At 38.2% G+C, this 126106-nt stretch overlaps 11 protein-coding genes across 19 annotated transcripts in view; 6 read left to right on the top strand and 5 right to left on the bottom strand.

Moving 5' to 3' along the window:
- Nucleotides 1-24799: 24799 nt before the first annotated feature.
- Nucleotides 24800-26540, bottom strand: gadd45ba (growth arrest and DNA-damage-inducible, beta a). The gene is made up of 4 exons (XM_058401606.1): nt 26338-26540; nt 26100-26201; nt 25756-25984; nt 24800-25648 (listed from the first exon to the last, which is right to left on the bottom strand). Exons 1-4 carry the CDS (start codon nt 26379-26381, stop codon nt 25535-25537), a joined length of 489 nt encoding a protein of 162 aa, XP_058257589.1. The 5' UTR covers nt 26382-26540; the 3' UTR covers nt 24800-25534.
- Nucleotides 26541-26700: 160 nt separating this feature from the next.
- On the top strand, nt 26701-31085 carry larp6b (La ribonucleoprotein 6, translational regulator b). Of its 2 annotated transcripts, XM_058401603.1 has the most exons (4): nt 26701-28260; nt 29161-29238; nt 29374-29587; nt 29856-31085. In XM_058401603.1, the coding sequence occupies exons 1-4, from the start codon at nt 28166-28168 to the stop codon at nt 30963-30965; spliced, it is 1497 nt and encodes a 498-aa protein (XP_058257586.1). In that variant the 5' UTR covers nt 26701-28165; the 3' UTR covers nt 30966-31085. The 2 variants fall into 2 exon arrangements, with proteins under 2 accessions (XP_058257586.1, XP_058257587.1); XM_058401604.1 differs by lacking the exon at nt 26701-28260 and having other exon boundaries at nt 28281-29238.
- A 211-nt stretch (nt 31086-31296) lies between these two features.
- Nucleotides 31297-34130, bottom strand: vmac (vimentin type intermediate filament associated coiled-coil protein). Of its 2 annotated transcripts, XM_058400191.1 has the most exons (3): nt 33743-34130; nt 33385-33585; nt 31297-32613 (listed from the first exon to the last, which is right to left on the bottom strand). In XM_058400191.1, the coding sequence occupies exons 2-3, from the start codon at nt 33573-33575 to the stop codon at nt 32259-32261; spliced, it is 546 nt and encodes a 181-aa protein (XP_058256174.1). In that variant the 5' UTR covers nt 33576-33585; nt 33743-34130; the 3' UTR covers nt 31297-32258. The 2 variants fall into 2 exon arrangements, with proteins under 2 accessions (XP_058256174.1, XP_058256173.1); XM_058400190.1 differs by having other exon boundaries at nt 33385-34130.
- A 1997-nt stretch (nt 34131-36127) lies between these two features.
- On the top strand, nt 36128-39263 carry ndufa11 (NADH:ubiquinone oxidoreductase subunit A11). Its single transcript, XM_058400449.1, has 4 exons — nt 36128-36284; nt 37821-37913; nt 38844-38966; nt 39087-39263. The coding sequence occupies exons 1-4, from the start codon at nt 36206-36208 to the stop codon at nt 39197-39199; spliced, it is 408 nt and encodes a 135-aa protein (XP_058256432.1). The 5' UTR covers nt 36128-36205; the 3' UTR covers nt 39200-39263.
- Nucleotides 39264-48333: 9070 nt separating this feature from the next.
- On the top strand, nt 48334-63412 carry nrtn (neurturin). The gene is made up of 3 exons (XM_058400427.1): nt 48334-49133; nt 58360-58636; nt 60496-63412. The coding sequence occupies exons 2-3, from the start codon at nt 58387-58389 to the stop codon at nt 60918-60920; spliced, it is 675 nt and encodes a 224-aa protein (XP_058256410.1). The 5' UTR covers nt 48334-49133; nt 58360-58386; the 3' UTR covers nt 60921-63412.
- A 13960-nt stretch (nt 63413-77372) lies between these two features.
- On the bottom strand, nt 77373-81735 carry ctns (cystinosin, lysosomal cystine transporter). Of its 2 annotated transcripts, none has more exons than XM_058400163.1 (11): nt 81647-81735; nt 81330-81434; nt 81160-81238; nt 80971-81058; nt 80768-80871; nt 80141-80278; nt 79958-80057; nt 79749-79868; nt 79441-79611; nt 78595-78712; nt 77373-77775 (listed from the first exon to the last, which is right to left on the bottom strand). In XM_058400163.1, the coding sequence occupies exons 2-11, from the start codon at nt 81388-81390 to the stop codon at nt 77630-77632; spliced, it is 1125 nt and encodes a 374-aa protein (XP_058256146.1). In that variant the 5' UTR covers nt 81391-81434; nt 81647-81735; the 3' UTR covers nt 77373-77629. The 2 variants fall into 2 exon arrangements, with proteins under 2 accessions (XP_058256146.1, XP_058256147.1); XM_058400164.1 differs by having other exon boundaries at nt 81330-81410; nt 81647-81725.
- Nucleotides 81736-86749: 5014 nt separating this feature from the next.
- ccl25b (chemokine (C-C motif) ligand 25b) lies at nt 86750-88064 on the top strand. Its single transcript, XM_058400246.1, has 3 exons — nt 86750-86834; nt 87108-87225; nt 87379-88064. The coding sequence occupies exons 1-3, from the start codon at nt 86771-86773 to the stop codon at nt 87485-87487; spliced, it is 291 nt and encodes a 96-aa protein (XP_058256229.1). The 5' UTR covers nt 86750-86770; the 3' UTR covers nt 87488-88064.
- A 9379-nt stretch (nt 88065-97443) lies between these two features.
- LOC131360841 (excitatory amino acid transporter 1-like) lies at nt 97444-110024 on the top strand. 5 transcript variants are annotated; one of them, XM_058401631.1, is made up of 11 exons: nt 97444-97491; nt 97616-97709; nt 103194-103454; nt 103612-103749; nt 104386-104593; nt 104677-104719; nt 104828-105144; nt 106789-107022; nt 107538-107732; nt 107955-108089; nt 108360-110024. In XM_058401631.1, exons 3-11 carry the CDS (start codon nt 103370-103372, stop codon nt 108556-108558), a joined length of 1554 nt encoding a protein of 517 aa, XP_058257614.1. In that variant the 5' UTR covers nt 97444-97491; nt 97616-97709; nt 103194-103369; the 3' UTR covers nt 108559-110024. The 5 variants fall into 5 exon arrangements, with proteins under 5 accessions (XP_058257614.1, XP_058257615.1, XP_058257613.1 ...); XM_058401632.1 differs by having other exon boundaries at nt 97476-97491; nt 97613-97709; XM_058401630.1 differs by having other exon boundaries at nt 97490-97510.
- A 2213-nt stretch (nt 110025-112237) lies between these two features.
- ccl44 (chemokine (C-C motif) ligand 44) lies at nt 112238-115960 on the bottom strand. Of its 2 annotated transcripts, none has more exons than XM_058401635.1 (4): nt 115727-115953; nt 115022-115151; nt 114607-114748; nt 112238-112619 (listed from the first exon to the last, which is right to left on the bottom strand). In XM_058401635.1, exons 1-4 carry the CDS (start codon nt 115782-115784, stop codon nt 112611-112613), a joined length of 339 nt encoding a protein of 112 aa, XP_058257618.1. In that variant the 5' UTR covers nt 115785-115953; the 3' UTR covers nt 112238-112610. The 2 variants fall into 2 exon arrangements, with proteins under 2 accessions (XP_058257618.1, XP_058257617.1); XM_058401634.1 differs by lacking the exon at nt 112238-112619 and adding an exon at nt 112633-113230 and having other exon boundaries at nt 115727-115960.
- A 3404-nt stretch (nt 115961-119364) lies between these two features.
- pole4 (polymerase (DNA-directed), epsilon 4, accessory subunit) lies at nt 119365-121992 on the bottom strand. The gene is made up of 4 exons (XM_058400328.1): nt 121610-121992; nt 120374-120458; nt 120246-120287; nt 119365-119655 (listed from the first exon to the last, which is right to left on the bottom strand). Exons 1-4 carry the CDS (start codon nt 121844-121846, stop codon nt 119642-119644), a joined length of 378 nt encoding a protein of 125 aa, XP_058256311.1. The 5' UTR covers nt 121847-121992; the 3' UTR covers nt 119365-119641.
- A 1026-nt stretch (nt 121993-123018) lies between these two features.
- The window catches only part of LOC131360603 (serine/threonine-protein kinase NIM1), a 4801-nt gene continuing 1713 nt past the window's right edge, over nt 123019-126106 (top strand). Inside the window, exons 1-3 of the mRNA XM_058401216.1 lie at nt 123019-123182; nt 124893-125186; nt 125896-126106. The exon at nt 125896-126106 is cut by the window's right edge and continues 58 nt beyond it. Of these exons, the coding sequence (XP_058257199.1) occupies nt 123161-123182; nt 124893-125186; nt 125896-126106 (527 nt within the window). The 5' untranslated portion in view covers nt 123019-123160. The remainder of the gene's footprint in view (nt 123183-124892; nt 125187-125895) is intronic.

Below are 126106 nucleotides of genomic sequence, written 5' to 3'. Positions count from 1 at the left end.
TAGAGTGGCGTTAGAGCAGAGGTGCATTTCAGCCTCTGTGTCAATCACACGCACTTGGTTTGCATCACTCCACAACTCCAGGGTTCATTTAACACACAAATGACTTTTGCAATGATTAATGCATACCGTTCAAGTTTTTTTTTTTTTAATGCAGTACATCGAGTTACAATGGTTCAATATAATAAACATATAATCTATAAGACAGTTACACTGTGTGTGTGTGTGATAACTGTGCAGAGCTGGGTTATTAGGTAAATACAAGCACTAAAATGGCAGATACAGTCTGTTCTTTTTTAGTTTTAATAGCAGTATCCGTAGCCCGTTTCAGACTGTTTTTTTTCCACTATAGCATGTAGTCACTATCTTAATTAGGCAGAGCATGAAGATCAGTAGCCAGATCCAGTGCTGGAGATCCACACGCTTAGTTATGTAAGCCCTATGCCAGGACCTTTTTTTTTTCCCCTGGTACATTCTATCCCTGCCAAGACTCTTATCCCAATATATCTCAGTACTTTATGATCACAGCTAGTCCTCATGTATAAAGGGTATAACATAGCTGATGGAAAAAACCCTGCAGTGAGTTTAAGCTGATTTATGACAATGCTCATAAATGAGCTCCTTTTGTTTTATTTCTTCCTTTGGGCTGCATGAGCGTCTGAGAACAATACAGTACAATACAAAAATGAGAAAGAGTCACCTTTTGCACAGGATAACCTTGGCTATCCGTTTTCATAGCTCTGTCTTTCTATTTCTCTCTCCTGTCTGCTGTATTGTCATGCCATTCAATGCTGGACTCTTTTCATGAGGTCGATTCCCAAGTCTTGCCCACCGTTTTTGGGACAATACCCCTTTGTCACTAGAGCCGTGGTGACTTCCGCTCACAGCAGTGTCATGCGGCCGTGTTATAGCGTGATGTCACTGATAGATAACTTATGAGAATGCGAGGGAAGTATACTGTAAGGGAAAACATGACAGCATTATGAAATGTAAGCGTGCCTCAGTAAGAAGGACAAAGGATTTCATTTGTTAGAGAGCAAATGTCATCATTAAGAATTGCTTTTCTTGTGCTATCTACTGTTGCATAAACCCACAGGGCTGACTTCATTTTTCACGTTTAGAGGTCATAACTGCTCATAACATGCAGATGCAAGTTTCTGAAGGATTTAGGAGTTATCCAACTGACATGACATGTGTTCTAACAGGTGTATTAAAAGATGCTATCAGTTCCTGTGATCTGTAATCGGTGCAAGCTGGCATTTCACACTGTTCTAGAGCAAAGGTCATTCCACTCCTTTGCCAGTGCTGGTCTTCTAAGAAATGGAGTTGTAATGCATTCCTGTTGTCTTGATCTGGCACTAGGATGTTCCTAGAGAGGGCAGGGTAGTGAAATTTTTCACTACTGGGGAAGTGAAATTTTTTGGCAGGATCTGCCAGATTAATCAGTTCAGTGATTCTGCACAGACTGTCTTCAAGAGAGAGAGAGAAAGTTTCAGAATGTGGGCTGTTTGACACATGTCGCAGGTTTCTGTTACTGTATACAGTAGAGGACTACAGCCAATATAAAGACAATAACTAAAAATAGCCCTCATAACTTTGGTAGCGTACATTCTTTCCTGCTCTATTTAGCACAAGTTGGTGTACCACCATATGAACTCACCTGACTGACTGTTTTATTGCATGTCCTGTGAACTCTGTCCTACTAGGACTGTGCCGTTGAGTCATGTGCTTGGTCAGTGGATGAAGGCATTCAAGGATGAGTGACACAAGACAAACCCGCTTTACTCACTTTATATGAAAGCCTTGTGTACTGAAAGAGCATTTCTGCGTCTGTTAGTGCTGTATTTAAGTTTTCTTCCAGACCATGCATCACAAAAAAAATGTGTTATACATTAAGCCTGTAATTTACTATCTGTTCAACTGAAATTGTATTTTCATATCCGTGTGCATGGGACTGTATGTGTGCATATATACACTTTAGAAAGCACATTTGCATTGTTGATGTTTTGAACTGCAGATATTTAACAAGTGGGAGAGAAAAGGTCAGTGCCTGTGGGATTCATTTTACCAGTTCCTCAGGAAACCAGTCTTGCATGTCCTCACAGTATCCCGGTCTTTGCTTAACTCATTATGTTAAGGGGGGGATAAGTCAGTTTTGGGTGAGAAAATAAAGGGATGAGTGGTAAGACTGATGTTCCCACACTTTCAGGACATGAAGGAAAAACAGCTACAAGAAAAAGAGAAACAAATTGGGGAACGGGTGGAGGGTGCAGCAGCAAGGCAGAAGAAAAGTCATGTGTTGTAAGCTTAACATGTCAAAATCTGAGGAAGAACAGTCATAAATATGAGGTTTAGTTGAACAGTTGGTCAAAAATGAGTACTGTGTGTGACAAACTGTTACGCAATTATAAAAATAGCTATAAAACACTCCTTTGGTTATAGAACATTATACGCCTCGGGATCTGTAGAGTTGAGTCACTCTTTGTCCACATTCGCCAACATTCTCATTAGCAAGCATACTTCACGGCAAGAAGTCTTCATTGCTGTCTGCCTGCAGTTTACCATCGTGAACTGTTTGCCTAAAGGCGACACTAATGACAGTCAATTGCCCTGAATGTGGCTGCTGACTGTGTTAAAGTGTGTCTTTAAGTGCAGTTCACCAAAGCTGTAGGTGGAACTTGGGCATCAGATTATTCAGCCTTTCACAAACATAGGGAATCCCTCCCTCTTATTTTTAGCAAATGTCCATGACAACCTTTTACATGTTTAGGACAAGCAGGGCTTTGATTATGCACACAATACAACTCAAAGCTTTGGCATTTTATTACTCCTCATTTATGGTTCATCATTATATATAAATGTGGGCTGGCAACACAGGGTCTCTAAGTGTGCCCTCACTTCCAGGCTGCAGACTACTTTCCCACATGTTGTCTCAACAAAGCCTTGGGAAACCTGGGAGGATGATTTATTTGAAATGAATCAGGAAGAACTGCTGACAGCGCTGGGAAAGCTTCGCTAGGAGTTCCTCTCCAGTGCTCCTGCTGAAGCAGCTGGAGAAGCTTGTGTGTGTGTGTGTGTGCTGGGTGTGTCTTCTTAAACAAGACATGTGCAGTGGGAAAGCAAAGTCTAAGTTAAGTGCTTGTTGTTCGCACAGTATAAAAAAGAAAAAAGATCCCTCTGCTCTATAATTCGAGCACAGCCACAGGGAAAAAAGGCCCAATTCACATGTTTGAACAGTACTCATTGATTTGCATGTGCATTAAGGAAACCATGAGGGTTCTCTTTGGTTTCCCAGGGCCACTTCACACAGAGCATGCTCAACACACTCAGTGTTCCTACAACAATGGCCTGGATTCATACTGTAGCGCAGGGAGTGTGCCAGTGTGTTGATCTTGGATTGCGTTTCAGTGCACGGTACCAATTTGAATCATATTGAGGTAAAAGTGCAAACCGATCTAGAAACTGTCCTCTCTGCCACAGAGACATTTTATAAGCATGGCTTCATTTATGTTCTGTCAGGAACATTACTATCCACTGTATGTGTGTGTGTACTGTGATTCTGATTACGCTCTGTAACCTCCGACTCCTGTCTGTCTACTGCTGTAAATGAGACTATATTTTAGTAGAATATCACAGGCTAAAATGATACCCACAATTATTTAATTCAGTATTAAATGCATTATCATTTGTCAGAATTATTCAGCCCGTGTAGGAACAATGGTATTGTTGCACTTGATTATTATTCAAGTGCAATATTAATATTATTGATTTCATCCCAGAGTGGAAAGAAATCACTGTAGTGAACATCATGACCCTGACCAGGATAGGGTCAGTGGTGTAGGGGAGAGGCAATGTGTGTGGGCCCCCTGTGGTAATAGGGCCTTAGTGTTGCATGCATAAAAAACCCACCTTGTTTTTTCCTTAGCATGAAAATAGACCAGAAACACTTTTTCAAAATGGCTGAATGTAGAAATTCCATCTTATCATTCCATCCATTTTCTGTACCACTTTTCCTACACAGAGTCACAGGGAAATTGTCCAATGACCCAGGGCACAAGGCATGGGACAATCTGGACAGAGTGGCAACCCCTTGCAGGCCACAATCACCCACACACTATAGACACTTTAGTGGAAACCAGAGTACCAGACCCCCAACCCCAGAGGTGTGGGGCAAACATGACCACTAAACCACTAAACCTGTTAATTATACTAATTTCTTGTTAAATGAAACCAGATTCCAGAAGTCTCTTCCAGCATACTATATGCACATACTTTTCAGGTTTTGCACAACGTCATTAACTGCAAATAAACACAGTGGCAAAATAAACACACGTATCACCTATGTCTGTTTTACTAGGAAGAGCAACCAACCTCCTCAATCACCCCATTAAGGCATGATGCTGTCCTGACTAAGAAAATAAATAACAATTTTACTTTTAGTAATAATTCTTAATAGCTTGATGATTAATGGCTTTGACAATCATTCCAGTAAGAATGAAGAAACATTGAGCCAAAGTGAAACTATACACACTGTGAATGTCTTCTGGAAAATAATTCTTTCAAACCTTCTGCCCTTTGGCAGCAGTGATAGTATTTTTGAGCGGTACGACTTCCGCGCACTAATGAAAGTGAAATGCAATGCAATGGGGAATTACATTCACTTCTGACACAACGTCAGCATTTAATTCCTAAAAGGCAAACCCCTGCTGATTGTTTTTCACTGAAGAGATCAAGTGCTTTAAGTTTTGTTTTTCACTGAAGAATATTTTCTGCATGTACCAAATGTTTTTCATGTATTTGCCTCAGGTGTTAATGCTTTTCATTCTGGCAGGAAATATTCTGCATAGAAAGCAGCCTTTTCTTTTACATGAAATGTTTTTATTTTATAAAATGCTATATATACTGTATGTAGGTTATACTGTATATTTGAGTGTGTTAACACAATGAAAACAAATTTCTCTTAAAGAAGAACCCTAACCAAATTAACTGATTGTTGTAATATACACATATCAGCCATAACATTATGACCACCTGCCTAATATTGTGTTGGTCCCCCTTTTGCTGCCAAAACAGCCCTGACCCATTGAGGCATGGACTCCACTAGATCTCTGAAGATGTGCTTTGGTATCAGGCAACAAGATGTTAGCAGCAGATCCTTTAATTCCTGTAAGTTGCGAGTTGGGGACTCCATGGATTGGACTGGTTTGTTCAGCACATCCCACAGATGGTCAATTAGATTGAGATCTGGGGAAATTGGAGGCCAAGTCAACACCTCAAACTCATTGTTGTGCTCATCAAATCATTCCTGAACTGTTTGCTTTGTGGGATGGTGCATTATCCTGCTGAAAGAGGCCACAGCCATCAGAGAATATCGTTTCCATGAAAGGTTGTACATGGTCTGCAACAATGCTTGGGTAGGTGGTAGGTAGGTCAAACTAACATCCACATGGACATCCACACTGCCTCTACCTTCTTCCCATAGTGTATCCTGGTGCCATGTGTTTCCCAGGTAAGCGAACCACACACCTGGCCATCCACATGATTTAAAAGAAAGCATAATTCTTCAAATTGCCCCGTGGTCCAGTTCTGATGCTCACATGCCCGTTGTTGGCACTTTCTATGGTGCACAGGGGTCAGCAAGGGTCTGACTGGTCTGCAACTATGCAGCCCCATACGCAACAAACTGCGATGCACTGTGTATTCTGACACCTTTCTATCAGAACTAGCATTAACATTTTCAGCAATTTGAGCAACAGTAGCTCATCTGTTGAATCGGAGCACACGGGCCAACCTTCATTCCCTATGTGCATCAGTGAGCCTTGGCCGCCCATGACCCTATAGCTGGTTCAGTGCTGTTCCTTCCTTGGACCACTTTTGATAGATACTGACCACTGCAGACCGGGAACACCCCACAAGAGCTGAAGTTTTGGAGATGCTCTGATCCAGTCATCTAGCCATCACAATTTGGCCCTTGTAGAATTGAAGCTCACTTTTTTCCACGTATATATCTAACAGCATGTTTGCCTCACTCCTCTGGGGTTTAATTCCTGCTTCTGCTCTGTGTATATGGAGTTTGCATGTTCTCTCTGTGCTTCAAGAGTGTCCTCCAGGAGGTCCTATGACATACCTGATAAGCTGACTGAAATCTCTAATTTGTCTGTAGTGTGTGTGTGTGTGTGTGATTGCACCCTTCAATGGGTTGGCAAACTTTGTCCCCCTAGTCCTTGTGTAAGTTTAGCTCTACAGAAAATGGATGGATGGATGGAAGGATGAAAGGGTGGATGGATATGGATGGATGGATGAATTAATGGATATATCTCACAGTAGCCAAATGTCTAATCATAACTATGCTTGAAAGAATTGCAGTCGATTGTTGATGTTTATTTAATAGACAACCAAAAATCATGATCAGAAGTGAAATTGTCTGCAGCTCAGGGGATTGGGCAGTTCCAGGATCACTGTCAAGTCAAGATAAGATCCTGCAAACATGCTAATAGATAATGAGTTCAGAAGTGTGTTCATAGAGGTTAGTAGGTTGGGGTGGGGGTGGGGGTATGTTTGGAGGGGAGGCAGTTGAGGCAGTTTAACAGAGGTCTCAAAGAGGTCAATCCTCTCATCCTGTCCCCCACTCCCCTCACCCTAATGGTATTCACATACATTCTCACCTGTCTGACTGCTATTAAGCCTCAAATTATAAACCTTTGCCCTGCAAGGAAATAAGTTAGTAAGGGTTAATCCAAATCCACTTCAAAAAAAAAAAAAGAAGTTCTTTTTTTGGAACTAGCAAGTTGATGACTGTGAAAGGGGATTCCCCCACATCTGTGATTTGATATTTATTTGTGTATTTTTTAGCAACACACTGCAGATACGCAGTGACTCAGAAGAAGATCTTCTTAGGCAGGCAGTAGCTCAGGCTGTTTACAGGTGCATTATTAGTCATAGTATTACTAGCAAACATTTAGTCATAGCAAGTCAGTAGAATTATTTCATTGCATGCAAGCATTACTGTATCAAATAAGGTCCTTGTCAACCCCAAAAGATGATGTGTAAAGTGTTTTTGCTGCTATTTTTGAATTAGGTCAGCTATATCAGGCTGGAGTTAACCCAGGATATAATCTAGATTTTATCTGCACAGTGCTGTTAGTAGTTTCTTTGCTATTCAGTAACACTTTGCATTACCTTAAGGTACATTGTTTGTAAGAAATATTTCTTACACATTCAAAGCATAAGGTTGTAACACACTGAGCTGAATGCCATACTATATTATATGATATGACGTTTCCACTTAATGTTATAACATAACTGCACATCATATTGTTTTTATATTCCTTTCTTATTTATTGTTATTTCTGTTTATTCTTATTTTATTTTATTTCTTTATTTATATTGACAGGTTAAGGAAGATTTAGGCTGGGTTTTCATGCCACCGAAAGTTGTATAGAACTATATATATATATGACAAATAAAATTTTGAGTCTTGGAACTAATGGATCAGGAATATATGTAAAATAAATGTGTGCATGATTACTGTTCTGTCACGACAAACTGCAACCACTAACAACATCAACACTGTAAACATGCAGAAAATTTATAAATGTGTGTTAATGCATATGTCTGTAATTTAATGCTCCCAATGCTTTGGCAATGTCAAGCCTTTTTACCATGTCAATAAAACCCTGTGAATCTGAATCTGACTACAGAAGAGTCTCTTGTCCTGCGTACAGGTGAAGAAGTGAATTTTTGTCCTGGAGTGAGCTCCAACTCTCGCCTGATCCACCCTGATTTTTTTCAGCTGACTGTAAAGCCGTCCTTGCAACATCACAGTTTGAGAGCTCTAAGAAGGAGTGCTTAGTAACTGCTACGAAAGAGGACAATTCCTGCCCACACTTTAGACAAATATGTAGACAAGTCTCTTCTGTAAGCTGTGCATACCTTGTTCGTCTGATTCATCATCTCTGCTAGCTGGATATTATAGAGTTCTGCATGTGTGGGTGTGTGGTGGCACACCTCGACACACAAAGCAAACCTTGGGTTTCTGGAGGCAAAAGAACCACACCTGAAAACTTTTTGTCCAGAATGATACTTCTGTGAATGCATCTAAATTCCAAGAGGGTGTAGCAACTAGCTGCAAAGTCGAGGGTGTCAAACATCAGATATAAACAATTTTTGGAATCAAACTAAAATAGGCCTTTGTGTGGAGAAAAGTAAATTTAGACACTCAGAGGGCTTGTTCACACAAAAGGCAAGTTCGCCATCAGTTGAGGTGAAATGTGAAACTCAATAGGTATGTGGTTATGCAATAACAATTTGGCAGAACTCTGTGCACTTTTCCCCTTTTTTAAAGCCAGAGTTCTCACAAAATGATGTACAAATGCAACTGAAATATTTAGTCATGAGCAAGAAATGGATACGATTTTCATGTGCTTGGCAGACAACACAACACAATGGAAACCTAAATCAAAGGGGACTTTTTGAGCAGTGAACCATCATTCACTTCAGCATAATAGAATTCAAAATGAAGCCTCTGACAGCTAATACTGCTCTCCTGTCTTGTATGATTCCTTTCCTTGGTATCTCTATGATCTTTGCTGGTGTATAAGTTGAAAGCATTTTAATCACTTTGATCTAGTTGCCTTTAGGAAACATTTGGCAGGAATATATAAAACTTCTGACTGTGTCTGTTAAGCATAAGCCTTAGGGGGTTGTGTTGTTCTCGGGAATGACTCAGTGCCTTTTATTTATTTAAAAAAAGGAAAAAGACTGCTGACTTCAGTACCTCCCCCCCCCAACTTCCAACCCATAGACAATTTCTGCAATGCATCATGGATTACTCACGCTTATGTAAATGCTGATTTTCATGTTATTACCTTAGCAGATGTCAAATCGTTTCCTTTGTCTCTTCAAAGGAAATGGCAGCACTTGAAGGAAAATGGAATCATTTTATAGTTTTTAGTTAAGTTCTTTCTGTTCATGTTGCACCGAATCCCGTCTTCTATAAAAAATAACGAACATCTCGGAGAAATCCACTTTTTGTCGAAGAATTCGAGAGCACAGGATCATCCTTGTCTTCTACTGCAATCTGTACAAACTGAGCGATTGCTTTTGGAACGTTAAAATATCAAGCATAGACAAGATGTCTTACCATTTTTACCATTTAAACATTTTCTTTTTCTTCAAGGCCCGTTTTTGTAAAATAAATAAATAAATAAACTACTGCTTTGCAAACTTGGCCTTGCTCTCTGAAGCTTCTATTTCTTTTAAATCTTCAAACATGCATTCAAATTGCCGGAAATTTGTTGAGTCAAACGTTGATCTTCTGGGGCTGTCACAGTTTTAATATGATTCACTGTATTATTTTTTTCAAAAATGGCTTGAAATCGGATAACAGTGGGTCACCATTAACGTGTGTTTGGGCGTATGCTTGCATCACGATGTGTCAGACCAGACGTGCACTCCATCTATTCTGAGTGATAGCGTTCACTTTAGCTTTACTGCCTTGCTGCAAAAAAAACCTATAATTAGACACATGAGTCAGTTTGGAATTACATAAGATCTCAAGGACCTCATGTCTGCTGTGGAAGTGGATGAGACAGTCCACACGAACCTGTCATGATGTTGACTAGTGTGATTCAGCTCTCTTTGACGGTTCTCCAGCTGTTGCTTTCACGCACATTAAGGCATATGGCTCATAAGAGAAATGCTGAACACAGAGACACAGAGGCATCATTCTCCAATTTAATGCTCCTAAAATAGACTGCTGAGGGATTGCCATGTGCTTTTGCTGGGGACTTTTGCCTAAGCACTGAATGTTTATACCTTAACAGAAAGGGAATTTAGGGAGAATCCAGAATCCAGACACTGATCTGTTTGGTGAAAGGAATGTCACATTGTCTAGAAAGCATGAGCAATCTGTCTGAGATGGTGGGACAGGCGGAAAAACGCAGACAGCCAGCATTTGTGTAAAACACAGATTTCTTTTTAATAAGGAGGTCTGAGTCCTGTTTACCCTGTGCAGAAAGTCTTTCCCCTCTTGTCTGTCTTGCCACACATGTCTGGGTTTTTCCCTCTGAGTCAATGCTGACTGATGAACTTTCTCACTTTCTTCTCTCTCTCTCTCTTATTCTCTGTGGAAGACTATGAGTCTATGTTTGTCATATATCGCTTCAATATGCCATCCAATAACAACCTTCCTCTCTCTCTCTCTCCTTCCCTCCCTCTCTCTCTTGCTCTCTCTCTCTCTCTCTCTCTCAGTCCAGACCCAGACAGACCCGGGTGTGCCGCAATTCTCGACTGCAAAAACCGTAGACAGTAACAGCCCCTGCTCACAGTTGAGTCTCAGACTGGGAGGGAACAAAGACAGAGCATAGCAGACAGGAACGAAAGTCAGGGCGGTGCTACAGGCCATCTGGCTGGAGCCATGCAAACTCATGCAAATCCATGCAAATATTTTTGCAAATAATCTCTTTGTGCAACGTTTTCTGTAAGTGTTTTCCCTTGAGCCGTGAGTTATTTCTGTCAAATGAGTCAAAGCTTTATGATCATTATGTTAACTTTTTGTTCTTCACTCTGTGGTCACAGCGTAGTTTTTGTTACTACTCATTCATGCGTTCGCCACACCTGAACATCTCTTTTATTATTTGTCACTGTCCCCTCCACATCCTGCTGTCTTCACTTACACACCCATAGCTTTATTAACTGTCTTGAGTTGACTTTTTACCGCAGCTCCATGCATTCACGTGATTTACATGAACCCTACACATTTCTTATTGTACATGGCTGAATGTCACACTACTATATGGCTGAATGGCACACTACTATATGCAGCCTTAAATTGTGATGGTTCTCAAAGTGTGATCACTACAAACCTCTATTACCAAACTTTTATATTTATTGTTGAATTATTATAGTTATTGGCTGGTCACTTGAATTTATTGGGTTTAATACAAACTCTATAACTCAAAAATTGGACCTAATGCATCAGTGGAACACTGGCAGGCATAAATAACCAAAATATTAAATATTTAAATAATGGGTCTAATATTTGAACAGTGTGATTCTGTGCATAAAATAAATCTCTACTGAGAAAGTGTCTGGATTTTATTCCGTAAATTTATTTTCAAGTTAAAGGCTCCTGGAGTTTGGAGTTCCCTGAATCCAAAGATTTTGGCAAGTATCTGTTTAATGTACCAGCGTCAGACTAGACAGAAAAGTGTTTGTGATTCAGCTGGGAATGTTTTGTCCCTGATCTCAATCTGCTTGGCTAGAATGATAGTATTTGCTTATTTTGGGGAGGTTTTGCGTCGGATAATCATCTGCAAAATGTTCTTGCCCAGACCACGCCACATTCCAAGAACAAGAGTTAATTAATTTCCAAAAAAAGAAAAGAGATGGAGTGATGGGACTACCACAGAAACTAATGTTTGATTCATCTAATTGAATTATTTAATCTATAGAATGATTCATTGATAGGTTTTCCAGGATTTCAAAGTAATATGTGAGGCAAATGAAAAAGAAGGTAGATGAAATGCCATACAAAAACAAGGCCACAGCTTACTACCTAGCAGCTGTTGGTTTGGGACTGTGCATGTGAGCATGCAGGGGTGTGTAGGGCTGCAAAACAGAGAGGAACATTTGTTCAGTCAGGGGTGACTCACCCACCAGCTGTGACTCTGCTCTGCCTCTGAGGCACGCTGCAAGCTGACTGCTCTTCGGGGTTGTTGCTGCACAATTATACCACAGCGCTGATGATTTCTCACATCAGAAGCCATGGATTTGTTTTTGTATTACATCACAGCTCCGACTTTACTATTATTTGTTTTATACAATAGATTTATATTAATGTGCTCATTCCATGCTTCTTGTTGTACGTTGGTCTCTCCACATGAACCAAAGACAAAACATGGATTCAAAAGACGTGCTGTTATTTATATAAATCATTGATACGGTGATGCTTTTTTTTTAGGAGTTTATGTAATATTTATAGAAAGAATCACAGGTATCAGTGCTTTTGCAAATGGTATCTGAAGTTTTTCATCATGAAAGAGTCTCCAGGACAGGATACTATGCATTTATCTCAGGATCAATCAATAATGATGCATTGCACCTCGAAAGAGCTCATCATTTTCAACTTCATTACGTTCAAGCTAAAACATCAACATCCCACCAATAAACCTCATTAGTTTTAATGTCACTTTTTCTACACAGAGTTCAGGAGACTGATTTGAGGTCCCAAGTAATAATTTCTAGCTTATGGCACTTTTTTTTCCCTAGTCAATAGTTGAAATTGATGAATTACGATGTTTAGTCAAATGCAGCATAATTCAAGAGAGAGAATTAAAACAAGAGGCTGGTGATGGACCGACAGTTTATAGCTGCTAAAGTGTAAGTGATGACAGGATTTAATCTGTTTCAGATGTTCAATAAAGTTAAATATATCTCATATATCTGATGATACATTGAAATCAATTGGCAAATCACTGTCCTCTGAAAGCAATAGTGCTCTTATGATGAAATAATCCTCCGCTTCTCATCAATCCCCGTCACACCAACCTGGCATTTATTACTTTCTAAGAACAACATGGCACATCATGCATGATTCCTTACTTAACACTTGAATCTGTGGTTTCGCTTTTAGCTTTCTTGTTTCATTCTACCATAAAACACTGATCATTTATCAAGTTGTCTTAACTCTTTGATGTTGTATGTGATCTTTTTATCTCCAATGATCCATTTCAGACTACACCAAGCCTAACGCAAAAACAGTAATTACACATTTGGAAATTCACAAAAGCATCAATAGATTTCTTCATCTACAAAGCCATTTGCTTAAAGACATAAACCCGCCTTTGCTTCTCTTCTTCCCTTCACAATAGTCGGTCTTTTGTGCTACAAAAAGCAACTCTTTTTACCCTGACTCTACCTTATGGGTTATAAACTATACAATACACCGAGAGTAGTTGAAGCCGACGAGGCAGCGTTTGTTTGAAGTGCACTAACTGCCTGCATGCTCATGTCAGGACATGTCTACTGGCCACGAGACTTAGAAGAGCCTTTAGGATGAAGCGTGTGAGCAATATTCGTTTTTGCTGCTGTTAGAAAGCAGCAGGTGTGTTTGTAGAGTGATGGTGGTAAATGACAGTAAGTGGCTGTATCCCTTCTTAAGGAGAAGGCTCCAGACTGCTCCTTGACCTGGCTGCCCTGGGGCCAAATCTCTCTCTCTCTCTCTCTCTCTCTCTCTCTTTCTCTCTCTCTCCATAATTGTAGATCCCACTGGTTTATTTGTATCTATATCTTCTAAAGATGAGTGTAAAGAGTGTTCTAAAACTCTGATGGCATACAGCTATCCTCAATGCATGCATATTAAGACACGTCAGTGCTTTTATGACCTTTAGGAGAAGAGTCATTGCACATAAAAACTGGATGTTTTAGTGCTGTTCTGGTTCACTTTTAATGTTGCAACACTGTAGTAATGTCACTATGTTGTGAAAATGTCAGTATCATTATTGTCACCTATTATTCAGTGCTTCTGGTATATTACTGCAATAAATCCTGCATACGTACATACATATGTCTTAATAAGTTTATTACTTTATTAATACAATATAGGAATTCATCCAGTTTTTTTTAAATGTAGGAAAATCAGTTTTAAAATTCAGATGATTTATATGGGAAGACATTTTTATACAGACTTATTGCAGTGTTAACTTTCTACACACATTGTTATGTTATGCTCCTATGTGTTAAAGCTTCAGGTCAACAGTGTGTCAATGCGTTGGGAAAGATAGTCACTAGAGACACAACGACCCTCTGTTTAAGGCCACACCACCAGGCCACACCAGCTGTTTAAGGATCGTCTTGCAGAATTTGAAGCGTAAGTGTTGGTGTCACTTCTGCTTCACTGAAAGCTGCATACGTTAAAAAAAGTCTGTACTGCATCAAAATAAGTCTCTCTCAATCTCACTCCAGTTTAGGTTGAAACCGTTGTCACTGCTTCTCATTTACGTGCAAACGTGGCCTTTTAGAGGTCCCCACAGGTTTCGCTTAGCCCATTAGTATGGAATACACCCACGCTACATCAGTGTCAGGCAGGCAGTTATGTCTGCAAAGAGACCTTTGACTAAATTCTCAGAAACTAGTCCATCGTATATTTGAATTTCCGAAGAATCTGTTTATAATTCCCCATAAATTGGGGGCTCTGCTGCTGCAAAGGGAATCAGTGAATCTAATGTCACAAATGATTATTTCAGTGTGCACTTTGAGGGATCTGACGTTTCAATGAAACCAGAGTCTGACCAAATATGTATTTTGATAGGGATAATGAAAGAGTAGCTCTCTATTCTTACTGAAACACTGGCTTTTGACATATAAATGCATGCTTTATTTATAACATCTACCCTTCTTTTGTTTGGAGTAGAGTTTTGGGAGGGTCTGGCTTGGCTTCCATCTGATTGAGAATGATGAGTAAACCTTTCAGTTTAAGACCACGGCCCTCGTCTCAGAGCTGAATGAGCTCCAAAAGCAGAACTTGTGCTGGCTGATGTGGTTGTTTCGCTGGAATGTGAATTTCCCCTTTTTCCAGCCTTCTGAGATTTTGGCTAAATATGTGGGTGTGCAGACACGTGAATGATGGGCTTAAAGAGACAACCACCAAATGTGTGTGTGAGTGTGTGTTTGGGATCAGACAGTCACACCTTGTTGTTTATCTCTTGTATCCTGCTCCATCAGTAGCATTATTAGTTATAATGGTTTTAGTGGGGATGGTTCCCCTCTGTCAAGACGCTTTTTCCAGTTTCTGGGGAATGTGAGTCACACAAATACTGTACGCACATTTGTAGGAGTTTGTGACTGTGTGAGCATGTGTGTCCATCTGTAAATAAACAAATGATCATTCTCTCCAGCCAGCGACTCATAGCTCTGCCCTGTCTGGGCCAAATCTTTTTACTCCCACAGTTTTATGCTTTTCTTGTTTTCACCCTCTTAATTTTAGTAAGGGCATACAGACGTAACAGAAATAGCATATTTTTTTGCCAAGTCTCTGGGAAGATGCTAAATGTGTCTTTGAAAAAGCGCAGAATAGCCTTTTCACTCCTCAACGTCACACTTTTGGTCAGTAACGGCAGTTTGAGGTCAGTGCCATGTGTTGCCTTTCCAGTGCCACAACCCTCCCCTTCCCTTTTTTTCTTTGTTGGGCAGAAAATAAAGACAGCATAATGAGAAAAAGGAGGGTGTTAACAGGCTGGCCTGAAAGACGAGTTGGAGGGGTGGGGGTCTGTGGGTGAGACTGTATTTTAGGGATACCGGGGTGAGTCAGCCATGTGGTGGGGTTCACGGGGTGATTTAGCTCAGGCTTTGTGATGCTAATAGCGGCACACGCATACTAGACTGACGGAAACACACAAGTGATGCTGTTTGACGTCAAAGAAACTAGACTTGTGATTATAGGTTTGAAAATGACAGGGTTTTTTTCAGCATGTTGTGTTACATTTAGGGATAATGTCCCCTGTGGATGTTGCTTATTAGCCTGCTAGCATGTAATGGTGATAGCTGCTCCCTGAACATTACACTTCAAGATTCAAGTTTTATTTGTCACACGTTTATATACAATCAACTAAACTAAATATAAGAAAATAACTAAATTCATATCTATCTATCTATCTATCTATCTATCTATCTATCTATCTATCTATCTATCTATCTATATATGTATATATATATATATATATATATATATATATATATATATATATATATATATATATATATATATATAAAGGTAAGTATAAGAAATAATAACAGTAACAATACAAAGATCTATGAATAACAGACCATGTTATGCGCCATTGTCTGGACTTAATTGCGATTAATTGGACTCGTTGGTAGCCGGAGCATTAGACACAAAGCCGGTAATGAGTGTGTGATTTTGGAAACGTGCCTCTGAATAAGATTTGGGAGAGCTTCATTCAGAGAACATGGAGTGGCACACGTCCCGAAGGAAAAAAAACAGATGTCAGTCCAGCTGGGGAGGCTGGCCACCAATTCCAAATAAGACAATAGGACATGTCTGTGTTTTTGTGGGGTTGACAGTGAAGGGCTGACTCACAGGTGGAGTAAAAAGAAAGAAAACGAACACCGTATCCATTGATGTGTGTATAAGTAGAAGACTTGGATATTTTGTGTTGATTTTTGTGCACACTTGAATAATTTATTTATATGCCTGCTGATGTGAAGTCTTTCACTGCTTTGATACACCACTTTACACCACCAGTTTTTTTCAATGAGAAGAATGCAGTCATTAATCACTTACGTAAAGCAATCTTCTCCTCTTTGTCACAGTTATGATGATTAATAATACTTTATTCGCAAACAGAAGCGTTATCACTTACTTTACTTCTCACAGCTAAATAACGAACGCAAATGTTTTTGCATTTCCATATATCTTGAAGGTTTGAAACAGAAACTCAGGTTTTGAAGATCTCTTTTCTTCGAAGACTCCATGACCTGTTAATCATTTACTTCTGAAAGAAAACAAGAGCCAATAACTTACGGTATTTATGACTTTCAAACTGGAAGTTGTAAATAATCTATGGAAACTTATCTCATACATTCTGCCTCTTTGCAGGTCCTGAGTTGTCTGTGTACTTTGTGACCCAAAAAAGCTTTCGAGGAAAGTCCCAATTTTCAAAGAAGTGTTTACTTTTATGCTTCTGCCAGAACTTTTTGCCTTTTTAAGTAACAGTTTAGAATGCTGTTGTACTAACTGTGTCCTACTGTATGATTAGAGCTTACATTTAATACCAAGTCAAGTCAAGAGGCTTTTAATGACATTTCAACCATATAAGAGCTGATGCAGTACACAGTGTATTGAAATTCCTCCAGGACCCTGCAGCTACATAAAGACACAGCTACAAAAGACAACACAGAACTAAGGGCTAAAGAGTTCAAATAAAATTAATCTAAAACCCAAATCAACTGAATTATGGACTGAAGCAACTGAAACACATACAGTGAAAATGTTTTGTTTTAAACTTTATACGGTCTTTATACATTTTTGACACTATGACTATAGAATGTATGCTACTGCTTTGTTTTATTGAAAGTAATTAATTCTGCACTTATTCAACCCTGACATGGCCTTCAACATTCACCCTGATTGAAAGCATCAACACAACACTGTCTCTTTGTTGCTCAGTTATAATCACAGAGTATCACCACACCCTGTAAAGCCCACTGTCTCACTTTGACCCTCATAATGCTGTCACGGTTTATCCCATTACCTCTTGATTGTGGCTGGGCGTGGGGATGGTCGAGGTTGCACAAGATTGGCTGCACTTGAGGTTTCCTTTTAACTCTGGGTTTGTCAAGCGGGCTGGAGTTAATGCAAACCCCCTGTCTCTGACTGAAACCAGTCCTAAGCAAGCACTCCCACTGGTTTTACACGTACCTTTTAATTACACATGGCCCCAAACAAAGGCAAATGCACAGAAGGCCAAACAATAGTCTTGGCCTTAGGTTCAGCAAAGTTCACTATCAGAAGTGGTTGTTTGTTGCATTTGTACAATAAAAATGTCTGTGAAGTGTTTTGAAGTATACAAGGTCCAAATGATGAAGAATACATGACTTGTTCTAGTTTTTGAAAAGATACATAACCTACCCTAAATATACAAGATATAATAATCATTTTGGGTATTAAAATTGGATACAACTGGAATATAAATAAAACAATAAGAATATGTTTGGGATTTTGTTTGCTAGTTTTAAGATCCAAAGGTCTGCCCAGGCCCATCCCACTGTCGCCAAGAGAGAGAGAGAGAGAGAGAGAGAGAGCTTTTGCCCTTGATCTCACTCTGCTATAAATGATGTTTGAAGGCTGAGTTCAAATATAGCACAATCATTTTTCCAGGGTGGTAATTGCTTTTAACACTTAATGAGACCACACAGGATTTGTGCTAAGTTTAATTGCTACCATTCTCTTCTCTGTTCTCTTTCACTTCCTCTCTTTATGTATCTACATGTGTATACAGTAAATCTTGCTCTCTTTATACTCATGCAGTTCTTCCAGCTCGTAGTTATAGACAAATAAGAACAGCTTTTCAGGGACCAATTTTTCATTTACATTAAAGGGCACAGTGTCATTTTCTCAATCAAAGGTCAAGTAACATACAGGATTCAAGACACAAAAAATCTCACATGGCCTGAAAAGCATGTTGTTGGAATGGGAGTGTAGATGGAATAAATTGCACAGTGATGAATCATATCGATTAATATCTGTATCTGATCTCCAAAATGAGCAGGCGTTATTAATGGTTGTTCCACTATAAAAAGTGCACTGGGTGTCTCATGCAAGATTGTCTTCTAGTTGGCTAATCAATGTGTCATGTTCAGAGAATTTGAAATGCCACTAATTGCTCAAACTAATTAGATGTAATGTGTTTTACGAGCAGATCGGAGCAGCACCACTGGCCTGCCTAGTGGTCAACCAGCTACTCCACGCATATAATATTAACAGAAAAACTCCCAGGTCTCTACAAAGTAATAACTGAAAGGCAGTTATGAAAGAATAAAGAATGTGCATGAAGTCTGTGTCAGTAATTGCTCTCGGCACAAACAAGCCAATATTTAGCAAACTGGCCGGAATGTAGTTGGCTGTCCAGAGTGTAGAGTAATATATATACTAATAAAAATGAAGGCAATAACACCTGAGGCAGTAGTGGCTCAGTGAATAAAATTGATCTAGTAATCAGAAAACCATGATTAGGAATTACTGGCTGTTTAAATACTTCCAGTCCTCTGAGCACCCTGCAGGAAATGGGTTCCAGTTAAAGCTAAGAAATAGGTAAGTCATGTTGGTGAAAATCTAGATCTAAAAGGTAAAGACCTGCATAGATCACTCTCATTAGGCACACCACATATAAATGACAGTTAATGCTAACAATATCTGGAATGTCTGGATACAATTCCAGGCTCACGGTAACATACAGTAACCAACTGGTTCATCAAGCAAGTTCATTTGCCTTTAATAAAGAACTAATCACTGGAATCTGGGAGTGGACAATAAGTCATTCAATGCAAAGTTATAGGTATTTGAACGAACACCTTCTTTTTTTTTATGTCTATTCTATGTATAATTGTGGATAAGCTACACAGACTATGACTGCCACAGGAAATCAAACCTTGAGGTGGATGAGCTACAACAGCAGAAGACCACATCAGGTTCCACTTCTGTCAGCCAAGAACAAGAAACTGAGGCTATCCTGGGCACAGACTCACCCAAACTGAACAGTTGAAGACTGGAAAAAGTCACATTTATTCTAATCCTCAGCTGTCCAGTTTGCCTAGGATAACCTCATACTCCTGTTCTTGATTGACAAGCATGAGACCTGAAGTCGTCTTCTGCTGTTGTAGCTCATCCAACTCGATGTTTGTGCTAAGATGCTTTTCTGCTCACTACTGTTGTAAAGAATGATTATAGATATACTTTCTTGCAGCTCATGGCATATCAGGCCATTTTCATCTAGTCTGTCTCTTATCAACCAACAGCAATTCCACCAACAGAACTGTCCCTCATGTCATGTTTTATATATATATATATATATATATATATATATATATATATATATATACTAAAACCAGCCCATCTGACACCAGCAACCGTTACAGAGATCAGAGTTACTGCCACCGTTACAGAGATCACACTTTTCTTCATAATGATGTATCACGTGAACATTAGTTGAAGCTCTTGACCTACATCTGCATGATTTTTGCATTGAGTTGCATTGAGATAACCGCATGAACGTGCAGTTGTACAGAAGTTCCTAATAAAGTGGGATGGTGAGTGCATGTATACACAGTCTATTCAAACTCATATATAATTGTGTTACTGTAAATACATTGCTCTTTGTTCAGCTCTAGTTTTTAAATTGTGCTCAAAATGAATCATCATTGCCTTAACTGCATTTTTCAAATGCCATAATCCTGTGCGACTTACAGTGCTTTGTAGAATCCATCAAAAACAGCCCCTTGCTAGTACAAATAGGTCAAGGTTTAAGAATAAGTTCAAGCTAAACAGAAAGTTTAATTCAAGTGTGTTTTCACTGCACTTATTGTAAAGCTCAGTCAGATTTGTGGAGATGCTCCATTAGATTTTGCAGATTGGCATATATCAAACAGAATGGCCTGTGTTTAGTGTAAGGGGTGGAGAAGCATGCTTGACATAAAAAAAGGCCAATGCTTTGCGATGAGAGGGGTGGGGGCCAAACCAGCCTGTAATTTTGGCTACTTCTGCACACTTTGCATTCTGCCTTCTTCCCAACCACTACTCTAGCAGCTCTGGATAGCACACTTACAATGTTGCAATGAAGAACTGAGTTGAGGCACAGAGACACAGGCTGATTTTGGGAAACCACTTGTGGGGAAAGAAAATCAGTTGAGGACTATGGTAAGCCTCTTACGGACTCGAGCACTTCTATATTTATTCCACAAGGCCACCACTCCCTTAAGAATAAATATAGCCACGCTGGACTAAAAATAGCCACTTTAGGAGGCTATTAATAGTCCCTAAGTCCTCCGAACTTTAGACTGTAAGGAGGTTTCAGGCATGAGGCATGAGTAATCGTTACTAGGGAAAGAAAAGTCCCACTGTTTCCTCCCCCCCTTCTCTCTCTCTCTCTCTCTCTCTCTCTCTCCCTTTCCCTCTCTCTGACCCCCCCCCCCCGCCCCCAGCTCAGAGTGAGAGGCACCAGTATGCAGTCTTCGAGTTCAGTTTCTTTTTGCGAATGTAGCTGCCCATGAAGACTTCTATTGTGCTTCAGTGTGACGCCTCAGGGGCAGAGTCTGCGTACACTCTCTTTCCACCACTTTGGAGAGACTGGTGGAACACACTGCAAGCCATTGTCTACCTTTAAAACACGATGGGTTTGGTGTACAAGAGCACTTATTATTATCAAACTTTACCCACTCCCTATAGGTCATATAATCCACTTCAGTGACAAAGTGAACGTCACACCTTAAAATAAACACAACGTGGCTTCATAACCCCCTTAAACATCGCAGTGCTCCATCCATGGGTGAATACGACCTAAGAGCTCCCAAAGGCCTCATACTGGAACACAATAGGCAAAATCTTCAAAAGGATCTCAATGTCAATTATATTGTGGCAAAAAATAGAGTGTGAAGATCAAAGTAAGTAAATGGGAGCTAGTATTGGTTTTCTGGTTAAAGACAAAAGTTTATCTAGAGTCAGTTACTGCTTAGGATTCTTTAAAGAGAATCCTTAACCGTTGCCATAACGAGCACACAATATTTGTATGTCTGCCTGTCAAAAAAAAAAATCCATGACCATTTCCAAGTAAGTGTTGTTAAGTCCTCATGCATTATTCATAAGAAATGGATAAAACACACTGTGCATTTATTTCCTGAACGTGTGTTCTGTCATGCCCTTATTCTTCAACATCTGCTGAAAACTAGTAGGTTTAATTAGGCATGAGCTACTGGTTTATGGAGGTGAGATAAAGCTCCAAAGATGCCTTGATTAAAGGCATCACATGGAGCACTGAAAGTAGGAGCATTCTTTACAGCCTGTTCAATTTGGTTGAGCGAGCAGAAGTATGGCACCAGTTCTATAAAAGCAGCCCAAACTGTGCACTCGTGCCTCCAGCACAACCTCAAAATTTGTAAGAGAGCCTAGGCTGTAAAAGAGCCCGTACTGTGGGTGGGAACCGGGAACCGGGCTCTATGCATATGAGCCAGACTTCTCGTACCTGCCGACCTCAGGGTGGGAGTAAGACTGGAGTACAGAAATAGAAGCAGGCTGGGTGGCACACACTCATTACAGATCACCCACAGATCAAGGCTTTATGAGCAGGAAAGAGGTGGAAAAAAAATCATCTGGAGCCAGGCAGAATGTCTCTATGTCTGTGCCTCTTTGTAAAGAAAGCATAAGCTGGTTGGTTTTTCTGGGAAGGGCCAGTGCTCCCTCCCTCCACCCTTCTCTCTGTGCCTGCTTACCTAGATATTCCAAGGCAATGTCTGAAACGGCACCCTATCCTGTAAATAGAGCACAGTTTTGAGAATCATGCCGGAGAATATCCAAAAAGCAGAATGATATACAGTAGGTAGTGTCCATGAGGGTAATACACATAATTCTATTTGCTGTTTCGATACAACTGATGGCTTATGTACACTACTACTCTCTTTTTCTTTCTTTTAAACCCATAAGGATTCTATGCAGGTCCATACAGTAGAAGGCTGCTGAAAAATCCGGTTTAGTTTGCTAAAACACAGTTCAAGTGGGTCAAACTGTTACACCATCTTTCCCAACTGGTAATTATTTCCCAGCTTCCACTTGACTTATTTTGTTCATAAATATTTTCACTTTACTTATTGACTGCCTTACCAGGAATTTTTGTTTGTTTTTTTATTATTATTAAGAATTGGGTTCCTTCCTGTTAGCAATTACCAGCTGGCAAAGACAGGCTACCAGCTTGATCACTTTGACCTGCATTTTGGCAGCAGCTGCTAGCTGGTCAGACTGAGCCGGATTTTTACAGGGTGCCAAGAAGGTCCCCTTAAATGTCCAGAAACCCCTTTGAGAAGCCCATTTAGTAGGAGTGCAGTGAATAGTGAATATGCTGTGAAAAGATCTTCAGTGGTCCTGTTCATGCACCAGAATGCAAAGGAATGATGAGTAAAACATGTAGTTCAGACATGCACTGCCTTATTAGTGCAATGAGCCTAGACTTATCACATACTTTGCGATAAGAAAATCCCCTTTCCAAGCTGCTTTGGAGTCTAGTGGAGGTGGACGTGGTGTGGGTGGATAAAATCACTCATAATTGCTTATGTTTCGTTTGCATGCATGAACTTTTACCCAGTTTGCAATCAGAAATCCAAGGTCCAGAAGCAACAGTAAGGCATGAGATTAAGTGGGATGCATTCTTGGTGTTCTGCAATGCAAATTATTCAGCTCTTAATCACGACGACTGAATAAGGCCAGTCTCATGTGTTGTCGAAACGTCTCTCGCCGAGGCACGCAGCTCTTCGGAGGAAAGTATTTTTTTTCCTTTTCCGCATTCCAGTCATAGTAGCTGCGTAACTGACAAGCCGAACTATTTCCGCCCTCACACCTTAACCGAAACACTCTATGCACTGTTGAGAGTGTTATTTATTAATACAAATAACAGTCGCGCTTTTTACATTACTTAGTATTATGTGAGAACGGTGATGCTTGTCAGAGCATACATTTCTAGCGTTGGCTTAATTTGTGGTATAAATAATAAGAGGGCGTTTTACAAAACATTTAGTCCAAGGACTTCTGCACCCAGGCTTATATAGATGAATCTTGAGATTTGGGATTGTAATTGTTTTGTTTTTCTCCTTGTGTGTTTGGAAACACGACCACTACTTGTTTTTTTTTTCAGTTCGTGCCGGGGGAATCTCCACGAAGCACTGAAAATTGCCCAAATATGGTCAATGACGTTCCGGAGATACCGATGCGTAACCGGTAACAGGCTACGTAAGAGGCGACAGAAATACATATTTAGCACAGGGAATGCCTACAAATAGACATGCTGTGACCACACGGTGTAAAAATAATTGAATACAGCGTCTATGATCCTAATTTGAGATTTACTTTTTGACACCATATATGTAAATAACGTGGATGATGCGAATATCATTCAAACACCATTACACAAGAATTATCTTATCACCGACTCTGTATTGGCTATCTGAAGTGGAGTAGAGAGACATGTATTTCATCGTTCTTTCTGTAATATGAAATATTAAGCAATGCTAGGATAAGTTGATAAAATGCTTGCACATACTATTGCAGAAAGAGAAATCTGTGCCACTAATTAATTAATTAATTAATAAATAAATAAATAAATAAATAAATAAATAAATAAATAAATAAATAAATAAATAAATAAGAAATGAAATAAGTTATTGCACCTGGGATTTCATCCTGCACATTTTCTGTGCACCTCCATGTGTAATTGTTGTGCATTTGAGGCCTATGACTTTTTCTTGCCCTTGGGTTCATCTCTATCTACATTAACCCACCCCCACACCCACACAGAGAGAGAGAGAGAGAGAGAGAGAGAACATTCAGGTCTTACAACTGCACAACCTTGAACCTTGAACCTGTGAGGCATGAACACTACCTTGTGTGCCACAGTACCAACCTCACAAATACAGGTCTATTATTTCCTTTTCAAATAAAAACTACACCTTGGTAAATGGAATTTTGTTTTTGTGACACATGACCTGCTAAGCTGCACTCCTACACATGGACTGCAACAGATACTGATGTGGCCTATACTTCTTATATGGTAATTAGCCAACACTGTATTGACTTCCAGCAATGAGCAAAAGCAAGTTCCTCAAACTCTCAAAATGGCCTACCAAAACAGTCGCTTCTAACCTTCTTGAGAATTTTTGTTCACTAATCATTTAAGTTTGTGAGAAGAGATATACTCTATCGCCTTCCAGCCTGGAGAGTTTGCCAAAGTAAACAGCCTTGAATGACCTCATAAATGCTTGTTCCCTGAAGTGTAGTGATGCAACTGTGTCGGATATGATGCAGATACCAGTAGATGAGGATGTGAACACTCTCCCTCAGCAAACAAAGTAAATGATGCCCATTTGTTCTGTTTGCATAACCTGTTACTTTCCACATTTGAGTATTTGACTGTGTGAAGTTCCTGGTTTGGTTGCGTGATGCATCAGAACTGTAAATCCCCCATAGCACCCCCTCACCCACACCTCAGCCCAATTCACCCCTGAATTCAAAACATTTGACAAATGCTTCATTTTCAAACAATAATTTATTGAAACAGCATTGACGTTCACATGATGTTCAAGCACATATATTACTCTTTTTAAGTTATGGGAAATAAGTTACAAAACAGCATTTCATAGTATGTATGTCCACAGTGACTCAGACACTGACATGTCTTCTAACACTGGCCTCTTTGCAGTCATTAAAAAAAAAGCAGCTGAAAGTCCACATGTCTATATAGTAGCATACATTGTACATAACATGTTTCAAAGATGTTAGTCCAACAAATGAGAAATTGCAATTTTAAGCAATGAAGTCCAGCAGCAGGTGTCCTACATCTAGGTTTCTACAAGGCCGGACAGTCTCTTTCTCTCTCGATTTCTGTCCATGGCTCATGTAAAGCCGAGTGCGCGCGTTCCTACGCAGCGCGCATTTAGTCCCCCCTACACACACACACACACACACAGCGTGGTCCTACGGTTCTCTTCTCTCCACCTCCTCCTCCTCTTTCTTCTTCACCACCGCAAAACAACGCTCCCTCATAGCGGAGGACGAAACTGGGCCGCGAAGCCCAACGTCAGCCCCGAGGAACTTTCCTTTCTGTTTCCTCCAGCGTCTCTGCTGAACGGTGGCTGACACAGAGCGGTAAAAAGAAAAAGCCCCCCTTCGCCTCTTTCTTTCTTTCTTTCTTTTTCTTTCCGCTCCTCACAGAACCAAACGGTTTGGTATGATTTTCCGCGCGATCGCAGATCTAGCCGTGCTTCAGCGCTCGCGCAGTGACAGGCAAGGCACCCACTGGTTCCTGCATCGGCTCTCATCGCAGTAGTTGCCCACCTCCTTCAGCGCTTGGCATTTGAGTGGTTGGCACTGAGGATTCTGCAGGAAAGAAGAAGAAGAAGCGTTAAGCATATGACCGCGGTTAAAGCTGCACATGAGAGATAATGCAATAATGCACGTGATTTGCACTCGAGCTTAATACTTACAGTGACAAGGATGCAGTGGAAATCTCTTGGTTCGCCGTTATTGTTGCTCTCATTGGAGCTTGGCTCTCCGATCACCTGCGCCAGGCGTCTCAGCCCGGACACGCGCAGGATGTTGATGTCGTTCTCGCAGCAGAAAGCTTGCAGCAGAGTGAAATGAATCTGAAGAGCAATATCGTCCTCGTCCTCTTCATCCGTGGCCAGCACGCACAGAACCACGCTGTCTGGATCTCTGTGGTCGGGAAGAAATAATAGGGAAATCAGATAAGTTCGTTGTCGATTACACTTTCGAAAGATATAACATGTTGGCAAACTGGTACCGATTCTTCAATAAGCAAGATACTTACACATTCATGAGCTTTGCAGACTCGTAAACGCCGACAGTAAGGCAGTCTTGTCTCTGTGCTGCTACCAGCAGCTCCTCTAAGGCTTGACTCACAGCATCCATCCTAAAAAAAAGAAAAATGAACATTTGTAAGCAACTAGTGCAAACTGTTGCAGTTGTATGCTTCATGCATTTTGCCTGGAATAGCTTGTGTTACTGTCTACGCATGCAGTCTCATTTAGGATTTGCAAAGTACTTACTTTTTATCAGTAATATTGCATCCAACGACTTCTTCCAGAGTCATGATGTTGTCAAAATAATCAATAGTAGGCAAATCCAAACGCCTCGATTGAAACTGCAAATGATAGATTCCGCTAGGAAAGCGTCGCCGAAACAGCGCGAGAGTAAATCCAAATCCGAGTGGTTTAGTCCTGATTCTTGTAACGCTCTTGTCGCTTGTAGAATATCGTCTGCCGGCTCTAGCCGAAACCGAAGGGTTATATTCACTCTCGTCATGGGCGTTGCCTCATCCAACGCTCAACCCTTCGATTGGTCTAGAAATAAGCAGGAATCTTCTATAACCTCCTCTTCATTGGTGGCTTACGGTTCGTCACGCTTTGAGCCCACGTGGGGAGACAGAATGTCCGCCCCCCCCCGTACCTATTGCTGTTATGTAGTTGTTTATGTCACGATAGAGCGCGTTGGAATTTCCTGAGCTTCCCTTATTCTTTCGCATTGCTATGAAAGATGAACAGCTTGCATCATGCCAAATGTTCAGTTAGAAATTAACTTGTAGGCTTATTCGGTTATAGAAATTCAGTGTGTTTTACAGGTGAATAACCTATACGTGTATATAAAGTATTTAATTGATGCATTTGAGTCTGCTTGCACTTTGACACTGCATTAGCAAATTGTACAGAATTGGATATGCCTCTTAAGGATGATACCTGATTATATATACAGGCCCTTTCCAGCAGTTAATATCTTCTCTTTTTTTTTGGCTGATATTCATATTGCTTTTAGGTCGGCAAGTTTGTACTTTGCGTAACACACTGCCAGTCTGCACCGGCTTTCTAGAAGGTGATCGAGTTTATCCACGTTACCTGGAACTTTCGCTCCTCACTAGCTGTTCCCGTTCCAGCCCGTCTAATTATAGGGGACTGCTGCAGTCACAGCATGCTGATGTTACAGCATGCTTCTGTTTTTGCTGTTGCAGGACTGACATCCCAAAACCCTATTTATATAAGGTCAATTAATATGGGGCATTTATTTATATTTTAAAACAAGATCATTGCATGTGCAAAAACAGACTTGTACCAATCTTTGACTGTTTGCTCTACTGATAATCTGAATCAGCAAATGATTCATGCACATGCTATGTTTTAGCCATAGCCTTCAGCCACGGCCTTAGCCACCGAAATAAAGCCTTACTGCGTTAGATAAATCAAATTACTAGGCTCCTGACGCCCCTTAGTGGATGAATACATGGGTGTCATTTAGCTCTGTTCTAATTATATAATACCGTTGCACAACTAGTGCAGTCCATGGTCAGCGTTTGCCACCTGGCGGTTAAAATATGTAACTGCATCCTTCCATACACTAGCCACTTGTATTTTAGTGGTTTGTGTATGGAAGGATTCTCTAAAACGTAGAATACAATGTAATATAATAGCCCTATTAAAAAAAAAATACATTATATATGTAGTAATGTGACGTTGATAAATTTACAATAAAATATGAGTTACAATTACAGAGACTTTTCTTACAGCGTTTGACATTTTAGTCATCTAGTGCCATCTGGAGGGGAAGAAATATTGAAAAGACTTGCATCAGAAATATCTGTGTGATGGGTTTTGATGTGTGCATAATAAGCACGGGATGTATAAATAAATAAACATTAATTTGATTATATAGATATTTAATTGATTATAATGACATTTAACATATGCTTTCTGTGTGTGTGTGTGTGTGTGTGTGTGACTGGTCTACAAAGAGCTGCAGACTGCCTCTTTCATCGGCGGAATTACATTATCGAGCAACGCTTATTTGACACCCCATTAAAAACGTAATATACAGGAAGCACTTTGCATGGAAGCCGGATGGGAAAACAGGCCCGACGTTTTTCCCCTCATGCTAAGACGGCGGTCGTGCTGCCACCATTGTCCTCTGTCGAACCCCTGCAGGTGGAATACGCACCACTACACACAACTAAAAGGCAGCCATGGCTTAAACACGACACCTCCGATAACCACTGACAAAAACACTTATACCTATATTAGGTCTGACTGATGTCTTAGGAAACATGCAAAGGATAACACATTGCATTTACATGTAGCCTACTTTCGTCTATTAGGTTGCTGTATGTGATGACAAATTAACCCGAAAACGGCGTGTTTTATTATCATTTCACTTTTGTGCGCTCACTAACGAGTCGGCTCCTTGAGTCGGTTCTTTTAGGATGTTCGAAGCAACGTTACAGGGTGTTAGGGAAGCGATATCTTATCAGAATAGATGGAAGAAAACCTTTTTAATGAAGCACAGACACATAATACTAATGCAGGGTTGCTTGCTTACATTTGCAGGGCATTGCTTATTTAAACAAAGAGGTATTGAAAGTACAGTGCATACAATGCAAAGTGATGATACTTGATCACTGAATATATCCAGCCTTATCTTGGCAAAGATGTTTAGTTACGGGTCAAAATATCGCAAAATTTGCCCGGTTAAGGAGCCCCTTCGAAGCCGAAAGAGTCGGCTCTTGCAGCTGAGTTCAGCCAAATGATCCGACTCACAGCACTATTTAACGTCGCTGTGTGGATCGCCCAATGGTCGGTTTATATCAATTCTGACGTAGACACGTTTAAAAAGGTGTAAATCGCTTCACCTGTCTTCAAGTTGACTGTGAGAGACAGGAGAAGCAGCCAGAGGAGGCAAGCTAGAAAACTCAACTGTGCTTAGTTCAGCATCAGATATAGCTCAGCCTGTTGTAACAAAACTGTCACTTCTTTGTGTGTGTGGAAACGTGTATTATGAATTACAACGCCCTGTGTCTTTAGTATGTCTTCCCCCATCTTTACCGACAGCTTTCATTGTAAAGAGAGTGTGCTCTTGAAAGGGTTATCCTGCTACACTGACGATGGGATCTGTGATAGTTTGGACGGGTAAGGCTTAACTTTATTCATGCCATGCAATACTCTGATGCTCATTAGCATTGCTGATTGTTAAGTTTTGTTAAATAATAAACCTAGTTACCAACCAATTGGTGTGTATTCAATCATCCAATGATTGGATTGCAGGAGCTCAGCAGAACTGACTGATGTGTTTGAAGATGAAGGGTGTGAGGGTGAGGATTGGACTCCACCACCAACTAAACTGACATGCAAAATAGCTGCCCAGCTTGAGTACTACCTCTCTGATGAGAATCTTGAGGCCGATGCCTTCCTGTTAAAACATGTCCAGAGGAACAAGATGGGCTACGTCAGCCTGAAGTTGTTGACCTCATTCAAAAAGGTGAGTCTGAATATTTAAGGCCTGCAGGAAAACAATAATAGATAGAACACCTCAAAGCTTTTAGGTAGAACTTTATTGCAGAGTGTTTGCCTATTAGTAAGGCTTCCAAGGTAAACCTCTTTAAAGGAAGCTAAGAACTTATGAGGTACCCTTTTTCTAAGAGTGTAGATGTAGTAAATCATGCTGACTGGATTTTCCCTGTCTCTGAAATGAAAAGAATTATTGGCAACCTTCTCAGCCAGCTTGATTCACCTTCCTACTTTGGCAGATACGAGATCTGACACGTGATTGGCGCACTACCCTGGCTGCTGCCCAAACTTCTCAGCACTTGGAGGTGAATGAGATGGGAAATAAGGTACGACGGAGAACACCGATCCCTGACCGTCTGCTCTGCCTCCCTACCACTAAATTGTTGCTGGTCTGGAACTTCCTGGCTAATGACAGTACAACAAAGTTTGAGGACAGTGGGTCATCTAGAACTGAGCAGCAAGGGATCATGGAGATGGCTATGCACGTGTTTGGTTCATATGGTGCAATCACTTCTCTTCGTATTCTCCGCCCAGGAAAAGAGATTCCTGCTGAGCTTAAACGCTATGCCAAAAAACATATCGAGCTTGGGCGAAAACTTTGTGCTGTGATTGAATATGAGTACTTGGATGGTGTGCGTAAGGCATATGAAATTCTGAAAGCCCAGGAACAGGCACAGGATGGGAAAGGTGTCCATGTGGTACTCCTCGGGAGCCGGGGAACACGAAAGCAAGGGAGCAGCCAGGGCCGAGCAGAGGAGGAGTCAGAGGAGAACATTGATACTGACTTCACAACAAGGAGAAACCGGAAGTCCAAGAAGCACTTCTACAGCCTTGAAGATTCAGTTTTGTACAGTTCTTCAGAGTCGGACTTCGCTCCAGCCTCACCACGCCCTAACCGTAGAGTCTCTCGTCCTCAGGCTCAGTATGGTAGCCCCCTGGCCATCCCACGAATTTCCTCTTCCCATTCTGACCCTTATAGAAACCCTCTGAGCAGCCCGGTAGGCAGTCCCCTTTTGCCACACAAGCTTTTTCCTGGAGGTCATGCTGCCTCACCTTTAACCACTTCTCCGTTAAGCAGTACTCCAACTTCCGCCTGTCACTCCTCATACAGTAGAAGCAAGTGCTCAGGGGATTTCTCACAGGATTGCACAGGGTACGGAGGGAGTCCGTGGGTCCAACGGCGCAAAAATGCTGCACAGGCTTTTTATCCTGAGAAAAGCTGCCTCTTGTCCCCAGATCAGATTAAGGGGGCTATCAGTTTGCTAGTGGTGCGCCAGCCATTGGGCCCTGATGGCACTAAAGGTTTCCACAACTGCATTGGAAGAGGGAAGGTGCTGCTGCCACAGTGATGCACTGACGGATCTTTGAAATGAATTTGTGGGGGAATATGCAGTGCAAAATATTCTTTTTTTTTAAGCCAGTGTTCAGTACTTATGTCCATGGTCAAAAAAATCCCTTTAGGGTAATTTTGTATTAAATTAAAGAATAAATAAAGGTTGTCTTGTAATTGGTAGATGGTGTGAATTTATTTTAAACATCAGATGAAATGCGTTCTGAAGATTGAACGGAGGACAAGTTTCTTGTAACCCATGTAGCTTTGATTTTGGTGCAAAAATCAGAGATGAAGACTAGAGACTTACATTTCTTAACACTACAAAATAGCACAAAAATGAGCCAATATAGATTAGCAAAATAGTTTATTAATGTAGAATAAATAATTCCATAGACCAAGTGATCACATTTGAGGCACCAATCAACTCTGTAGAAAATAAAAGGTAACACACACATGCCCTGATACACAAGCACTGTGCCATGATGCAGTAGCACACTTCACCTTTGCATAAAACAGAGTAAGATATTTTAACAGTTTTATTTTCTAGCTGTAATGTTCCAAATAGGACAGTTGATAGCTAGAATTTGTGCAACAGTTACCCACTTGAAGAAGTCATTTTGAGGGACAAAGAAAACAAACCATCCAACAAGCTGATAAACTGGAACCATTCTTTTTTTTTCCAAATAATGATAAAACTTGCATTGCATAAATCCATGACAAAATGTAACTGAAAATAAAATGGATGTTTGTGACCTGAAAATGAATGCTACTAAGGATATGACAAGGGAATAACAACTAAATTGAGAATAAAACATTTACAAATTATGTGAAGTTATTTGCAACCAATCCAGACATCAACTTCTGTTCGACTGACCCAACTTAATGTAGAAGTAACGTTTGAATCCACTTAGTAACAACTACTTTTGTCTAAAAACGTTAGTGGCACAGAATCAAATATCATCCCACCAGGGCATGTAGGTCAACATGGGTGTGGCTTCTTACTAAATGATTGTTAAGAAAACAACTGACCTTACATGTTTAAATAGATCACTTTTTGGTGCTCAAATCCAGAAATTTAGAATTAGGTGAATATGGGGTTAAAACCTTGTCTTAGGCCACCATATTTAAACCAGCTTTACTGCAATAATGTAATGGAAGCAGCTTGAAGAATCATACTCAAATGAACTGGACTGGACAGACATTTGGATGTAAAGAATCAGTCAAAATCTGGGTCTCATAGTGGACAAAGATCCACATTTGCTCTACCAAAGACACGCAATATGGAAACATGATGGGTACACTCTTATTTTCATACTGTTGTTCCAAACATCACGCCCTCTAGCTCTGGATCGTCCATGTCATCCTCGCTGAGTGAAAAGTCTTTGTGATTTGAGAGGCCGCAGGGGCTGCAGTTGGACTCTCCATCCGTGAGCGAAGTGTCCGCTGTAGCATTTACCAAGTCAATAACAGGCCCCATTCTCTCAGCCTCAGCCATCTGGGCCAGCATGCTATCTAACAGAGGACGGCTTTTGCAGATGTTGTCCAACAGCTGGCAGCGGTGCTGCAACTGCCCAATCAGGGAATCCTTCTCCTTCACCATGTGCTGGAGTTTCTGAATGGATTCCTCTGACTGACAAAGCTTCTCATGGAGGTAGGAGATCTCCCTTCAAAACAGAATGGAAAAAGAGACTACTTGATTACAACAGTGAAATATCAATTGACACGAACCGAATGGGAATTCACTCTGTTACAATACTTCATGTTTGCTAATATAAAATTACTTACACATACACACCCCTGGCATAACAAATAGACTGCTCTATAAAAACAGGTGGATGGTTATTTCAGATATTATTCCCTGTCTCAACTGCCCTAAGACACTAAGACCTGTGAACAGTACTAGTATCCACTGAGAAGTTGCTAACATGGCACAAGGGTTATGCTACGTACACACACAGAGGCTCAAAACGACACTGACCAGAGATCATTCATTTTCGATGAACGCTGGCAACATGCACAACAGCCATCTTTGGCTACCAGATGTGGGCGTGTCCAGAACACCTTTGGTGACCAGATGTGGGCGTGTCCAGTGATGTGACAAAGTTGACAAAAGTTGAATTTAATGCATATATGGAGCGACTCCCAATGGGAGTGAAGACAGTAGAGCACACGTGATCTGTGGAGCGCACACTGCTTCTTCTCCTTCATCCTTTATAAAACTAAATCTTCCTCCACAATATTTCATTTTAGCGGCAAGATCACTGATTTCGAATGCTAGTTACATCACCCACTCTAAACGCTATTACTATGGCAACCAGAAGGATAGGAACGCCTACTGGCCACTTCAAAGTACAGCGACGAATAGATGATGTATGTGTGACGTATAATTAAATAGCTCTAGGCCTTATGATATGCACAGGGTATTTGTATTTTACCTGTCCTTGTTCTCGGTTATTTCCTGTGTAGCTGCCCTGAGTTGTTCGTCTTTTCGGATCAGACTCTCAGCCTGCTCCCGCAGTGTGTTCTCGGCTGCCTCGAGTTTCTGCTCCAGGTCAGCGACTCGCCTGTGCAGAGCAGCAAGATGCGCGTTCGCCTCCCTTATTTGTACTGGTGATGGAGACGACATGTCAACGAACCTGTCAGGGAGTATTAACAGAATTGAGATCAATCGATCAGCATGTGTTATTAACGAGACTGGCCTGAGGGAGCGCAAACACATCATCAGTGATGCTGGTCTCGGGTGCTGACAGCTGGTAGCTAGCTGTCTATCCTTCAACCTACATACATACTTACCCGTTCAGTCCGCCCCGATTAGCAGCCTGCTATTAGCTGAGTCACATGCACAAGAACTGTCCGAGCAATTACTTCAGCTTCATTGGCACTAAGCGGTGACTTTAGCGTAGCAAGCTAGCTAACTAATAGCTAGCTATATTTTAGCCGTTCAGTCTCGTCTTGAAGCATTGATGCTCCTAATCAGCGTTACAGCATCACCTCCTGTCCACCCACAAGTCTTGGCGACGAGAGGACTATTCTACAAATACTAACTATTACTGTACAATCTTTAAAAATAACGACAATAATATAATAATCTATTGTACTGTTCTTATTTTTCACTCTCTCGCACTCGTTAGCTTCAGCAACTTCGCAACAAGCTAGAGATGTGTCGTTCGACAACGAGTCGACTCTTTGACCTGGCTCTTTTAGGTGAACATAGAGAGCCGACTCGCACATATGAGCAGGGTTTTTTTCCCCCCGTATACTTTACTCAAGCAGTGTATTGCATTTAATTAAAAATAAATTGGACATCTCACTTCGATTCATCTGTAGTAAGTGCTGTAGTCGCGATGACACTTGGTGTTGCTTTTGATAATTATTTCGATCATTTTCCGTTTCTTCGTCTGTCTACACAGCACGAGTGTCTATGCGGCCATGTTTATGAAAGGATATAGCGGTGAAACTTGGAAATGTCTCATAATTTATTTTATATATATCTTTATATATTAATATGTAATTTATATCTTTGGATTATGACAAAAAAAGTCTGTAAACCGCTTCGAAGCTGAAAGAGTCGGATCTTATTGGTGAACTAAATGATTCACTGATTTGATTCATTGGAAACCAAGCAACCTGTGGCTGCTCCGCCCCGGAAGTAAAGCACCAAAATCACAGCAATGGCTAAGTACCAAAATGATCCTTACTCACTAAAAAAGTGCACTATTTAGCATAAGAAATAGCGCCTTATAAGAACATATTTAGTGCACTATGTGTACAAAATTGCTATTAGCCATTTTCTGTGGCTAATAACGTAACATGGACGCAGTAAGGGGTTCGGTGGTTATCCAAATTTTCTTGTATGATTACAGTCATCATCATCATTATTATTATTTATTTATTTATTTTAATTAATTAATTAATTAATTAGTTAGTTAGTTAGTTAGTTAGTTAGTTAATAAGTAAATGTTAAGCATACACACGGATCTTAACTGTTTTAATCAAATATGTACTTCTGTCTATTTCAGTTCTGCATTTCATATCCGCATATTTCAGTCGTTTGTAAATTCTTATTTAGAATTTACATCTTTGTTGTGATATTAGTTATGATAAAGGCAGGAAGATTATATGAGACTTTTAAGACTGTGCAGCCGTAATCTAGATCAACTAATAAAACACGAGAGAGAGAGAGAGAGAGAGAGATTTTCAAGTGTCCAAAGGTCCAGGGTTTTATTTTTTGGTTATTTCCTTTTACTAAGGAGTAACATAACATTCATTCAGTAGATTGTATGCATCGTAGTTTGGAGTATTTATACACCATTTTCACCTAATAATCTATTCCAGATTCACGAAAATTTGTGTGTTAATTACAAAAATTATTTTAATAAACACACGTTTAATAAACACACGTTTAATAAACACATAGTTCTTTAACTATCCTTTGTTATTTATTCTCTGACTCAATAGGTGGCATTGACACTTGTTATAAAGAGGTGGAATTAAAGGACAAGTCATTTGTTAGAAATTTACAAATGATAATTTTCATCGTGTACGCTATATTTAAGTAAATTAAAGGTATTCATTATAACCTCACTGTAGAGCACCACAGAATAAAGCAGTTCCTTAAAAAATGTGGATGTGAATCTGGTACACTGGGCTAATGGGTTTGGTAGGCATGTTATTATGTCTTGTTCCAGGAAATATACACCGATGTTTTTTGTTTTGTTTTGTTTTGTTTTTTAGTTTATGATGAGTAGTGAAAATATTGCATGACCTCTTACACATTGTATTTCTTAAATAACACTCTTTTTTAAATAATGTCCATTAAACAGTTTTGGCAAGAAAATATGCCCTAAAAACATGACATCTATTCACACCTTTTTTTTCTGGATGGATGGGCAGGGCATGGGATTTTGAATAATCCATATACGTACTGGATGGATGGGCATTTTAAGTTTCATGGGAAAAGGCAGACAAATGTTTGTTGGATTCTGTCTATAAGAGTATCATGTTTGACATGCACGTAATAAAGACTATTATTATTATTACTATAGATTATTTTATTATTATTAGTAGTAGTAGTAGTAGCATTATTATTATATAAAAAATATTTTATATAATATTAGAAGACATAGAAGGAAGTATGCTCAAGGCCACGTTTTACCAACGTGTCCTGAAGAGGGCGCTAATACCAGCACTGAACGAAGGATTACTGAATCTCGCGCTGTAGTCTCGCGAGAGTTGTGTGTCCTTGTTTCGTCCACAATGGGTTACTGGGACCTCGAAGAGGGGAAAGATTGTGTTGGGAAAACATGGATTACCACCAAGCTGGGCACTGCCCTTGGTGAGCACCTGCGATATTTTTGCTGCTGTATTTCAGTATTTCCTTTTCCAAACTGGAGATGGGGTTTAGTGAGAAGCGGAGAACCTAGCTAGCGCTAACATGCTAGTAACCTAGCTGAGCGCATAACTAGTTAGCTAACATCTGAACTAACATTATATTAAAAACGCTTTAAAATATTCAGTGATTTAGTACAGGAGCACGTGAGTATATGTTAAACTCGTGGTTTATATGAAAAACTCCAGCATTCTCCTCTGTACCTTAGTTATGCCTTGAAACTTTACTTTCTACTCTATTTCTTACTCCTGTCTTTAAATCCTCAATTTGTCCTCTTACTCTTACCCTCTGCATCCTTAACTTTCTCCTCTCTCTTACCCCTGTCTTTAAACCTAAAGCTTACTCCTCTATCTCTTACTTACTTAACCCCAGCTTTCTCCTCTATCTCTTACCCCTTTCTTTAAACCTAAAGCTTTCTCCTCTATCCTTTACCACGGTCTTTAATCCTAAAGCTTACTCCTCTCTCTTACTTAACCCCAGCTTTCTCCTCTATCTCTTACCCCTTTCTTTAAACCTAAAGCTTTCTCCTCTATCCTTTACCACTGTCTTTACACCTAAAGCTTACTCCTCTCTCTTACTTAACCCCAGCTTTCTCCTCTATCTCTTACCCCGTCTTTAAATTTAAAGCTTGCTCCTCTCTCTTACTTAATCCCAGCTTTCTCCTCTATCTCTTACCCCTGTTTTTAAACCCCAAATTTGTCCTCTTACTTTTACCCTCTGCATCCTTACCTTTCTCCTCTCTCTTACCCCTGTCTTTAAACCTAAAGCTTACTCCTCTGTCTCTTACTTAACCCCAGCTTACTCCTCTGTCTCTTACTTAACCCCAGCTTACTCCTCTGTCTCTTACTTAACCCCAGCTTACTCCTCTGTCTCTTACTTAACCCCAGCTTACTCCTCTAGCTCTTACTTAACCCCAGCTTACTCCTCTAGCTCTTACCTCCGTCTTTAAACCTAAAGCTTTCTCCTCTCTCTTACCCCTGTCTTTAAACCTAAAGCTTATTCCTCTATCTCTTACATCTGTCTTTAAACCTAAAGCTTTCTTCTCTCTCTTACCCCTGTCTTTAAACCTAAAGCTTACTCCTCTATCTCTTACTTAACCCCAGCTTACTCCTCTATCTCTTACCACTGTCTTTAAACCTAAACTTTACTTCTCTATCTTTAAACCTCACCTTGCTCCTCTGTCTCTTACTGTCATTAAATGGTTTCTCAGTTTAAGTGACCTAGAAAATATCTGCAATGATGCCCTTTCAGACATACTGTTCAATGGCCAATAAGGCATAGTGACCCACCCTGGTAATCTTCACATAAGTAAATAAATGCACAGACTAATATAAGATGAACAATAAATGTAACTTGGCGTGAGTTTCTTACAGCAAATCAGTTTGAGGTTTTGCAAAGAAATGGTTGCTTTACAATAACTGCATCTTTTTTTCTTATTTAAAATGAATGTTTTATATGATTGTATAAATCTTTTGGCTTTAGGGCTGGTTGGCTCAGCATATCATATTGTGTTAATCCGGCCTGAAACTTCACTTGAGGCATTGACCAGGGCAGCAAATGGCACCGTCACGATGGGTAAGTAATGAAACTGTTGTTTTTATATATAAATAACATTAATCCTTACAAGATTTTTCAAGTGCATGTGACATGATTAACATATGTTCCATTTGGCCATTATCAAAAAGTGCAATATAAATTTTAATTATTTTTAATTGTTTTATTTATATGTGGCTAAACGATCACCCTTCAGGTTTAACTCTGATCAGTGAATTTGAGATGTTTAATGTTAGAATTTAGCAGAACATTGCTGAAAATTGGAAAATTAGATTGATATGTAGTATTAAATATGCAATACAAATTAGCCTATGCTTCGGTAGATGCACTTATTAATCTGCACTGTACATCTTGTATATAATAGCATATTTCATATATATTTGTTTCTCTTGTGTACTCTTGAAGTATCTCCAGCTGCTTAAAGTGAGGATACAGTGTTAGCCTTCCTATTTTCCTAAGACCAGTTTCACCTATTATTTGTGCAATAAACCCCAAAGTAAATAAGGATATAGAAATGTGGGTTATGATTTTTTTTTTCTTCTAGTGCTCTGTTATTAAAGTGACTGATTTATATTCGAAGATAGTTCCATCTCAACTGGATTACTTCATGCTAGTACACAAGGTTCTTCAGTTTGCTCTATCACGCAGTGTCTCACGTCATTGAGCTGTATTTAAACAACACCCACATGCACCTTGTTTTCAAACACACTGTCAGACATAGTGGAAACAGCTGCTGCTGTAAAAAGTTTCACCCAGAACTGACCTGCACTGTATGAGATTATGCACTGTAGTGATTATCTGCTAGTCTGAATAGCTCTTTTGGATTGCTCATCATATGTCTTGTCTGAAAATCTTTAAAGCAGCAGAAAAGAATGTGAACACTTAAACAAAGAGTTGTTTGGTGGTGATAACTAAAGCTAACTCTTTGTGACCTGTTTGTGTTGTTTTCAGCATCTCTGGGAGCGATATTTGGAATCACCACTTGCCTGAGTGCGCATGTGAGGGACGCGCCTGATGATCCCACCAACTACTTCCTTGGTGGATGTGCATCAGGAGCCTTTCTTGGGGCGCGAAGTGAGTAAATCAGATATGATGATAATTTTATAGACATGATCTTTGTTTTTGATGTCTGAAAAGAGTAAGAATAAACATGTCTAATGTGCTGTGTTTATTTTGTTCCTGTTTTCTGTACAGCTCACAGTGTTATGACAGGCACATGCGCTTGTCTGGGACTGGGGATCGTCGCCATGCTCACTAAAGTTGGAAAGAAAGAGGGCTGGAAGTTGTATAGTGAACCCAGACTGTGAAACCTAAACTATTGTTGTGTTCATATTGTATATTACTTAAATAAATCTTTATGAAAGAAGAAAATGTCTTTTGAATAGTGTTTTATGCTAGATTAGTGTTTAATAATGCTAAATAAATTGCATTTATTTGCATGTCATTTGCATGTTATTCACCCTTGCATTTTGGCTGTACTGAGAGCAAAAGATTATATACCCTTTGCTCAGTCCATCATGACCCTGGCTCGGAAAAAGCAGTTACTAAAATTGAGTGAGTAAGCAACAGAGATCAAGTAGAACACACACAAATCAGAAAGGTAACTGCTGATTTATATGTATTTGGATTATTATAAAATATAAATTTTCTCTAGAATTTTATTATTTTCTTTTTATCCTGATGCGTAATGGGATGGCAGGGAAGTTCTAGGTTGGTGATATAGTTCACAACACTGGTCATCTGAAAACTGTCCTGCAGATCAGGAAGTGCAACACAGCACTGAACCCGGATTACCTGGAAGAGGTGGCGTGTGTTTGTTTGCACTTGAACTGCGCTGTGATTCCCGTAAATGTGAATGCAACTCGTAAATGGCTCTGCGCTTGTTCAGGAAGTAAACTGTGTACTTGTTTTAGCTGATGGCATCATTAGTTTCCACAACTCTCGTGTTCCATGGGTGTCAGGGGAACGTTTTGGGACAAAGAAGAGGTGAGATACCTTACTGCAAATAATAGCACAAAAATCTTTTTTTTTTTTTAAAATGGTGACTCTGGAACCAGACCAACACTGCTGTGGCACCGGGAACACTCATACACGGTTTTGGACTTCAGCAAATGTGCCCAATGTGAAGACCCCCTCTGACAACTTCCTGTGTCTTGGCTTACACAGACAGGTTTCCCTCACTGCTCCTTGTTCAAGCGAGTTCCCCCAGCACTGTACAGCACTTCTCTGTTCCAAACACACCTGATTAAACTTAAATTAAAGGTTGCTAATTAGCTGATTAGTTGAATCACATATGTTTTGGAGAGAAGAAACCAGTAAAATGATCTGGACAGACAGGATCTCATCCTGGACCAGGTTTGGGAATTGGAGGCTTAGAAGCTAGGATTAATCCTAGTCTTGGCCACAAGGTGGAGATGTTCATCAACACTGAAGCATGTTCCTACCTACTGCTCTTTAACCTGCAGGGTATAAATTACAGGGCATACATTTTCAAACAGTTTGTTAAGCAGTTTGCCTTCCAATATATTAGTATGAAAACCCATCACTTTCTGTTAGCATGTAGTGTTACGGATAGTGGACTGGACATTTGTGAGGTTTAAATCCCAAAACTGCCACAGCACAAGCGCCTTTTAGCTCTGTACTTATATTTTGTTTAGGTTGTACACCTCAGCCAAATCTCAAATCTAAAGTTAAATCTTAAGGATTCTTTGATATCAGAGTTATTTACATTTTAATGTCGAAATCTAATCCTACAATCATTCCATGCATGTGCACACATTCATTTCAGGGTGGTCTGGCATGCACTTGGTCTTGTATTCGGTGAGAACTTGGACTGCTCTACTGCCTCCAAGCAGATCTCTTCAGATCTCTGCTCTGAAACAGAGCCTCAGCTCTATTATCATTAGATTCGAGAAATTGCCAAGGTGCTAGATTTTTATTGCCATGCCATTGAACTCACTAGACCATATTTACAGCCAATTACTGCAACATTTACCGAGAGGCCTTTAAAACTGATTTAATTGAATGCAAGAAACAGCTGCTAGCTGTTTACATTGCTTCCTCAGCTGCAGAAGGAGGGTCGATTTGTGAAGATGACTTGTCTCTTATGGCTTTCTGTGTAGAACAACATACAGCTGAGGTTATGGGTGGGAAAACATGAGTTCAACTTCTCATAGTAACTGGTTCTACTAACTTCCATTCTCTGAACATACAACATTTGCAAATCAGATCTGTGTGCTGCTTACCAAATCTGTTATACAAGTTTCATGTATTACAATATGATGGTTTAAGGTCCATTTAGGATGAGTATGTCAGTTGTTATTGGTCTAAATTTGGACTTCTTTAACCAGGGTTAAAATATTTCATGTCCTAGATTAGAAGTAATGTGTAAAGGAATAACTGAAGTGCAAATGAAGTCTGTCACTGTATTTAGGAAGTAAAGTGCTGATATTTATATGGCCTATCTGTCCAAATCAGGGATTTATATTGTTTTGGCCTCTTCCTGGGAACAACTGGAGGTTTATGATGAAATATCACCCATGATATGAATCTGTTTTCAATTTTTCCACCAAAGCCTCATTTAATAAATGATGAGTTGAAACAGGTGTGTTTGCGCTGGAAAATATCTCCAAACTGTGTTGGACTCTGAGCTGTGTATGGATGTCTGAAACGTTCTCTCTGGCTGTCTGTGTAGCCATCCTGTCAACATTTTCCTGAAGCTGCCATAGTCTCAATGAAACACGATTCAGTTGAGCAAATTCAATTGGTTTTGGTTTGGAAAAAAAATGACACACAAAAGTGTAAGGCCTCATAATTCTTCTCAGAATTCTTAGAGAAAAATACAATCTAGACCCTGACGTGTCTCTGTATCCTTCCAGATGGATCTCTTATTAAACGTTTTACGTATTACCTCATCTTCAGGTACCACTTTGTCCTGATCAGGATCACGGTGGATCCCAAGACAATCCCATTAACACTGGGCACAATGCAGGAGAATTCAGCAGTCCATCACAGGGCACCAAACCCACACACATTCACACCTATGGGTAATTTCTTACAAATAACAGTCCATTTAGCAACATGTTTTCAGACAGCTGGAGGAACATGAACATGGGAAGAACATGCAGCTTGGATCGAACCAAGGATGACTTTCTCAGGGGGTTTTACTTCTGATAATCCCTCTATGGTTGATCTTTACATAAACCTTCAGGAGCCAGATTTAACCTTTTTTTCCTTTGGATAAGTAAAATGTCTCCTAATAAAAAAAACAAAGACCTCCTGGATAAATCTGAAAGAAATCTTTTCTACCACAGCCTTCAGCAAGTTTTCTTTTAGTCTCCGAATCCCCATTTTGCTAAAGGATTCCCGAGGTATTGGATTCTGTATAAAATAATCAGCTGACTTTTGTATAAGGTATTGATCCTGTAGCGTGACTCCTGACTTCTCCCATTCTAATGAGTCGGCAGCTATAAAGCAGCTGATGTGGACTTTCTCCTTGACTTACGTCCGTAATTGATTAGCTGTTTCGCTTTGCTTTCACAAGTAAGCATTAGCAGCCATAGTGCTAGTTGCGGTGTCCCGTTATTTATTATGACTACTGGTAAATGTTGTGTTAGTCGTTGATTAGCTTATAGTGTAATTCCAGACTGTGATGTGTGTATGGTTGTCTGGTATCTTATGGTTAGAGATCAACAAGCCTGGTTGATTCAGGCAAAGCTTTTATTCTAAAAGAGTGTACGGAAACCTAAATATAATTAGCATTGATTCACATTGTGTATTTTAAATTATTATTTTTCTTTTTTGAATATTAAATCACATTTAATATGGGGGGGTTGGGCATAAAAACCGATTTGTTTTCAGCTTCATGAACCCCTTGAGAGTCTGTGAGTGCACCGCTACTATCTCTTTATTGTATTCTCCTCGATCTGAACGCATGCTTCCAGTAATAGCTTTGATATCGTTGTTCGTTGAAAGGCGGTCTGTATAATGGACATCACTCTAATAATCCACTTTTATGATTTCTGTCTTGAACACAGAAATAACATGGATTATATAACACAACAACAAATCTGCAGGATCATGTATGACTTAGCATTGCTTAGTCCACAGAGGCACTGGTTGTAAAGATGAACTCGGTGTTCTTGATGAATTTATTTAGAAGATTACTTATCTTCCAGAAATGTAAACAATATGTAAAAATAACTTTCAGTATGTAAATGGAATCAGAAAAATATCTCCAAATGACTTACACCAGTATTATGTCAGTGTAAGATGGATATTACATTCATATTAAATTCTATTTACAATACACATTCATGCCAATTATGATATAATTCTAAAAAAAAAAATAGTTATGCCCATGTACTAAATAAATCTTTGGCTGTGAAGCATTTCTTATACAAACAGTGGCAAGTGAAAATTGAAGCATGCGATGGAGCTTAAACGAATAAACTTCCAAACCCGCCAGAATCCCACCACTGAATAATTTACACAGTGCTGAGCCACGGGAATCCAATACACAGCCAAACTCACACACCGAGATTTGGCCGCTTGCAAAATCAGTCATACACACATCCTGACACACACAAAAAAAAAAAATAAAGTGGAATGCAAAAAAAGGGTCAGCAGAAAATACTTAAAAGGAGCAATGTGCAGACCTTCATGAGTGATAATATGCTGTTTGAAAGGTCTGTCTTCACAGACAAGGTGGAACATTGTGTAGTAGCCCATAAGCTGTCCCAGAGGAAAACTCCCACTTCAGCCATGTGCCTTCACAGCGGTGTGTCATTCGAGGAGAGATGATGACAGGCGCACACTTTATGCTTTGCCTTTTCTTCTGATTGATTTATGTGAGCGTTCTAGCATAGACGAAATCCAAGGCCAGGTTATTGCAATAGTGCTGAGAAATGTGTTGTGGAAAAAATACATGTATTCATACGTTTGAGCTAGTTACTTAACAAAAGCCAGGCTAGTTGTAATTTCTATAATAACAGACAGTATTTAATCCTGTTTAATACTTTAAATGTCACATTGGCCTGACTGAAAAATCTGTTTAAAGATCAGCAACTCCTCTTAAATTTATCAGAATCCAAACAAAACTCATCTTAGGAAAATTGATAACTACTGGGGAATACTTATTGCTAATAAAAAGCTGTGATTGCAAAAGAATTCACCTGTGCTACAGTAAAAACCTTAACAAGGCATGATTCACAAGTAAAATTTTCAGAATAATATCAAATGAAGTGACTGAGAGACTTAGGAGGAGCTTCTTCCCTCAGGCCATCAGACCCCTCAATACGCGCATGTCTTCACATGTCTATCTTACAAATCCTTTAGGATTCTTCTGAAATTCTGAACACTGCATTTTACTCTTACTATATGTAACTCACAGCACATTAAATATATCACTTTATCATTCTGTACATTTTGACCTGTAACATCATTCATGTGACTACGTGTAACATAGTGCACATGACATTCTGTTATCTCTTCTTATTTCTTAGTGCATTTAGTGCAGGGGCAGTGGTGGCTCAAGTGCTTAAGTTTGATCGGAGGATTGGGGTTCAAGCCCCAGCACCACCAAGCTCCACTGTTGGATAATTGAGCATGGACCTTAACCCCCCCTGCTCTAGGGGTGCTGTATCATAGCTACCCCTGCGCTCAGACCCCTAACTTCCACAGCTGTAATGTATGTGTGGTGATAAGAAAGGCTTTGTGCTCTCAGTTATTCTTCTTCTAAATTTATTTAGATGTACAATCTAGGAGGAGCAGATAGGTTTTCATTTCCCTGCAAGTTGTATACTGTATATACTGTTTCACTTCTAGTAAGAACAGGGACTTTGACTGAGAGCACTGATGCTGGATTCATTTGGGTAGACTGGGACTAGAACCTTTATCTAAATCTATATCTATAGCTATATCCGGATAGCTGTAAAGCTGCTTAGTGACATTGAATTGAATTGAATTGATCTGATCAGGATGGATCTGGTCTGGTTTCAGATCTCTGCCTTACATTACAGCTGCTCTAACATTGTTGTACCAATACACAGTATAATTAACTTTAATATAATTCAAAAGACCCTAAATTCTCAGTCTATAGATTAATTCCAGACATTGATACAATCTGATAAAAGTTGTTCACAGACTTAGGCGCTATCCTAGATAGGTGCCTGCCTGGCTAGCTGCTAGTTTAAACAGATAATCCAAATAGCTGGCAGCAGCTACTTAAAAAATAAATATAGCTAAAAATGCAAATGATAATGAAGTTTCCATGCTTTAATTGATAATAAGCTGTTACATCTACACATGGCTGGAATTTAGGACAGTCGGTGCTTTATTCAATAAACATAAGCTGCAAATGTCTGCACGAGAAATTCAGCATGTTACCTCTGCCTAGGATCAAATAAAGTGTGTTTAAGCTTAGTGTGGATGTGATTGCTTTTAGCAGCAGTGTCCAATTCCATGTGCTTCAGTGGACTTTAAACTCCACAGTGCAGACACAATGGGCTGGTTCAGATCAAGTTCTGCTGGATTTGTTTTGTCTGATTACATTTTTTTGTGTTGTGGTCATTTTGTAGTGCTCTCTCTCTCTCTCTCTCTGCACACTAATGTTCTTAAACTAAAAATAAGAAGCAAGAGCATGGTTATTAACGTACGCTTGTAATGTGGTATATCCACTATTACACTAAATTAATGCGTAGTGGATGTCTTTCTAGTGTTTCATCATTGCAGTAATAGATGAAGGTTATGGTTCAGGGTGCAATGTGACAACAGAAAACAATGTTTTTTAGCAGTTGATCCTTTTATTTTGTAAGAAAATAAATATGTTTAATACATGTGCTACACATTGTTTAAAAATACATATTTATAGTATAAAAGTGACACTTTCATCCATGACTTTTCCCATTTATTGTCCTTTAAATGTAACTCACAAGCATTATTCAGCATTGTTTTATTTGTCTATTACGCATCACCCCTGATACCCATAATTACTAAGAAAGCAAACATCTAATGATTGAGACTAAGTTTTTAGCATTTCATGCAAACAAATTTCCACATCACTAGTAACCACATCACATCTCCTTAGCCCTTCATACATTTTTGCAAAATCCTACACAATTCGAACACCATGTTAAAAGGCGAGTGTTAGCACGGCCAGCCAAAGCTCTTCTTACACACACAGCAGATGTAAGACTTCAGTTTCTCAGCCAGGCACAGCTGCAGGCTTTTCCTTCCTCTCAGTTTATAGTCACCATGATCTGAAGGCAGCAGTGCGTTTCACAACCCACTTACCTGATCCTCGGCCTTTAGCCAAGACTTAATCAGTATTCACACAGAGAATAGTCTGTCCATATACAGTCTCCTGACCTTAATAATCGATGTATAAACGGATCGAATGGTGCGATTGTATGGAAATCTTTATTTTCCGCACACAGCTGCCATTTTTACTGGGATTTTCTTGCCCCAGACGTGATGTTTGGACTGCGGTTTTCATCCGTCATTTCACAAACCTCTCTCATTAGCAGAAAGTAAGGGAAGCCTTTAGCGATGGATGCCACGCCAAGAGCGAAATCTCAGCCCGGATTCTGGGATTCTATTTAAATCACACAAAACAGAAATTTTCTCAGCACCCCAGTGGATTCTTATTAACCCAAACTTGCAGACAGAGTAATCTGTAAAATCCCTGTTGGGTCTTGCTATAATCTTCTTGTTTGAGCATGAAATAAAAAGACTAGCTCCAGTTATTTATTTGAACTCAGCGATTAACATTTAACGCTTGATTTAAATACATATATGTGCATATTATATGTTTTCAAAGGACCATTAAGATGTAACACAGTCTTTCTCACAGCTGTCAAGGTCATTATTAAGAGACAAAAAAGCAATTCGACGTTGCTGCTGATACATGACTCAAACCCATGCCCTGAGTGTTTTTCCATCACTCTATGGAAACCAAACAAATGCGCTGAACCACATCTAAGTGACACCTATAATGCAGAACGGATCGTCAGTTATAATTACATTCAGGGGCATTCACTTAAATACAGCCTTCATTATGTCAAAAGTGAATTCTGAAAAAGTCAGTCTAAACCTGTTTGATTGATTTTTGAAAGGTATGTTCATGATGGAGGTTGGGTGAAGATAAGCTGGGAATTTCAAATTAAATTTGCGGAATTGAAAACCAATCCCAGGTTACTATGAAACTATTAGACTGAACAAATATTTTGTAATTTAGATGCTTATATCAGATGCTTCTTTTACACATGGACACCCACCAATGAAAATCCATCCATTTTCTGTCTATCCCAGGAGACTCAGGGCACAAGGCAGAGGACTACGGATGATCTAGAGATGTCAGCCAGCCTAAAACACATGTCTTTGGAGAGGAGGAGGACACTGGAGTACCTGAAGGAAACCCACAGGACAGAGGCAGGAACTGAACCCGAGGTACAAGCTATACATGCTAAGCACTAAACCACTGTGTTTCCTTTTTTGTAAGAGATTTAAAAGTAATTTACTGTATTTTTTTTTTATCACAAACCTAAAAGCACAAACTGTCTCTCTCTGAATGTATCATCTTTGGGAACCTGAAGTCCGTGGCACATTTTAAAACTCCTCAGAGTATGTTAAATGGGCTGAATGTTACGAGGCATAACTCTAGATCTGCTCTGGATCATCACCTAGATTAAACTCTGAAATCATTTGGTGAATTCCGCAAGCAGAATGTTGATGAACACATATCAATAACACAGATATACAAAATTAAGGAGCTAACACTTTTTCAGCTCAGAGTCTTCAGTGTTGGTCATGTGGCACAAATCGAGGTGAATAGCAGCACCATGTGTAGCTGAGTGTGCACTGATCATGTGACAAGAAACACGAGTGCGGGAAATTTCAATTTTATTCCTGAATATCTTTTTGACTTTGTTTGATGCTTTTCGTTCCACCTGAGCAGGAAACACACCTGATACTGAAGTCATGAATAAAATAAACCGAATAACTGAAGTGAAATGACTGTCAAAAAAAAAAAGATTGCTAAGCTTCCTTTCTGCATAGAACCTTTTACTGGTATAAAAAATACTTAAAAATTATTTATTAAAAAATGTCAAAAATATTTATTTTTTATTTTCATAAAAATTATTTATGAAAGAAAAATTATTTATGAAAACAGTTATAAGTAAAGGATTAGTGTTAGGGTTAATGTTAGAATGACTATAATACTATATATTGTGTCCCATATACATGGGAAATTTCAATAAAGACAAATTTTTTGAGTGAGGAATCTATAATTAACTTTTTTTTTCCTCCCCGGTGTCCTAGAGGAGGAGCTTATTTATCCTGCATGTGTTACAGCACTCCCCATAGTGTCCCCCGTTCTCCCTCCCATCTCTTCTCCTGAACCGTCCCTCTGCAGCACTTCAGCACTAAACCAGCATGAGAGTCATCTTCACACACCAGTCTGTTCACTGCACGAGAAACTGGTCTGGTCATGCTGCGGATGGGAAATGATTACAACCTTTCATGTGGTTGTTAAGACGCAGTAGCAGCAGAAGATTTTTATTTTATTTTATTTTTAATGACACTTTTAAATGACTTTTTTTTTAATGAAGATTAATTTAGGAGATTTTGCCGGAGAGAAACAAGTGTGCAGCCACCAGCTATTTCTTCATTTTAGTGAATCACTGCGAAGGAATTTTTTGCAGAATAAACAACTTTCTCAAGGCGTTTTATCTTTTGGCATTGTATTTCACGAGAAGTCTGGTGAGAAATCATAAATTATGTGCTTAGCTTTTTTCTTTTGAGGAAAGCAAACAAACAAACCTTTGTGTCTTTTAGACTATCTTTATCACTATTTTGATCAGCCCTGCAAAAAAAAAACTTTTCATCACGTCAACATTCCGAAATCTACAAATCTACAGATTATTTATATTTCTGACTCTTAATGCGTGACAAGACCCCAGCGGCAACAAGATGTGGATTTGGGGATGTTTTTTACACACCCTGAGGTCCTGGATGTCTGATGATCCCTTGAAGCTGAAAGAATGCTGCACTTTGGGGGGCTAATGCTCTCTAGACTCCTGGATAAAACCTGTGCAAGACAGCAATAAACAAGAGACGAAATAACGACAGTCTCTCACTGCTCTCGAGTGTAAAAGCTGGAATATTGATTAATGCCATTTTTACCCAGAGGTCAACCAAAAACATAGACACTCTGACAAGTCTGGATAAGCCGGGCAAACGGTAAGAACACATCCTCTTTTGCTATCTAAGCTGGTGCTTAAGATGTCACCCGTAGAAAAGAACAGGCTTAAAATACAAGGAAACTATTATTAGAATGTCATTGCATTGCATTCCAGTAAACATTTTTGTTGAAGTGAAATCCTACAGAAAGTTTGTGTAAAAAAAGCTCTGAAATCTGGAAGAACATGCCTCTGGTGGCTTTTTTCACCTTCTCACTAAAACTTAAAACACACTGGTTCCTAGATGTCAAACCATGTCTTTTTATTTACTCTATTGAAATCGCTGCTAGAATTTAAACCTCGATGATGAAATTCTGGACAAATTCAGTCTTTTGCTATGGTTCATCATAAAAAAAACTCTCAAAGCTGCGTTTTCTTATTGACTATACAGTAGCACTCTCACTATGCCATATAGATATCCAAGTACAGCTTCAGGTGTAAAACACGTGACCGTCTGTATTTCTGCGAAAGCACACATGGTGTGTTATGTAGCACGTAAACAAAAGCCACTCCGTACAAAACCAGCTGGGATTAGTCATAGCCCTCTGCGGTGAGCCTCACAGCCTCAGTCAGTATATTTGTAAGAGAGCACAACGTGTACCTTTACTTATTTATTAGGATACTATGGAAGCATAGTATTCTCAAAATTTTCAAAAAATAATATTTTGAAAGCTTTTTTTAAAAAAGTTTTTTGTTGTAAACTAATTGATTTGGTGAAAGAACATGATTTCTTCTTTTAAGCTCCTAACGCTAAAGACACATATTAATTACTCTCTATAAGAGCTGTTCTCATGTTCGACATCTCTGGATAGAAGCGGGCTTTGGGTGAATGCGTGTTGTGATGACATCATGTGATGCGTCTACAGAAAATCTGCGGTAATTCTGAAAAACTGCAAGCTTTTCTAAATATCACAGAGTTTTCTTGATTTTGCGTTAATTTCTGCAATCCCAAAGTCCTAGACGGACTCATAAACATGAGAACCTAATGCTTTAGGGTCCTGTTCTAGGGCCCAACTCAACCTCCTCCAACTCAAGGACGTGTATTATGTGTATGTATTAAATTCAAATAAAAACTCATTCACTCATTCGCTATTATCTGATCAGCCAATCATGCAGATACAGGTCAAGAGCTTGAGTTAATGTTCACATCAAAAAACCAAACCTCCTCACAATAATCATATCATCGTATTACAGGAGTAGACCACAGTGTGGTCTTCTCCTTGTCTCCTTGTGGTTTATCATATTGCGCTTCCTGAGATGCTTTTCTGCTCACCACGTTGGGAAAGAGTGGTTATTTGAGCCACTTTAGTATACTTCCTGTCAGTCTCCCTGTTTTTATCTGAACGTTTCAAATCAGTCACACTGTTCCCTTTCTAGGACATTCTCTCATTTGATTTTTTTTTTTTTATGTAAACTTCCAGGAATTCAACCTTTTCTCAAATTCTTAAACCAGCCCTTTAATGATCACTTCAAGACCAGATTTTTAACCCATTCTAAACTTCATAAACTGAAGTGCTTGTGATCTGTGTGTGTGTGTGATTTTGTGACACAACTGGCTGATTGGATATCTGCAGTAATGAGCAGGTGTACAGGTATTCCTAATAAAGTGATCAGCGAGTGTATATCAAGGTATAATAATGACTGATTGGACTGAGAATATTCAGTATGAAATTCCCGTCAGTAAGCGCAGTTTAATGTCCATTTCTGTTGATTCAGAACAGAATTGAAGTGTAGAAATAAATACAAGGCTACACAGCCTAAACTCTGAGTAATTACTGATGACAGAACAAAGACAAAAAAAAAGTGGGAGATGAGATCATTATAGCGATCACTGGTCTTTCTATTCATCACCTGGCCAAGGATAGCGTGATGTGTGTCAGCAGCATCGGTGTTCTATCAGGTCATATTGTGGATTTATCTTTATATATATATTATATATTTAAGTAACCAAATGACATAAATACAATGAGTTATAATGACAGTTACTGCTATATTGTACATCTCATAGAGGAATTATCTTGTAATGTTTGGGGAATGAGGTTAGATCATAGCTATATTATAAATACATGAATAAAAACACTGATTGTAAAGTGTTTTGTTGGTAATATTCATCTGTTAAATGCTGGGTTGATGCAAACAGTTGTCTGTTTCTGTTAACATAAGCATATTAAACAGATTTAATATTTGAATATGATCTATGCCGATGCAGTAAGTATTTGTTTTTTATGTTATCTGTTTGGTTTGCAGTGTATTCAATCATTATATATGCCAATCAAGAACAAAAATAATAACATTGAGATGATAACACAGTGGTTGTAAATCGTGAACATAAACTTCCTGTGAACACATCCACACTTCCTCTTCTCACTCTGAGTAATAACAGAGTAATAACAGCTTGTGTTCCATGCAGTTTGTTGGATCTAAATAAAAGCCTTGAGCTGAAAATAAAGACACAAGCTTACATTAAGGTATTTCTGACTCATCAGTTTTATCAACACCAAATAAACTGTAGCTCATAAATAATACATGATTTACATTCACGCTTTGTTGGCCTTTCCTGTGTAAAAGCAGATACTATGACAGTCCAAATACATATAAACATGCAATATGGCAGCTGTGAAAGCAGGAAAAAAATAAACAAGGGTTTGGGAATAAACATTCATCATATGGCCTATAAACACTAGGAGAAGTTCCCTTCATTTGGCAGACATCTGTCTAATTTCATCCACTTCCATACAGGACTGGACCAGCATCAGCATGATGATGAACATAGTCCAGTGTTGGCTAAAATCCCAGAGCTACACCATACATAATGAGCATGAAATGAATATTATTATTGGAAACTATAATAAACTCAGAGTTTAGTGTTTTGGAGAGTTTCAGTATGTTTGACATTACTCTCGCCTACACTCATGAAGACACCTGGAATACTCAAGTGTTAGCCTGAGATTAGTGTTTTCTTTCCCACTCTTGATGACTTTGAATATGAAGAAATCATTATCTATTCCCAGATCAGCATTTGCCTCAAATGCAGTGTCTATTGCACAACTCCTGGGAATGGGGATGTGAAAGAAGCAACATGACTTCAGAAGGCTTAAATATCTTCAGGACAATCAGCAAGAACGAGGAAGAACGAGAGAGAGAGAGAGAGAGAGATTAGGGAGACGAGGGAGAAGACAGACGATTATTCATATATTTTACGCTGATTACACCGTATGAGGTGGAACTGAGGGATCAGCTGTCAGGTTAAAAGATCATGCTGTCAGTCAACCAAAGCATTTCAACATGTTCTTTTTAGTAGAACATCTCAGACGACGCACTGTACCGTTTGGTCCATTTTGATGTTTATTCGTTTTGATTAATGATGAGGTGGTAGTAGAAGAATGCTTTGTGGAGAATCATTTGTTTCCAGGTAATAAGAGGTAATAAGATGCCTTCTGGGATAGCGTAAACAGTTACAAAATCTGACAGAATGTCAGACGTACTGTAATTTCATAAAGACTTCACCGTTTCACATTTAAAAAATCATTGTGAACAGATGAGGTACACTGCACATTCATTAGTTCTGTTGGTTCAAGATTAATGTTATGATTTGTCAACCATGCTTATCTAAAACAGCATATTTTTTCATCAGTGGTTGTTCAGTGTTTATACATGCAGATTGGTTTCTCTGACATAATCCAAGAAGAGTCATGCTAGTTCACTGTCATGCAGGTTCACTGTACTCCACAGTAAGTAGGCTCTGTGTGTGGGGAAAGTCAGACTTCAAATTTGTTTATTATGATTTACATGGAATTCTCTGCTGAAAAATGCTTCTCCTAAACTAATATAAATGATGATTCAAGATGAAGTGAGCCGGATACTTTATCTTAACTGTTATTAACATGTGTTATGTTCTGAGACAGAACAGTGGATCACCCGGTGATAGATTTCTGAGGAGAAAAAAAGAGAAACCGTACGTGTATTGCACCAAATTGATGTGGATTTTTTTTTTAAATATTTGGAGGCAGTTTAACAAATTCACTGGTTAATTAAACATAAGTCTAAATAAATACTGATTGTCAAACTGTCAAACACCTGACCTACACTGCCATGTGTTTCTTCCCCAAACCGCTACCCAGAAACTATTGTCTTAAAATGTTGTTGCATTGTAATTTCCCTTTATTGGAACATAGAGGCCCAAACCTGTCTGGCCTATGACGATGTATCCAAAGCAAGCTCTATAACGTCATGCTTTGTCAAGGAGTCAAGTGTCCTGCACAGAGCCCTGACCTCAACCCCTCTGAACACCTTTGGGATGAACTAGAAGTCTGACTGAACCCCAGACCTCCTCACTCTAAAGCATCAGAGTCTGATCTCACTAATGCTCTTGTAGTTGATTGATCACAAATCCCCACAGCAACATTCCCAACATACAGTGTAAAGCTTTCCCAGAAGAGTGGAGGTTATTATAACAGGAAAGTTGGACAAAACCTGCAAAAACACATGCTGCTGTGATGTACATTTAGTGTACATGCAAAGGAGAAACATGCTTCACTTCAGGAAAGCAGGCAGACAGAACTATATTGTATAAAACAGAAAATGTCAACATTCCCTATTTTGAATGGTGTTCCAAGGAAGTCATAAATATGTTCAAACACATTCATTCAGGATGGCCAGAAGAGCAAACATGGAAGATAAAAGGAGAACAATTGTATGTTTGTATTTATGCATGTGTGCATATACATGTGTATTGTGTGTATGTCCGTGTGTCTGCTTGTGTGTTCGTCCCTGATGGATGGGCTGCACTGAGTTCTAGGAATAAGAGTTTTTATATTAGTTCCCAGGATGTTATCATCACACCCTCATCATGTAAATTTCCAGAAACTGATGTCCCACATGATTGACAAAGTAAATAGGACGGTCTTAACACTAATCCATTAAAGCTTTAAATAGCTTTTCCATCCCTTCGTTGTGTTCGTTCATGCATCAGAGTGAATGTGTATGCTTGTAAGAAACAGAATTTTTTTGCTGATTAATAAAAATATTTTAAACTGATTGCCTGCTTAGAGTCAAATCTATTTTCAGAAATGTACAAAAGTAAGGAGGATGTGATATACTGTAGGCCTGATCTGACATCTGCTACAGCACAGTAAATATCCAATTGTTTCTCTAGCATGAGAACCTTGCATTAAGGAAAGGTAGCTCTAAATGTCTTATTGTGTCTGTCTTTGTGTTGTTAAGAACCCACTCGACTAAAGAATTTGCTTTATTTTTAGTCGTGTTTTCTATATTCCATAAATACATATAACGTTGGGGTTCCTTTTGTAATGAAAATGCAGATCTAGGTTTAGTTGAGAGTGCACTCTGTAAACAATTGCATGTTTCCTAATAAAGGAAAAAGGCAGTGAAGTGTAGGATGTATGGAGAGAGAATAAGCTGGAGCCCATTTCCGGTGTAGCTACTAAAACAAAGACACGAATGAAGAACAAGACGTATTAGTCAGATAAGTGTTTAGACAAGACTGAAGGCACAAAGAGTCGTGGATGAAAAATGATAGACACAGAGACGCCATGGTCAAGTGGACAGCTCGACAATGTCAGTATGAAATATTGATTCTGAATGGAAAATACAGCAAAAAAAAAAACAGTATGGTTTTAAACACCTGATTATATTTTTTATCGGTGCTATTAGAAGTAGATCTTCTGTTACTTCAGGAGTGTGTTCATCAAATCATCAAATGCCCTGTACGTTTGGTCCTAATCAAGGTGATGATGATGATGATGATAATAATAATAATAATAATCATCAGCATCATCATCATCATCATCTTGGGGTTGATGTTATATAACAGGGTGGAGATGGAGGATTCTGCAAAGGTTTGAATCTCGAAAACAGAACAGCTTTCAGTGGCCGGGAGTCAAGGATAGCAAAATTGGCAAATCATGATCATCTGTGGGCTCATGTATGCGGAAAAGGGCAGATAGCAATTTTCTCCAAGGCTCTTTGTATGTTTTAATTATTTGACCTTTGACATTGTGGGACCAGCAGTTCAGGAAGATGTGGTGGCATAGCTGCTTATGTCTTGTAGGATGCATGCTCGCTCTCCATCAAATCATAGAACTCTGTATCTGTTGCTATCTTTTGAATTGATAATAACTAAAGCCAGGAAATTCCGGGAAAAAACAGTACAAATAATAGCGAAACACCATAACATTATTAAACTCTGTGTTAGCAAACACACACACACACACACACACTTATTGCTAAAATGCCTCTAATGAAATCTTTGCCTCAAATAAAAAGCCTCATGGATCTGATTCTCATGATGCTCATTATGTCCTTCATTTCTTATTCTATTTCTACATTTCTTCTCGTTTTTTGTTTTTATTTTTTGTGCAGCCATGATGCTTGGAAAGATTTCATAGTGTTCAAATGCTCTTTCATAACCTCTGTACCAGAATAAGATTTACTTTATTAAATACTTTAAAGAATATTGTAGTGGCAGATTTGGGACCTTTAACAAGTCAGAGGAATAAAGATGTTAGATTTACACATGTTAAAGCAGAACTCAGGTTTATAGAGCTTGTCTTTGAAGATGGTTCTCTTCTGGAAAGAAGAGTGTGATGCTGCTTTCAGGCGAGGGGAGAGACCTTGCCTCTGGTGGAGAAGTTTAATGATCTATTGGGAAAAGTGATGGGAAAAGAGATTGTAGGATTGAGCCACAACAGATCAGCAGCAGCAGCCGTGCAAAAGTCACTGTACTTGAGGTGAAGCAGGAGCTCAGTTTATGGACAAAAACAAAACAAAACAAGGATGCCCCCTGGTTGAGTCCCAGCAGAGATGTTTCTGGCACATCCCACTGGACCTGCTAGAGAGATTAGACTTCACAGCTGGCTTGGGAAAATCTTGGAATCCCCAAGGAAGAGCTGGAATCTGTAGCCGTGGCTAGTGAATGATCTTTTATTGCAGTTGCTTTATAAAAGCCATGTAAGCACACTAGAGGCGGAAGCTAAATCGGATATTTAAGAGACACCTGATGATTTTATCATTCAAATGTTTTTGACCCTCATCCTGCAAATGCTGTCTAATGACTCAATGTCTTCACGGTGCTTTTCCGCTGACACTCCCTTCAAGGCAGCAGGCACACAGTGAGCTCCAAACTGCTCTTAAAACATTTTAAGAGAAATGTTTACAACCTTTCATGGTTTTATTTCTAGGCAGATCAAATTTCCAGTGCAGTTTTAAATACATAAATACACCTCAGGCATTTTAGATTTCAACATTCATTCAACTGCATGATGGCTTGTTTAAATCTTTATATCTTGAATCAAATGATCTGAGCCACAAACACCTCAAACTGGAAGGCAATATTCAAAATAGCAGTGTTTTAAAGCCATTCATTTTTCCAAGCATGGAATTTAAAATCTTTTTTTCTGTTATGTTCGACTCTTTCGAAGTTCTTCTGGTTAGGAACCAAATGCTAATTGAAGTCAATGTACTAAAAAAAAGTCTGGTAAAGTACTTCGAGAAGTTGTTGGTCTGGAGAAATCCTCCACTGTGAGATTAGTTTTCCTGAATTTTAAAATTGTTTTGCATCCAAGTGTCTCTAGTATCTCACATTCACGCAAGAATTAATTCCAAATACGTCGTAAACACTCCGTCAGGTGATTTTAGAATAACAATATTAGAAAATAAAAGGGAAAAAAAGGAATGAGATGAAAAAAATTGCACAATGTTGTCTGTTAAAGTTATTTGGGGATGTTTGAAGCATATATGAGAAACAGTTAGGTAAAGCAACAAGGATATATAGAAAAAAAGCCAATAAATCTATGAAACAAAAATATCCCCATAAGGTTAGATACCCCCATCAGGCCCTGCACTGAGTGCACTAACTGGGTAGATCAATGAAAGAAGCACACTAATATACTTTTCATGTGTGTGTGTTGGCAAACTCCCAAAACAGGATCCTATAACCAGTGTAACAGCATAATAGTTTATCCAGAACCTGTGCTGGATTTCCAGTTTTAACTGTAACTGTAAACAGAAAATAGTAGGACATTAAATAAGAGCATGAAGGAACCGAATCAAATGTTCAGGGATGTTCACCCATCAATCGAGGGACATCACATCCCTTCAAACACTCCACATCTGTGAGTATTAAATGACGAGGAGAGTTTTCAGAAAAGAGGTGAAATATCTGCGGATGTCAAAACCACTTGTGATAACATCTGTGAATGAAATTGCTGAAGGATGAAGCTGTCTACAGGAAGCCCTTTTCACAGCAGGGAAAATACTCCATGCACATGCAATTTGTTTGGTATGCGGCATGAGCAAGAAACCGCTGAAAGCGTGCGAGTCTAAGTCGAGTCTCAGATGACGAAGCGGTTTGTATGTTTCTGAGGCTTTGTTTCAGAGAATGGATTAGAGCAGCAGTCATCTTTGTGGGGTCAGGAATTACAATTATAATCCACCATTAATAAAGATGTTATATTTGAGTTCTTATTAGTTATTATATTTGTGATCATGTCATTAGTTAAAAGTGCTGACTCAATTCGAAAAGGAATTGAATTAATCCAAACCCAGTAACTTCTACTACGTTCACACATACAGAGTCAGTGCGAGTCTCCAGTCGCTGTCCAGTCCGGTAGGTGTTCCTACTACTTGCCATAGTAACAACATTTATTACTGGGTGGTGCAACTCACATTCCAAATTTTCTTGCCAATAAAATGAAACATTCTGGAGGGAGATTTGACTTTGTGTATAAAAATTCAGCAGCGTATATAAGCATCATATGATACAGGATGAAGAAGAAGCAGTGTGCGCTCTACAGTAGTCGCTTCACATTTGCATAAACTTTGTCACTTTGTTGGACACACCCACATCTGACCACCAAAGACCGCTGTCACTCATGTCGCCAGCTCTCATTGAAAATGAAGAATCTCCGGTTGCTTTCTCACTGTGAGTCGCTGGATGTGTGAACATAGTATTAGGAATAATAACCTGAACAATGAAAAGTTCATGAATTAAAAGCTCTGCAGTTATTTAGACACATAAAATATTCTTGTACACATATAAACTCATGAAATAAACTTGCATTGACTGATTACTGTACTGATTGTTCAGTATTATGACCAATGTTGAATATTATGGAGAGCTTTCTTTACAAATCATGTTTGTCAAAAAAAAAACACCTGTTTTGATGCATTGACACAAATCCTTCTTTGTTGTTTTTTTTTTCTTGCAGAGTGCCAATGCTCTTAGTCATTTTAAGATGAAGTTATGGAAGTGTGTTTCCATCATCTTGATGCTCTGTGGTGCTGCACTCTCCGTCTTCCTCTCTAGAATCCTGCTTTCCTCCAAAGCACATGTTCTTCCTCATGTTGATCGTTCATCTTCTGTAATATCAGTAGCAGCAGCATCATCTGCATCATCAATGTCTTCGAACAACTCCTCATCTGGGACCGGGGCGATGTTTCGGAGGGTTCGTTCAGCAAATGCAGACAACTTGGTCATCTCTGAATGTAAGCTCTAGTCTTTTCTTTCTAGTTTGCTGGAAGTATGCAATTTAATATATTTCCTGGCTGAATGAAAAAGTCTTTATATTTCATTGAATTGATTTATTTAGAGGCTCGGTGGTTGTGTCAGAATAAAACGCTTTGTTCCCTATTCTTTAAAAAGCGTAGACTGTATTGGTGCAGTCGATTTAATAACAGAACAATGCAGGAATATAATAAAGCAGGAGGTCATGAGGTCAGACAGAAAGGATTTCAAGTGTTTCATTTGAATTCTTCTTATACAGAATATAAAATATAAATGGATTTTTTTTTTCTATTTTCATATGAATGGGTTGGGTAACAAGAAATAACTCTAATGGATTTCCAGATCAATTGCTTTTAACGTACAAGTTGCTTAACGTGACCTAGTAATTAATGCGTAATGATACAAGCAGACACATGCATACACATGCAGAATTTCAGCAGAAGCAAATTCATGAGAATCCAATTGACTAGCGAGTCGTCTGATTAGAGGAAGGATCAGAGAATTACTCGTGCTAAGCAGGTCATCAGGGGCTCAGCGTGCTCTTTGGCCAGCTGTCCTTAAACTCTCGTGATTAGCAGAACATTACGGAGGATCTACGAGGTGAAGAAACTGCGTTACGATTCCAAGAAATCTGTTTCATAATACTTCATAATAAATCCGCTACACATCACCAGGTGCATGGTTACATCACAGAAAGAAAGAAAGAAAGAAAGAAAGAAAGAAAGAAAGAAAGAAAGAAAGAAAGAAAGAAAGAAAGAAAGAAAGAAAATGTTATGTTTATAGAGCATACACCTTTCCACGAAGTGATAATAGCTCCCAAGAGATAATAAACACCAGAGACAAACAGAAACAAAAACAAATCAATACATGCAGACAAGCACAAACTGAAAACAGTACAAAATGAACGAAAGGGCAACCATATTAAAATAAATCTAATACTTAGCCAGACATTTGTTCAGTTTTATCCTCTGACTCACTGAACGATCTGAATAATTACTTAAATGAAGCATGAGCTCTTGATCAATTCAATATCAAATCAGTGTTCAGTTTGCACACTGTATTCATCTAAACTGACAGACTGACGGATATCTTTTTTAATGATATTCCATTCATACACGCAGGGTAAAAAGAGGGCTTAAAGAATTCTGGACCTGACAGAACACTGGGCCCCAAACCCTCTGAGTGTTTTGCATACAGTATCTTAGACAAATTGTATATATGATACACGCTACTGGAATTTTCTTCCAGCTGTTTGCCCCGAGAACGATCGCCTCCTTTCACCTCACTAGCTACGGCTTTGCATGCAGTTCAAAAAAGTGTTTAATACAGTACAGTCTTTCGAATTTCAGCCAGTCACAGATGAACACAATAGTATTAGTGTTAGTGTCTTGTTAGCCTTAGGATGCCCATTTAGCCCTCTTGCTCTGTTTGCTAGTTGACATGGATGTGGGATTGAGCCAGGCCTCCAATTCTGATTTGCATAGAAATAAAAACATCTTAAAATACCAAATATGCATTATGTTTCATCCTGTATTAGCTATGTAAAAATAAATGTGCAACCGACTTGAAGAAGCTGTCAAAGGCACAGGTTTAATGCCAGAGCTAAAGACATAAAAATCACATCCTTAAATGGTTACATTTTTTTATTTCCATGAGCCAGTCGTTCTTTATATAGTTATCTTACCTTAGTTACACTAGTTAATGTTTATAAGAGAAGCTAACCCATCAAAACTGACTGGATTTTTTTTCTTTTTTCACTTTTAGCTGTAACTGTAAAAACTGTATAGTTTGACCTGTAAAATATATGAGCTCACTGCATCTTCTCCTGTCTTGTCTCCAGTCATGCACATGTTCCAGAGCTTCACAGAGGGTGAGCTGAAGCAGGTCATCCGCACACTGGTGCAGAGGAAAGCTCGAAGAGATGTTAAACTCGGCAAAAGAACTAAGCGAGCTAAGAAAGGAACCAAGCCCTGTTCACTGACAGACAAGGAGATGACGGTAAGCCAACTCGGCTTGGGCTACGTCAGCGACGAAGTCATCCTCTTCCGCTACTGCAGTGGTAAATGTGTGGCCAGTCGCCGTAACTATGACCTGGCGCTGGCGAAGCTGAAGGGTCAGCGCTTGTTAACTCGAGAGAACATGGACAGGGCTCGGCACAGCCCATGCTGCCGGCCCACAGCCTACGAGGAGATTACCTTCCTGGACAACCGCAGCCAGTACCACACCATTCAGGAGGTTTCTGCGCTGAAGTGTGCATGTGTATGACCTCAAATACATGGCAAATACCCTCTCCTTTTCCAGGAAAAGCTCAAGAAGACGTTTGCAAGAAGTACAAGAAGAAGAGTATAATATGGAGAACATGTCATGACAGCTGTTGGGAAAACAAAAGAAAGAGGCCAGGCTAAGACATGCAACTGACATATAGAGAAGAGCCTTACAGTTTTGGTCTTTAAAACATTTTTAGTAGCTGTTATATGATGTTTTTATTTGCCTTTCTGGGACAAGGTTTTGAAATCGAATGAATCATGAATCAGCTAGTAAAGCGTAAGAGAAAAACACAATCAGGACTTAAAATAATCAATCCATTTTCTTCTCCACTAAACCTCCACGAGTCTGAGGAATCTGTTCAGCCTGCTATGTCAAGTAAGCTGAAGACCTACTTGTTGCCCTTACAAGCAGATGTAATACCACGTTCTCTAAACAACACACTTCACAAAAAAAAATAAAAAGCAAAAATAACTGGCGTGAAAAGATAAAATGAACAATAAATACTGTAATGAAAGTAGAGTAGAGAAAGGTGTAGACAGATTTACTGTAAAAAAAAAAACAAAAGAGCAGCTCCACCTTTAGGTAACACTTTACACAATTTCTACTTTAACATACAGTAAATTAAAAGACTGCTGGACCTTTTGCACAGTAAATATTAAAAAAGAAAAATACATGACAGAGATATCACAGGCAGCACTGCTCATGTACGGTTTGTGTCACTGGGTAAAGGAGGAAGCCTGTCCCCTGAACTTCAAGAAATCCTGTGTACCTCAAAGACAAAAGAGCCCATCTGTTGGTGTTCCACAACCTGACAAAAAATACAGTTATTTAATTGTTGACAAGATGTTTTACTCCTAAAATTAAGGCACCCTAATGCTTTCCTAATGATCATTATGAGAAATTATGGCTCAGTGGTCTGTTTGACTTGGAACAGGATCTTACATGAACAAACAGTGTCTCTGTGACCTCACCTCTTTCTGTCTACGGTATCAGTAAACCTTTTCCAAACTAATGCAATGATATTACATCCAGATCACAGACACACTGTTTTATCAGATTCCTCTAATCAGTCTTCTGAGGAATCTATGATTCATAGCTTTCGCACAAAAAAACACCTCACATGCTCTGCGCAGGTTGTAACAAAAGCATCTTGTTTTCTCGAGAAATTAAAAGTTTTTCCTGAAGCTGCTGTTGCACATATGTGGGATAACAAGCTGTAAGATTTGATTTGAGGGGGGAAAAAAACATCGTTCTGATGTATTGCAAAATACTTTTTACTATTATGGGAACCGGGACGATTCCAAATCGCATATAGCATTAGATCGGATTGGTTGTGTTTGACTGCAAAATCAGTGGAGGAGCAGGTGTCCTGTTCAGACTGGGACAGAGGATTGTGTCTCACAAATCCATTCCATTTCTGTAAATCCTATAACAGACTACTCTAATCCACTTAGTGCCTTTCCTACAGACTCCCACAAACACTGAATGCTGAAGTGGACAGAACAGTAGGTCATTTCGTTACTAAATAAATATCCTGCATTCTTAAAGGACTTCACTAGCAAATTCGCTAGCACTTCATATTCATTTGAGCTAAATGCACAGTTTCTTTTCTAGTAAAATCGTTTGAAAAACAACAACAACAATGCTTTAGAATGACGAGATACCTCTGCAGTCCCATGAGCTCCTGCGATTGAAATACAAGATAATTCCATCTAAGAAATGCCACCACCTTAGGCAGATCAATACTCCGCTACAAAGAGCTCAAAGCATGTTAGTCTGCACAATTAGTCACATATCTGATCTGTTTCTAACAGAACCTTTAAATTATAATTTAATGGCTAATGAGTATGTTTGTAGTTAACAGATTTGACAACCCGAAATGGTTTTTCGGAACATCTTGAACATCTTCCAACTATTTAATTAGACCCTAAGCAGGCAAGGCAAAAAAAAAAAAAAAAAACCCTCCAGGATATAACACTGATATTTTTAGATTATTCCCAAGCCTGTGCATTAAAACTGACTTCAGGATGCTGGTGGATTTTGTGCATGCAGTTAATCTACATTGCAGCATGATAAAATATAACTACAGCACCACAAATGGTATAATATTCTTGTTATATATCATTATTATTATTATTATTATTATTATTATTTAAGTTCACTGGAAGAAGACTTCCCATTCTGACACATCAGGTTTATTTCTTCAAACCAAAATGTATTAATGAAACCGCTGTTATGTAATGTATGATTAAAAAGAACACACACACTTACAGACTCTTTTCCCGGGCTTTGTTGGACACTGACGACCAACTACAATAAACATTGATGCAATGCATCTGGATAAAGGTTTATCTATATTTATTACAGAGTAAGTTATGGTTTATTTATTTACATAGCATTCACAGACAAAACAGGAGCATTTATTTATTATTCAATGTATTGGTGCCAAAGTCTCATGCATTATGTTCTTATAACAGTTTAATAAACTGTACAAGCTTTAAAACATGCCTGTGTTTTTATTTTGCATTATTGCGTCTTCTGTTGCCTTGTGTACTTTTCGGAAAGTTCGTCATTATTAATATGTTCATTGTTAATCCATCAAAAAAGGGAAAAACACATGTGTCACACTGAAAACCAACAAGTCCTGACTCATTTTATATCAGACTTGTGATGATAAGGTAAGTCATTTGTTTATACTGACAGAAAATCTTTGATAAGTTAATTTCCATTCTGCCGGTGGACCAGAACACTTGCTTTCTGATAAAAATGGTTAAAGATATCCTGCTTTGTTTATTTGCACACAGTAAAATGAATGCATTTCACACATCCGACAGAGCTGCACACTCCATCAGTACATGCTTTTCAGTAGAGTATGTGCACATTTCCAAAAGTTTAAACCATTCAGACTCTGACATACATCATTAGAAAAATAAGCATAATGTCTTTTGTTCAGAAACAGCATAAATACTCACTTATGTTCTTTACATCACATTATATTGATGGATTTTGTGGTGATTTGAAAGGGAGAGAAAATGTAATCCATCCACTGAGCTGTGAAAACATTCATATCACATTATCAACAAAGTGCAAAATAGTTGTAGAAAAAGTGAAGGGAGCTGAAAATATGGCTCTGGAGTCTTTGTTTTAGTGTTCATGAGAGCTACAACCATTAATTATTGAGCAGTAAGTCAGTAAGAATCATACAGTAAATACACAAATAATAATACAATACCATAGTGCTGCTGAATTCTGGATTCTGATTGGTTGATAGGTTTCTATGCCAGCTGCTCTGATACTAGTGTTGGCTTTAAGGCAAGTTTCTGTGGTAACTAACAACTTACACAGCAACCTGGATGATTGACAAGACACATGGATTAAAAACGTTGCTCATTACCTAAAACTGAGCTCAGATCTCCCCCCCCCAAGCTGACGCATCTAATCTTTAAAGGAAATTTTCTTCAGGCTCTCTTTCTCTCTCTCTCTCTCTCTCTCTCTCTCTGAACAGGTCATGGCACGTAATTAAACTGTTAAAAAGGTTTAGAAGAACTGATTCAATGAATTCATCTGTGAGAAGATATTGATATTTAACATTTTTGGAAGGAGTCTCCAGTGTCAGTAGATTTCCAACAGGAACATGATCTGGAGTGAAGATGCTGCACTTTGCAGTTTAACGTGATAAGCTGCATCATTACATTTTGTATCATTTTAACTTTAGGAAAGAGAAAAAAGAGAAGCAGTGAAAGAAGGAAAGATCATAGCTGACTATCAACGATAGTCAAATTGTCATTTTTAATAAAACTATTTCACTGCGCATTGCATATTATTCCTTACTTAATCACATGTTCATAAGGAACACAGGTCATCTGGTGTCTCAACACATAACAGCACACAGGAAGAGAAAAACTCATGCAGCAAAGCACCAGAGTATAAGAGAGTGAAGGGTTTTGTGCTCTTAGAACATCAGAGTCTTTAAGCACCACTGAAAGTTAAGTATACTTACCCACTTTCTGAGTATTTGTACTTTCTTTCATTATTTATACTTCTAAAGAATTTGAACTTCTTTGCCTTTAAAGGAGATTTATTGTAGCGCTACTTTTCGAACGTGTTTATTTAACACCTCATAACTTTTTCAACCTGAATGTTTTGATGGCTGAGAGACGCTGAGTAAAAAAACACCAAATCATTATAATTTCATTTTTATGTCAGCATATGAATCCGTGTAATTTGGATTTTAACCCTTTTTACCAGATGAGGTTCAATTACACCGGCAGAATGGAAATCGATTCACATTCTATCAGTATAAACAAATGAATTTTTATGCATTTTATCATCACAAGTCAAAAAAATGAGTCAGGACTCATGGTTTTCAGTGTGCAACATGTGTTTTTCCCTTTGCTGCAATTTTAACAGTTGAAAACAACAGCTTCAAATTTTAGAGCTCATTAACAAACACTTGGGTGAAAAACAACTAACTGCTTTTTTGTTGCTGTTGTTGTTGTTGTTGTTGATTTAATCCATTAGCCCGCATGCCTTAAGCCCCAAAATCCATCCTCCTCCCCTTCCCTCTATTCTACCTTCTCGGGAAATGATCCAAATCAGTTTAGTCAAAGTACTCCTTGGGTTTGTATATATCATGTTATCTCCACTACACAAACACCATCTATCACCATCTTCTTCTGTCTTCACATGTTTATTTTCACTGCATTCAGGCATTACACGTGAATATCACAGGACTCGAGGGAAGACAATTAGTCTCTACAGTGAACCTAGACTATACATGTGTACGACTTTTGTTTCTGGAAAAAAAAAAAAAAACAAGCAGCAGGCATTTATTTATTTTTAAAGTGTGTTATGCCGATATCCATATGCTCACTTCAGTTCACTTCAATTTACTTTAGGTATGTTTTGAAATCACTATCACTTTTGAAGAAGTTTTTCCAATGATTAGAAAATATTAAAAGAATAAAATGTCTACAAACTGAATGTGTGAAGGAACTGAAGTTGTGGCTTTCATTATAAACAAGAGTGTGGTATGATACGTTACTGCAAAATTTATTCAATTTAATTATTTTCTTCTAAGCGAAAGTCCTGAAGTGTTTTATTCGTGTCACACAACAGTGACTTGCCAAAGATTGCTTTTTTTTTTTAATGAAAGAAAATTTTTATTTTTTTTATTTATAGCTATGCTTAATGCTTCAGAACAGCACTGAAACAAATTAGTTTCTGTTATTGTTTAAAGTACAACAGCCACAAAGGGTAATTTCCTCAGCAACTCATTCCAACAAATAATCTGTCAAACACAGGGAGCATGTCGCGTTACTGAGAAAACGAAGCGCTATTTATCCTGAAATTTACAGCTTGACCTCTGACTGTTACAAACAGCTGAAACCGATGTGAATATAAATGTTTCCCCACAGAAATCAAAACTAAAACGAGGATTGAACACCGAAACTGGACAGTTGAATATTAGTGGAAAATCAGTGATCTTTTCCCATACCTTTCAGCTATCCAGATCTGTAAGAGTCCTATTTTTGGCCGTCAGGAGTGAAACCTGATGAAGTCTTCTGCTGTTGTAGCTCATCCACCTCAATGTTGAGATGCTTATCTGCTCAGCGCTGTTATAAAGAGTAATTATTTGTGTTATTCTAGACTTTGTCAGATCAAACAGGTCTTATCTTTCTCATCAGCACGATGTTTCAGCCTTCAGACACTGTTTGCCTCATTTTGAGTAATCTCTAGAAAGCAGTTTCTGAAATACATCAAGCATCCAGGCCACGGTTAAAGTCACGGAGATCAGATTTTTACTTCATTCTGATGTCTGATGTGAAAATTAACTGAAGCTCTTGAAGCTCCTGTGTCTGCTGGATTTTATGCATTATGCTGCTGCCACATAATTGGCTGAACTGTATGAATCTGCAGATGTTCCTAAAGAAAGTGTCTCAATTAAAAGTCATTATAAATTCCATGGGGATGTCAATTGATTTTGTCATCGGATGAGCTTGAAATACTCTAGCTTTTTAGCTGACCGAATCTATTTCTGCCTTTTCAGCTAAATCTCTCTAGTAAAAGGTTTATATCTCTGTGGGGCCTCCCACCATAGATGACCCACTATAGTTTTAAATAGGAGCCGTGTTTTGTGGCTTTGTCCTGCAGGCAGACACAGAAACTCGGCTTCTAATGTTTGGAAAGCCTTCCAAGTTTTTTTTTTACAGCCAAATTTTTTTTGCTTGAGCTCTTAAAACATTAATAAGAGTCTAAACCCCATAGACATTTTTGTCACATGTGATACACGTGCACGAGCCTGGCGGCCCTAGAGCAGATGAAACGATTTCATTATGTAAAGCTGGCAAACAAGAAGCCCTCCCTCTTCAAAAATCCATATGTTACTTGACAGAATCAGTTTCTTTAATGACTCACGGTTTAGTCACAAAGATTCCAGATTTTAAAGGCTGCTGCAGGACTTGAGTCAGTGCCACGGTTATACTGCAAACATAATGATGGAGTCAGTAATTGGAGTCACCACTTTGGACACTTAGGTGACTCATGTGCAACTCTGTTTTCACTGCTCACCGTCTTTGCTTACTTTGAGGTGGAGTGGAAAACCGAGAGTGTGGTTGGGCCGTGGCTGTCGCTTGCGAATGTCATTCTTATGCTTTTAAATCATGGTTATCTTTGCGTACACAAGGTTCATTTTAGCTATCGGAATTCATAAACATTTGGAAAGTGCCAAAACATAAGAGTGTGTTTTCTGACATACCCATTGTGCCTGGAATAGCACAGTTTGGAAAACTGTGAAATAAAATGTTACATGATATGTACCGCAAAACACTCCAGTTTTCTAATTCGATCACAATAATTCATCATGTTTTACAGAGCAGTGATAATCACTTTCTTTAACATTTGTCACTTTAATGGCAACCCGAATGTCGTTAAATGTTTTCCTGATTTCTTCATTCTCAATTTATTAGACAATTTTAAGTTCATTTCTGCTTACAGCAGGTATATGATCTAGAAATATGACCACACTAACACAAATTGTGGTGTTTATGACCATGTGGTCACTCCTGAAATATGAGAGCAGTAAGTAATTTCTGCTTAGAAGTATCTTGAGTGTCTGCTGCTGAACGGAAAAGTAATTGCCACACAAAAACTTACAGCTAAACTGGAACTGTTTGGAATATTATGTACCTTAAAAGTCTTAGATTTTTTTTTTCCCCGATAGTAAATAATAATATATTTAACTCTGTGAAAATGTGATTGCTTATATTAAAACAATACAAAAACAATTTTATTTAAACGTGACAAAGAATAAGGAATTCTCTACAAAGGAAGAAGATAGGAGGTTTGCTTAAAATGGTTTTATTTTTCGAAAGACAGATTCAGAAAGATTCAGATTTTCAGAGCCATTAAAACAATGAACCAATTTAAAGAGGTTTCAAGTTCATATTTCACGAGCATAACAATTTATCTACAAAGGAGAAAATACCGAAACCCAAATCATTCATCCTATAAATCTCTCTGGAGAGACGTGCATGTACTACCAAAATGTAAATAAATGATCATAATGATATATATAATGAGGACAGAACAGGATGTCTGGACAGTGTTCTTCTGGCAGACGTGTCAGTGGTAACATTATTTGGCAATTTTATAAGTGAAACAAATCCAGATTGGCCGAAATCAACAACATGGAGAGCATTTTTGGAAAGATTATTAGGCCAAGGCCAGGTTTGTAATTCCGTAGGTGCACAAAAATCCCACTCTTCACTCTTCACCTCTCAAGTGTGCAGTGGTTCGATTTCATTCTGCCTCAGTAGTCGCTTACTCTGGATTTAAAAAATCTATATTTCATTCAGACAGAAGTCAAAGATGAACATATCGTTTGTAATTTAGTTGAGTAAACAATTTAAAAGCTGAAATCATGTTGTTGCAAACATTATACACATCCAAGAATTTCCCTCATGGGATCAATAAATTATATCCATCTATCTATCTATGCCCAAATAAAACAGTATCTTTAAAGCCAAAACAAACCTGTCTTGAACAGACAGAGCTGTCAAACGGACATTTTCTCTAAAACCTTAATGGAAATTCCATGTTGGTCTTATATTTCATAAAATCACTTCTGGCTTTGCCAGACACATGAAAGTAATTTTACAATTCTAATAATGGTCCATATATCATAATATATTTGGTTAAATGGAAAGGTGACCCCTGATTTGTGAGTAATATGCTTTATAGATGTGATATAGTGCATAAAATGTGCATTTAAACCTGCTCAGTTACAGTCAGTGAAATATTTAATTTTGATATTTCATAAATATTTATTAAACAATATTAAACAGAGCTGCATATTTACATTGCTACACACTTTCTCACTTCTACTAATCCCAGTTTGATTTTTATTTCCATGTTGGGAAAACAACAGATCCTAGATCAAGCTGGTCTACCGAACCTCACTAATCATTTATTTGGAAAACTGAGCTGAAAAGAAAACATTACATACATATTTTCATCTTTGGCCAAGTGTCCAAAACTTGCTGAAAAAAGCCACGAAAAAATTTACAATTTTAAATATTAATAGCTGACTCAAGTGGCCTAAATTTTATATGGCATTTTTTTTTTATTATTGGTTTTAGGAGTAAAAACAACATAATAATACAGATATTACTCCAATATCAATCTTGTTTATTCTCTCTCCTAATCATTATTCTCTTTCCTGGATCTTACATGAGGAAAATAAAATTCACTCGAAAAACACACATGACTGCTGATGTACTGATACAAAGACATCTTCTGAGATTTGCACTTTGTTTAAAATTGTGTGAGTTCAATAAAAATAGTATATATAAATTTTGTTGTTTGTTTATTAAATTGCTACTGTGCATCAAATTGCAATCAATATCACGCTATATCTCACACACACACACACACACCAAATTAAAATAAAGGTTTCCAACAACCAGTTTTTGTACAAATTATGGCTTTGAAGATATGAAAATCCAAAATTGTATAGATAAAGAGAAATTAGGTTAAATGATATTGACTAAATTAGTGAAATTGTGAATTTTGTGTAATATTTAATGGCATGTGTTAGTATTTGGCTCAGACTCTTTTGATCACACAATTATATTAATTATAGTTTTCTTTGGCCAAATTCTCTGACATTTGCTTAGACTTTTATTAAACATTTTAATGGAAACATGCCTTGGGTTCTATGTCAGCAGTTTAACTCACTACAGCAATCTCAGATGTGACTGGAATCAATGAGCACCAGCAGGACTCTTTTATCCTGTTGGAGATTGTTTGAAAGAGTAAGAATCTTAGACTGATGATGTTATCTGAAACGTGGACAGACTTAAAAGTGACTGAATGTGTCATCTTTATCACTTGCTCTCCTTTGGGTGAGATGATGTGGGTTCTAATAGTGAAATCTTTGAGTTGAGCAAGGCCCTTAACCCTCTGTGCTCCGGGGGAACTGTATCATAGCTGTCCCTGTGCTCTGACCCCAACTTCCTCAGCTGGGATATGTGAAGAAAATAATTCCACTGCTCTGTAATATACGTGTGGCGATAATAAAGGCTTCGTGCCCTCAGTTCTTCTTCTTCTTCTACAATCAGCAGACTGAAGAGACACAAACAAGAAGTGAGACCAGGATTGATTCCTGTCACTTTCTTCTTTTTTCTTTCATTCTGTTCCATTTTTAAAAAATACTATTTTGAATACAGCGTTAAATATGATAATTGTTTAATTCAGTAATACTGTAACAAGTGCAGGGACGTGGTGGTTAGTGGTTAGTATGTACGCCTCAAATGTACTCTGGTTTTCTCTCCCAGTCCAAAGACATGTGCTCCTCTTTACTGTGTGACTGGCGCCCAGTCCATGGCATCCCCACCTTGTGCGTCGTGTCCCCTGAGACAAGTTCCAGGAACCCTGCAGCTCTGTGTAGGATAAGCTGTACAGAAGATAAATGCATGGATGGATGTTATAAGGACCCACAGCTTTGTATTTTCAATTAAAGGACATGAGCGGTTCACTTTGACCAGATATCGTGACAAATTGTATGAAAATTTCTTCAGCATTTACACACAATATTTTGTTCATGCATATTATCTAGTCTGGGCTGCAGACTCCAGAAAACTCTTTCAGAATCCACTGGATGGAGTATAGTCTATAATTTAACTTCTACAATAGTGCTTCTGTATGGCAAGTTTATTTAATGAACTGGCAACCCGGTGTGTGTTTACTCTTTGGTTTACTGTAGAGTAGTAATATGCTCTGTTTTATCTACTGATGGTTTACGAATTTCAATGTCACAAAAATGTTTTTGGGATATTCACTAGGAGAGTGAAAAAGCGACTAGTCTTGCTGGAAAAAGTCTATTTCAACTTAATTGCAGCTTTTACACAGATTAGTAACATAATCAGAAATTAGTTTGATAATTCTGTTTTGGCAGAACGTTTTTTTCCTCAGAGATCACCTACCCCTGACCCCCACCGATGTGTTCCTGCATATGAAGACCCTAAGTGACATCAAAAGTCACAGATTTGTGCTGTTTCTGTTGAACATTTCTAAATTCAACACAAAACAGAGCAGAAGAGCTTAAAAACCTGCGACCCCGTTAAGACCTTTTGAAGTTGAATTTGGTTCAGGCATGTTAGCAGGATGTTCCAAGATCTGTCACAGCTATGGTCACGCTTCAGTAAATCAACACATACTGATCGAAAATGTTTTTACATCTGACTTGTTTTAACCTGTAAACATTAGTTTCCAGCTCTTCTCCAGTCATCACTTTCACTCTCTCCTGCAAGCAATTCAGCTTTTTCATTTGCAGCTGCTGACACTACTGTGTCACTATCTACCGGACACACACACACACACACACACACACACACGCTGTTTTGAAATCACAGTTCACTCTGAGCAGCAGTTAACCGCATTGATGACAAGGTACCATCATTTAACCTGACATACATATCCTGACCTTCTACTTTCCACTCAGCATAACTACATTTAAAGTGAATGAGTATATGAACATTTAAAATTAGCCATGTGTTTAAATAAACTTACTGCCAGGTTAAAAATGGAAACAAGAGTGTTGTCTTTTACTGAAACGGCTCTGGAAAAAAACAGGTCAAGTGTCAGTAGCCCAAGTGTCAAATTCATACCAACTGAGAGAAAATGAAGGATAATGAGTGCATTTTTCCTTCTCCAGTTACCCTTATGTTTGGACAAAAAACTCTTCTCTGAATTGAGAGCTGTTGATGAGCAGGTTGTGACAGTGGCTGTTGCTGAATTTGACTCCACACTGCTCTCTACTGTTGCTTTGCTGCTTCTTTCCTTAGCTCTGAAAACCACATCACACGATTCAGCATCATGCTTCAGCACAAAAACTTACAAAATAAATCAATCGAAATCGGACATTAAAAATGCAAAACTGCATGCAGATACAGATCTCAGTGGCTGTGCCATGGTTGCTGGTGCTAGACGGAACTTGGACCCAGTTCAGAGCCAGTTCCAAGGAAAATGGCCAGACTGGTTTAAACTGACAGGAAAGCTACAGTAGCTCAAATAACCATCTTCACAAAACTTCATAAGCACAGTGAGAAGAAAAGCATCTAAGAAACCATAACATGTCAAAATGAATGTAGATCAGGCTAAAACAGGAGAAAACCACACTGGGTTTGATCGTTTGGCTTTCAACAGTTTAGGCAAGTCTGTGCCCACAGTACAGTAGCCTCAGATTCCTGTACAGTATATGGATGACAGCAGTGGAACCTGATGTGTTTTTTTTTTTTTTTTGTCGTTTTTGTAGCTCATCCACCTGAAGAATGTGTTGTTTATTCTAAGATCCTTACTTAAAGAAAGGTTTCGGGGGGGAAATGAGACCTAGCATGTGAAAATATTTTGAATATAGTCAGATTTATCCAGTATTCCCCATCACAACATTATAGCAAACTAAATGTAATTATTATTAATTAAACCTCTTTCTAATTTTTACTCATTTCAAACATTGTCTTCTACTGGAAAATAATTTTGCTTATTTACAGAAATGATCTGCTAAAATAACAAGACTAATGACTGAATAAAGTAAATATGTTGACAGATTATAGTAATCTTATGTTTGGTTTATTGTAATATTGTAATTACAAATAGTAGATACTGTACATTTGATTAGATTCAAGATATTTTCAATGGTAAGATGCAGTTTATTTTGCAGCATGGCTGTGAAACTTTTGTGCTTTCTTATTGACCCCTACACAATAAGATAGATAGATAGATAGATAGATAGATAAAAATTGATTGAATCATGAACAAATATGCAAACTACAAAAGCTCTGGTTGACGTGTCTGAAGCCCAGAACACACCATACACACATTTTTACTTAAATTCTTATCCAGAGCGACTTACAGAACGGCTTTGGAGACTCAATGAATACATCCTGATACTGATTTACTAGGTCATCTAGATTAAGATTATACACAACTCCAGGGTTTTGTTTTTATGCACTCTAGAAAAATGTAGGTCTTTTGACGAGGTTTGAACATCTACAGAAAGTTCATTCTACCACCTGGGTGCCAGAACAGAGATGTGTCTTGATGCAGGCATTCCTTGTACCCTGAGAGTTAGTGGGACCAGTCGAGCATTGCTGGAGAACAAAATACAGTCTGATGGAATAAGGTTTACACACATGATCCACAATTGTAATAGAACAACAGGGAAGCTCATGTGAGTAGTGTTTGTGTTGATGAATAGACAGAGAGAGAGAGAGAGAGAGAGAGAGAGAGAGAAATTTTCAGCACTATACTGATGGCCACAGAGGGAGACCAATAGCCAACAATATAATAATAATATAATGTATAAAATTTAATTTATAATATAATGAATAATTTAATATAATACAACAGACAACATGTGAAGATGTATGAACTAATCAGGGTCTGAATCAATATTTCCAGATGGTGAAGGCAGAGACTGGATGGCAAGAAAATATTATTCTTAGACACTGGAAAAGTAAAAAGAACAAAATCAACCAAAAAACCACAAATAAATATGGAACGATCAGATAACTCGACACGAAACGAAGCAAATATGCCTTACTGCGAGTAACAGGAGAAGTAATACTGTAGCCACAATTCGAGGGCAGAAGGTTGGAGGTGTGTGTATGATGTTGTTTCTAATTTAGCAGGAGGGCTGTAGCTATTTTAACCTGGGAAACATGGAAACCAATTTAGTAAAGACTTTAAACTGGAAAAAGAACAGGAAAGTACTGAACTGTTTATTCATGATCTTCTTTCTCTGCAATAGATCTTCGAGGAATAGATCAGAGAGTGAGAGTCAAAATACAGCAATTATATCAGAGCTACTAGGAAAGAAGTAATAAAACTCTCTGGATTTGCCCGGTCCAGAGAATTCTGAATTCCGGGATGGAATTGCATTGCACTGTTGGGCTATCCAACAGTGCAATGGTCTCCAGCAAGCTTAAACGCCATCTCCAAAAGAAACACCCATCACAAAACAAGAACTCAGACTATTTTGTACACCTGCATACTGAAAAACAGGCAACTTTAATGAACAAAAACTCAAAAGAGATTAAATACTGTGTTAGGCTACAATGTGTCATACTGGGAAATGTTTGGTTGGTGGTGTGCCGTGGAACTTTTTTAATGTAAAGAATTACACCATGCTTCCATTGCTACAAATGAATGAAATGGAATTGAAATAGAAATAAATACCATCTGAATTATATACTTCGTAAACACATCCTGGCATAGTTTTAGCAAGTTAGAGAACTAGATTTAGTGAGCTACATGTAGGATATAATGAACATTAAGTGCAAACTTTCTAATATTTCAAAAAGTCTTAAAGTAGGATTTTATGATCAGTACATGCATTCTTTTTTAAATGCTAACATTTATGCAGTAAAAAAAAAAGCACTGGTTCTATCCTATAACAACAGCACAGTGTTTATGGTGAGGAAACATTTTAATCTAATCTGGGTTTTGGGTAATTATGATTCATTGTGGTCGTAATTCTAAAGCAGGAATGTCTGAACTACAGCGCACCTCATTTTTTAAAACAGCCAGCAAGAAGTTTTAGAAGCAACCGGTGAATAGTTGTACAATAATAGTTGCACTCATGTTCAATGCACACGAATAATAAGATAATATAGGACTTTATAAGAAAATTCTTTCGCGAGACTGACACAAGAGAAATAAATATAAATGAACTATATTATATTATCGACAAAAAATACAAAAAGGTGCTTGAGAATAAAGATAATATTGCACATAATATGATATTTATGTACATATTGTAGATTGAGATGCACATAATAACACAGTGATACAGTCAGTGTTGATTGTGTTACGCTAAAGGGGAGGAGTTAAAGACTGGTAGGAAAGACCTCCTGGTGGTGTTCTGTGGTTGTCCTCGTCTTGTTCCAGCAGGACTCCAGTGTTGCGTGCAGGGGGGGGATTGGGGGGGGGTGATGGATGGATGGATGGATGGATGGATGGATGGATGGATGGATGGATGGATGGATGGATAGATAGATAGATAGAAAGAAATTGATTGAATCATGAACAAATATGCAAACTACAAAAGCTCTGGTTGATGTGTCTGAAGCCCAGAACACACCATACACACATTTTTACTTAAATTCTTATCCAGAGTGACTTACAGAACGGCTTTGGAGACTCAATGAATACATCCTGATACTGATTTACTAGGTCATCTACATTAAGATTATACACAACTCCAGGGTTTTGTTTTTAAGCACTCTAGAAAAATGTAGGTCTTTTGACGAGGTTTGAAGATCTACATCTAACATCAAGGTGTTATAAGTTGTCAAGTTTCCTCAGCATTCTCCTCTCAGACACCTCAACCAGAGACTCCAGCTCCACTCCACTTTCCTAAGTCTGATGTGTAGATTGTGAACAGAAAGGGAGACAGGACTGTCCCCCAAGGGACCCCTGTGCTGCTCACTATGAAGTTCTGTCGATCTGTGAGGTAGTAGATAATCCAGGTCACTGGATTAGAGGAGCGTCCATGCGCAAGACCAGAGAAGTAAAATAAACACGACTCTCACAATGTTGCCCGCCTTCTCGTGGTGTGTGTAAGCTCTATTCAGCAGGAGGAGGATAAAATCCTCTACTCCGGTACGGAGCTCATAAACGAACTGGAGAGGGTCCAGAAATGGACCTGGATGGAAGGGGGCTTTAGCTGAACATCATTATAATGTCACATGATGCGTCTTCACTCAAATCTGCGCAAAAACTGCAATTAAGAGCACACACTGCTTCTCCTTCATATCGTGCCATATGATGCAGATAAACACTGCTGAGTTTTATACACAAACACTAAATCTCCCTTCAAAATGTTTCATTTTAGCTGTATGAAAACTGATATGCTGTAAAAAGAGGAATGCTCGTTGCATCACATGGTTACTATAGCAACCAGTAGTCAGAACACGGTAATAAAAACGCCTCGTGTGTGACCGTAGCTTGGTTCTTATTTTTAAAAAAAAAAATTTCTGTTGATGATGCTTCTTAGAAATAGTCCTGGTTTATACTGAATCAGTATCTTATCACCAACAAGTGTAAGGAAGAAACAATCAAACCTCTTTATAACTAACCTGAAACCTAAAAACTTTGTAGGTCTACAGCCTTTCATAAAATTTTGACACGTTTGCAAAAAAATCATAAAGGATGTCTACTCATGCATATGAGGCAAATCTTAGTGAGTAATATCTGAGCCAAAATGCCTAAATAATGCCCCTACTGCAGAATTTGAACAAGCTGTAGTGTAACTGATTTAAAATTGATTGAATTAATGTGTAAATTTCTATAAACCCTTTTCCCCTTTCCCTCTTGCACCGCCTACTGGCAAAGTGTGAAATCACCTCAGATTGAACCTGCAATTCAAATTTTATTTGTATTTTATTTTTAAACAAAAATCTGAAATCACAACAATCCCAACTGTTTTTTTTTATTTCATACAAATAAAGTGGGGAATGAAAACAATAATAATAATAATAATAAATAAGAAGGTGAAGAAGACGACTGCTTAAATGGAATTTAAAGTTTTACATTTCATCATGAAAGTACTTCTGAATGTGGAATTTTTAAAGCATTAAAAAATGTAATGTCATCAGCATTATCAGTAACGCTGGGTAACTTAGCTAACCTGCAAGCTAACTGCTATAATAATCCAGCTCACAACTCCAGTGACATTAATCAGCAAGCTGTGGATCTTACCTTCTAACCTCACTAAAGATGCGTCCAGATTCATGCAGGTATGTAGAGAAAATGATTCTGCTAACAAATCTGACCTGAACAACAACATACTGTATATAATAGAATTATCTCAATTAAAAGAAACATTAAAGATCATTTCTATGATTTCAGAGGAGACTTTTCATTAATCGTTTAGTGAAAAAATATATATAAAGTTTTTGTCTATCCACTGCTCTACCTACTCAGTATTAAAATGCTTCTAATAAATTGTTTTTAAAGGATTTGTGACAAAATGTTTTGCATATAAAAAATGCCCATATTGCATTAAAACTCATTATAAATCTTAGAAAAATCATTGTTCTCTGGTGAGGTAGGTGCAATGTCCTACAGGTTTAAGGCATGTTTACCTGAGCAGCAACAAAACTGCACAAATGTACATGCACACACACACACACACACACACTTCCTTATTCCTCACTACCCAGTACCTGATACACAGGATCTTTCCTGCGGTACAGGCAGTAGTGTTGGATCATAAATATTATATCGAAAAATATCGAGAAGATGCCCAGCCCGAATTTTGTTGGGTCTCCAAATATGAGCTTCCACTGATCTGCAAAAAGAACAGGAATACAAGAAGATACAGCGATTACAAAACATATATCCAGACTGCGTGTGTATTGTTCCTGAGTTCAATTTTGGTGGATATTTTCATTTATTTTCTCTCCATCTCTATATCCCAGAAGAAAAACCAACGAAGTAAAGCACAAAGGAGAATTTCAGCAGCACTTCTGAGCCGGTCATGTTGCTCATCTTTAATATAACTTTCTTAGTTCTGGCATTTAGCCAGTGTATTTTGTACAAGGCAAATGACACCTCAGACACCTGCTGAATCCAAAAAACCCTTAGTTTAAATGTTAGAATATTTGCTTTGTTATGCAATCCACTGACTGAGGGAAGAAAAGTCTTTTTACTGTAAGCATTAATATCAGTGACAGATTTTAGAGCGCTCTTTTAAAAACAACGAAATTGAGTTTCAGCTTCAGGTTTAATGGTATGATGTGTCAAAAAAATGCCTTAGCCTGGAACATGACATGATGCTGTATTTTTAATAATTTAACTGACTAAAACTGCACTCAAGTCTCCATCAGTAAACAGATGATAACTTTAACAAAACAGACTGCATGTAACTAGAATGAATTTCCTGTTGAAATATGTTTCCTGGTACATATGTTATATTGTGGTGTCAGGATTGGAGTAAAAATTGCTGGAGTGACGTCTAAAACTCTACATAAAATAAAATAAAAAAGTGAAATAAAAATATTTCTATGTAGTACTGATTATTCTATCCAACTCTATATTTTCTGTGCTGATCTCCAGATCCAGGTATTGAACACTGTGTGTGTGTGTGTATGTGTGTGTTTATTCTTACTGTTGTTATAGGACTGCAGGAACATCTGAAGCACACTGAAACTGCCTCCTGTTAAATCCAGTAACACATTGCCAATGCTCCACCCTTCTGTACTCTGTCTCTGATAGTTCATGTACGCCTAAAAATGGTTAAGCAGACGCAGATGCAGTGACTAGCAGGTCCAATCGGCATGAGAAACAGTACATTAATTAAAATCAGCTCCTTCACAGATACATTGTGGACTTTCAGATGAAACAGCCATCAATCAGCCATAACATTAAAACCACTGACATGTGAAGTGAATCAAATGAATGCCCTTGTTACTGTAGCCCCTGTAAAGAGGTGGGTTATATTAGACAGGAAGTGAACAGTCAGTTCTCGGAGTTGATGTATTCGAAGCAGGAAAAATGGGCAAGTGTAAGGAACTGAGTGACTTAAACAAGGGTGAAATTGTAATGTCTAGTTGACTGGACCTGAGCTTCTCCAAAACGCAGGTCTTGATATACATATCATTGATGTCTCAGTGTCATCCATTCCAAATTTGGTATGAATTTGGATAAACCCTGTAGTATTTAAATGTTTCTAAAAATCCAACAATGCAGAGTTCTTGTTGTTGAGTTTATAGATATGCCTGTGATCCTGTTTGTCTAAATAAAACTCATATGAATGATGAATTAGCTGCGGATAACACTACAACACACTGTTGCATCTATAATATGACATCTTAGAAGATATCGACATTTCCTCCTGCATAATGTTATTTTAAACAGCTTTGCACACTCTCTTGAAAATCTTAACTTCAGTTGAATAAAACCTAATTGTATTTCAAGTAATACCTTTAAATAAGAGTTTAAAACAGAGCCATACCTGAGGGACATATTTAATCAGTGTTACACCGAGTTTGATGTAGGAGAAGTAGTACAGGTAAGTGAGCCATGAGATCTTCTGAGCGACAGCAACAAAAAGTGTGATGAACGCAAACGTCCAAGCGACAACCAGGAAGAAAATGGCCACCTTGGACACCTTTTGGCCTCCTCTCTAAACAAATTGAAAAAGTTGCGTAAAAAACATGCCTGACATGTAACATATACAGTGTGATTCCTTCGTATTGTACTAATTATATGCATTGATTTATGTGTTATTTTATCCAATATGTGAAACAGGCATGGACCCACCTCATATATTGCACACTGGCAGATGTAGACCAGAGTTAGGACTACTGCATGCAGACTGAAAAACACATCATTGGCATCCACTGGATTGACTCCATTTGGATTCTCCTTTAAGAATTCTTCCTGGTGACATACATCATTATTCCTTAATAGTTATTAAGTAACTCCTGGAGAAATATCTGATAATATTACAATATCCAATATGTCTTTACCTTTACGTAAGGTATCCAAAAGAGGCCGATATTGAAGACACTATAAGCAATGAAGCCAGTGAGGTTCAGTGACAGAAAATCAAAGTTCAGGCCCACCACACTGTAAAATAAAATAGCAGAAATTATGCAAATAAAGTGGAACCAAATTTGGCCAATTCTGAAAACTTGTAAAAAAATTTCTACCTCTGTCTTTTCCAGTTTTCATACGCCTGGGGATAGAAGGAAATTGACCAAGCCAGAAAGTAGATCCATCCGATGACTTGGTTGATGATATCAAGGACATTGCTTCTGATGACCAAAAATCTGATTCGAGTTCGTGAGCTACAGTGAAAGGAATTTTAGGCATGGAAGTTATAATCCTTGTCATCAGCTGTAGAAAAATATGAGCGTATATCAGGATACTAGAATATACTAGCAAGCCATGATGAGGAATTAATTAGATACTGTGAAATAAATAGTAGTCAGATCTAACCTAATCCTATACAGCCATGATTCTCTGTTAAGTACACCCTGACTGTCCCTTAGTGTTATTTTTTTAATCACATGATGGTGGTGGAAATTATTCTCAAAATAGCCATCAACGTGCGCTGAACATTTTATAGTTGATTATTTGACTTAATCATTTAAATAAAAATTGTAAAAACACCAGGAAATAATTTTAATGCAAACCATTAACAAGAAAATGAAAATTTCAATATATGCAGGTTTCATGTGTCTCAGGGTGGATTTTCCTTCAGAAAAGAAAGAAAGAGAAAGGCTTTGGTCTAACTGAAGTGCAAATGGACACGGGTTAAGTGACACGCTGCATACCTTTGGATTTCTGTGTTGTTGCTGTACAGATAAGCGGTGACCTGTCCGACACTTTTTGCTTGCACTTCAAAAAACGTTGATCGATTTTCAGCCGGCAAAACGACCTGTCGAGTCGAGCAGAGTGAAAACACTCAAGCAAGCGCAGGGAAATGTAAAGATAACATTCAGGCATTTAATCTGCCTGAACACCAGGGTAAGCTTACCGCTTCTGGAAGATGAATTATTGAGCAGAAGTTTGCTGACTGATATGTAATATTGAAGTAGATGTACGCAGTAACGTTCAGGGGAGAACTGCCGAAGAAAAAAGTTATTATAGAACTCCACTCAAAGAAATATTTCCATTTAGGTAATAATAAAAAAATCAGGCAACATTTACAATATGCTTTACTTACCTTGCTGTAATGGTGATATTTTTAGAGACTTTCTCCTCCATGTCCACAACGGCTGGAGCACTCAGAGAGACTCCGCCATCTGTAGACATATCAGTGCATCCAATAACACGTTATAACCATGTTATTAAACATACACAGCCTATGAATTAGGTTTAATAATCAGAACTCACCACAGTATGTCCTGTACACGGACAAAGACACAAACAGCAGTGCTACTGCTCCTGTCTGCATTTTATTAACCTCAGAAAAGCCTCAGAGAGGAAGAAAGAGAAGAGCTATGATGGCGGGGACAAAGTGCTATTAATAACCAAACTATTTCCTCAAAAGAACAACAAACAGCAGGCTATGATACAACAGCAGTGCAGATACAGAGAGCTAAGCTAACATGCTGGGTAAGAAACCCCGTCTATCCGCACAGCACTTCCTCTTTACATTAATAAACTGGCTGTAAATACACGAAAGGCTTTCAGAATGTTGACAAACATACCCAAGGAGTAAAGTGAGAAGTTAAAACAGCGTGTAATCGCTCGCGGGTCGCCGTGTGGTCATTTCCTGGTCATATGACACGAATCAGCTGACTTGGGTATGACGCGCTCGCAGGCCTGTAAAGTCACGTGATCATACGTATATAATATATATTATTATACGAATATGATAATTGACTGTAATTTGCAGAGACTATTTACAATTGAAGTGATGTCACTATATTAACTGTAAATTGAAGAGATCTGAAATTGACAACAGTTTGAAACAGATGATTAGATATGAGATTATATTGTGAATTGAAAATATAAGACACTGCAATTTAAGACACTGTTAATTCTTCCTTTTCATTTGTTGATATCACACAAGAAAGATGTGGGCATATATGACATTATTATTATTATTATTATTATTTTAATATATTTTATTTTAATTGTTCGTAAAGTATACGATGTCTCACACTGTAGTAAGGATGTGTGCCCACACATGTCCACCAGAGGGCGCAATCACCAGGCTTATGGAATGAATCATCTTATTAGTTCCTTCTGACTATTCAAAAAAAAAAAATAAATAAAAACAATATCAGCATTTTGAAGTGTTCTATTGAACAGTGAGTCTGAAAATGTGAAACCTTTAGATTCTGTATTCTGTATCTTTAACCCTAGACTGTTTACTGTCTCAGATTATCCCTGGTGCCTGTGTTCCCTAGTTACATGTTTTGGAATATTATAAAGTTTATTTAGCGCATCTTTTGATTTTTGATATTTGTTTGTTTTGGATGCTGTACATGTTTTTTCTAATAACCCACATTTCTTATGGTTCCCCCGAACCTTATCTGTATGATTTACAGGGAAATGTTTGTTATCTGGATGCTGCACATCTCCCATTCCACCTCCTTTCATCCCATCTGTGAGCCTAAGCAGAAACTGAGATTCATCAGATCAGGCCATGTTTTTCCAATCTTCAACTATCCGGTTTTGTTGGGTCTGTGCACACTGCAGCCTCAGCTTTCTGTTCTTGGCTGAGAGAAATGGAACCTGCGTGGTCTTAAGCTTTGTAGTAATCATCTTCAAGCTTTGAAGTGTTGTGAGATGCTTTTCTTCTCACCACAAATGTACAGAGTGATTATCTGAGCTACTGTAGCCTTCCTGTCAGCTTCAGCCGGTTTGGCCATTCTTCATTGACCTTTCTCATCATCATTTTCATATCTCATCAAGACGTTTTCATCCAAAGAACTGCCGCTCACTGAGGATTTTTCTTTTTCTTTTTCTACAAAGGAAAGCCATAAAAAAATATCCAAGCATTTCCAACTCATTATTTCAACTGTTCAAAATGCAGTTAAGAAAGAGCAATTAAGGGGAACTGTGGACATCACAGCAAGCTCTGGAACAGCAGGAAAACTTTCAGACTGTGCTACTTGCATGCTGGACAGAAAAGCAATGCAGAATCATTTATTATACACAGAGATGGTGGTTCACTATTTTACTGTGCAGTATTGCTTGTCCAAACTTGATCTTCAAGGAAGAGTCATCATAACGGAAAATGATTGTATGCAGTCTATACTGTACACAAAAATAATTTATAGAAAAGCTGGTGGTATTTTAGAAACAAGTGCTGTGGACTGACTGATTAGCCTTCCTGTCAGCTTCAACCGGTTTGGCCATTCTTCATTGACCTCTCTCATCATCATTTTCATTTTCATCTCATCAAGACGTTTTCATCCAATGAACTGCCGCTCACTGAGGATTTTTCTTTATTGCACAATTCTTGTTTATTATTGTTGTGCCACATGTACATTTATAGCATAGTTCTCAAATTGGTCACTGGTGTAAGATACTGTTGTAAAAATGTTACAGAAACAATTTAAGGCTTTCAGTCTACAGTATTCACCGGTGTAACTGTAACTGTACTCAGGAAGCAAAAACAGATATTCATTCATTGAGATGCTTTATTATGTCACATTCTATTATATCAGTTATCACAGAGCATGTTTTATTGAACTCTGGAGTAAACAGCATTTATCTATCATCCATCCATCCATCCATCCATCCATCCATCCATCCATCCATCCATCTATCTATCTATCTATCTATCTATCTATCTATCTATCTATCTATCTATCTATCTATCTATTTTTTTGCCCAGTATGGATGGGCAAAACCGAAAAAAAAGAGTCTTAGGGCATCTCAGAACATAATTAACATGCTAGGTCACAATATTCTCATTAGAACTCGTAAGTCAGATGAAGAGTTGTCATTAGGAATAACATTTCCATAGCTCTGACTCTGCACACCACATGCTCATACTCAAAAACCATGAGCTCCTCAAAGCAGCTGACCGAGTAAAATGAAAATGAACTAGACCAATGCCTACAAAGGAAAGCCATTAAAAAATATCCAAGCATTTCCAACTCATTATTTCAACTGTTCAAAATGCAGTTAAGAAAGAGCAATTAAAGGAGACTGTGGACATCACAGCAAGCTCTGGAACAGCAGGAAAACTTTCAGACTGTGCTACTTGCATGCTGGACAGAAAAGCAATGCAGAATCATTTATTATACACAGAGATGGTGGTGCACTATTTTACTGTGCAGTATTGCTTGTCCAAACTTGATCTTCAAGGAAGAGTCATCATAACGGAAAATGATTTTATGCAGTCTATACTGTACACAAAAATAATTTATAGAAAAGCTGGTGGTATTTTAGAAACAAGTGCTGTGGACTGACTGATTAAGTAGAAATGGAACTCTTTGACCAAATTTACTAAATGGAGGAAAAATGAATGAGTTCTATTAAATACCAGGAAAATCTGGAAACAAATGTCAAACACAGTCAAGTCAAGAAGCTCAAAAATCACTCTGTACTATTTCAATAAATACAAGCTGAACTTTCGTAATGGCCCCCACTTCCCACTGACATAACATATTTAACATAACTGAAAAGCAGCAGGTAGCTCTTGAACATCCAGGACTGAAATAAACATTTTCTGCAAGGAAGTGAGTGAAAATTCATTCAACTAGAACAGAAAAAAAAACTCTTAACTATCAACAAAAAGTTGATAGTTATTATTATTATTATTATTATTATTATTATTATTATTATTATTATTATTATTATTATTATTGCAGCATTTGCAACCTAGTGACCTTATGTCATGGTAGCATTTCTGAGTGAGCGTGCTATAAAGAATGATTTAATATGTTTTACATTTTGAAGAGGTTAAAACCAAAGGGATGAAGCAGCCTGAATGAACTGCACGTGTGTTTCACCCCCAGGCACAGTGAGGATAATTGCTTCTTACTGTGAAAAGTAAGGAAAACATTCCAGATTGTTTTCTGTGCCTTGGTGTAAATCTTGTGATAGAGCTCAAGTTTCTGTTAAATGCTGTCCAATTTTATTTGGGGTAGATTGTGTGGTGAAACATTTTTATGTCAACAAATACCATGGCTTCTTGTAAATGGGAAAACTGCAGAAAACTAATGTCAACACTGAAATATTGTGGACAAATGCTGCTTTTTTTTTTGTTGTTGTTATTTTAAAAGAGTCATGGGAAGCATGCATTTGAAATCCTTTTACAGTAAATGGGATCATGAACTTGTCATGTACTTTGACATTTTGTGGAGTAAAATCAGACAGCGTTCTAAATTTTGCACCACTGGGGATATTTTGGGCTACTTGTTGGATCATCCAGCTGGATAATGATCCAAGAATTTTCTCAAGATATATATAAAAACTTGAGTCCTTGAACCCACAACAAGTGTTTATTTTGCATCCAACTTACAGAAAGTGAGTCCTGAACCCCACTGAGAGCATGTCAGATCCACAGAGGAGGAGAATGTGAAGATATTCTGAAAACTATCAAGACATGATAACATTAATATATCTGAAGATAATCCTCAAAAAGAAAATAAATTGTATCCATGAGGTTCAGCAGACTCAGAATATTATGCTATAAGTAAGAACATCAATGAGGGCTAAGAGAGAAAAGTGAAGACAACCATGTGTCCAGGAAATGACTTTTTAATCCAATTTCTCAATAAAATGAATTGATTAGCAAAATACCTTCATACTATCATTTTACTTTGATAAATAATAATAATAATAATAATAATAATAATAATAATAATAATAATTTAAAAAAAGAACAAGAAGAAGAAGAAGAAGAAGAAGAAGAAGAAGAAATAAATTATTATTATTATTATTATTAAACTGTAGTTGAGGGAATGAGGAATTTTATTTACTCCATGGCTGGGTTGCAAAAAAAAAAAAGTGGTGTCAAGATATTTTGCAGGAAAACGGTGCTTCCCTGTTAGATCTGCAAGGTTAAACACTGGAAAGATATTTATGTTATGCTAGGCTGAGCATTATTTTAAGGAAAATATGTATTATTGAGAAATGTGCAAAAGACACTTATAAAGGTTTTGTAACTATTTGTTTAATTTGTTGTTATTGTCATTTTAAAGTATGTCTATATCTTGCTTAATTAGACGCCTTAAAAACATATTTTTCAAAGAACCTACAACTTACAATAGTTTCAGATAATGCTTTAAAAAAGAATGTATGGGCATGTTTCAAGTTGTATGTGAACAGACTTCATGCAAAACATTGCACAATCTCACTTTTTTTTTATTGGCTTTGATAAGTTACAGATGTGTGTGATCAAAAGTCGTGGGATTCATGCCAGGAATCCAGCACTGCACTGACACGGTTAGTTTGTCAGAATATGTCTTTAACAGTTTGCTATCACTCCTTTCCTAGTGAAAAAGTAACCAATGAACTCCTAGAAGGTCATTTCTTTTGAAAAAGGGCATGTTGTAATATAATTATTGTTTGAGGTTTGTTCTACCATCCAAAAAAGGTTTCAGGTTGATCTTCTTCATCATTGGTAGGATCCTGTGTTAAACGAGAGGAAGAGGCGTGCTAGTAGCTGAGCCATAAATGAGCAGCAGGATCCCCCAGAGTGCACAAGAGCAGCAGCTTATCCAGAGACTGAGTAACAATCGCTGAACAATTTCACAGAGACTGCCAAGGTATGTGCTTTTATCCCAGCTCAGGAAATGTATAAGATTAAACCTAGAGCTCAAGCCATACACTTTATTTTGCCTTAGGTAAAATCGCAAACAGCAACAATGAAGCTTTATGTCCTCTGCTTTCTCCTGTTTCTGACATGCATGTACCCAAGTTTGGCACAAGGTAAGAAACCACATCCTTTTTGTTCTGATTAAAATCTGCTTTGGGATTTAGTGTGTGTTGTCTTTACTGTACCATCAAAAGCTGTTAAAAAAAAGTGCTGTTTTTTAAATAAATAAATAAATGTTTGTTTTGGGGAATAAATTGTCACTGCTTCATGTACATTCAGCTGAAAATATTGAGGATATCTTGAAATACTGGAAAAAATCAGTATACCATTTTATCCACTGAGTTGGACAGAAATTGAAACATGATAATATCCCACTTTTTTAACAGGTTCTTATGAAAATTGTTGCCTGAAGTATAATAAAGAGCCTCACAGATACATCAAAAGCAGGGTTGTCAGCTTCAGGATTCAGGAGACTGATGGAGGATGCAACCTGCCCGCTGTTATGTAAGTTAGTTGTTTTCCAATGCAACTCAGAGAAATTAATACATTTCTCTAAATCCAGACGTAACATTCAAAAGGAAGAGTGATATTTCAGTAAAACATGAATATATTAATGAATAGATTTTACAATATTTTCTTCTCTCTGTTTCCTAAAAGATTCACTGCTTCACTGAAAAAATCACTTCAAACATTCTGCGCTGACCCCCAAATGCCATGGGTGATAAAACTGCTGACCAGAGGAAATCGTAAATCGAATAAACTCTGAATCTGCTTCCGAAACCAAAGAGGAAAACAACCGATTGAAACCATTTCTATTGTTTTTTATCTGTGTGGTTATTATGATTAAAAAAAAAACCAAAACAGTAAAAATAGCTTGAGCTGAGTGTTAACAGCTGATAACCGTACTTACCTAAATGTATTAACCTTTATAACTACATTGATGTTTTTTGTTGTTTTTTTTTTGGTTATAAAAACCAAACCACATATGGTTTAAGTGTACACCACATGTACTTTACGCTTCAGACCGAATATTTCATATGTTTGACTGGATTCTTCTACAGTTTGGTGTTTGCAAATGCATTGTAAATGTTAGACCTGAATGTGCTCTATTCTGTGTTTCTGTAGTGCTGAGTCCTTGTGGTTTCAAGACTTAGGCTTTGTTTGTTTTCATTTGTTTTGTTTTGTTTCATTTTTTTATATTTGATATCAATGTATTTTTATACACATTTCATCATGTTACATTAGTGTGTGTGTGTGTGTGTGTGTGTGTGTGTGTGAGACGGAGAAAGAGATTTCAGTACACATTGTTCTTCATAATAAAAGCAATAAAAATATTTCCTTAATATTTGTCTCTGATCTTATCTGACTGTTAAATGCCAAAACATTTGTTCATTGATTTAAAAATAATTTTCAATCAATAGAAATATTTCTGCAGTGTTTAAATACCACCACAGAAAAAGAGCACAGCTGTTCAACATCACACAGTCAACTCCAGCATTTACAAAACTAAGCAAAGAAAGGAATAGGATTACCCAGGCTGTGTTTATCAAAAGGATTGCAGAGTTAAGAGAGAGAGAGAGAGAGAGAGAGAGATCTGATGCTTACTCCAACATTTAAAAATGCTCTATGTTTAGGATTACTCTGGGAACTGAGCAATGATGGCTCATTAATCTTCATCTTGAAAATAACCTCAGTGCATCCGTAATCCACCCTTAAGTCTACAGTGGGATCTTTCCTTATATGCAGTCCTCATTTTTGAGTTCAATCATTTTACAAGCTTATTTGCAATGGACACAGGATGTCAAATCAAGTCAAGAAGCTTTATTGTCATTTCAACTACAAATAGCTGAGGCAGTACATAGTGAAATGAAACAATGTTTCTCCAGGACCCTGGTGCGACATAGACAACATACAACATATACAACAACAACACAGAGCTAAGGACAGAAAATTTGTCCTAGCCACATAAAGTACAACGTGTGCAACCACATGTAGCAAGAGCAAGACAGAAGACAGGACAGAAACAGAAAATACAACTAGCAACACAAGAGAGTATAGGACACATAGCGCCAAAAAAATGTGCAACAAAATTAAATAAAATGAACTGTACAAACTAGAGAAACTGTAAACCAGTAATATATATATATATATATACACTATATTGCCAAAAGTATTCGCTCACCTGCCTTGACTCGCATATGAACTTAAGTGACATCCCATTCCTAATCCATAGGGTTCAATATGACGTCGGTCCACCCTTTGCAGCTATAACAGCTTCAACTCTTCTGGGAAGGCTGTCCACAAGGTTTAGGAGTGTGTTTATGGGAATTTTTGACCATTCTTCCAGAAGCGCATTTGTGAGGTCACACACTGATGTTGGACGAGAAGGCCTGGCTCTCAGTCTCCGCTCTAATTCATCCCAAAGGTGTTCTATCGGGTTGAGGTCAGGACTCTGTGCAGGCCAGTCAAGTTCATCCACACCAGACTCTGTCATCCATGTCTTTATGGACCTTGCTTTGGTCACTGGTGCACAGTCATGTTGGAAGAGGAAGGGGCCAGCTCCAAACTGTTCCCACAAAGTTGGGAGCATGGAATTGTCCAAAATATCTTGGTATGCTGAAGCATTCAGAGTTCCTTTCACTGGAACTAAGGGGCCAAGCCCAGCTCCTGAAAAACAACCCCACACCATAATCCCCCCTCCACCAAACTTTACACTTGGCACAATGCAGTCAGACAAGTACCGTTCTCCTGGCAACCACCAAACCCAGACTCGTCCATCAGATTGCCAGATGGAGAAGCGCGATTCGTCACTCCAGAGAACGTGTCTCCACTGCTCTAGAGTCCAGTGGCGGCGTGCTTTACACCACTGCATCCGACGCTTTGCATTGCACTTGGTGATGTATGGCTTGGATGCAGCTGCTCGGCCATGGAAACCCATTCCATGAAGCTCTCTGCGCACTGTTCTTGAGCTAATCTGAAGGCCACATGAAGTTTGGAGGTCTGTAGCGATTGACTCTGCAGAAAGTTGGCGACCTCTTCGCACTATGCGCCTCAGCATCCGCTGACCCCGCTCCGTCAGTTTACGTGGCCTACCACTTCGTGGCCGAGTTGCTGTCGTTCCCAAACACTTCCACGTTCTTATAATACAGCTGACAGTTGACTGTGGAATATTTAGGAGCGAGGAAATTTCACGACTGGATTTGTTGCACAGGTGGCATCCTATCACAGTTCCACGCTGGAATTCACTGAGCTCCTGAGAGCGACCCATTCTTTCACAAATGTTTGTAAAAACAGTCTGCATGCCTAGGTGCTTGATTTTATACACCTGTGGCCATGGAAGTGATTGGAACACCTGATTCTGATTATTTGGATGGGTGAGCGAATACTTTTGGCAATATAGTGTATATATATATATATATATATATATAGCAGCAGTAGGTGACAGCTTGAAGCGTGCAAAAGCACAAATGTTTGTGTTGAATCTCACATGGTTGACACAGGTCAGTCCACACAGGTGAGTGTGTGTGTGTGTGTGTGTGTGTGTGAGAGAGAGAGAGAGAGAGAGAGAGAGAGTAGAACATGGTCAGGATAGGGGGAGCGAGATAGGCTTTCCTCAGCCTCCGCAGGAAGTAGAGACGCTGCTGGGCTTTCTTGGTGATGGAGCTGGTGTTAAGTTCTCTGCCAGATAAACACCAAGGAATTTGGTGCTCTTGATGATCTCCACAGAGGATCCATCATTGTGCAGTGGAGAATGGGCACTATATTTTCTCCTAAAGTCAACAACCAGTTTTGTCGACGTTCAGAGACAGATTGTTGGCTTTACACCAGGTTGTTAGCTGTTGCACCTCTTCTCTGTAAGCTGATTCATCATTCTTGCTGCACAGTTGTGGGTCAGCAGTGTGAACAGCAGTGGGCTGAGCACACAACCCTGAGAGGCCCCAGTGCTCAGTGTGGTGGTGTTGGAGATGCTGTTCCCATTCCGGACTGACAGAGGTCACCGAGTCAGGAAGTCCAGGATCCAATTGCAGAGGGAGGTATTCAGGCCCAGCAGGCTCAGCTTCTCGATCAGGTGTTGAGGGATGATTGTGTTGAATGCTGAACTAAAGTCTATGAACAGCATTCGTACGTATGAGTCCTTATTGTCCAGGTGGGTGAGGGCCAGATGGAGGGTTGTGGTGATGGCATCGTCCGTGGAGCGGTTAGGATGATACGCAAACTGCAAGGGGTCCAGTGAGGGTGGTAGTTGGGCCTTGATGTGCCTCATGAGGAGCCTCTCAAAGCGTTTTATCACGATAGGTGTGAGTGCGACGGGATGATAGTCATTGAGGCAGGAAACCGTAGACTTCTTCAGCACAGGGGCAATAGTCATTGTCTTGAGGCATGAAGGAACAATGGGTCTGCTCAGGGAAATGTTGAAGATATGTGTGAGGTAGTTTTTTTTTTTTAACAATCCAGTATGGAGTGTGACGGAGAGTGGATGAGTGGGAGCCTGGACTGGCAGAGTAAGTCGTTGTGACTGGACTCATCTGACCACAACTCAGTTGGTGCCACTGATGCTTGACCTAGATTTGCTTACAAAATTTCACAGGTATTCAGGGACAGGTATTAAAATGGTTTAGAGTCTACCTGTCTGATCAATACCATTTAGTAGATTTAAATGGAGAACTAGCCAGTTTAATGACAGTGAAATTTGGGGTACCACAAGGATCAGTTTTAGGACCTCTGCTTTTCTCAATATACAGTACATGCTTCCCTTGGGTAACATCATTAGAAGGCATGGGATTAGTTTCCATTGTTATGCTGATGGTATCAAGTTATATATCTCATAAAACCAGATAAAATATCGAAATTGTCTAAATGAACTGAGTGTGTTAAAGATATAAAATACTGGATGACCTATAATTTTCTATTATTAAATCCAGATAAGAAAGAGATGTTACTTATAGGTCCAAAAACCAGTACACAGAAGGTCTCACAATTCAACTTGCTTTTAAAAGAATGTACTATTACTACTAGCTCAACAGTGAAAGACCTGGGTGTAATATTAGACAGCAACTTGTCTTTTGAAAATCATATCGCCATATTGAAAAAACAGACTTTTTCCACTTTAGAAATAGTGTCAAGCTAAGAAATAACTTATCTGTATCTGATACAGAAAAGCTAGTTCATGCATTCATGACCTTCAGGCTGGACTACTGTAATGCATTACTAGGTGGTTGTCCTGCATCTTCAATAAACAAGCTACATTTAGTCCAGAATGCTGTCAGAATTCTTACTAGGTCAAGAAAATATGATCATATAATTCAAATTTTATTATCCCTGCACTGGCTACCTATTAAGTTTAGAATTGATTATTGCTATCTATGTACAAGGCTCTAAATGGTTTAGCGCCCACATATCGAACCAGTATTCGAACACACTACAATCCGTCACGCTCTTTGACATCACAAATCTCCAGACTTCTGGTTGTTCCCAGAATATCAAAGTCCACTAAAGGGGGTAGAGCGTTTTCGTATTTATCACCTAAACTTTGGAATAGCCTTCCTGACAGTGTGGGCTCAGACACACTCTCCTAGTTTAAAAGCAGATTATACACAACTCTTTAGCCAGGCATACACATAATACATCCCATAACCTTGTGCTCCAGTACATCTGATCAAATGCACATTATCATCTAGTACTTGCTAATATTATGAACAGCAGCTATGCTGATTCTTCTTTGAGGACTCTAGAGATTGTTCCAGCTCCAGTTGTGTTATGTTTAATGAAGATTTTGGACCTTCAGTGAAAGGTGGCCAGTCCTGCGAGTATTCCAAGTTATCCAGAGATGTACCAGCTCCAGTTGGATTCTGCTTCATGAAGATTTCGGACATTCGAAGAGAAGATGCCAACCCCATCTGGACTTTGGGGACAACAACCTTCTAATCAATACACAAAATAACATTCTAAATGTGCTATATCTTCATCACTCAGCATTTGATCACGTGCAGATGTTGATGAGTTGCTCAGGAGCTCCTGGTTACACAACTCCGACTGATTGTATATGACTGTAGAAAGGACAGTATTCATAATCACACTCTCCGGTGTTTATATTATTTTAAATAATTAGTGTTTATGGCAATTCACACTCTGCAGTGCCACCCAAGTGAGGATGAGTTCCCTTTTCAGTCTGGTTCCTCGCAATGTTTCATCCTCTTACTATCTAAGGGAGTTTTTCCTTGCCACAGTCACCTCAGGCTTGCTCATTAGGGATTATGGATTAGGGATTGATACAAATGAATTTAACTGTTTAAGTCTAATATGATTATAATTATTATTTTAATATGAGTCTAATATTAATCTTGAACTTTTCGTACTATGTTTCTTATGTTCGGTAAAGCTGCTTTGAGACAATGCCCATTTTTAAAAATGCAAATAAAATTGAATTGAATTGAATCCTCGATTCTGGTGTTCCAGAATCCTCGATTTCCTGCTGTTCCAGATGTTATAATTATAAACTTTTATAAACCTTTAAATACACTTACTGAAAAAAAATAAATAAACAAACAAACTTCAAAAGGGAATTTATTAAAAGATGTGCGGTGACTGCTGGTCACTGCAAACTGCTTGGACAATTTGGTGGATGAGTTTGAAAGGAGAAACTAATAAAAAAAAAAGCTAGCCACTTAAGGTCATGCTGTCTTCAGCACACGTGTTACTCAGACAATCATAATGGATGAGTAATGGTCCCAACGCTCTGACCCCAACTTCCTCAGCCTGGATATGTGAAGAAAAGGTGATAATAAAGGCTTCATCTGCTTCTAATGTAGAAAGGCTTGCTGGTTACTGTATAAACGGGTTGTGAGGTTGTCAGTAATCTAATCACTGGTGCATGTGGTGATGAGGAGAAGATCCATGGGTACTATTCTTTCCCTGCTGATTTGGATCATATTTAATGGTTATAGGATTTAAGAATAATTTTTGCCTGTTTTCTTGATCTCAATGATTTTGGAGTTTGTCACAAAGTGTAATTATTTGGTGTAAAACCAAGAAAATCTTTCGAATGTTGATTGTTGGCTTAAAAAATGATCAAAGCTTAGAAGCCAAGAGGAACAGCACACCTACGACACTGCAAGGAGGCTCAGGTCACATAATGCATATTAACTGTAACTTTAAGGATTTGTTATTTATTGTTTTGGGGAAGAGAGGGCTTTTGTTAGCGAGCATTTGAGGGTTTGTTTATAATAGGCTTAAGACACATTGAGAAGTTTAATACATCAGTTACAAGAAGAAGTTGCACAATATGGAAGGTTGCACAATAAGAACACTTTTATGAGGCCACTATTTGTGGATTTAATCTTGTGTGGTTTAATAGCTGTCCAAATGCTTGTTATAAAAATTCACATGAGAACATCTGTGATAAAACGCTGTATATTGTTGCCACTTTCCTGCATTTGATTGGATTTTTAATTAGGAAATCTCACTACTCTGTTATCTTACTGCGTTAACAGCCGTTCCAGTTCTTTATAGCTCATCAACGTCCCTCACCAACGGCTCATCTGTACTGTTCTATCTGTGATACATAATACAGGCATTGATTGCAAGCTCTTCTGCATGTTAGTTCATGCTGTGACATCTTGATAGAGTAAGTAACCAGACCAGATTCTTCTTTCTTCAGTCATCAATCCTCTGTTTCTTCAGCGTGGGATAAAGAAGCCTCAACTCGCTTGAGGGGATTGGATTACTCTAAGATTAGTTATTTATCTCCCTCTGGGCTTAATGCTACTGAGTATCTAAATCTATCATCGAACCCAGCAGGCTTTATTTGGGGGAATTTTATTCGTTGTTACAAGCAAGCATTTTTTTTCACCTTTTAAACATTACATTTATCATCAACACATTTACTGGAAATGTCAGACCACGTGTCCTGTGATTGCACAAAATTTATAGAGACCACTGGCGATCATGATAAGTGTGTGAATAATTGTGAGCAAGAAATGTGTCCTGACTAATATCGTTCAGATAAATCCCTTTCACATTTATGGTGAAATGCGACATTTCCAGACTTGTTTCTGTCCTTATTCATGTGTGATGTCTGATGACAGTCATGAGACCATGGCACCTGCATAATGAATGTCAGTGATGCCTATGATTTCCTGTGCTGAAATATGGACCTGTCATTCATCAAATATTTGTCACCTTTAACATTCTGTTTTTTTTAACTAGCCATTAGGCTGTTATATATTTTAGCAATATTGCATAAGCAGGAGCATGATTATCCTGTATATTGACACAGTTATGATCTGCCTGTGGCACGAGTTCACAGTGTGAGTGGTGTAAATTAATATGATGAACACAAAAGAGTAGAGTGATGCACAGTGAAACACTCCGGTGTGGTTACAGGAAATATAGGTGCTACTGGAGCTCTGCTTGACCAATAAAATCAGTGGACTGGAAAGAATTGCCTTTCAAGAATGTTGAAGGAACAAAAATAAAAATAAAAAAATTTGTAAAAAAAAAAAAATTAAAAAAAATTACTTAGTCACTAAAATAAAAAGTATAAAACACAAATGATACTGGTGTATTTCCTGCTATTCCAGATGTTATGATTATAAACTTTTATAAACCTTTAAATACACTTACTGAAAAAAAATAAATAAACAAACAAACTTCTAGCTGTCTTGTACAGGTTCACAATCATCTGTGTCTCTTTTCTGGTTGTGATAGATTTTATGGAGGGAGTTTATTAAAAGACGTGCAGTGACTTCTGGTCACTGCAAACTGCTTGGACAATTTGGTGGATGAGTTTGAAAGGAGAAAATAATAAAAAAAAAAGCTAGCCACTTAAGGTCATGCTGTCTTCAGCACACATGTGTTACTCAGACAATCATAATGGATGAGCATAACTTCCTCAGCCTGGATATGTGAAGAAAAGGTGATAATAAGGACTAAAAATTGATACAGCGTCTGTGAACTTCCCTTTAGGGGACGTAGAGATATAAGGCTAGCAAAGACATGTCAGTCTGCACAGTTGCTTCTTGCTACTCTCTCCAGAATATCTTTCAGCAGATTTTGACAGGGTTGTGTGTGATGTGTGCTTGTCTGGGCATGTGACTATTGCAAAAATCTCTGCCACTGGAATATAATTCAAGCAAAAAACTCAAACACAGCAAAATTTTTTAGTTTTGATTGGAAAGCCCCCAGAGCTGAGGCCAAGCCAAACAAACAAGGACAAAGAAATAATCAAAGTCCAGAGCATGCAGAGATTCTGGAAGTCTAAACTAGGCAGAGACACAATCAGAATCGAAAGTAAGAAATCAGATCCTCATATCTAGACATCTAGACAGAGGAAAACACAGTAACATCAGTTGTAAAAAGTTGGAGAATGACCCCATAAAGAGCTTTCAGGGTCTGGGTCATTCACCTGATTATGAACAGCTGGGACTGATCAGATGTCCGGTGACAATTTTAAATATTGTAAAGATCTTTACAGCTTGACATGTTGACCATGCTAAATGATGCTAAGCTAATACTAAAGAGAAATTGCTTTCTTAAAAATCGCTGTAGTCTATGTCCAGTAGACCCTCTCCAGATTTCTGCTATTTTTGTATATTTGTCACAAGATCCATTCTGACAAGGAGAACTCGAACAACAATATCTTTAAATTATGCATTTATTTATCAATTAACTGGCTGTACTGTGTATATCATCATCAACTGCAACCAAATCCTTAACGTCCTGCCACAGGATCTTACCTGGGTTCAGGTCAGAGTTGTGCTTCAGTTACAGATCAGACTGATGAGCACACGTTCTCCATCAGCATTTCCTGTTGCAGAGCAGATTTCATGCTTTCTCTGAAGCAGCACCACATTCCCACATTATCACATTCACACCACTCTGACGGTCAGTATGATGTTGTTATTTTGGAATGCTGTGTAAGCTGTACCCCAGATGTAACAGAAGCCACAAAAAAATTCCACTTTCAGTTCCACAGAACACTATCCCAAAAGTCTTGGAGGTGTTTTTCTTGGCAAATGAGCCCAATCTTTCTTCTAATCATGGAATCATGAAATCTGAGATGATATGTGATGAAATGAGGCCCACAGTTACTTGGATGTTCATATAGATTAATTACCTAATCAAGTTCCATTTATTTCAGATTTGTAGGTAATGTCTCTCGGTGTGGTTCACTGAAGACGCAGAGCCGTAGAAACGGCTTTGTAACCTTTTCCAGACTGATACATGTGTGCTGCTGGTTCAGAACTTTCACCTATGTCACAATACTATTCAAGTGATGTATAAATTCCATCACGGCTGGCAGAAATCACGTCTGGGTCTAATTAAGTCTAGTTAAACCCAATCATTTATTTTATTTTTTTAATAGTTAAACTAACTAAGGAGACAGTTACTTTTTTTTTTTTTTTTACAGAGGACAAGTTGGTTTTCATTAACTTCTTTTTTTCGGTAGTTAAAATAACCATTTTTATATGTTTATTCAGGTTTGTCTTATTTAAAACAAACCTGAACAAATCTGATTGTTTGAAAATCTGAGGGAAAAAAAAGGAAAATAACAAAAACAGAAGAAATCCATCCTTCTGGTTCAAGAGAATGGCTCCCCATTACAGGGCATCTCAGACACTACAGTTTATAGATGCCACCAGCCTACAACACATGACATTGGACTGGAGGAGGAAACCAGAGTGCCCAGAGGAAACCCTTTAACATGGGGAGAGCATAAACTCCACACACACACAGGGAAGGGGCAGGAATCAGACCCCAACAACCCCTGAGGTACACAGCAAACACTGAGGTACACAGGTGAACCACTAAGCCATCTTGCCTCGTATAGAAGAAATCAGGAAGAGGCAAATGCTTTTTCATTGAGCTTTCATTGGCTTTTTTTTTTTTCTAGCAGTTTCACCTCAGGCTGCAGGAAGATACGGCGAAGTTTGTATAGCTTCTTACTTTTTACAGCAGGCTGACGACTGAGTGTGAATCAGTTCAGTTGGGTAAGTCCTACTTTTTTATGACATACTACACTAAAATGTTCATGTTGGCCTGGATTTTGTTTGCATTTTACAGAAAGTGACTGAAGTTGCCTCATACCTTGTTATATGATATAGCAACATGCAGAAACCACACACATGCTACCGTGTCATATAAGCTGCAAATAAATTTGTACTACAATTAATACAACAGTTATTAGTTATTAGTCATTAGACCACACAGGAGAAGACCTAACCTGATTTTATTGAGTAGTTTAAAACAAAAACAATTATGTTTCTCATGAACACATGACATGCAGAAACACGTAGTTACACGTGGAACAGCAAACAATGGACATTAGGAAAAGACACATAGCTGGTAGGCTTGTACGTATATTTGGTAGCCATTCCAAAAAGAATATGCATTTTCAAGTCTCTAACATGCCAAATCATCAAATCTAAACAATTTAGGGGAAATTAACAATGTCTAAGCAGCCAAAGACTGATTATGTGATTCTGTCATGACTGAAGTTTGCTTTAGTTGCTGCCTTCTTCTTCAGGCTGGGCTTGTGCAATTCTCTGTGCACATGTAGATGAAAAAAAAAATGAAGGAAGTGGTTGCAACAGAATAAAGTATGTAAAATTGTCCAGTTACATAAAATTAAAAGCCACTCACGGTACAGTGCAAATGGCCACTAGGTGGCAGTAGTTACAACCGTCTGTAAGCAGGGTCACAAAATTACTACAGTTGTCAAAATTACTACTTTGTCCATATCATAACAGCAACCATAAAATGCCATATAACTTCTTCGCACATGTATGAGATGTATGGAGGGAGGCACAAACCCCCGGAATGAAGGTCCTGTGTCGAGTGCATGTTCTCCCTGGTTCTCCCTGTTTCTCCCCAGTTTCCTTTGGGTACTCCAGTTTCCTTCCCTAGTCCAAAGAAGTGTGTTGTAGACTGACTGGCATTTCTAAATTAACTGTGGTGTGTGAGTGTGTGTGATTGTGCCCTCTCATGGGTTGGCACCCCATCCAGACTGTCCCCTACCTTGTGCCCCCTCAGGTTTCCTGCGACCTTGTGTAGGATACATGGTAAAGTATAAAGGTGGATGAATGGATGGATGGATGGATGGATGGATGGACGGATGGATGGATGGATGGAAGGATGTTTTTTTCCCCACTTTTTTCACCTTGAACACCTTGAGGTCAAAAATGGCGTCAAATTCAGCTACCGGACACGTGTTAATGAATGTGGTCCTCAATCTGACTGCTGGATCTCGCCTTTTGTCACATCCCAAAGGATCAGATCACAGACATGATCCTGTGAACCTTTGTAAAATAAAGAATACTGTGTTTCCTGATCAAATCTATATTTGTATCTCTTTAGACATGCATTATTTGTTCCCTCCGAATAAAGCATTTGTATTGGGTTACATCCCTACTGCATATATCCAGCACTGGGACCAGGGCAGTGATACAAACTGCTTTTTTTACTGGTTTGTAGTTTACTACGTATATATTTACTATTATAGGTGTTTGTTATTTTCGGCCAATGCTAAAGGGCAACCTTTACTCAGTGTTGCCCAGCATGTGGTCACGGGGAGGGAGAAAGGACCTTCTGATAGTCAGGTCTGGGGGGATGACCGACTGTTTCATGTTTATCGGCACATGTGTGTAGCAGCGTGCCACCAGTCCTAAGCTCAGATTTCTGAGAAAACTCTTCTACAAATTCATTTTATTTCTATTATTTCATAGACGGCGAGTAACAGCAACTAAAATCATGAGCGGTAAGTGGACATGGTAAAGCTGGTTTGTTCTGGGTTGTATTTAATTTAATATAAGGCATCTAAAACTAAAGATTTAAGCATAGGACTTATTTGTGGATTTGTGGGTTTCACTATTGTATTTTATTTTTATTTTATTTTTGTTATTTCTGAGTTACCTTATAATATTATATGATCATTATTACATGTAATATTGGGTTTTTTTAACTAACTTATATTTTATAATCTTTAAAACATGATTGAAGAAGTATCTCTGATATACCACACCTGATATACCACACTATCTCTGATATACCAGCACTTAGCAGTTCAGTTTGTCTGATAGCTTTAATGACTTCAGTATGAACTGTGCAGCCAGTTTGTAGTCCACCATAATGAAACAGAATTTACTAACTACTAGAAAATCTCTCCTCTAGTGGAATAACTGGGAATAAGTGACAACAAAATCATAAATTCTGTGGTTTTATTATTTTTTTTAAAGAGATTGCTGTTGTTTTAATTGATCATGATGATCCTCCTCTTAGTGGAAAGTGTGTGAAGTAGTGCTATAAAAATACAAATATATAAATTCAGGCTAGATAAGAGCTCCATATGATGATGCAACAGCTTTAGTTCAACAAGCACTGATTTATACACTGACTGGATGTCAATCTTGCTCTAAATACCACATGCTCAACTTCCTGATGGCATAAAGGTGAACTTTATAATCGGTACTTGATTATGTATAGATACTAAGCCCTCTGTATTGAGCATGAGGTACAGTACAAGAGGAGTTAGTGAGCATAATGTTAAGTATGATTAAAGAAATTTTTTTTAAAAAAAGGCAATTTGAATAATGCAGTTTTTCAAAATATTGCATAATTCACAAGCAAACTAAATTGAGATTAAGACAAAATCCAACCAAGAGAGTCAACTAACCTGGGAGGTATATATAGACAGAATTAAAAATGTTTATTTGTCACATATACATCAAAGGACAGTGAAATTCTTTCTCCGCATATCCCAGCTTAGGAAGGATAAGGAAGCTAAACAAACTAAATTAAGTTAAGGAAACTAAGTTAAGAACACAGTAATCATTCATTTAAGGGAAGAAGCTAGTGAACACTTGATCCACTGATCGTGGGCAGGAAGTGATTAGATCTGAGAACTGCTTGGATGAAATGAAAAACCAGAGCTGTATAATGCCTCAGAGGAACCTAAAAATATTTTTCCATTGTTTAAAAAACATCCTGTCTTGATATTTACAGATCCTGGAGTAAATGTGGTTTTTATAACTAAAGAGTGTTGTAATAATTTCAGTAGGGTACACAGAACTCTCCATCCAGCCTGAATAATCATCACCTGGTCAAACCAAGTCTTGACCTGCTTCAAAAACCAGACCTCTGGCTACTGAGTTTTAGCCAAAGAGGGTTATACGGACAGTATAATCTTCCATGCTCATGAGAAATTGAAGGAAAAGGTATTGAAAGAAAACAGAATCCAGAGCATAAACACACAACAGTACATTCTTCTAATTCAAAAAACAAAAAAACAGAGGGAATGAAAAAACATGCTGTCCTGAAAACAAATGTACGTGGACAGAGGTACATCTCAGACACGCATTCAGAGTTGCCAAAAACAGGATGTAACAAGTTGAATAACATCCTTGGGTACTGGTGTAAGACAAGCTACATATCATGGTGAAGTAAAAATGACAGATTTACTAAAACATGAACTGGTTGTGTATCATGGCAAATTCTCAAAGCATTCAGTTTTGGCCTAAAGCCCTCTGTACCACTATTCCATTGCTGTAACCTAGATCATTATATAGGCTTGTGTTAGAGTGTAAGAGCTCTTCTTTCACATTCTGTGTTGAAATGTGCAGAGCATAAAAAAACCCACATCTGCTTCTAGAAGTTTACACAACCTTTTAAGCATCTAAAATCCATGACACAGCTGGACAGAATTTTGTAGTGTGCAAGACAGATAATAACAAATAATCCACTTCTTTTCCCAGAAACTCTCTGTGCTGTCCAGTCATTTGTATATGAAATAAAACTCTTCTAGAAAAATAATCAAAAGAATGGTGGTATGATGTGACCCAACACTGATTAGAACCTGATTACAAAGCTGAATGTCTTTCTTTAATAGTCCTGATGTTTATTGCCTTCTACCTCAGTGGTTTGCCAACAATTATATTTTTATTAATTAACAAACAACCTGTTGTATATTTTATCAGTTTATCATTAGATTTAATGTTGTGTAATATCTGCAAAGGAAGTTAGTTATGAGTTGTTTGGTTCCTCTTATTACATGATAGCAGTAATGTCAGTCATCCCCTCACGAGCCTGTTAATTTTTTCCTTTAAGGTAAAATGCAAATTCCTCTGCACTGACACAAAACTTACTGACTATTACAAAGGACTATGGACACTCGTAACATAAATATCACATACATATCTCCGTAAGTGTCACCATATCACCTTTAGATGCTTAAAATGTAGTCTTAGATGATGTAGACAGTCCACCAACAGTCCTTGTGAATTAGATATACTTTACTATAGACACTACTGTCATAGTCTTTAGTGTGATATAACCAGCTGCACAAGATATTCGACAATCTCTTGTACTTAGACTGGGCAGAAAAAAGCAGAACATTTATTATATTGAAAGACAAAATGCAAAAAATTCTTATCACATGGAAGTTAAATACTTAAATGAAGCCATCCTTCAGGTTTCCTGAGATGAGTTTTGTGTCAGAGGTAATAGTTCTGAAAAATACTGTTAAGGGTTTAATGAACTAATGTAAGGCACATTTCTATGATCCAGATGCTGCAGAACTCATCTCTCCTGGAAATTACCTCTTTATTACCTCTAATAAAACCTCTGATGCCCAGGCTGTAGGACTTAAGTCTCTCCTTGTACTCGAGTCTGGTTTTAAGATGTTATCTGTATAGATATTAACTTGTCTTGGATTTATTTATGTATTTGTACTTGAACATGTATTAATCCCAGGCATTCTCCCATAAAAACTACTAGTAGTATCTCAATTATGTGCTTAACTCTATTGTACAGCATGATGCTGCAGGACTCTGGGTGTTTCTCAAGACAGTTTGCAAGCTTGGTCTTGCTTCTATGAAATGAAAGTAAATGCTTGGCCTTGAAAAGAAATTTTTACTCAGTCTTAACCACAGTGTTGATGACTCTTATCTAGTCCCGGTCTTGGACTTGACAATGGTGGTCCGGACTACAGCACCAGCTGAAACATAAAGAACCCCTCCTAAGTGTTAGAACTGCACAAGGTTAGGATTTATAAGTCTCCCCAAATGGGCTAACAGACTTATGTAGAAATGCTGTCATAGGAATTGGGTTGAACATGACACAAGATGATTTGTAGTTCAATGTGAGCATGTTTTGTCATGTTTGAGAATAGTTTTAATAATTGTTTTATTTATGTGCAGTGCATTTTAAAAGAATGTAACAGAATGTGACTGAAACCTTGGAGTAATTATTCAAAAATGCCTTGGAGGGGAACATATTTGCTTAATAACAAACTTTTTTGTTGTAGTCATGCTAATGAAAAGAAAACCGGTAAAACAAAAGCATGTGCAAAATGCATTTAAGTATTACTGTGCAGAAAATGCTAAAAGTATATCTGCACCGGGTGTGTTCTTGAGCGATTCATCAAAAAGGACAAAACTCTCTAAAGTTCTTCTGTATCTTTTGCCTTTATTTTTGAACAGTTTCTCATGAAACCTGCCTTCTTGACCAAGTCTTTGAGCTGATTATAAATGAGAAGCCGCCAAACAGCAACAGCCTCTTTCTTGACGAAGACTCTGAGAAACCCCATCAACCTGAGAAGGACCTTCACTGGTTGCACAGAGCCATTAAAAAACAAGTGTCTGGACCCCAAGTCAGGATGTGCTCCATCAACCGAAATGCCATCAAGACATTCCTGCATCGCAACTCTTTTGTGCTCCTCACTGTAGGAGCAGTTGTAGTAGGTAACGTTTACCAAAACAGTATTATTTCTACGCTATTTTTTGAAAAGAACACACAGTTACACATAAAGTATATACTAGTGTTTTAGAAAGCTACTGAGCAATAAATATCAAGTGGCTGCTTGAGACTTATTCTTAAGACTTATTCTTTATTGTTCAGGAGTCATTTTGGGATTTGCTGTGCGACCACATAACCTATCAGCGAGAGAAATAAAGTATTTATCCTTCCCTGGGGAGATACTGATGAGGATGTTACAGATGATGGTCCTCCCACTCATTGTATCCAGTCTTGTTACAGGTACAAGGCTAAAATTAAGTAAAAACTACATTATATGGCCAAAAATATATAGACACTTGATTATCACATCCTTATGTTGGTTTTTCCTAAACTGTTGCCATTACGTTGGAAAGACACAGTTGTCTAGAATGTCTTGAACTAGAACTAAGAGTCCCAAACCTGTTCCAGCATCAATACATGCACAAAGCATGGTTCATGAAGACATGGCTTCTCAGGATTGATGTGGAAGAACTTGAGTGGCCTGCACAGAGCCTTAACCTCAAACCCCACTGAAGACCATTTGGACATACTGGATGAACACCACTACCTGTCCAACCACAGCAAGGCTCTTGTGTCTAAATGCCCAAATCCCCATAGCCACGAATAAGAATCAGCATAAAGCATTCCCAGAAGATTTGAGATTATTATAACAGCAAAGGAGGACTACATCTGAAATAGGATGCTTAAAAATCACATATAAGTGTAACTGTCCATATACTTTTGGCCATATACTAGTGTAGGATTCTAATAAATATCATGATATGTCAAAAGAAGATCATCCAAGTTAGACTGGATTGGTTTACTATGAGAACCTGTTGCTTCTGTTATATTACAATCACAAATTCTGTGAGAAATTTTTCTTTTTAATTTTATCAGGTGTTTCATACTTGGATAGTAAAGCCACCGGAAAGATGGGAGTTTGGGCTATCGTTTATTATGTCATGACAACTTTTATTGCTGTGTTCATTGGTATTGTCTTGGTGACTGCCATAAGACCTGGAAAAGGCAAAAGAGACACCCCAATGTCTGATAGTGACAGGATGGAGTCGGTTACAGCTGCTGATGCATTTCTTGATCTAATTAGGTAACGAGAGACACATTCATCTTTGCGGTATGTTGTTTACAGATTTATTATGACATTATGCAAGCATGTTTTTTTTCTTACAGAAATATGTTCCCTTCTAATTTAATGGAAGCCTGCTTTAAACAGGTATATAAACAGTTCTTATATATTATATACTGTAGGATGCTTCTTTACAATGTGGCAGCATCTAGTTTGACTTTACCTTAAAACTATATCTTTATTTATCTCTTCCAGTACAAAACACTTTACAAGAAAACCATTTCGACAAAAAACATCACTGTGCTGGTGAATGGAAGTGCTGTTGTTACTAATACTACTGATTTCAGCCAAATGGGAAATAACAGCACAGTCCTGCAGACCATCCAGGAGACAGTGGAGGAGATGATTCCAGTCCCGGGTTCCTCTAATGGAGTGAATGCTCTAGGTCTGGTGGTGTTCTCCATGTTCTTCGGCATTGTGATTGGGAATATGAAGCAGCAGGGCCAACCGCTGAAGAATTTCTTTGACTGCCTCAATGACGCCATAATGCGCTTAGTAGCAATCATTATGTGGTAAGCCAGCGTTCTGTAATTTAATCATTCTGTGTGGATCCGTTTTATCAGTTCCGTCTTTCTTTAGCTCATGTACCCGCAGAACTTGTTTTAGTCATCGCTATTAGTCAGTTACCAAATTAAGGTGTGTTGAAAGAGGATAAAGTGTGTGAGTGCACACATATCAAAGCAATGGAAATGTCTTTTTTTTTCCCGCTGTGTGTGTGTGTGTGTGTGTGCGTGTTAAAGTCTCACTTCACCAAGGAACAGCAAATAGTTTTAGGGATAGATTTTTACACACACACACACACACACACACAAATAAAATGATGTACACTATATTGCCAAAAGTATTCGCTCACCCATCCAAATAATCAGAATCAGGTGTTCCAATCACTTCCATGGCCACAGGTGTATAAAATCAAGCACCTAGGCATGCAGACTGTTTTTACAAACATTTGTGAAAGAATGGGTCGCTCTCAGGAGCTCAGTGAATTCCAGCGTGGAACTGTGATAGGATGCCACCTGTGCAACAAATCCAGTCATGAAATTTCCTCGCTCCTAAATATTCCACAGTCAACTGTCAGCTGTATTATAAGAACGTGGAAGTGTTTGGGAACGACAGCAACTCAGCCACGAAGTGGTAGGCCACGTAAACTGACGGAGCGGGGTCAGCGGATGCTGAGGCGCATAGTGCGAAGAGGTCGCCAACTTTCTGCAGAGTCAATCGCTACAGACCTCCAAACTTCATGTGGCCTTCAGATTAGCTCAAGAACAGTGCGCAGAGAGCTTCATGGAATGGGTTTCCATGGCCGAGCAGCTGCATCCAAGCCATACATCACCAAGTGCAATGCAAAGCATCGGATGCTGAGGTGAAAAGCACGCCGCCACTGGACTCTAGAGCACTGGAGACGCGTTCTCTGGAGTGACGAATCGCGCTTCTCCATCTGGCAATCTGATGGACAAGTCTGGGTTTGGCGGTTGCCAGGAGAACGGTACTTGTCTGACTGCATTGTGCAAAGTGTAAAGTTTGGTGGAGGGGGGATTATGGTGTGGGGTTGTTTTTCAGGAGCTGGGCTTGGCCCCTTAGTTCCAGTGAAAGGAACTCTGAATGCTTCAGCATACCAAGACATTTTGGACAATTCCATGCTCCCAACTTTGTGGGAACAGTTTGGAGCTGGCCCCTTCCTCTTCCAACATGACTGTGCACCAGTGCACAAAGCAAGGTCCATAAAGACATGGATGACAGAGTCTGGTGTGGATGAACTTGACTGGCCTGCACAGAGTCCTGACCTCAGCCCGATAGAACACCTTTGGGATGAATTAGAGCGGAGACTGAGAGCCAGGCCTTCTCGTCCAACATCAGTGTGTGACCTCACAAATGCGCTTCTGGAAGAATGGTCAAAAATTCCCATAAACACACTCCTAAACCTTGTGGACAGCCTTCCCAGAAGAGTTGAAGCTGTTATAGCTGCAAAGGGTGGAACGAAATCATATTGAACCCTATGGATTAGGAATGGGATGTCACTTAAGTTCATATGCGAGTCAAGGCAGGTGAGCGAATATTTTGGCAATATAGTGTATGTCTGTATGTAAGTTATGCCTTAATGAGTAATAATTGTCTTGGCACGGACTTTCCTTACATTCAGATTTTCTCTCTCTCAGGTATGCTCCTCTTGGGATTCTCTTTCTAATTGCTGGGAAAATTGTTGAAATGAAAGACCTATTACAGGTTGGAGGACAGCTGGGAATGTACATGCTGTGTGTCATCATCGGTCTGCTGGTCCACAGCCTCATTGCTCTGCCTCTACTCTACTATTTGGGGACACGGAAGAACCCCTACACTTTCATCTCTGGTCTGCTTCAGGCCTTAATTACAGCCTTTGGAACATCCTCAAGGTACCTTAATAACATGCAGCTCTATATTTATAGAGAATATAGGATATTTTATTGTTTAGATTTTTAGCATAGTGTTTATGAAGTACATAATAGTGAAACGCTAATATAAAATATAAAGGGAAATAATAATAACTGCTGAAATATCTAGCTTGAACTGACCAGCTTCCAAAACACAGGTCAAGCTGGTCATGCTGATAGACCATCTTTTCCAGCCAGTAAGTGATTTTCCAGCTTCCAAATTAGGGTTTTTTTTTGCAACTACAAATGTAATGGATTTTGATTAAACTTTTCCAAGTGCTTAGATATTTTCTCTAACACATGAAATAGACAGGACAAGAGGCTATCATCTTCCATAATAAAATGAATGTTCTATTTTTGTTGCCTTAATGTCAGTTATTCAGAAACTCTTTCCTTTCTCTGAGCAGTAACCAAGTGGCAAAGATGGTCTACCAATTGTGGGACTTTTAAACATTTTGAGTATTTTTAAATGGTTTATTATTTTTTATTTTTTGCAGTTCTGCCACCCTTCCTATCACATTCCGATGCTTAGAGGAGAACAACCACGTGGACAAACGTGTAACACGCCTTGTTTTGCCAGTGGGTGCCACCATAAATATGGATGGTACAGCTCTGTATGAAGCAGTGGCTGCCATTTTCATAGCCCAAGTTAATGACATGGACCTGAACTTCGGTCAAATCCTCACCATCAGGTAACAATACCAAAGGCATTAAAAATGCCAATACACAATCATTTTAATCCATAGTGTTTTTGCTGTTGTGCTTATAGCTAAATATCTGCCCAAAACTATAAACTACAATGCACAGTCTATCTAGATCTGTTCCTCATTTCATATACTGAATTTTAGTTTCCTACTTCATCCATTACATTCATCTCAGGACACATTTCTTACTGTTAATATGTAAATTTCCAGTATCACAGCGACTGCTGCCAGCATCGGAGCAGCAGCCATTCCTCAAGCTGGTCTGGTTACCATGGTGATTGTATTGACATCCGTGGGACTGCCCACCGAGGACATAACACTCATCATTGCTGTGGATTGGTTCCTGTAAGTCTTGACTAAATGTCACAATTGTCACATCTCCAGCAGAGAGCACTCTTACAAAAGGTTACTGATACATAATGCAGGCACAATGTAAGAGAATACACTAAATGTTCTAATAGCTAGGACAGCAGTCACCATACCATCCATGGCTGGAGAATTACCGTGTTTTTAGCCACTTTCAGACGTTCTTCTTCAGAACAGCTTCCACGCCTTATCTTAAACAAATCAAAGTTTATTACAAAGATGTCTAGATGTCTATAACCTGTGTTACAGGGATCGCCTCAGAACCACCACCAATGTGCTGGGAGACTCGTTAGGAGCTGGCATTGTGGAACATCTGTCACGAGAGGAACTGCAGAACCTGGATGCTGGGATCAGCAGCTCTGTGATTGAGGTCAATGAAAAACCTTACCAACTCATCTGCCAGGAGGATGACTGTCTCAAACATCGGAACAGTGAAACAACAATGTAATAACCGATAGCATAGACAGCATCTAGAAAGGTACAGTGGTGGTGTTTTAAGCATCAAGTTTAAGCAAGAGCGCATTTCAGTAACAGAAATCACAAATACATCAAGACAAAAACGTTTAATTAGAACCAAGAACATTAAAAAGCCGTTAAGCTGACAATGAAATACTTGTGGAAATAATATTTGCACACATTCAGCAGAATTTCATTGATTTTTTTTAGTTCACCTGTTAGATTAGGAGTTATGATAGACTACAGGCAGGTTAAGTTGCCTGTTTATGGTTTTGTTTTACTTTTCAACTACAAAATTAATTAATTTTAATTGTAAACTTTCCCAAGTGCTTAAATATGAAATGAAATATTTTTTGGTATTTATACTCCCCCACAAAGTAGGACAAGACTGTCACCTTTTATAAGAATAAAAAAGAAATAATTCACAAAACTAAAATAAATTACATATATAGATATAGATATATAGATCCTATATATAATTGGAGGCTTTATTCTACATATTTCAGTAAAAAAAAAAAGCTCAGGAAAAAAAAAGCCACACAGTTTATGGGTAAAGTATTTTAAGCTTTTACAAGATTTTACAGATTTTAAAAGCCCAAAGGACTGTGGGTCATGAATGTGATCTCTCTTAATGATATATATATATATATATATATATATATATATATATATATATATATATATATATATATATATTTGGATCAATTGTATTTGGTTAATTATTGTAAAACAAGTTATCTGGATAAAACAACATTGTGAAATGTAATACATCTATAAATATTAGCTAATAAATGAGCTAATAAATCTAGCTCAAAGCTGTCTGACAGCAGACAGAAAACTAATTCATGCCAATTTAGTGACTTAGTTATTGTACAATTCATATAATTTTATGGGGAATGACTGGAATTTTAGTTTAGTATCCATAATGTCAAGTGTGGAAAGTCAAAAACAAGGTATGGGTTTGATCATTTTGCTCATTCTTGACATTTTAGTTCAGTAATATGATCAATTAAGTGTCATATTTTGTGTTTTGTCAAAAGCAATATTTCAAAAACTGAAATGCTGATGTGGATGTATCAGAAACATTCAGCGTAATCCCTGGAGATAAAGAGAGTGAGTGTGTGTGGGTTTGTGTAAAGGGGAACCGTGTGATTGAGCTGATTGTGAGGCCTAATAAATCTTATCTGTTTTTATCACTTTATTAGAGCAACACAACTTGTAATGTTTTCTTCCTTTTATACCACAACAATTTTGCCACTGATTATAATTTTACAAAATTAAAATAATGAACTACAGCTAGCATTTTTGTAATCCTGTGAAACATCTGCAAGACAAATTAGATTGCGTTATCGCTAATATTACAACAGCAATAAACAATGGATTCTTACTTTCTCTTTAAGTAAAGAAAGGTGTCTATCCTGAAGACTTTCTCAAGTGGAAAACAGCATTACCTCTGACTGATAAAAAGCAATGACTCCTTTTATTCTTTAGCAGGCTCGTTTTATTAAAAGTGCTAATAAATGTCTTTTTATAGAAAAATGAAGTATATTAGCAATTAAAGTTTTTTTTTTTTTAACAGAACATACTCTAATCCATTTATACTAGGCTTGGATTATATGCAGCATAGGCTGTACAATCCCCTGTAACTGAAGCGTTATTATAGAAAAGCTGAGGTAGTGGTAGTTACTTATCATAACTACAACTACTTTATATAAAGTGTAAAGAAATATGGAGCTAGGTGATGGAAAACCTGTAGAATTTTGTAAAAACCATGAGTCATTGTGAACACCCAAGAAACATTTCTGTTTCTCTTTCTAAAATAATAATGACTGTTTTTCAGAATGATATGTTGATATAAAGCATAAGAAACATAACAAACAGACAGACAGAAAGCTGTGTGTGTGTGTGTGTGTGTGTGTGTGTATTTCTGCCATTTGGCAGACGCCCTTATCCAGAGCAGCATGTATGTGGACGTGTGTGTGTGTGTGTGTGTGTGTGTATTTCTGGCATTTGGCAGGTGCCCTTATCCAGGGTGACATGTGTGTGCATGTGTGTGTACGTGTGTGTTTGTATTGTACAATGGTGTTGTTTACTTTCCACTCTTGAGCATTTGTCACAATTACACTATTGAAATTATTGAGACTGCAACAGCTGCTGTTTCATTCCAGCTGTAAGTGAGTCCTAGCTAGTTTCAGTCCTAATTAATGTTCCCTTGATCTTCATTTTAATGACAAACACTTTTAATTCTGTGATCTTTGCATCATGCCTAAACACATTACAAAATACACAGTGTTCCTAGATTCAGTTCCTTAAGCAGTCAGACACTAACTTTCTCACGTATCTGGCCGGTTTTGTTGGTTTGCTTTGAGCGTAACAAAAACATGACATTTGCATTCGTGCCCACAACAGAAAACAAGGCAAAAACAAAACAAACAAAATCAAACAAACAAATGTAAACCATGATATCTGATAAATGTTATAAAATTAAATCAACAACTTCTGACCAATCAGAATCAAGAATTCAACAGCGCTGTGATATCAATTGACTTTTTAATATTATGGTGGTTATTAGTTCATTAAATCATCTGTTCACCATTAAACTGTCAATTTTTGTACTTCATTTAGATTGTCCATTTCATGTCTCAGACATTTTTAGACTTTTAAAATACTTTTAATTGCAAATGTGTGGAAATACAATATCATACAATTATTAAAAGACAGACAGAATTTAGATCTTTTGGAATTGATCAGAATCATTTGAGAAGCTGAACTTCAGCTTGTACCTGCTTTTTTTGACAGTCTAAAGGAGAATATATTAATAATCAATCTGAATTATTTAGGGAAAATATTTTTTTAAAAATCCATTTCAAACTTCAGGAGGTTTTTTTGTGGCCTTGTACATGTAACTTGCATGCTGATGGTTAATAGATGGATATTCTGTTATAACAAATGTTAAAAATAAAACAAAATGTTATGAACTGAACTTTTCAGTTTTCTTTTTTTTGTGTCAGAAAAATGTAGCAGTGTAGCATTAATGATTAAAAAAACGACCCATGAACAGTAGAGTGTGATGAGTTTGTTCCTCTGTATTTAATGCACTGCGTCCACATTTAGTCCACAAGTAATTACAAGGAGTACCGACTAGAAAGTCATTCACTAGACAACATCAGGTGTGAATTAGGAAACTGGTTCTCTTTTGACAACTTGAATAGTTGTTATCAGGTTTTTAGCCAGTTGCAGAAACCAAAATTTCTGACCATATGCCAGATTAGTTCTTATTTTGCATAATGTGTTTGTCTTAGTCATGAGGTTGTGTCGGTGTCCAGCTAGTTTAGTTACTGCTCCCAGAAACATCACAGTACTGCACTTTTACCTATTTTATGTTAATAATCAGACTTGTTTCAGCAATCCACTGTTTCAGCAAATCCTGACTAATGCTACACTTTTAGTAAAAGTATTCCTCAGAGGTCTTTTTATTTCCTTCCAATGTAAAACAACTACAGCGGCAACGCTCTGTTTAAAAATTTGTTAGAAACATCTCTGTGTGCTTAATTTGTCCTTTTGGAAAAACAAAAAAAACTCCATCTTTCTTTTTTTCAAAATAATAACAAAATGATGTACACAGCATTTTTCAATATTTCTGTATATATATATATATATCTATATATATATATATATATATATATATATGTGTGTGTGTGTATATAAAAATTGATTGCATTACCAAACATAATAGAATATGTATTCACACTATTTTTGAGCCAGGAACAGTCATGTCACTTTAACTCTATATAACAGCTTGTATAGCTTATAAGATACACGTATAATGTATATAGAGAATGAACAAGCTTGAAGTACAGAGTTAAAAATAATGCTTTGGCATATATAGATTAACAGTCAGTTTCGAAAGAGATCTAAAATATTACATATCTTACAGGGACAGCATACTGCATGTTCTGTATTGAAAATCAGTGATCTACATACGTTCATGAAGACAGTGACAGATGAAAAGGCTAAAGTGGTTAGTCAGATTCTCTCCAGTAATTACTGGACCTGATGGAGACAAAAGAAACAGTAATAATAATCATCAATAAGTTGGATTTATCATGCATTAATTCCAGTCACTGTATACCCCTTTGTAAAGACCCCCAGAAAAACAGCCCTACTGGATCCACTACCACGCTTTAAAGTATTTTGTTATCACTTTCATGTTGTGAAGCGTACACTCTGTTCTGCTTAATGTGACACTATCCAGACTGAGTATTAACTTTTACTTTGCTTTAGGATTTTGTCTTTTGCTAGCTCTCGTTACTCTGTTTATTCCTTGACTGACCACAGCCTGTCATCTGACCTGTCCTGCCTAGCAATTTGGATATTTGTTTGAAATCTAATAAAATCTCACCTGTATTTCTGACACCACAGTTATTTAAAGCACCATTTTCCTTTCATCAGAAAAAAACCTGGTTCCTCAAGTTCCATATTCTAACCAATAAACTTCATCCATTTGTTCATATGAATCCAACTAAAAACGACTGATTGACTGAAATGTGTTACATTTTCTATATTTGTGCAGCCTTTATATTTGTATGAGCCTAGTGGGTCATCGTGGTCCGGTCACTTTCGGTGATGACTTGGTCAGAGCTGTGGTTAATCTGGAGCCTCTCCTGGGAATACAGCAAGTACACATGCACATTCATACACTCATTCTGCCTTAAGGCAATGTACCTTGCCAATCTACCTACTGGCATGTTTCTGAGAGGTAGGAGAACAACAGAGAACTCAAATGCTGACATTAGAGAACTTGAGCTCCACACCGAAAGTTAATTGAGATCAGGATTGAACTGGGGACTCTACAGCGCTGTGGCTAAATTCTGTACAGCATGGCAAGAATATGCTTTGAGACATGCATAAACATACACATATTTTTACCAAAATGACAATGAAATATTTTTTATTTAGTCTAATTGGCTATGTTCCAGCACAAATACCCTGGGTAAGAATCACTTTAACAAACACAGTGCTAATAACTGTCTGTCTGCCTGATGACAGCTAACACTGAGTCAAGTGCACTCTTATAGCATGAGTGTTGTAGTGAAACAGACATGTGTCTAATCAGCAGACAGATTTAAAATGTTTAAATTAAATGGCCTAATAAACAAACATTAATCAGAAATATAGTGAGCAAAGCAGAACTGAATTATTAGGGTCAGCTAAGTGCAGCTGTGAGCAACTTTTACCTCATGACATGAGGATGACATTGATAATCATAGTGAGAACTCATTTTCCATAAATAGGTTTGTGTATAAATGTAGTAGTAGGCAGAGTGTCTTTCAGTGAAATAGGATTAAACTCTTTAAACGCAGTGATAGCTCAGTGGATAAGAAACTGTACTTGTGAATTAAAATGCCAACACTGCCATGCTGCCACTGCTGGGCCCTTGAGCAAGGCCTTTAGCCTTCAACTACTCAGTTGTATAATTTTTTATTGAGATAAAACATGTATTATTAGCTCCTCTGTGTTTGCCTCACTGGCGATATGAAATAAACTTGTTATAATGAACACAAACTACTCAAAGACTGTACACTGTCGAGCCTCTGCGTGTTACTATTCACTAGATTGTAGCGTATATCAAAATTTAAGTGGAATAGCCTCTCAACTCAGTTCTGTTTGAGGTTATGTCACTGATAATGTTGTCCTGTTGTCCCAGCAAAATATGGTCACAAGCCGCCACTGAATGCTATGCTACACTAATGTTATTCGTATTGTAATTTTATTGCACAACTGGACGTTTATGTAGTACTGGGTATAGAGTCTGGAGTTACAGCCTTTCATTCACAATACCAGGGGTCTACAATCCTATCTGCAAAGGAACACTGGATGCAGACTTGATAGTTGATTGGAGACTAATGAACTGGTTAAACGAGTGAAATCTGGCTCCTGATTGGTTGGAATGAAAGTCTGTAGCCACACCAACCATTTCTAAACAAGATCTCTACACTATATAAGCATAAACAAATAAAAATAAAAATAAAAGACTTACCTTTGACATGACAGGCAAACGTCTTTGCGGCAGAACCTGCATGGACTTGTGGGCTTTGGCTCTCTGCCTCAGTTTCTTCAGTAATCTCTTCACTTTCCTGTCCCGGGGGTCTGCACACTTCACCACCTTCTTAGTGTACAATCTGTCCGGATTTATACAAGGCCAGAACAAGTCAGACAAAGTTCCCTCCTTGTTAGACTTCTTTCTATGTAAAATGGAGATTTAAATCAGCACAAGAAAAATTGGCCCATTAAGAACAACCACTTTACGATTTTTCATCCAGCCTAGAGTGCATTCCTGACTGACAATACTACATTTCATAATAAAAATATGACCTACCAGGACTGTACCATATTAAAAAAAAAGCCATAATTTTCTAGGTATGTGATTGTTTCAAGATGCCTGAAATACTTGCATGATGGCTTTTATGCTGCAGTCTGGCCCCTCAGTCTGCACCTCAAACTTCAGAACGTCTTTGGTCCGCACATTCTGCTGCGAGTACTGCATACAACACTGAACGTCCCGCTGCATCTGAACACCCTTCCCTGCCAAAGAGATACCATTTACTGTCAATTTACAAAAAAAACAACAAACTTTCAGACACAAATCGTTTCGTAAACTTTGCCATTCTTTGTCTATATGCCCATCACTGAAGGTACTTCAAATATGAAAAAAAAAACAAAAAAACATCAATAGTTGTAATGCAGACTGAAAATAAATACATTTAGTACATGGGTGGTGTTGTACATCCACGTGTTTTGTTGCTGCTTAAGCATGACTCAATATGGCTGACACAAATGACCTTCACATATTCACGTTTATGCATCCTTCATTATAGATGTGGATTATGCCACACTACAGATATTGTAATGATTTGAAATGCAGAGCAAACAAAAACAAGCTAATGTGCTAGATTTTTCCTGTGGCTGTCATAATAGCACAGAGCAGCCTCGTTCTCATCAGTTCACATGGCTGATTAGCATCAAAAGCTTATTACAGCAAACAGATATATGTCTCTATTCCTTCCACCATGATCTCTTCCTTGTGCCAATTTTCGACATGCCACTAATGCAAAACTCCAGAGCATCACAAAGCAGCAGTGCCGTCTCTTTCCTCTTACCTTCCAGATAGCCGAAAAAAACAGTTGCAGAGAGCATGAAGAGGGTCTGCAGCAACATGGTCAAGCTTCCGTTTAAAATAAACGACTGTGTTCTGTTATCTGCTATCTTCTGGAGGGTTTTTTTTTATATCTCTCCACTCACTGACTCCCTCCCTTTGCCTGCTGTCGCTTTCTCACATGCTAACACACCCACCTCCTCCTCACTGTTCTTGTGTGTGATCCTCGCTCTGTGTCTCCTCTCTCCTCTCTCTCTCGAGTGCATCACACCAAGATGATGAGGATTTACAGCAGGATCTCAGGTGGAAGAATAACTTTCTTTTTGTTTAAAAAAAGATCTCTGATGATAAAGAGCTGTTCAGTTGTATATATGGCATATAATGTACATGTATGATTTATTACTAGTTTGGTTTAGGCCATTTTTGAAGGTTTACCACTAATGGCTACAGAAAATGTTTTCATGTTCACAAGAAAACTGACATGATTATATAATGAATGAGGCTAAACTGAGTCTGGCCATGTGAGAGGTTTCATATAACTAAACCCTGCATCATTCTTTATATAACAGTTTCAACATCTGTAATGATTCCTACCCTCCAAACACTCAAACCGCTCTTATTAACACACCTAATACACTACTGTTCAGTGGGTTTCTAAAGAAGTTCCAGTGGACGTTAGTTGTAGCTGGACCTTTTAAAGGATTCGTCACAGAGGGATGGGATTAAGATAAATTTATAGGGGAAAATCCTCTCAACATGAGCATCAAAATTCAGTATCGTTATTTTGCGATGAATATCTATGGATGGTTTCTGTTTTCAGCAGTTCGCACTGTGTGTCAGTTAATAAATAAGAATTAAATAGGTAAAACTGAGCAATGCAAATAATAATAATAATAATAATAATAATAATAATAATAATAATAATAATAATAACAATATGTAAATTATAATAACAAAATGTAAATTATTTACCTTGTCATATCTGATTCAACAGCTTTACAAATCAAGAAACTGAACAAGGATGAAAGCTGTATGCTTAAAGAACCTCAAAGAGTGAGCAATCCGCTAAAGGTATTGAATATAGTACAAAATACAAAATACAGCATTCTGTAAAAATAAATAAATTAATAACGCCAAAATGGCCTGTGCTGTCTCTTGCCTGTCACCAAAACACTAGCCAGTCATGGGTCTGTGAGCAACTGTATGTAGAAGAGGGTAGAGAGCACTTTTCTCATTGTGTTTCGTTGCCCTGTGATACAGCATGAGCAGATGTGTTCAGAAGAAGCATGTCTCAGCCTTCATCTTCTCTGCTCAGTAGATAACTGGTGTTGTATAACTGGTAGGTGGGAGCTGGCAGGCAACCAAGCCTTCCAACTACTTTAGTGCACTTATATTGGCAGATTAGACCAAAACACATGAATTGTGGTGTGGTTCCCTGGAATGTGAATGCAACTCGTACTTAGGTTCACACTTGCTCAGGATGTACCATGAGTGGAAGGGTAATGTGGGACACAGAAGAGGTATATGTGATAAAACTGTAAAAATAAAAAAAATAGTAAGTTGCTATGGTTGTGTTCTCCAAATCTGGCCAGTGCGGTAACCTAGATTTCAGAAGTTCCAAAATGTCGAGTATGTTTTACACTCCTAAGGACAAAAAGTTCCAAGCAAGGCCATAAACATCCACAGAACCATCAAGGGAGCTTAGAATGTTCTATTAAAGAGTGATGAAAACCCCAGAAAATAGTAAACATGACAAAGATTATTTGATTTTAAACAGTAACAGAATTAAATTAGATTTTGTCGACATTTAAACAAAGTCAATTGATTCATTTGAGGATGATAAGAGTAGCACATATCTGAAGTCATGAGAAAAAGTGTACATGTACAGCGGAGGGATACCAAGAATTCATGCTGGAATCATTTAGCTGTAATAACATTCCTTTCATTTAAGCCAGGACTGAAAGGTATGCACATTTTCCACATTTCCTGCATACCTTTTTGGTCATTTTGGGATACACTGAACATTGTGTAGTCATAAATATGACAAACAATGCTGAAAGAAAGCTTCATTGATTCACTGGTATGAAGTTATAGAGCTCACAATCATGTGGAAAGACAAGCAGATCAGGAAGGATTTACAAAAAAAAACGACAACAGAAACTCCCTAGTGGAGTGCAATCCACTATATTGACAAACCTCCTATTAGTTAATTATTATAGCTGTTAACTATAGTATCTATGTTAGCTGAACATACACTCACTGTTTACTTTATTAGGAATTTATTATTTTTGTTTTTCACATTGTACTTTGTACACTCTAAAGGCTGTTGTGTGTGAAAAGCCCAGGAGACCAGAAGCTTCTGAAAAACTCCAACCAGCCACAGTTAAAGTCAGAGAGTTTACACTTTCCCCCCTTTGATGTGGACATTAACTGAAGCTCTTGACATGTATCTGTATTATTGTGATGCTGACGCATGATTTGCTGATTGGATAACTGCATAAACGTTCCTAATAAAATGGACAGTGTGTGAACACAAACTTTATTTCACAATAATAAACTCAAAACAGACGATGCAGCAAAACAACCTGGACTTAGTGGCAGGATGAATGAGGTTCTCAAGCTTTTGTCTAAAGAAAAAAAGTCATATGGTGGAAGAACTGAGTAAAAATTCACAACTTGCGTAAAGATGGACAGTCCACCAGTTTGAACAGACTAGTCCTGAAATCCCACATTCATATTTCAAAACTGTCATTAAAGGGACACCCCAGCCAAATAAAATATTTAAATCAGTAGGTCCAGTGAAGGGCACAGTGGTCTAGTGGTTAGTGTGTTTGCCTCACACCTCTGCCCTGCATGTGTGGATCTCTGCCCGAGCTTTGGGGATTTCCTCTTCTAGGGTGAACATGCGTTGTAGGCTGATTGGCATATTTAAAATTGTCTGTAGTGTTTGAATAGTGTGTGTGCTACTGTGCCCTGAGATGAATTGGCACCCCGTCCAAGGTGTCCCCTGGGATAGGCTACAGGATCCCTGCTTAGGATAAGCAGCTCAGAAGATGGATGGATGGATGGATGGATGGATGGATGGAAACATCAAGTAATATGAACCATCCATGCAGTAGATTCTATTTCCTTGATAGAGTACTGGAGAAACCCCCTCCAGATTATGCATTTTGTAGGATATTTGGTGGATATTTGGGTAGGAGAGGGAACAGGCCTACTGCCATTAATCAACACTATGCTTTGTAAAGAATGGATTAGTCACACTGACAGAATATACAGAAGAGCTGTGACAGTGAGAAGAGCAGCAGGAGGTAAACAGTGCAACTGGAGGTCTTTCCAAATGACACTGGAGTCAACACCACCAGTAACTACCATAATACTTGGCATGTTACATGATTAGCTACTTTTGTGTTTGCAACCTCATTACCCATCTTACTCATAGTTGCATGGGTGACAAGCACACACTAACGATCTGTCCAATGAGCTCCTATTGCTGGGTTAACCAGACATGGAACTCACATGGAGTCACACTTTTCTTTAGCATCTTATTCTGCAGAAGCCCAAGTTCTTCTACTTTTTATCTCTTTCCTTGCTTTAGCATTCAGTGACCTCACTGAACAAAAAGAATACTACTACTACTAATAATAATAATAATAAAGTCTTTATTCCAACTTTAAAATATTTTGCAAGAGCATAGTAGTATTCACAAATAAAATTGTCACTTCACAGACAAAGACAAATTTCACACAGGGATTTGTCAATATATTCTAAGCTGTACATCTTCATACTAAAAATGATCATAAACAACCCCATGAATCCTGGGGGGGAAAAAAAAAAAAAAAAAAAGTTCCCCGCCAAAACTGTACAAAAATAAACAAAATATCAATCTTTTTTCTTGTTACAGCAAGGCAAATGTGAGTTAGTCCAAGGTACCTGAAAAGAAAAGACAAAATATAAGAAACATAAATGACAAATATTACAGATATTAATATTACAGAAATTAAATATACAACCTAACTAATACAGGTTACTGAATTTAAAAATGAGCGGTCTTGCTCTTCAGTGGCCTTCAGAATCGTTGGATTGGACCACTTTTAGCAGTACAGTGAGCACACACACTGCAGTGAAACAACAAATGCGCTACTACTACAATTAGCCACTTAGCATATCATTAAACGACAAGCACTAAGTAAAGTGCACAGTTGTAGTCGGGTTTTGTGCCGCAGTGAAATGAAGGTTAAAGCAGACTATTTATGCATATAATAACCATTTCCTATAACAGTGCTCTCCCACATCTGAATATTCTAAACTCAAACTAAAACCCAACATCAAATTCATCAATGCAAAATGACTTAATATTTAAAAATAAAGCAAAACCATTTTTTAACATTAGAACCATGCAACATCCTTAAACAGTGCTAATTTGACGATGCTAAAAATGAAATGTTTCACTTTATAGGAAGTAATGTCCAGTTAAAATATCCAGGAACTGATTTCAGACTAGATAGAAATTGCTTACTTACCCTCTAGAAATGCAAACTCGTCAGCAGCTTCAATGGCATTGTCTGTTGAAAAAAGACACACATTAATATATAAGAGCAGGGTGCAGACTGAGATAAAAAAGTGACTAATCATGAAACCTTTAACATACCTAGATCTTTCCTCTGTAACGTTTTCCTTTTTCCTTGCTGTGCATAAACAAGTGCATCCTTGGCTATCATTTCCACAAACAGCTCCTTTAAGATTAACATAGAAGTTAGGATATTCTTTATCAGGATATCTTTAACCTACACAAAGCTCAGAATTAGATAATAAAGTTAGAATTAGATAATAAAAAATAAAGAACCGGTGTCAGTGTCAATACACCGCACATCTTACTATGAGCAGCAGTCACGCCATAGAAAAATAACAGATTATATCTGGAGCTGCACAGAATCGCACTATAATGCTTACGTTCTCAACAACCAATCACTAATCACCATTCATCCCAGCATCCAATCACTAATCACCACCCGTCCCAACAACCAATCACTAATCACTATTCATCCCAACAACCAATCACTAATTACCATTCGTCCCAACAACCAATCACTAATCACCATTCATCCCAGCATCCAATCACTAATCATCACCTGTCCCAGCAACCAATCACTAATCACCATTCGTCCCAACAACCAATCACTAATCACCATGCATCCCAAAAACCACTCGCTAAAATCTACTGTCTGTCTCACCTTTTTGGCATATAAAAATAATAAAAGAGAGTTCTTCCACATGTAACCAATTCCCTCATGTCCATTTCCGAATTAATTACTATCACTTCTAGATTTTTGTGTGTTTTTACAGAAATTTGGTACACAACTATACACCAATTACTCTGATAAATTTCTCATAAAATATCTAATATTCATGTTCTATCCTATCCATCTTCTTTATCTAAAACCCGATTCGAATTGCAAATAACCGTGACAATAATCTCATGAATATGCAAATTATGCGACATGACGTCAGCGGGGGACGTCTGGAACCTTTTACAGCGTGCATTGGCTACTTTCCCCTGAAAAGAATTGACAACGCTGGCCGAGCTTATAATAATAATAATAATAATAATAATTAAACGCCTAGCTAGCTCATATATCACACAGTCGTAGTTGCTCTGAACTTCTAACTCGTGTGACAAACTTGACCAAACTAGCTTGCTAGCAATAGCAACAGACAGACTGTGATAGCAGGCTAAAGTTAGCCTCCTGCTTTTTACTTGAATTATTATTGTAATTAAAAGCCTCGTACCGGCCTGACTACTGTTATAATGTTAAGGTTGGCGCCTGGTGTATTATTGGGTAACATCAGCTAGTTAAACAGTAATGCATGCAGGTCAGATACACACCGTGGCTTTAGCTATGATGAACACAGACTCCTGGCTCGCCAGGCTCACGTCAGGGTCAGCCTTCATGAGGGCTTTAATCCTGGACAGGGGTAATTTGGCGAGGCGATGTTGAGGCCCCGCGGCAGGCCCGGGGTGCTGTGAGTGCTCCTCCTCGGGTTCAGTTCCCCTCACTTCCTCTTCACTCCGATCAAGCTCCGGCTCCGAAGGAGAAACACTCACCGCTACTCCCGTGGCCATAGTCACCTCAGTGCTGAACACACTCCAGGTATTTACCCCAACTATTTACCCCACTGTACTAAACATGCGGTTTGAAAAGTGTATCGAAAGCGCGCTATTTTTCTCCCACCAAATCACACTACAGAGGGGAAGGGGCGGGGCGCTGAATACACGTCACACCATTACGTAAAGGTTATAGGTTACCCCACTGGAATACAGATTTTTTTTTATTATTATTATTATTTAAGATGTCCATTTAAACCTACGTGTGCTTTTTAAACCTTACTTTTGGCTTTTATTATTTATTTGGTGTGGTAACAGGCTGAGAAGGTCAGTCCAGACCTCTATATCCCAGACCAGCTCATTCTGTGCGATTCCCAGATGTTCCCAGATGTACACAGTAATTGTTTAAAACAAACGAAATAGAAATTAAGAATAAACAAGAACAGATTTTCAACCTCAGGATTTGTTTTTAAAGCTTACATTAAGATTTACATTAACACTAAGTCCTATCTCTCAGCCTTATGATTCGGGAGACATATATTTGATGGATAAATGACACAGAGCAGTTAAATAGAGACTAAATGATCAATCCAATGAGTGATATCTTTATGCTTTGGGTTGTCTGTCTGTGTCACTCCATCAAGTACGGACGAATTTATATGGATTTATTGTTCTAACCTGCAGATGATCTGATTAGATTTTGGATGATCCAAATGGGGTCAAGATCACAACAGGGTCAGATGTTTGAAATAGTTTTTCTTCCATAACTTCAGACCTGTTCGTCATACCAAACATGTTCAAGTTCAGGAATTTAAAGCCCATTTTCTGGCCAATGTTCCATGTTTCTGTTGTCCATAAATCCAGGATTCTCATTAGTATGATATCTAATGAAAGACGAAATGTTTATAGGAATTATGTGGAATTATAAACACACCAAACACTGGTTCAAGATCATAGTAAGGGAGTAGCTTCCTTCCTGTTTGAAGGGTATTACAGACATACAAATGTCATTGTAAGGTCAGTAGCATCCTTCCGGGATATTTTAAGGAAATTATAGGGTTCTAGACAGAGGCCACCATTAATTAATTTACAACTGGCTTGTTGTTGAAATATATATATATATATATATATATATATATATATATATAAGACGCGAGTGAGGGATTGGAGCAGCACATGGATAAAGCATGTCTCCAGTGTTTTCACAGGCAGCAACAGCTCAGATATTAATACGTCCTCCTAATTGGATTGGCCCTTAATGATCCTCAGAGGTTTAGAGAGACAGAGCGTTGTCTTACTCAGTATAGACTGTTCTCTGCTACAGACAGGAAGATGAAGGATCCTCAGCTACCAGGTAAGTGTTAAATACTTTCATATTCAACAGATCAGTGAAGAATATAATCTAAATACTCAATGTGGGTGCCTGTTTATTGTTTATCCCTATCCCTATTTTTTACTGGTATTTTTATATTACATACACTTACATTATGTATTTAATATTTATAACAATGTATATATGCAATATATATTTATGCAATATATATTTGCTGTGAAACCGTGATATTTGGCATCTATAATTTTTTTATTGGTCAGGGCTCTGTTTATCCATCCATCCGTCCATTGTCTATACCCGCTTTATTCCTAATTAGGGCTCTGTTTATTTACTTTATAAATCTAAATTTGAATGAAACGGATCACACTAGCTTCAGAAACACACATGATGCCCAAAAATATGCTCAAACCTTATAGTCTCCTTGTTTTATAAAATAAACTTTGTTTTGTTTATTCATTAATTTTATTCATATAATTTAAGATAACACAAAGTATGATTGTCACCAATAAGAAATTTGCTGAAATCTATTTTTAGAAATAAAGCCAGTCCTCAGAGTGTGATGCTAAACCTGGTCTCTAATCTCAAAGGGATACAGCATCTTTTCCCTGTCAGTGGTACTGCCTTGATCTGTCCATGCTTGCAAAAGATAAAGGGATTAAAGTGAAAGGGATGTTGGGAAGGGAACATTGTGTACTAGAAAACATTGTGGAGTGTAAAAAATAAACCATAACTATGTGATTTTAACACTTAAAAAAATAAAGATCTTGTTTATTTGCGTATTTTGTTAATCAGAATTATAGATTGTTCTCTCTTAATAGAAAAAGCATTTATATCGTTAATTATCTGTGTGAAAATGTTCCCTCATTCCTCGGGCAGTGTCAAGGGCTGATTACAGTTTGCTTACTTTTTTGTCCTGACCTTGCTGTCTGTCTGTCTGTCTGTCTGTCTGGGAGATTTAACATGTGCTGTCTGCTACATCGACATGCTCACGGTCATCCATTCTGATCCACAGCGACCCAGACTGTCACTAAGATCAGTCACATGAAGTAGTCAGCATTCATTCAGTGTTACGACGTCCTTTGAAGGATTTTCAGATAGCTAAAGTACCATACAGAGTTTTGATCACTGTTTTTAAAAAGAAATTTAACAGCATAGTAAATGTGTAATAACCATATTATACCTCTAAACCAGTAGTGATTAAAAGAGAATATCTTGAAGAACACATTGTATTACATCAGTGTAACCTGAATATTAACTAACTGGTCTTAAAGGTTTTGTCTTTTATTGCCAAAAGTGTCAAAACTTTGCAGCTACACAGCTAAAAAATGCTGAGTGTTGCTTTTAGCTGTTGTGACCTCAAACATGAGGCTCCTAACAGCTGGATTTGATTTGTATACTAAGACCCGAAGCTCCTGAAGATGTTTCCTGACATTTAAACACACATTGACATCGACACACACAGACGGATGACCTGTTAGTGATTCAGACTCATTTCCAAGCAAGGCCATCGTCTTTTCTCATCTGAGTGAGAGTCTAAACAAATCCAATCACCCTTCTCCTAATGATGTTCTTGACCAGCCTTTGACCTGTGTATTGCCAGTCCCAATACATAAAAAAATATATTTGTTCATTTAATACGGTACATTATTTGAACTATTATTGGATTTTTAACAGAAAGCTTAATCAACTACTTCTCCTGAATTTATTCCTGTTCCTCTGATCTTTACCCAGGTTACAAATTCCAGAAGGCATGTCCAAAGCGAAATGAGGACAAAAAAAACAAAACCCAAACTCTGATCAAACCCACCAGACCTCCACTGCTGGGATCCAGAGCACCAGCGATAACAGCAGAGCAACAAATGAAGCAAACAGCATTTGAGAGGGTTGTGTATGACATGTCCCACAACGAAACCGTCATCCACGACATAATTCTGGGTAAAAGGATTGCCTTCTACGAGCTCAGAGGGGAAATCGGCACTGGCAATTTCTCACAAGTCAGACTTGGTGTTCATGCCTTAACTAAAGGTGAGCTTATTATCACACATCCTGTTACTGATATTTACAAAAATGCTGAAAAATAATGACTGTATAGGTATTAGAGCAGGGGTGTTCAATCTTATTCAGGATGGTTGGTGTGGGTGCAGGTTTTCATCCCAACAACGCATGAGCCACGCCTGAGTCATCATGAAGGAAAAGATCATTAGATTAAACAGATCGAATCATCAACTCATCGAATAGGGCGTGTTTGAGCTGTGTTAGTTCAGAAAATACACTAGATGTGCAGTGCAAGAAATCACCTCAGGATCTTCGAAAAAAGTATTATAAAGGACACAACAGATTAAAACTCTCATACATTCAGCACTGTGCATTCCAGTAACCAGAGCTGATCTATATCATACAGAATCTCCATAATAAATATAAACATCATTTCAAATTCTTTTCAATGTTTGTGAGATGTACTGATGCCTGAAGGAAATCTCATGTGAGCTGAGTTTTTGTTAGACTGCACGTCTTTCTTAATTCCATAGTGAAAATGTATATAAAGGCTTGAGCTACATACTGCAGATGCCACTTATATTTGACTATATTCCACTTCCACAACCCCCAGTAACCAGCCTATATAAAATACACTTATACACAATACATTATACACATTCACATAATACACAACAATTAGTACTTTAATAGCTGACTTGTACTCTGTGTGTCCTCTTCTCTTTCTCTCTCTGCCCAGAGCGTGTTGCAGTCAAGATCCTTAATAAAAGGCGCTTGGACAAGAAGACACAAACGTTATTTGCTTCCGAAATCTCTTGTTTGCAAAGACTGTCCCATCCAAACATCGTGCGTCTCTATGAGGTGGTTGAAACGAGTAAGCACCTGTACTTGGTTATGGAGTATGGCAGCGCAGGAGACCTCTTTTCACGCATCAGCACAAGGGGACGTCT

Source organism: Hemibagrus wyckioides, linkage group LG10, assembly GCF_019097595.1.
Source record: "Hemibagrus wyckioides isolate EC202008001 linkage group LG10, SWU_Hwy_1.0, whole genome shotgun sequence".
Taxonomy (NCBI): domain Eukaryota; kingdom Metazoa; phylum Chordata; class Actinopteri; order Siluriformes; family Bagridae; genus Hemibagrus; species Hemibagrus wyckioides.
This window is presented reverse-complemented; position numbering and strand designations above follow the sequence as displayed.

Excerpts from the sequence above, each read along its gene's own strand:
- gadd45ba (XM_058401606.1), bottom strand. The coding sequence starts at position 26,381 with ATGACTCTGGAAGAAGTCGTTGGATGCAATATTACTGATAAAAA. Across the intron at positions 25,985-26,099 it reads TCTGCAAAGCTCATGAATGT|AGATCCAGACAGCGTGGTTC; the intron begins GTAAGTATCTTG and ends TCCCGACCACAG. Across the intron at positions 25,649-25,755 it reads TCCACTGCATCCTTGTCACT|AATCCTCAGTGCCAACCACT; the intron begins GTAAGTATTAAG and ends TCTTTCCTGCAG.
- larp6b (XM_058401603.1), top strand. The coding sequence starts at position 28,166 with ATGGAAGCCGGATGGGAAAACAGGCCCGACGTTTTTCCCCTCATGCTA. Across the intron at positions 29,239-29,373 it reads ATCTGTGATAGTTTGGACGG|GAGCTCAGCAGAACTGACTG; the intron begins GTAAGGCTTAAC and ends ATTGGATTGCAG. Across the intron at positions 29,588-29,855 it reads TGTTGACCTCATTCAAAAAG|ATACGAGATCTGACACGTGA; the intron begins GTGAGTCTGAAT and ends CTACTTTGGCAG.
- vmac (XM_058400190.1), bottom strand. The coding sequence starts at position 33,671 with ATGATGTGTTTGCGCTCCCTCAGGCCAGTCTCGTTAATAACACATGCT. Across the intron at positions 32,614-33,384 it reads ATAACCGAGAACAAGGACAG|GGAGATCTCCTACCTCCATG; the intron begins GTAAAATACAAA and ends TCTGTTTTGAAG.
- ndufa11 (XM_058400449.1), top strand. The coding sequence starts at position 36,206 with ATGGGTTACTGGGACCTCGAAGAGGGGAAAGATTGTGTTGGGAAAACA. Across the intron at positions 36,285-37,820 it reads CAAGCTGGGCACTGCCCTTG|GGCTGGTTGGCTCAGCATAT; the intron begins GTGAGCACCTGC and ends TTTTGGCTTTAG. Across the intron at positions 37,914-38,843 it reads AAATGGCACCGTCACGATGG|CATCTCTGGGAGCGATATTT; the intron begins GTAAGTAATGAA and ends TGTTGTTTTCAG.
- nrtn (XM_058400427.1), top strand. The coding sequence starts at position 58,387 with ATGAAGTTATGGAAGTGTGTTTCCATCATCTTGATGCTCTGTGGTGCT. Across the intron at positions 58,637-60,495 it reads CAACTTGGTCATCTCTGAAT|TCATGCACATGTTCCAGAGC; the intron begins GTAAGCTCTAGT and ends TCTTGTCTCCAG.
- ctns (XM_058400163.1), bottom strand. The coding sequence starts at position 81,390 with ATGCAGACAGGAGCAGTAGCACTGCTGTTTGTGTCTTTGTCCGTGTAC. Across the intron at positions 80,279-80,767 it reads AACAACACAGAAATCCAAAG|CTCACGAACTCGAATCAGAT; the intron begins GTATGCAGCGTG and ends CTTTCACTGTAG. Across the intron at positions 80,058-80,140 it reads GAAAACTGGAAAAGACAGAG|TGTGGTGGGCCTGAACTTTG; the intron begins GTAGAAATTTTT and ends TTTATTTTACAG.
- ccl25b (XM_058400246.1), top strand. The coding sequence starts at position 86,771 with ATGAAGCTTTATGTCCTCTGCTTTCTCCTGTTTCTGACATGCATGTAC. Across the intron at positions 86,835-87,107 it reads GTACCCAAGTTTGGCACAAG|GTTCTTATGAAAATTGTTGC; the intron begins GTAAGAAACCAC and ends CTTTTTTAACAG. Across the intron at positions 87,226-87,378 it reads TGCAACCTGCCCGCTGTTAT|ATTCACTGCTTCACTGAAAA; the intron begins GTAAGTTAGTTG and ends GTTTCCTAAAAG.
- LOC131360841 (XM_058401629.1), top strand. Across the intron at positions 105,145-106,788 it reads TTAGTAGCAATCATTATGTG|GTATGCTCCTCTTGGGATTC; the intron begins GTAAGCCAGCGT and ends TCTCTCTCTCAG. Across the intron at positions 107,733-107,954 it reads GGTCAAATCCTCACCATCAG|TATCACAGCGACTGCTGCCA; the intron begins GTAACAATACCA and ends GTAAATTTCCAG.
- ccl44 (XM_058401634.1), bottom strand. The coding sequence starts at position 115,784 with ATGTTGCTGCAGACCCTCTTCATGCTCTCTGCAACTGTTTTTTTCGGC. Across the intron at positions 115,152-115,726 it reads TTTTTTCGGCTATCTGGAAG|GGAAGGGTGTTCAGATGCAG; the intron begins GTAAGAGGAAAG and ends TCTCTTTGGCAG. Across the intron at positions 113,231-114,606 it reads GTTTGCCTGTCATGTCAAAG|GAGAGGCTCCAGATTAACCA; the intron begins GTAAGTCTTTTA and ends CTGTATTCCCAG.
- pole4 (XM_058400328.1), bottom strand. The coding sequence starts at position 121,846 with ATGGCCACGGGAGTAGCGGTGAGTGTTTCTCCTTCGGAGCCGGAGCTT. Across the intron at positions 120,459-121,609 it reads TCATCATAGCTAAAGCCACG|GAGCTGTTTGTGGAAATGAT; the intron begins GTGTGTATCTGA and ends TTAATCTTAAAG. Across the intron at positions 120,288-120,373 it reads GTTACAGAGGAAAGATCTAG|ACAATGCCATTGAAGCTGCT; the intron begins GTATGTTAAAGG and ends TTTTTTCAACAG.